Source organism: Trachurus trachurus (genome assembly GCF_905171665.1).
Source record: "Trachurus trachurus genome assembly, chromosome: 7".
Taxonomy (NCBI): Eukaryota; Metazoa; Chordata; class Actinopteri; order Carangiformes; family Carangidae; genus Trachurus; species Trachurus trachurus.
The window spans coordinates 286,691-430,869 of NC_139901.1; the positions used below are offsets into that span (position 1 = coordinate 286,691).

The following is a 144,179-nucleotide window of genomic DNA, read 5'->3' on the forward strand; positions in this document are numbered from 1 at the left end:
GGCCAAAATGATTACGTTATTGGCTGTTATTACGTTATTGGCCGTTATTACGTTATTGGTTGCTACAGTGAGGCTTATAGGAAAGATGGGTTGGCCCATTGATCCTTTCATCAATGCAATGCCACTCACTTGATTGACAGTGTTGTCTGTCTCAGTACAACAGCCTCCCTTCTCTCACTTGAGTCCATCCCTTACCTGTGGCTAAAAGAAAATAAATGAAAATTAAAAGAAATAAGTGAGTGTCTGCTGCACTATTACGTTTACAGTTGTTGTTTGGTCTGTTAAACACTAGGTGGTAGTGGCTTCTTAAGTCTGAGCAGCAAGCTCTGGGTTGATCTAATTACAGCCAAGTTAGAGCTGCATTTTATAGGACTTGTGATGTAGTGGCATTAAGTAGGTTTAAAGTGATTTCATTCTTGTATCATATCACCTGTTCCATAGGAAACCATTCCCTTTAACACAGATTTGGCTACCTTCCGATCTCACTTAGAGGGAAAGGAGGTTTTGCCCCCACGAGGCAAGTGAAAAAAATATGAAGTAGTAATAAGTAAATGGGAAATGGACTTACACTTACAGTATATAGCGCTTTTTAGTCTCTAGAGCCTATTATGTTAAAGGGATAGTTTACCCAAAATTCAAATTTCACTCATTATCTACTCACCCTCATGTCGACTAAGAACTGTGAGAATTTTCAGAGTCCTCTGTTCCTTCTCTGAGTTACGGGGGGGTCCGCCGCGCAGCAGTATTTGTCCATATAATGGTTGTGAATGGATACCAACTTTCTTTGTCCAAAAAGACACAACAAAAAACATCCAAATACCTCCATAGTGCTCGTCTGTAATGTCCCTCTTGTATTAAAGGGATAGTTCACCCTAGAATGATATTTCGCTCATTATCTACTCACCCTCATGTTGACTAAGGGCTGGAAGAATTATCAGAGTCCACCGTCCCTTCTCTGAGTTACAGGGGGTCTTGGCGTAGCAGTGAATTTCAATGCAACGGTTGCAAAGGGACACCGGAGCTCTTCGTAAAAAAACACACACAAAAAAACATCCAAATACCTCCATGATGCTCGTATGTAATGTCCGTCTTGTGCTGAAGCCCCAAATTGCGTAATTGTCCCGAAAAAAATTAAATAAGTCTATATTTTAAGCTTGTTTGTAGCGGAAGCTTCTCGTCTTCTTCTTCTTCTCCTCTTCCTGGTCCGTCCAAATATCGCGTGATTCGCAGTAACCGCAATGACGCCGGCGCAAATCACGCGATATTTGGACGGACCAGGAAGAGGAGAAGAAGAAGAAGACGAGAAGCTTCCGCTACAAACAAGCTTAAAATATAGACTTATTTAATTTTTTTTCGGGACAATTCCGCAATTTGGGGCTTCAGCACAAGACGGACATTACATACGAGCATCATGGAGGTATTTGGATGTTTTTTTGTGTGTGTTTTTTTACGAAGAGCTCCGGTGTCCCTTTGCAACCGTTGCATTGAAATTCACTGCTACGCCGAGACCCCCTGTAACTCAGAGAAGGGACGGTGGACTCTGATAATTCTTCCAGCCCTTAGTCAACATGAGGGTGAGTAGATAATGAGCGAAATATCATTCTAGGGTGAACTATCCCTTTAAAGCCCCGACATGAGAAATTGTTCCGGAAAAAATTAAATAAGTCTATAAGTAAATAAGTTTTGAGCTTGTTTGTAGCGGAAGCTCCCAGTGTCTCAGTTCACTGCTCTTCCTGTGTCAGTGCAAATCACGCGAGATTTGCACAATACAAGAGGGACATTACAGACGAGCTGTGTGAAGGTATTTGGATGTTTTTTGGTGTGTATTGTTGGACGAAGAAAGTTGGTATCCATTCACAACCATTATATGGACAAATACTGCTGCACGGACCCCCCCGTAACTCAGAGAAGAAACGGAGGACTCTGAAAATTCTCACAGCTTTTAGTTGACATTTAGGGGTGTCACGATTTCAATCTTTTATCGAAATCGATAGAAATTACGTCATAGTCTCGAGCATCGAAGTCAAAGAGAGGATCGACGCAATTTTGGCCCCTGGATCATGATTTTTGAGGGCATTCTTGGTAAAATTGTTACCTTTACTGTATATTGTAAATAAATTATTTAAATGTGACCATAGTGCCTAATGTGATACATTATGGAAATTGCATCACTTATATGTAGCCAATCTTTTGAAATAAGATTTACTCTACAAAATTTTATGAATAAAACCAATGATCGTAGACTAGACTAGTCTGAAAATGACATAGGCCTCTGTGCTGTAAGAAAAAGGAAAAAAAATTGAGAATCGAATCGAATTGTGACCCTAAAATCGAAAATCAAATCGAATCGAGGATTTGGAGAATCGTGACACCCCTAGTTGACATGAGGGTGAGTAGATAATGAGTGAAATTTGAATTTTGGGTGAACTATCCCTTTAAATATAAAAATATGAAATTATCGGTTATCGGTATCGGTTGAAATTTTTCATATCGTGCATCACTACATATTTTGAATGCCTTCATCAAAATTCAAATGAGCCATTTTAATCTAGATTAATCTAGATTAAAGCAGAAGTAAGCGATCCGGTCGTTTTGGCTAATGCTGTGTTCCAGGCAGGCTTTTGAAACCGTAAATTACAGCTTCAAGTCACAACTTACGACTTTGTAGCGTTCCAGGCAACCCACTCGTGTTTTTCCGACCTGTTTTACCTGCGAAAGTCACTATAACGGCCACTCGTAACTTCTGATCCGTGAACTCGTACCAGATCGAACTGGTACCACTTCACAGGTCGGAAAAACACGAGTTACGAGTTGCCTTGAACGCACCGTAACAGTCCTCGTCCCTACGTCACGTGCATCCCTTGGCTGCACACACAGCCCTGCATGCCGTTCTCCGTCCTCATTGGATAAAAATTGTAGGATATGATAAAAGTTTTCTCCTCGGCTCAGAGCAGAGCAGAGTGACTGACAGACCCGTGTTTCGGTCCAAACACTCTATGTAAGTGATTGCTGTCGGAAGATATAACTATTTAAGACTTATATTAACACAAATATTCCGCTTACTTCTGCTTTAACTCCAAGATCGCAGTGAGATTAATCTAGATTAAGAATATGAATCTATGCCCAGCACTAATATATACAGTATATATAAAGTTGAGTCCTCACTCCAATCTAGGTGGCTGTAATGAGTCTAAAAGCTGCCAGCAACTGTCATAACAGAGAAGTGAAGAGTGTGAAGTCTCTGCCTGTCTTGGCATTCATGGGTCAAGTGAAAGTCCCATTTCTCCAATGACCAAAAGTGCAGCGCACTTGTTTTGCACTTCACCCACACACTTACAATAAAACCGCATTGGAGTGGTATTTGGCCAAGTATAAATCCCACAATGCACCAGCGGGTGACGTCTGAAGCAACAAGCCACGTTTGGGTATATGCCATTGAATACATTTCAATAAAATGAATCTGACTTTCTATCTCATAATTATGACTTTTTAATCTCATATTTTATATTCTTTTATCTCATATTTTTTAATTTCAGTTTTGCCAGTTGGTCCTGTCTCTCTGTGATCGATCGCCAAGTGAGCCAGGCCAGTGGGAAATGTCCTGGTGCTGCTGATGGCCAGTGTCACCACAGAGAACATCTGTGGATTTATAAGATGTGTAACTGTGGTGTAACTGTGAGCAGAAACAACTGTTGTATTCACCTCTCCCTCTCCATGACTCCTCTTTAATCCTGTACATCGCATTCTACAAGTGCAACACAATTGAATTTACATATGCAAAGACATGCACATCCATCCACGTTTTTTTTTTTTTTTTTTTTTTTACAAAACCACACAAGAGCCTTTTAGAGCATGTCCACTTGCAGCTTTTTGTAAATGCACTGTCATGAAATGCTGGTTGCCTACTCAGCACTCCTCATATAATCAATTTAGATCTACTGCTGAGGAGAAATTGAGGATGCGTTGTTTCCCTCTCATTGACTTATATCAAGATCTGTCCACAGGGGAGCATGTCTGGTGATCACACTGAACTGACTGAGTTTGTCTCGTCCTTGTTTAAATCGGTATGAAATTCTGAATTTATTGTGTTAGATGATTAGGGAATTTCCTCTTACCGTAAAACACCAAATAAAGCCCCGGGCGTTTATTTGCTTAAATCAACAGCCGTTTATTAGGGACCTGTGTTTATTTGGGACCTGCCTTTGTTAATAGTGTGTCAAACACTCTATAGAAGTGATTGCTGTCAGAAGATATAACAATTTAAGACTTATATTAACACAAACATTCCGCTTACTTCTGCTTTAACTAATAATAATGCAACATAAGGTAACTTAGAAAGTGTAAAGAGTAATCAGAACAGTGAACGCTATTTTTAAAAGGAGTAATAAGTCATTTAAAACGAGGAGCGAGCTGAGCCGAGCTGACACTGTGCAGCCCAGGACAGGTGCTGAAGTGTGGATGAGAGGACTGGACAGGCCAGGCAGGAGCAACATCTTTACTGTCTCGAGAAAACCCTTTTCAATTTGTTTAAGGTTATTTGTTTGTGTTTAGGCAGGCTATATTTGCATAGAATGTTTTTTGGCAACCAGAAAAACAGTGTTTGACTCGGCATTTATTTGGGATGGGTGTTTAATACAAAAACATTTTGCCACACCCGGTGGATAATTGGGCCATTATGTGAAGTTTTACGGTAGTTTCACTTATTTGCAAGTTGTGAACTCTTGTGAAAAGAGTAGCATCAAATAGAGGCAACTTTGCCTCTATGTGATGTTATGTTTGATGCTATTTAAATTCATGTAGCAATTTTGCATGATAAATGATAATACTAAAAACTAATCCGATTATACTTTCAACACTGAAACATTAAGGTTTATGAATAAGTCTGGTCTAAAAAACATGATGGATTTTCTAAACCCCACTTAACAAAGTGCTTTAAATCATAACCAAGGAGAATGCATAGGGAAATCTGAAGTGAATTGAAATTTGGCACATAACTGTTTCATAAATTTTAGACTTTTGAGTTTATTGCTTTATTTGCCAAGGTCATCTCACATCAAGTACTTTGATCAGTTAGGGTGTGGATCATACACAGATTTACCAACAATTCAATCCAACTGAGACTATTTGCTTTCTTATTCAATTTGATGTTGGTGTTAGTTTCAGGTTTCACAAACCATTGGCAAGTGATTCCTGGGTTTTATTGTTCCGGTTTCTGTTAGAACATTAGTTCTTGATTTTAAATTTGAATAGACCTACAGCATACAATGCATTAATGCTGTTAAACAGTTTGATGCCAATCTTGACATGATAAATCACTAATAAACAGATTTCCCTAACTCATTCATCAGTTTTACACAGACACATACACAGCTGTTAATGTGTTATGTTTTGGGATCACATTGCATAAATGTCATTTTACTCATTCTTGGTTTTTAGTGTTCTTGGTTTTTAGTGTTGTTGCTAGACTTAGTCCTTGCATTGATCATACGTCTGTAGTCACGGCAGCTAATGGCTTCACAGCCATGAATATTAGATACACTTCACCCTACAGCATAAATGTGATGAACCACCCTGACGTGGCTGTAGGGAAAGAAGTACAGTATGTCTGCTTTTCAGATAACAAAGGCAAACCTCAGTCAAATATACTGCCTGAAAGAGGGCAAATATGCTTACAAACACATTTAGAAATATACAAGACTTCTTGTCAAAGCTCTCAGTCGAAGCTGCTATGATATTGTGTGCCACAGTTTTTTCTCTACTTGTATCTGATTTTATGTATCAGTGGAAGGATGTTATTCAGTCATGTAATGATATCTGATATTCTCCTGTGTGAGATTAGCCTCAGTGTAGGCAGAGTTACAGAGATGCTGGATTACAACCCATTATGTCTAAGAGAGACACAGAGAGGTGAGGGAGGGAGACGAGGGTGTGACAGAGATGCTAGTAAATAGCACAGAGAGTTCAGTCAGTCTCTTTCCTCAAATTTCCTTTCCAGTGCTGGTTGTCACTGGACTGATATTGGATGTCTTGTTATCATTTGTGTGTTGACCTCAAACTATATTTCCTATATTTAACTTGCTGCATTGGAGGATGCTTTGACGAAAGCTATATTCTAAGAGACATGTGTGAGCATTTTGGCGTTTCTCATCACATTACAAGACACTGACCTATATTTGTGGACCTCTGAGCGGTGATCACTGACACAGAGAAGGCAACATGGCAGGGGACCTTGTGGTTGGGATGATCTATAACTTATTACTACCACTGCTCCTACTGGCTGGTGAGTTGATGTCTCAGTTTTATTCATAATATTTTTTTGTTTGTTTTAGTGACGAGAAAGACAGAAGACATTTTGGTGTCTGTTGCCGAATACAGAGGAATATTAAGTTTAAATGTACAATAGTTTCTGATATTTATCATGCTAGAGTTGAGGTCAGAATAAGACTCTAGTGTTCAGTTGTGATAAAGTTGTGTTTCCAAAGTGCTGAATAGCTCAGCAACATGAAAAAACAAACAGGAAAAACAGAAAAAAGATGTTGGCTTATCTATGTCACTCTCACAATTATAGACCATTAATACATCTGACACTTACTTTTTAACCAATTAAGCTTTTTCCCATGAATTGCCATTTTTCTGTGGCTTTTATTACTATGTAGCATTGGCAATGGTTTCTATCATTATACAGGTTATGAGAATGAATGTCTCCTTAGTTGAAGATGGTTAAATTAAAGGTGAGGTGGAGTTATTTTAGTCAGGTTAGTACAAGTGTGCTTACTGTTGCAGACAGTCTCATCTGTGTGAGTTGGCTCTTAAGTGTTGTTCTATTATTCTGTTGGTTTAGATTGTGTGATATTTGTGTTGTATCATTGCTTCTCCGTCACTGTTTGCTGCAAGATACTCATTTTGATGCTAAATCCATATATGGTCTCACAAAGTGAATTTCCTCACTAAGTGCACATTTATCCGGGAAAATGTTCATGATTTGCTTGTGGGACAATGTTTTCAGATGTGTTACAAGTTGCTGTTATATGTAATATATATGTAATATGATATTGTTGTGATGGATGGATAAGCATATTGCATCCTTTTTAAATTTTAATTCATCAAATTAACAGCTCAACAGAGCCAACAGAGCTCCCTTGCAGTCAAATATTCTTCAATCTCACAAATCTATTTTAAATTCTACTCAACATCTTTTATTTATTTTTTTGTATGGTTATTTTTCTTTTTGAAGTACAACACTGCAAAACACTGAGTGTACAAATGAAATATGTTGTTTTCTCTGCATCTCAGCCTCTTTATTTCGCTACAATGGTCTGTCAGTGGTGTATTTCCTGTTTCTGCTTGCCTTACCGCTGACACCGAACCCCAGCCTGGTCACCATGAAAGGTGAGAGGAGACATTGTAATACTGGTTTTGTGTCTTTTTGTTTGATGCTGTTTCAGTTTGCAGAATTGAAAACTAGAACCGAGTTCTAGTCATTTGTGTCCAATTAAAATCATTACACAATCATGAAAAAAAACTTTTGGGAAGAGAAAAAAAAGGCTAATTGTTATTTCCCTGATTACTATGGTAGTTAAGAAAAGAGCAAAACTTTACTTGGCATACTGCGTCAAGTTTTGTCTGTTCTACATAACTGATCTGTGTCCACAGTAACACAACCAACAATCAGTTGTGAATCAAATAAGTTCTTCTGATCTGACATGTCGTGCACTTGATTTTATCACACACGGATTTTTGTCTATGTGAGCTATACCCGTCACTGCCTTCTGATGAATGACAGTATCCTTACCCTACCTCATAGTACTTTGTAAAGAAGATGTGGTTGGAATGATCAAATCAATTATACATATTCTGGTAATTACAGTGAGGAATTAAAAGACGTGGTGTCAGCATTTTGACAGCAGTTTTCCTGTCCTTCCATTCCCATTCCTCCATCTAAAAACTGTCTACTATGAAAGCTTCATCCCACAGTGGTCTTCATCTCCTTAATATGGGCTAAGTGGTCAAGCGTGTGCACTATGTGCACATTGTGCACATTGTGTATGTGCATTGGTTTCATTGTTTTTTTAGTGTCCACCTGTGCTTGTGTGTGGACAGTGCCTGAGTGTCTATGTATTTGATTATGTAAGTCTCTTATTGGGAAGCAGGGAGGTTTAAGTGAAACTGAGCTCTTAGTAAAAATCCTGATCATCAATAGCACATTTGCTGGCTCAGCTAAGGTTGAGCCACATCAGCTTGTTTTTGTATCCCTGTTCTTTTTATTGAACCCTACTGTAAGTCTGCACATTTATTTAAAACAGACACACACATTTGCAAAGCATTTGCCTTCAAGTCTTATCTTCAATGAAATTTAGTTCATGTAGCAGAACTTGTGGTTTTTGATGTAGTGAGTTACGTACATTTAAGGGCAGCATGGCAGTGCAATGGTTGGTGCTGTTGCTTCACGGTAAGCCTGGGGACTTTCTGTGTGGAGTTTGCATGTTCACCTAGTGCCTGCTTGGGTTCTTTCAGGGTAGGGGAGAGTGGGGTAAGATGAGCCAGTGGGTAAGTTGACCCACCCCTTGTTTCTAGGAAACTATAGGAAAAAGTTAGCATGTGACCAAATATTTGGGAGGCCGGCATCATGTCATGGAGTCTGTGAAGATTAGAACCACGTGAGTCAAGTGGTTTAACATTTATGACCAAAAATAAATAAATAATTTTTCACTCTCGAGAGTGAATTTTGTCGATCATAAGTTTCATGAGAGTTGTGTTTAGACCAAAAGAGATGATTGCAAATTTGTTTTATACATGGGTTGTGGTATCTATGAGCTACAACATGAGGTAGTAAACCTAGCATGAAACTGCACCATTTTAGCTGTGAGAGCAACAAACCCAAGCTAAGGTAGCTGTGGGGTAAGTTGATCCATTTGGCCAGGGGTAAGTTGAGCCACCTATCCTATACACTTATATGTCCAAATGATTCATTCTGTATGTTTGTGATTACAGTAAGTATGTTCCTATAAACAGGAAAAGTTGTTTATAGTGTGCCAAACTTTACTTTCAAAGAAAAATATCTGGGATTCTTCCCAAGATGCGACGTAATTGCAAAACTCCCCAAATCTCAGTGAGTTGGTGGCTCAGCAGGAAGTCCCTGCAGTTTGTGTTCACCTGTAACTTGGACAGATTAAATATTAAGTAAAGGGGGAGGTAGGTGGTTACATGCTGCTATTCCGACATGCCGCTATTTCGACATTGACTTCTAATTGTCGGAATAGCAACATTAACATTATTTTTCAAGCGTCCCACTATTCCGACATTCTTTTTTCATTGTCGGAGTAGCGGCACTTTACTTTTTTTCAAACATTCCGCTTTTCCGACATTGATTACGTTATAGTCAGACCAGACGTGTCCTTCTGATTTTTTTTTTTCATCTGAGACACTGTTTCTCATACACAAATAGATAGGCCTATAAACATAGACGGATTATCATGACCACGGGCCCTGGACACAAACTCGCCACGGGCCCCTGCCTACACAAGCAAACAGTGCGCGCGCAAAGGCGCTCTTCCCATTACGCACATAACAACACCGGGCAACACACAACAAAGCAAAATCACTGTCATTTTAGGTCTTTTTTGTTTGGCACCTGCCATGTACAGGACAATAGCTATATATGTTTTTGCCCGTGGTGCGCGCGGGGGGTGGGGGGGTTGTGCACCCCTGAACCGGGCTCTACAAACACTGGTGCGCATCATGCCACGTAGCAATGGATTGGATTATTAATAAGAGCCTATTGCACAACTGAAAAACTGTAAATATTGTAGCGACCCCGCAGTAACGTTCTTGTTATGATGTTTAAGTTCTGTGATTTCTGACTGACTGTCAATGTGTATGGTACGGTACGGGCAGGTTGGATGAGGGGCCGGGGTGAGTGTGAGGAAGACAGAGTCCTGTGTGTGTGTCTGTGTCTGTGTGTAGGTGAGTGAGTGAGGAGGAGCAGATGAAGAAGTGAGAGCTGTCAGATAAATTTGTGTTATGTTGTAGTTACGTCGGATCGGACGCTACAATATCAATAAAAACGTGAGTTTACCATCGACGTCGGACGTGAAATAGCTGCGGAGCGGAGCCAGTTTCCTTTCTGCGCCGTTAAAAGATTGTGCCAGATGCGCCAGAGCGCGCACCTCTGTGCCAGGCTCGCGCTCTGCAGCGGTTTCTATTTATTCATCTTAACAGAGCGCGAGAGAGATTAACACACACACACACACACACATGGCCGGCCCGTGGCATAGGCCGTATAGGCAAATGCTAAGGGCGCCGTCCATCCAGGGGGCGCCAGCGCCACAAATGGGAAAGAAAAAAAAGTGTAACTTTCACTATTTTTATAACTAGTTGGTACTATTATTTATTAATACAAAAAATAACCCCACGTTATTTGCACCTTTTCGTCGGCTTATTATTTGCGGGTTGTTGTTGTTTTGTTTTTTTTTAATCTTATAACGTCACTGCAACATGCGGCTCAGTGCTTGTCGGTGTTGTGTAGTCAGAGCTGTGTCTCTCCTGTTTACCAGGTAGGAGGGGGACAATAGCCCACCTAGGGCTGGGTGATAAAACGCTATAAATTGTGAAATAACTTTTCTTCGACAGAAATATGAGACGTAGATAGATAGATCTGAAAAAGGTGTAAATATTTTGGGTGTCTTTTCGCCGTAGGCCTAAGCAAAACATTTAGTAGCAGCAGTTTTACACTGCTTACTTAAAGTTTTGATAAATGAGGCCCCAGGCCCTAAGCCCAGAGCCCAGACGCTCACAGCTGCAGCTCCGCGGCTCATCCACCGCGCTGTCCGTGGTGCTGAAGGTGGCAGGTTAACTTGACAAACAAACTGCAGCATAGTTCTGTTTGTTTATCATGTGTGTCAGTTTTGTTTGTGACTTGATAGTTTAGTTGTTGAGTTTAAGAACATCACTCCCTCATCAAACCAGTGATAGGCATGCTGAAAAGAAAAGAGAGAGAGAGACGTGCCTGGGTATCGCAGCTGTGTAAAAAAGAAGAAGAAAAAAAAGACGTGTCGGAATAGCGATACCAAAAAGTGTGGCATGTCTAGATAGAGGGATGTCGTAATAGCGGGATGTCTAAATAGAGACATGTCGGAATAGCGGGATGTCTGAATAGCGGGCGGACCCCAAGGTGGTTGAGATGGATGGAAGGAAAGAAGGGGGGGTTGATCAATTTACCCCACTCCTATGGTCAACTTACCCCATTCATGGGGTAAGTTGAGTCACAAGACCACTGTTTTTGAACATGCTATATTTTAAAAACAGTTATATTTACACTCATTCTGTTAATTTGTAGGGATGCAAAACATCCTGAAATATATGCAGATGTGTTAGTTAGCAACAAAACTATAATTGTCTTGATTGAATTGAATTGAATTGAATTGAAAACTTTATTGAACAACGTTAAACAAGTGTTCAAAAGGATTAAAACACAATAAAGCCAAAAGGCTTGTTTCCATTGTGGTCCTGTGAGATGGTAGACAACATGGAATTAAAACAAGGAAGACAACACACAGCACATGGAATGACACTAGGACACATAGACTACCACATTGAAGAACAAGACGAAAATAGATAAGACAAGGGGATTAGGTCCCAAACAAAAACAACAAAACATTTGACAGACATACAACAAACAATAGCCTACATAATCTAGTGCTTCTCTGCTCTTTTGATTTAATTTATCGATTGGCTAACCATTTTTTTATTGAGGACTTAAAAAGAGAGTAGGAGGAGGTAACAGTTTTAAGATTTAAAGGAAGGCCATTCCACAAGACAGCTGCTGAGTAAAGAAAGGAAAACTTTCCCATACAGCTCTTAAAACGGCAGAGCCTGTAGTCAGTGGAGCTCCCCCTGGTGGAATAATTGTGTGCGTCACTGACTTTGGAGAAGTAGTTTACTAAATACTTTGGTGCCAGATCGTTTTTTATTTTGATGTAGTGATCCTGAATACAAAAAGTGGCTCAATTTACCCCACTCTCCCCTACTCCCACTGGTTCCATCCCTCAGCCCAAAGACATTAAGTCGATTAGTGATTTGAAATTACCTTTAGGTATGAATATGAGTGTGTGAACATTGTTTGACTCTATGGGCCCTAGTTTCCTAGACCAAGCGCTGTCTAGGCGGCAACGGGGTGTGTCCAGGCGCATTTTGCAAGATTGGTGCACGGTGCAGGCCAGCGCAGGCACTCCCCTCGTCCCTCCTACCGGCGCAAACGGCAAAGAGGGAGGAGAGAAGGCGGGAGTGGGAAAGGAGGAGGAGAGAAAGGCGTGAAGTGGGATTAACACAGCCGATTCAGATCTTCACCAATCAAATGAGCTCCTCTCCTCACCTTTAACTGCGCCGCGGGTGATGCGCGCTGCAAGTTTTTCATTTTATACTTTGACATGGACGGAGGAGACAGCGACGCCAGTGGCCGAACCTCTCCCAGGAGGAAACAGCTGTTTTGGTCCGGAGGTCCGAGCTCAGAGTGACCGAATAAAGAGTTTACTAACATCCTTAATCAGGATTGATCTGATACACTGAGAACTGCTGCCCTGCTATTTAAACCCTGTGTAAAACAGATGAGAGGTGCACACTGATCACAACATGAACAAACACCATGGTAACAGGGATGAAACCAGGAGCATCTCAGCGTAAAGGACGCTCTCTCTCTCTCTGTCTGTCCATCTCTCTCTTTTTTTTCTGATGATTTGTGTTTTGTTTTTCATTACGGCTGCGTGACGACGTGGTCACTCGCCCGCTAATAAATTAAGTAAATAAATAAAGCAGATCATCACAACGGCACAGTGCGTATCTCAACACGGCAGTGGCATGCAGTCATCCTCCACCCTGACAGTCCTGCTCTTGGGACATCCACAGCTGCTTTTCAGTGCCAGTTCGTCCCTGCTGTGTTAATTCGGGTGGAGTTTCCATTACGCGTGCCGACAGCCTTTGATCTGACGTCAGATGTGACGGGACAATCTATATAGATATAAATTCACGTGTTGATTCCATTAGTTGCATTAAATAGTGTTTGTTGTAATTATTTATTGCATCTAAATGTGCCTGGAACTGTGGAAACCTGCCTGTGAGGTCTTGGTGACGTGTGTGCACTAGGGTTGTTGTATATCTCCACCACTGAGGCCGATTCGATACGCATCTCGATACACTGCCACCGATATGATACATTAACGATACACTGAAGCTCCTGTCGATACGATGCGATACGATTCACTCCTGTTCACGATGCAATGCGATTCAAATGCGATTTGATAACGATATGACCTAATTACAAAGAGATTCGGTTCGATATGATGTTTGATACAGTTGTGATATGAGAGTTTCTTGATACAGTTGTGATATTAGAGTTTCTTCCCACATCAAGTTAATTACCTCAATACCATTCTGCTTTACTCTCTGTATCAATTTGAGGCATGTAGCCTATATTTGGTTAATTTTTACAGGGAAAACCTGTCAAATCATATTTGAAAGGTACAGTCTAGAGGAAATAAATGGTGGAAATGAAATCCAGCTTAATCATATGGGCTAGTCTTGTGTGGTGGCACCTCTGCAGTTTGGTCTTTTCCTATATTATAATAATAATAACTTTATTTATATAGCACCTTTAAAAACACACGTTTACAAAGTGCTTCACAAAACAATTTAAAAGAGACAAGTCACAGATGTTTTGTTGTGCACAGGACATTTCTGGGTGGAGAGTCTGTGTTTTCTCTCCAGCCAGTGACAAAGCTCAGGTGTAGCTCAGTGCAGCAGAGTAGGAGAGCAACTGTACTAGCCCTGCTAGCTGTCCCAGATGCTAACCGCTACCGCTAACTAGCGGTTAGCATCCGCGGCTACCACCGCTTCCCAGCTCACTACAACCAGAGCCACTACCACGGCCCTGCTCCTAGTTACAGCCGGTGACGGCCGAGTATTGACCCACCGCCTCACTCGGACTGTTTACTTTTCTTGGCGGCTCTGACTACAGCTGCTGCTGCTGCTGTATTTTTTTTTTTTTTCCTTCTCTTTATTTAAGTGTTCAAAGTGTACAAAAAGTGTCAAACACTGACACATAACACAACACGAGAGCTGTTTCATATTCAGAAAGACAATGGCTATAGACTGTAAAAAGAATGGACGTAGCGTCCGTGACGTCACCCATTGGTTTGGAGGAGTCTGTTTTGTGCCGCTACTACGGGGGTTTGAGCCGCGCCATGTTGGATTCTACTTGCCATATTTGGAGCGGTGCGGCCGTTGGCTGGCCGAGGGCCCGCCCACTGGCCTCGTAGCAGCGGTCTCCGGACCTGTCACTCAACGGTTCTGCGCCCTAATTGGCCAGAACTTTAAACCTAGTAAAACGGTAGAGTTTTAAAAAAATTCACCCCCCTCAGAGTGTGTGCGGGGGTAGAAACTATCGGTTGAGACCAAAAAAATGAAATGTACCAGGCTGTAAATATGTTTTTTTAAGCTGTAAAATCGGCTATTTTAACATGGGGCTCAATTGGAGTTGCTCCCTTCTGGAGCCAGCCCCCAGCGACAGCCGGGGGGATTGCAGTTTTTTGAACGCGGAAGTGAGCTTCACTCCTCAGACCGACAACTGCCCCCTTGGCTGCAGCGCACGGCTTTTGCGGTGGTACATTCAGGTTGCCTCGGAAAATGAAATGATCGATTTAACCATGGAATTTACCGATGTAGAAGGCTAGAAGAGATGCATCGCAAATTCAACCATAAATTATGTCCGATGTAGCCTGAATCTACCGGTGCAGTCGCATCGCATACGTTTATATCGGACCACCGATATGAATCGGTGAATCTCCACATCCCTAGTGTGCACTGCGTGCCCGTCAGTCAAACTTCCACTGCACCTGCTGCGCTTCGCCCTGCGCCGAGAGTAGACCTGGTTTGAGGTGGTGAGCTTTCAGCGCAACCTCGACGGGACATTTTCGCACGAAACTTCCACTGCGCCAAGCTGAATCTGTGACACCTCCCCCTGCTGCGCTGCCACACCCATCTCGGCGCAGCGCAATCTACCAATCTGCCAGACTGACCGTGCGCCGGGCTGCGCTGGTCCAAACTTGCACTGCATCGGCTGCGCCACCCTGCGCCACGAAACTAGGGCCCTATACTGTATGTCAGCTCTGTGATAGACTGATGATGTATTCAGGTGGAACCCATGTCAAATGGGTTTGACTTCAGCCCTCCCCCAGCCCTGCATGGATGAGCAGAATAGCCAATGAACTGATAGATAATGACAAACAGATAAATTAAATGTGACAAAAAAAGTAGGAGCAAGGAAATGTCAACAATTTCAACAGGACAGTTCCATGTTGTAAAACAATCGAAGAGGAACGTATTCCGTCTAAGGCTTTCTTCCATGCTTCATCAGGAAACTGCTTCTTCTAGTCCTCCACTGGTTTCCTTTGCAAAGTCAAGGGTTCCAAATTCTGTGAGTTTAATAAGCCCTAAATTATCCTGACCACGTTTAGAATATGTAATAAATAAATAAAATAGAGCCTATATGAGAACTTGTTGTCTGTGATTGATGTTGGATGAGGATGTTGGTACAACGTCAGAGTTGGTGGAAAATCTTTAAAGAACTGAGAGCAGGGAATGTTTAAGATAAATAAAACACAGTATCTTCAATAAACAAATCTATTACTCCAAGAGCAATGATTGAAAAATCATGAAGTGTAAAAACCTTTGTGAACTGTCAGATTTTTCATGCAAAGCCTCGTACAGTGCCCCCGAGAAGAACTATACTTCACCCATTCACTTCAGACCATTCTGCTCTGGGCTGCTGTGTATCCTAGGGATTTTAGGTTCTTTTTAGGAGACCTTTTCTTAAATACTCCTGCCAAATGAAAGCACTGCAAGCAATGTACACCCAGACTCACATATCTCACTCTGGATGACTAGTTTTCATCAGATATGGTTTCAGCTCAAAATCCTGTGAAGTGTCTCTGCAACAATATTCCCCTGAAAAATGTTTTGAAGAGAAGTGGTGGTCCACCAGTTACTGGGTGTATATGTATAAGATCATGCTTCATTTCAAATCTCATGGTGCTGGAGAAGAATATTTGCTATGTCGACGCTTATACAGTAATCCCATTAAATCATTTACACAGGAGAACAATTATTGTGAAGAATGTGATAGCATAAATACATACTTTAGATGAACACAATATTCACTGGTACTTGATGTTCTGTTGATGTCTGTTTGTCCTGAATGTGTCAGTCATATGATGCTAAAATGCCTGTTCTCTTTCACTCTTTCTTTGTGGCACTCTTTAGGTAAAACGGGACAGTTTTTGCGGTCTACCATCTACACTAGTGTGATCTTTCTCAACCTGCAGTGCTTCATGCAGATTCCCTTTGCCTACATCCCTCCACATGGTAAAAGCAAACTTGCTAAAATGTTAGCAGTCCTGTGTGCAGACTTATACAGGATAGTGTTTGCTCAGAGATACGCACACACTTTAACCCACGTAACCTGCCATGTTGTATCCGTCTCCTTTTTTGTTTTTTGTTTGTTTTCTCTTTTCTGTTTTCCTGCTATTATGATGTGTGTGATTTTAAGTATGTATGCCACCACTGTGATGGGCAGTTGCAATTTCATTGTATTTTAATGCAGTGACAACAAAGGCCTCTGAAAGGCAACATTTAAAATAATTGCTTTGTCCTCAGCTTGATGACCATGTTTTTATTTTGAACAGTTAGTGGCCACTGGGAAGATGTCCTCTACCATCTGGGCATTGTAAGGTGTGGATGCACATTTTTACATATCTTCATAACTCTATAACTTTGAATCACATATATTTTAAATGACTGCCAAACATTTTCTTAGAGTGCCAAAGTGCCATATACACTGCAGTATGAAATCAACTTATTGAGGGCTTGAAGTTGAGATGAGTCACTAATAATAGGCAAGGCAAGGCAATTTAATTGTATAGCCTGTTTTTACAAACAGTTTGTCTCAAAGGGCTTTACATGACATCATAACAACATCCTCTGTCCTTAGACCCTCACATCCACCGAGGAAAATACAATACAATAACACAATAATCACAACAACGTTTTCTATCCACTTCATTGTTATTTCATGGTAACGCACCATCACTGTCATAGTGTTGACAAAGAATAAAGGCAGCAATGAATCAGCCAATGTGTCCAGTATGAATGGAGCTCCGATTGGATTAAACCTGTTGCTTCTGTTTTTCCAGATTCAGCTCGGTAAATCCAGGGAATGTTGTGCGTCTCCTGGCTCCAGACATTGGTGTCATGTTCGCTTCTCTTTTCATACTGAGGCTTTTCAAAAAGTGTCTGCGTCCTGTGCCGCAAGTTAATCTGCATGACAATGGAATACCCCCAACTGGCACGGAGGTAACTGCAGACACACTCATCAGTTGTTTGAAGACTATGCTTTGTTAACATACAGGGATATAAAAACTGATCATTTCATGGGCCTGGCAGGAATCAGAGACCTCTGAAACTGAGTCTGAGGACGGAAGTGATGTAGAAGATTCCTCGTTTGACAGCTCAGATGAGACTACAGCGCAGGTTCAGACGGGTCCGCCCCAGTTCATCCAGAAGCTCCTGGTGTTTGCAGTCGGACTGAAGCTGCTGCTGTCAGCAATCATGAACACAGCAGGAAAGGTGGTGGTGACTTTACTGCTGGGCCTGGCAGGTACGCTACAACAGATGGCATGCAGATGTCTGTCTTTACACTGCACGGTTCAAGTGGCCCGATTCCGATTTTTTCCTCTCAAGTGGCTCAGATCGGATCTGTAACATGAATGTGTAAACGGGACAAATGCGCATGGAATCAGATATTGTCAGATCATATTCAGGCCCCCGTTATATGTGGAAATAAATCAGATACAAATCGGATATCTGCCAATACGTCTGCAGTCTAAACAGACAGATCGGATCTTTCCTGGCAATGCGTGTCATACGTCATCAATGATAATATTAATTCACGTGCTCACGCGTCTCGCTGAACCTCTGTAGCCTGTGATTGACACGTGGGGCTGACCGGGACTACCATGGCCAGCTGTGGTCACTGTCACAGGAGTTACACTGTTTCATTTTCGTGGTGTCTGCGCGTCTGTTTTTTCCCCCTCACTAGTTCTTGTTTTCATATACAGTAGGCCTAATATTAATTTCCATGCAGATCGAGGGCAGGAGTGTGAAAAGAGAGCGCGCGATAAACACCAGATTTCAGGTTTTCCTACCGAACCGAAAACTGAACTGAGCCGATAAGAAATCAAGAGAGGAAAAACAATACACATTTGTGTCCATTAGGCTTTGTCCCGTCCTCACTACGTGAGCGACGGAGGATCGAACGGTGGCACAACTGTCACCGTCACTGTCAGCTGCTCATCTCACAGCTGCTCCGCTCCACACAAGCACTTCACTAACTTTATTTTGTAAGTACAGACGTTCACTTCGTAAGTGACGTGTTGGATATAAACTCTGAGCACCAGACTCACCTTCGTTTAAAAATATTATGGAATCATAATCTCCTGTATTAAAAAAAAAATCACTAGTTTATTTCCGGCGGGTTGTTTCATGCACAGCAGGTGTAAATGCAGATATCAGATATGGGTCACTTCTGATACAACATGTAAATAGACAGTCAATAAAATCAGATATAGGCAACAAATCAGAATTGGGCATCAAGGCCTGCAGTGTAAAGACAGCAAAGTCACAATGTTCACACACTCAGCCTGTATTCTTTTCCTCTTGCCTTGTGTGTGTGTGTGTGTGTGTGTGTGTGTGTGTGTGTGTGTGTGTGTGTGTGTGTGTGTGTGTGTGTGTGTGTGTGTGTGTACAGGCATCACACTGCCCTCTCTTACCTCAGGAGTATATTTTGGGGCGTTTCTGGGGTTAGTGTGGTGGTGGGTGTTGAGCCGCTCCATCAGCCTGCTGGTCTTCACCTCCCTGTGTTTGATGATGGCTATATTCAGTGGGGGACACTTGTTTGTTCTGTACCTCTACCAGCTGCCCCTGTCCCAGCAGCTGGTACCGCCTGACGACATCTATGCCAGGTACAGAGGCCATTTGGCTCAAATCTTCAACTGATGTGGTGTTTTTTTTATAACAGATATTAACATTTTCCATTTCTGTTTCAGTCTTATGTAACTCTAACACAAAATAAAATGATTAGCTTCTGATTTCTGTAAATTACTGAATGAAATGACAAAGAATCAGATTATCACATTAATTGAGTCTAGTTTTCATGTGACGTCACGGCCCGTATGGAACGCCCCCCTGGCGGTCAAAACAATCCACTTCCCCGCTGTCCGCTGGTTTAGGACAAGGCAGAAAAACACACACTGCTCCCTGCTGCTTCAAAATACCGGTGTTATGGCCCAACTGGTGTCTGATTTAACTGGTTACCGTACCGAACAACAGCTGTGCTGCACTTCTGTCCGCAGATTTGTCACAAATTCACAAATCAAGCCGCAGTTCACATGTTACTGCAGCCATATGCTTCTGTGAGTGAGCCTGGCTTATTCCTCCATACGGACAGTCAGCGCCACACTACTCTCACTCTCTGCACAATACTGCACACTATGACAAAGCCTGTCATGTTAAAGTTACCAACTAATGGAAAACACCCGTTACCATCGTCCTCGCCGCGCCGCGGTCAGTCCTGACTCCCGCTATGTCGCTGCCGCCGCGGGCGGTGCTGTTGCCGTGTCCGGTGGCGGGCGGTCCCGGGTTACCATCGCCGCCGCTGGTCCTGTTGCTGTCGCACCGCAGCCGTCATCGTTGTCGCCGGGAGCGGTCCATTGTGAGTGCTGAAAGATCTATGCAAACATTCCAAAAAAACCCAAGTGTCTTTTAAAACAGGGGTTTCTAACCTTTCTTGGTCAGATTTTTTTAAATTCATCAATTAGGCTACTAGACATTTCAGGCGACCTCATTTGAATTTCAGGTGACCCCACATGGGGTCCCAACCCCAAGGTTGGGAAACACTGTTTTAAAAGACGTCCTGTGTGGGCGACATGCTGGGACGAGGAGCTTTCGTTTTAACTGCAGCAGCCGTCTCTCCCTCTCGTACTCAGCATGCTGTTCAGGGTGTTTTGGTTTTTAAATGATTCATTAAAAGGTGTGTTCCTACAGGAACGGTCCCCTCACTCAGTCCTCTCAGTGGCCGTGTCTCCGCTGCAGACAGGACGCACCGGCACCGGGCTCTTGGAGCGACGTGCAGCGGTGCGCGCGGTCGCTGTGCAGCTTTCCCCCCACTGCTCTTGTTGCTGTTGTTTTTCCAGCAGTAGGAGTCACTTACTAATAAAGCTGGGGTTTAAGCTGCCGTTTGGATCGTCGCGCGATTGCGTATTTATCAGACTTTTAATTTTTTTTAATTTTTTTTTAATATTCGGCCTTGCTTTGCGCTCATTCCACCGAAGGCCAAGGCCGAATGTTGCTTTTTTTTTTTTGCAATATATTTGGTTACCGAATATTAGGTGCATCCCTAATTTTAAGATAAAAAAAACTACAAAATGGGGCTTTTAATCAGAAACCAGTTGGGCCATAACACCGGAAATATTGGTTGCAAGCGGTGGAGGATGATGGATTCTCCACCAGGTAAATGTAAACATCGCCCAACTGGAGCTTCGGCAGGGAACTGGTCATAAACAGCTGGTATACAGCAGCTGGTGTTGAGTCTGGGTCACAAGTGCCCAAAACTTCAAAGTTGTTTTTATATCTTTCTTTCTCGGCTGCTGACAGATGATTTAGCTAAGTCATTACTCGGTTGTTTGTCCATAGAAAGTCCGTTGCGCCGCCATTTTGGAATGTTGCTTTTGACCGACAGGTCACTGAGAGGTCACTGAAAACTATCCACACAAACGCACAAAAACATATGAAAAAGTAGACCGGGATAAAAGCTTTAATTTGGATTTGTCTAAAATTACTTCAAATTTCAGCTCTTTGCGTCATCCACTTTGGCTTTTTAAAAATATGTTTATGTAGAGAGTCTACGGTGTACATCTGACATAGACATATTCAGAGGAAAAACAAGTAAATCAAGTAAGTGTTTTCAAGTTGATCAGCCTTTGAACTCTCCCTATACAAGCCCATACTTCTTCTTCTTCTTCTTTTTCTCTCTCACCCCTTCACCTTTCTCCCACACTGTTCCTTGTTCACACAGACTGTTCGGTATGACGGGTGTGATCAGAACTAACTCTTCTAACCGCCACAGTCTTGGTCTGCACTCTCATGTCATCTGGCCTGACTTCATCAACCCTTTGGTTCTGCTGCTGCTGTACTACACACTGGTGGCTCTGCTGCACAAGTGGCTCCACAATTTAGATGAGGTTTGTGAGTTTGTATTTGCATTCTTGTCAGAGTTTAAAGGCAGATGTTAGATTTAATATGTGACAATGGCGCTTTACATGATTTGTTATATGGTTTTACATCAGTGATACACCGTTGCTACAACTTTTTACACCACTGTACGCCACACCACAGCTATAAAACTACAACCTCACCTCCGACTTCAACCTCTGGGTTATCATAAGTATGTGGCTTTCTTCTTCAAAGGGGCAGGGTTTATAGAAATAAATACAAAAAAATGTTCTTCCTACTTTCCAATGTGTCTATGGTAGTCCTGGGAATCCTGACAACACCAAATAATCCTACTATCACTGCCCTGTTAGAACTAGGCCCATATTGGACATGCTTATAACCACTTGATCCTCACAAATGTATTCTTATGTATAGTGGGCTATTTTAGGCCCCGTCCAGACGAACCCGTTTTTTTCGAATCCGGATAAATACTTTGTCGGATTGGCCTCGCGTCCACACGGATCCGGCGTTTTCAGGGGGTGAAAACGGTATTTTTTGAAAACGGGTCCCAGAGTGGGAAAATTTGAAAACGCCGCCCCAGCGTATCCGTCTGGACGGCCAATACGGCTTTTTTCTGAAACGATGATGTAATGCCCCCCGCCGCTCTACCTGTAACCTGAGACACACACACACACCGCTGCAGCAGCTGCTGCACACTGACAGTCTATGCACGTAACAACAACAACAACGGCCGACTAACGTCGCGTCGCTCAGACGCTGCGGCTGAATCACGGCTGTTTAATCATCACTGATCGTAATATTTACTCTGACATGACTCCCTGTCAACATTTAATCCCATGTTTGAGTTTGAATACAGCGGGGAACTTCTTCTTCTATTGAATTACAGCGGGGACTTCCCGTCTTCTTCAGCTGTTTTAAGTGTTTATGTGTGGCAGGCAGCGCTGCAGCGACACACACACGCCTGCAGTATGTAGGTACTACAGCGTTTTGGGTCGTTTTCACTGGATCAGTGTGGACGCAGATATTTCTGAAAACGATGCCGTGTTTACGGAGATTTTTTTCAAAACGATTAAGAAAAAGATCGGATTCAGTGAAGCCGCGTTTTCGTGTGGATGGGGCCTTAATTACAAACATGCAGGCTCATTAACATAGCACAGTATTTAAATGTTATTAACTTACATAATGAGTTCTTCTGTGCTTTCCAGATCACTGTTGATGATGAGGAATTTGAGAGTCCAGTAGAAAGTCCAGATGTTCCTCCAAGCTTCTCCAGGGTCATCTACATATCAGGAGATAAGCAGGAGGTAACCCACAATCAATTTCTTTGAGTCAAATCTACTCCTTATTATGGAGAGAGTTTGAGGGGGGGGGCGCGACATGAGAAAAAGAAAAAAGAAAAACTGAAAACATTCAAACAATATATTACAATAGTTGGATTAGTGGCACTGTTGACATGCCAGTGGAAAAAGCAATGAAGTCAAAGTTCATCATAAATCAACTTTTTCTATCATTTATCACTCAGATCATCATAGTTTAGAGAAAATCTGTTACAGTATGCATTTTTAACTCAGTGGGCAGTGGGCAGAACGAACAAACAACTTTTGCTCTGTTCAGGCTTTTGACTTTTCACCAGGGGTGGAAAGTAACGAGTTACATTTACTCAAGTTACTGTAATTAAGTAGCTTTTTTGTGTACTTGTACTTTTTTGAGTAATTTTTAAAATCAGTACTTTTACTTTTACTTGAGTACATATTGTTGGAAGAAATTTACTTAGTTACATTTTAAATAGCTTAAGTTACAAAGTAAAAAATATATAACTCTGTGTGGGTTGTCAGACGCTGCTGCCGCCTCTCTCTCTCTCTCTCTGTCCCTTCACAGACGCACACAGCAGCAGCAGGTACTGTAGGCTACACACCCCTCTCCCCCCTCACCGCTACGTGAGTTAGTGCAACAGGGCTCGTCGCTATGTTGTCGTCTTAATATTAGCCATTAGCCACAGCTAGCGGTTAAAAGCTGACGTTAATGATTAAAGACAACGTTATCAGGCATGTCCATCTATTCGGCTACGTTTACGGTGACCGTGCCAGACACACCGGGGCTGAAGGCCGGACCGGCAGTCCGTTGAGTTAAATGTAGGAGCCCAGTCAGATCCATGGCCATGCTCAGAGGAACAGACAAGCAGCCCACTGCTTCAGAGCAGTTACAGTAAAGAGGCAAGAGAGAGAGAACCTACAGTAACCCTCCCCCCCCTCCTCCTCCTTGTGAGCAGACAGGAAAGACAGTAAAAAAAAACAGGTGTGTGTGAGTGAAAGAGGGAGAGAGAGATTTTTCTTTTCTTTTTTTATCCATATTGAAAATGATATTGAGTATCGAATATTTTCCTTAATATCGATATTGAGTTGAAAATGTTAGTATCATGATCATGATCGTGACAACCTTAGTGCCAGTAACTGTAACTGTCCATCTGATTGGCTCTGGACAACTGCAGTGTCAGAAGGTCAGAATCAAGTTGGTGCCACCAAAAGATGATGGAGACCAGTGTATCGATGGAGAAGGGACACATTTGGAACACAGAGACATGCACAGAGAATGTTAGGCCAATCTCTGGCCATTATAGCCCCCCCCCCCCCCCCCCCCCCAAAAAAAAGATAGATTTTTACACCAGTACTTTTACTTTTACTTGAGTAAAATTTCATCAAGGTAACAGTACTTTTACTTAAGTAGATTTTTTTAGTACTCTTTCCACCCCTGCTTTTCACACTCACTTTTTACAAGGTAGATAATGGAACGAGGTAACATTCAGAAATGCTGATCTGAATTTACATCCTCATTCAATGTCACAGTGACAGACACTCAGTAAAGCATTTCAGTCTACTTGCCAACAATGAGTACCCGGAAATGTTGAGTACCCCAAAGTTTTATGTTAGAAATAGATAGTATGGGTCCCCAGTATTCAGAAACTGCCGGATGCTAACTTACATATATAGGGCAATTAGCATAATTGACATAATTGGCATAAATTAGCATAATTGCCTATATGGGCAATATTTCAACAAAATTGACTTGGCTGATCTGGGCAATATTAGTGTGGTTTTAGGGGTTATTGATGATGCTGAATCCATTTCTGACATTTTCAAAATTCAAAATGGCTGTCTAAACCGGAAGTGACCAGATTGAAATCCAACAAAATTGGCCCACTGGCAGTTAAAATTTGGTCACTTCCGGTTTAGACAGCCATTTTGAATTTTGAAAATGTCAGAAATGGATTCAGCATCATCAATAACCCATAAAACCACTCCAATATTGCCCAGATCAGCCAAGTCAATTTTGTTGAAATATTGCCCATATAGGCAATTATGCTAATTTATGCCAATTATGTCAATTGTGCTATTTGCCCAATATATATAAGTTAGCATCCGGCAGTTTCTGAATACTGGGGACCCATACTATCTATTTCTAACATAAAACTTTGGGGTACTCAACATTTCCGGGTTCACAATGGGGTCCTATGGGCTGGCAAGTAGACTATTTAGCAGATACTGCTAAAACGTAAGCTCACAAACGCCAAGATTTGCAGTAGCTGATTAAAAAAAGCAAATAGGGACCCTATGCTCTATCCATGGTGCCCTCTGTGGCTGACAGGTTTGCTTAGTGGAACATTGCTATTATAGGACCTTTCAACATTGCTGCATTACATGAATCAGCGTTTATAGGATTTATACCACCAGACCTACAAAGACACACCACCACAGATGAGGAAGGTAACCGCAGGAAACCTCCCCACACAGGAAGGGCAAGAGAGGAGGCTTTCATGCTAGGTTAAAGGCTTGAATTACCCAGCAATTTCTCCCATGCTTACTACTAGCCACATTGCATTCACTAGAAAACAAGCTTAATGAGTTGAAAGTCAGGATAATAACCCAACACGAACATAGAGACAGCTGTGCTTTACAGTAATATTTACAAAGACATGCATCACTGCCTGCGGTAAGACTAAGGGAGGCCGTGTTTGCATTTTTGTGTACAATCCCAAGTGCGGTAATGTACAGACTATAGCACTGTTCACAGTACATGTACATGGAATTACTGTGGTTGGAATGTCGCTGTTGCTCAACTATCCAAGACAAAGCAGCACAAGTACAGACTGTGGAAAACAATCAGATGGTATTTTGTAATGCAAGATTAAGAAAATAAATTTTGATGTATTGCCCACTCCTGCTCGATGGTCTGGAGTTTAGTTCAGTTGGGTTTAATTTACATTAAACAAAATGTAATGTGCCCAAGTTAGCTGCAAGGCTAAGGTTGACAAGGCAGAGGTTGTCCCTTTGCCAGTTGTTAAAGGGCATCCTAGGATAAAGCTGAAGGCTACCATGTACACAGTCATAGTTAAAGCAGCTTGGGTTTTCAAATGAGCCGTGTGTTGAGCATAAGATAGAGGACACAATTGTAAAAAACAAAAAAAAAAAAAAACACAATGAATCACAATGCTCTAATAACAGCACACTGTAATGTTAATCTGTTAATTCAAAACAGACTATGTGTATGTATGAGAGAGAAGCAAGCACTAACTGCTGAGCTTAAGTAGCTACAGTAGCTGATCTGAACAGCATGTAAATAACTGCTGACGTGGTGGAAGTCTAAGAGCAGGAAAGAGCCCTGAGTGCTGGAAGTGTAAAGTAGTGGAAGTGTAGATAGATAGTAGAGTCTAGGATGTCCTGAATCTTACATTGCATGTGTCTGTCCTTAGTGAGTCCAGACTCACTCCTGCCAATCACAGGACTCCCAACCCGTTTAACCAGCTCTGTCCTGTTTAGGTCAGACTGCAGCATAAACAGTTCACTGCAGTACTGACTGATACAACATATGCAGCAGCATTTCACAGCAGATGCAGTGGCGTATCCAGGATATTTTTACTGGGGTGGTCAAGATGGGACACAAAGCTAGTGTGGGGTGGCAATGGCATAACAAAGCTAATTTGATGTAGGCAGCCGACCGCGGTTCAAATCCTGGCTGGAGGTTCTTTGCTGCATGTCACATTCCCTATCTCTCCCCCATGATTTCCTGTCTCATAAATGCCAAGAAAAAATAAATAAAAAAACAGTAATTTTTTCACAGTTCTTGGGACTCTCTGGTTATTTTAACATTTCTGTTTTTAATCATTAATTGTTCTGGATAGGGTACACATTTTCTAAGAGCCTTGTAGTGGATTCAAGTCCTCATCTCTTCACAAATTAGATCAGGGTAGCAAAACTCAACTGCTCTTAAAGCAGAAGTGAGTGATATATTTGTGTTAATATAAGTCTTAAATAGTTATATCTTCAGACAGCAATCACTTACATAGAGTGTTTGGACTGAAACACGGGTCTGTCAGTCACTCTGCTCTGCTCTGAGCCGAGGAGAAAACATTTATCGTATCCTACAGTTTTTATCCAATGAGGAGAGAGAACAGCATGCAGGGCTGTGTGTGCAGCCAAGGAACGCCGTGAATGTGGTGACGTAGTGACGAGGACTGTTATGGTGCGTTCAAGGAAACTCGTATTTTTCCGACCGTGAAGTGGTACCAGTTCGATCTGGTACGAGTTCACCGGTCGGAAGTTACGAGTGGCCGTTATAGTGACTTTCGCAGGTAAAACAGGTCGGAAAAACACGAGTGGGTTGCCTGGAACGCTACAAAGTCGTAAGTTGTGACTTGAAGCTGTAATTTACGATTTCAAAAGCCTGCCTGGAACGCAGCATTAGCGAAAACGACCGGATCACTCACTTCTGCTTTAACTCATCCTATAGACTAACATTCATCAGTCAGCTCAGTATCTGTGTCACCTGTGTGTCCTTTACTAATTGAAGCCCTATCTTGTGATTAAATAAAAACAAAGCAATCCAGGCAACAGAACTGTAAAGAACTTTATTGTTGCTTGTGCATAGTCAATAATAATAATAATGTAATAATTTTGACAAAGCTATCAAATGAAATGTAACTTAATGAATGCAGTATGATGCAGCGGCCCTCCTTTGTTAGGGTTGTAATGATGACTATACTCATTGATACAAATGGAATGGACAAAGTAATAGAAACACCTGGATGTAAGTCATTGATGTGGCTACTGTTTTGTGTTAGTATATCAGTTCCAATTGGCTACCAGCCTCCTTGATGACTTGTAATTGTTAACATGTTAGCATTTCAAAACACATTAGCAAACCAACATTTTCTTTTTTCAGCTATTGAGCAGCACAGATGAGGAAACCTATCTTCCTGATGAGGTAAACCATTTTATTCCTAGATATTGTTTAAAAGTTTTGATTCAGTTTATTTTTTATTTTTTTTTGGTGTGATATACATGATTTAAACTTGCAGTACGATGTGCCTTTTCTTCAGCCAATGATCTTAATGACGAGCAACTCGTTGCAAGACTTCCATAGAGATGATCCGGAGTCTCTGTTTGGAGAGGCATGCTACACAAACTCTTACCTTCAACCGTATGACAGCATAGACTCACTGCCACATGGTAATCACACTCAAATTTCTAAATGCATGACCTCAAAGACTCTGCGTTGAGTCCAACCAAGGGCTGTATGGCGTCCCCGTCGTTCTCACTGTACTGAATATATGACATATTGGAAAACAATCCTGCCTTTGGTCCAACTATGTTTGTACGGTTTACCTGACTCAATATATACTTACCAAAATTGTCTCTGTCTTGGAGCAGAGAGAGAGGGCAAGGGAGAAATGGAGGAGATCCCAAAGAGTCCGACAGAAATTCCCCCTTCCTCAGGTCCAAGTGGTCTGGTCGTCTTTGGACAGCTGGTGCAAAAACACAGCTATGTCAGCGCCCTTATCACTATGATGGTAAGTACACATGTATCAACATTGATTATTGAAGGGTTTCATTGTTAGACACACCTTGGAGCAGTCCTGACTGCCACCATACAGGAAAGAGATGTAACTGAAACAGAAAGATTGTTCTGGTATAGGTGTAACACAGGTACACCCATACAGTGTTTACCATATTAGTCCCAACTGCAGTGCCAAGATTCACATCTGACTTGTTGCCGTTTGCTACACTTTCCCATATATTTTCTCTTTTACAATGAAGGCACCTATTTAAAAAAGTACATGCAATTGTATATACGATATAGTCTATAATTACTTGTATAAGGTCAAGTAATATTGCAACTGTTTGGCTTCTATTAATTGATCCATATCCAAAATTCATGTAGGTGTGGAGTATCACCTACAACAACTGGCTGACTTTTGCCATGCTGGTGTGGTCCTGTATAATCTGGATGATGCGAAACCGACGGAGGTACGCTATGATGTCGGCACCGTTTCTGGCTATCTATGGCACTGTTTTGGTGGTGCTGGGCTTCCTGAGTGGGCTGCGCCTCAGCCGGGCCGAGCTGTATCCCGGTCTGCCCTCAGCTGTGATAGTTGACTTTGACCTGAACAGCTACCACCCTGCGCCTTGTATCCACCTGGGAGCAAAGGTTAGGGGAATCTTTGGGCCTTGACTTAATTAGATTACATAATGTGTCCTGTGTCAATTATTTCCATAGGTAAAGTCATTCACATGACCTTGAAAGCAACTAAAAACTGAAAAATATATCAATGTAATATCAAGCTATATCAGTAAGACTAGTTCAATGACAAATTAGGAAAGCTTCATCAGAAAATACTGTATTTTTTGATATCCCAAAATAAGGTGATATGAGTAGAAAAAGATTTTTTGTTATTCCAAGGAAACATGAACTCAATTATTTCAAGATAATGAGGTAATAAAGTTCAGTTGGGATAATTATCTTGTCATCTCAAGAAAACAAAGCTCTGTTAGCTCTATTTGAAACATTTTAAATGAATACAATCATAAATAAATAAAACTAGAAATATTCTTTTCCCAATTATTATTTTTTGCATTTAATTAAACATTTGATTGTTTATTTCTGTATTTATTTTTTTAACAATGATGCTGTTTTTGTCCTTTATATGTTTTGTGTGTGATGTGTGTGTCTGTGTGTGTTTCAGGTTTTCTACTGCTTCACCTTTTGGTTAATGTTTCGTCAGCAGCTGAAGGAAAGAAAAGAGGAGCAGAGCTTAAATGAGGAGTCTCTTGATGAAGTCGAAGGTGCCACACAGTGATTGATTGTTTTTCTTAAGTGCATGGCTTCTGTTTTAAAGAGTAACGTTTAGTTTGGAGTCATAAAAGATCTGTGTACTCATGAAAACCATCCAGACATGTGGTCAGACTAGTCCAAAAGTGAATGTTCTCTGTTCCCATCCCATTTGTCCTCTTCCTTTCAATTCCTTCCTGTCTTTCATATCAGAGGAGAAAAACCAGCCATCACCTCTAGTAGCCATGCTGATCTCAGGGGTGAAAGGGACACTGGTGAAATACTGGATCCTCTTCTGCTGTTCTATGTTCTTTGTGGTCAGCTTCTCTGGAAAGGTATCTATTGACAGACTACATGATGGCAACTATATCCATTCTGGAGAAATGCTCATTGTGCAGTTGTGTGGGCTTTATATCAAGTTATGAAACTATGGCAAATGTCATGATACAAATTGCATTATAAACTGCATGTCCACATTATTCTGCTGGATTCAGGGCTGGTGTGTTTTGATGATCTGTTGTGAGTAGGTGAGAGGTATCCATTGAGATGTCCATGGCTGTATAGTATATAAGTACAGTATGGGATTTATGTATTTTTTGGTTTCTGCTATCCTTAATTTGAATATATCTGCATGCAGACCCAGGACCTATTCCAGTAATGCTGTGCTCTATGCAGTGTCTGCATGACATGCAAATAACATGCACAGCAGCAACTGCCCATCATATCTGATAGATGTACATTTCAAATGAAGCTAATATTTACCCTGTTTCAATCATCCAGGTGGTTGTCTACAAGATCCTCTATATTGTCCTGTTCCTTTTCTGTGTTGTCCTCTATCAGGTTAGTCATTTCTTCTACCGTGATTGATTGTGCTGCTTATGGATAAACATAATTAAGTCTGTCTGTCATTTGAAACCAATAAGACTGTTTGCTTGGGGGACTTAGACGTAATCTTGTACAGTAAATATCTTCCTCCTTGGGCTGAAGGTTTACATTTAAGTATGGATTCATGTCCGTCATGTACTAGAAACAATGAAGGCTGGAAATTTGATTTTAAATTGCAGGGATCAATAAATGGAGAGGAAATCTGCTCATAGTTAATATGTTGCATAACTCACCAAACCACTATGGTGTCAGGTTGATCTCATGCTGTAATGTGTAGCCCTCCCCTTAACCCTGTTTTACCACTGTGAATCATTAATGTGTTGTTTGTGGATAAGAATATTCAGTGTGTCGAGCTTTTATAAAAACGGTGGGACCACACACACAATTACACTACCTAAGGGCTCATATGTTATTCTGCAGTTAAAAGTATTGATTATGACTCATAAGCACACACACAGCCACTTTTGTTGTTGTTTTCCTGCTTTTTCTTTCCCGTCTTATGTTTCTGCTGACCTTATAGAAATACAGCAGGCACTTACAGGAGGCCTAATGGTTGTGAAGGTGACATGAGACACAACAGCATCATTTGGACAACATCTGCAACACCCTGCAGTGTTACATGCTGCAGTGTGTGATTGGAGGAATGGAAGAAACCATGTCATTTAACCACTTCTTTCACATACTAATTTGTTTCATTTACTTTTACAGTTTTAATGTTAAACACTGTACTATCTTGTCTTATCTCGACAGGGAGTATAGAAGTTCGTAGATAAAGAAAAAATAAGCTGTCCACAAAATGTGGATATCATTCATAAGGCTTCTATCTTGCAGTTGTGCTATTGAAAACTATAATTTCAACTACATTTTGACAGAGATGGATTAAAAGGCTATAAAGATTCAAGCTTTAGAAAGCCCCATTTGTGATCATCACTGGGATCAACCAAGTTTAGTGTCATTACAGGGGGAGCTGGGTTCGTGTCCCTGACAGTAACAGTAAAACAGGAATTTCAATTACAAGTTGTTAAAACCTGTTGAGGCCAAGAGAAAAAGAACTATATATTCTGTCGGCCCACAGATTCGTTATGATGTTTGGCGTCGACTCCTGAAGACGTTCTGGGCTGTGGTGGTGGGCTACTCCATGGTGGTGTTGATAGCCATCTACATGTACCAGTTTAGAAGTGTGTCTGGGCTGTTCAGACAGGTCATGGGCATGTCAGAGGAGGGGTGAGTGTCTGTGTGTCTGCACACATCTCATGTTATGATGTCTTTTTGTAATTATACAAAAAAAAGTGAAAGCCTCAAGCAAACTCACATCTGCTATTGTCTTGTTCCTTCTGTTTGTACATCTAGACTCCGTGATCTGGGTTTGGAGCAGTACGACACAGTGGAGCTGTTTGCACGTATTCTGCTGCCTGCTGCATTTCTACTGGCTTGTATCCTCCAACTGCATTACTTCAACTCAGACTTCCTGACTCTCACCGACCTCGACAACATACCTGTCAGACAGTCCTCCAGGTAAGACACATGGATGCAGAGAAAGATAATATACTGTTGTAGTGGGAACTATCAACTCTTGGCTGTGCTGGGTTTGACTGATCTCTGGCCTGTTCTGTAAGTAGAGTGGTAACGGGGTGGCTAGTGTGATTTCTTAAGTTGGTAGTTTTCCCAGCAACATATTTCATTTTTGTGTGTCAGGCTTTACACATTTGTGTGTGACTTTTATGCTTCTCAGTCTCTTTGTAAAAATCCTTTGTGTCCAGATATCAGATTTTAAAATGTTTGGAGTATTTTTAATCACTACCTCACAGCCTCCCTCTGCCATTTTGTGCTGTCATGTATGTGACAAATGATGACATATGTTAGATGAGAAAACCATTGACACCCACCACAGACAGGCTTCCAATACATTTACTTCCAGGATGTTATTTATTTTTATATTTTCTTATTGAGCAAGTAGCCTACTGCTTCCTTCAATCAACGAATCTGTTTCAATTTCAGCAGTTCATTGCCAGCCTAATACACACACACATTTTATCAGAGATCAAAACAAACTTAAGGGTTTGTGGCAGCTAAATGGATACAGGTGACTTTCCTGCGAAGGCCGGAAAATCAACATGCATGTTGATTTTCCTGTATCCATCATTACATTATAATTCTGGTCTGTGACTGCATCAGTGCAGAACATCCACGTCTGCATCATGTCCGATTATATGATTCATTTCAACCTGAATTTCAACCTAGAGACCCTCTCTCTCCACCTTCTCCTCTCTGATTATGAGTGGAAGGTGCTCCACCCGTTGCCGTCTAAAGTCAACGATAAGCTTTGTCTTTTTGATGTTTAGTGACAGGCCAACCCCCTCTCCAGCCTGTGAATAGCCTACTTGTGAGGTGGACAGGGTTGGGGAGTAACGGATAACACGTAACAGCGTTACGTATTTAAAATACTTAACTGTATTCCGTTACAGTTACAGTTTAAATTGGTGTAGGGGAGACCGGGGATGGTTGCAACACTTTCTCTACGAATACCAATGCCTTAAACTTCTCAAACTATGTCACAGAATTCACTATTTGATGTCAAATGCAAGGAGTGCCACTGTTACAACCTACAGTGGCACCCACTACCGGGGTAGGTTGTAACACAACCTGGGGTAAATTGTAACAGTGAGATTAAAAACTAAAAACTGAGACCAAACCAAAAAAAACATGCATCTATGTACCAGAAGTTTATTGTGCATGTTCCAACACTAAAGCATCTTCCTGTGGTTCAGTATGAACAAAAATAACTCATCACTGATGGTTTAATGAAGAACAGTGACAGTGGTGTGGATCCTAACATTAGAAAGCTTCTTAAAGAACTATTCTGATAATACCAGTGAATGGTGAACATGTATGAATGGAGACCTTCAGCAGAAGATCAGAAGCAGCTCATAAAATTCCAGGAAAGATGGTTAACCCTAACCCTTGTTATTAAAATACTGTAGGGGAGAGTGGGGTAATGTGAGACACCGGGTAATGTGAGACACCCCCTATATCTAGAAAACGGAACACATTTATGGTCATCTGACCATTATGTTTTCAAGCCCCTTCCATTTCCCAATGGCTATGAAGAAGAGGACCTCATGATGCTGTGGAAAGCATGTTTTTTTTCACAAAAATATGATTTTTGCATGTAAAAGTAAATTTTCTTGCTGTCAACTTAATCAACTGTTGTGCCAAAGCAAATTGATTCAGGTAGAAAAACTTCTATGATACATGATGATGAACTACCAACACATAAAACCATGTGATGATGCTGCCTGAAAATTAGCCTGAATTTCTAAGAGAGGTCATTTTTTCTAAAATGTGGGTGTTGGGGTAAAGTGAGACAAATGCTGCGGGGTAAAGTGAGACCATGGATGTATTATAATAAATCCATGAGTGAGACACTGTGAGCACACCACACACAAAGATTTACACTAGAATCTCGTCCCCCAAGCCAGAAATCTTGCGTGATCAATGATCAGTAGCCACACTGCTTTGTTGTGATATGTGCTCTTCAGTCAGCTCACTTTTTTATTGGTTAATTAACTCAATTTTAGTCACATTCCACTTTGTCGGCTCCCCCCACACACAAGAGGACTTTTGATCAAAATGGTCACGATTGTCGGGGCCTACAATCTGACCCCCAGACTATCTAATTGGTTCTATCTGTCATTTGAATGTTAATTAAAACATTTTGTGTTGTATTTGATTTTGGTTTTGAGTCACTTTGTGTTGAGAAAACAAAAGTGCTTAATTGACCAATCCCCATGATTCTGTTACTAGTCCGACATTAGATCTGGGAGGTGTGGTTGTCAAGCTAGCTGTCAGGACTCTAACTGTTACAACATGTGTTGTTATGGTAGTTTCAGAGTGGAAAAAGTAAGTGGATCAGTTTACCCCATTGATTTTTCTAGTTTGTCTCAGTTTACCCCTGACCTGGGGTAAAGTGAGACACAAGACCACTTTTTTTAAAACAATCATATTTTCACTGTCCTTCGTCCTAAATACATTCTGATAATTTCCATTGCTAGGCAACATCCTGAATTAATGGGAAATGTGTAAATTTTACTGATAAATCATTTTAGCTCGCTTAGAGGGGAGCAAATGTAAAAAGTGTCTCACTTTACCCCACTCTCCCCTAGTATTGGTAACAATGGCTAGCAGTAGCTAACAGTAGCCTATTTGTTTTGGTACACGTTACATGTTTTCAATGATGGTTACATTTACTGTGGTTACATACTGTATACTTACGTACTTTATCTCTCTCTCATTTGTACTTCTCCCCACAGAGTGGAACAACTCACAAATTCAGTCAAGGTGATATCTGATGTGTAAGCAAAGTATTTTTCTCAATACATTATTTTTGATTCACATTCACTGAGACACTGTGTAAAGACCCATAAACGTCACACAGTGGATACAGTAATTCATAAGTTGGTTGACTTTACTTTTGTACAGAATTGATACTAATACTAATACTCTCCCTTTTATTCTTCTTTTAGTCTAAAAGAAAACATTGAAAAGTTACAGAAAAGGTAAGATGATGTACATGTTTTGCTTACTTGGAATACAGTGCAAATTGCAATTCATTTTAGTATTTAGATTTATGAGAAACTCTTACCAGTTCATTCCATGTTGTGTTATCAGTCTGTGGATCCATGTCAAGCTATAAAACTACTCCTGACCCTGATGCTGACTTGAGCCTTATTCAGTCATTTCACTGACTGACACGTACAACTGAATAAGAGGGCTCTAATTTCGTTAAGCAGCGCGGCGCAGTGGTAATTTGGTCCGGCGCAGCACCGTACGCAGCAAATTTGGTAGACTGAGGCGCGCTGAGATGGGTGTGGCGGCGGTGTCGACAGATTCAGCTTGGCGCAGTGACAATTTCGTGCCAAAAAACTCGCCAGCTCCAACCTGGTCTACTCTCGGTGCAAGGAGCGGCGCAGCCGGTGCAGTGGTAATTTGGTTGACCGGCGCACAGTGCGCACACGTCACCAAGACCTCACAGGCAGGTTTCCACAGTTCCAGGCACATTTAAATGCAATAAATAATCACAACAACCACTATTTAATGTAACTATCTGAATCAGCACGTACATTTATATCTTTATCGATTGTCCCGTCGCATCTGATATCAGATCAAAGGCTGTTGGCAGCGTAATGGAAACTCCACCTGAATGAACACAGCAGGGACGAACTGGCACTGAAAAGCAGCTGTGGATGTCCCAAGAGCAGGACTGAGGGTGGATGACTGCATGTCTCTGCCGTGTTGACACTACGCACTGTGCCGTTGTGATTATCCGCTTTATTTATTTATTTACTTATTTCTGTAATTTATTAGCGGGCGAGCGGCCGCATCGTCACGCAGCCGTAATGAAAAATTAAAAACAAACAATCATCTCTCTCAGCCAACCACAACAGCCTCGGCATCAGATAGTGAGCAGATATTCGGCATCTCCCATCTCTGAAAATTCTAAAGAAAAAAGAAAAAGAGAGACGCTCGGCGATGCCTCGTGATCTGTGCACACTACTCATCTTTGTTACAGGGGTTTAAATATAGGTTACTATTAATATGAGTGTCTTTATCAGTGGAAAAGGGGTGTGTGTGTGTGTGTGTAATGGAGGTCCGCGGGTATAGTAACAGTCACGAGGTACCAGTAAGGAGAAGTGACAGCGTGTGGCGGTTAGCGGTACCAGAGTTAACTCACTCACCCATAAAAAGACCTGCTAATGCACTTGCCAAGTGGTCATTGACCTCTTGGCAGAACGGTTAGCATCGTCGGCCATGGTGCGGGAAACTCGGTGCAGGCCACAACATCGGTCACGTGTGTGTTTTTTTTGTTGCTTTTTTTTTTTTACTGGGCAACGGCTCTGCTGTGCCGTGCACGGAAATGGCAAAGTGCGCCTGGACACACCCCGTTGGCACGGCACATGCGAGGCGCAGGGCAGGTGCGTTGCGCCTGCGCCTGGTCTACGAAATGAGAGCCCTAGAATGTTTAGCTTTCACCGGCCTGCAGGTTTCTGAAGGAGCAGATGGGAGAGGGGAGAAGTCAGGAGACTCTGGACAGCGTTACACTGCAAACCTCTCTGGATAAAGAAGCAGAGGAGCCAGAGGAGACAACAGGAGAGGGTAGTTAAAAAAAAATTCTTTCCATTAAGGTAGCAAATGTGATGTTCAAATTATGTGTGATACTCCATCCATCCACTTGGTCCCTTTTGTCCTCCCAGGAAGTGTCCCCAGCCGTCAAGAGAACAAGTGGATTGTGATGGTGGACCAAGTGGGCTTGCTAACAGTGCAGGTTCTGTCAGGACTCATCAGGCTCCAGGAGCTATGCTGGAGACTGCTAGAACTCCACAACCTCAAAATTGTTTCCACTGGCATCATTTGGGTGGCACTGCAGGAGGTGGGATGTTTGGTCTGTTTATGGTGAAATGAGAATAGTATAGGTATGTTAATGGAAACATAAGGACCACGTGATTTCTATTTTCACAGGTTTCTCTGATGAACTTTCTCTTCCTGGTTTTGTGGGTGATAGCACTGCCGCTGCCACGGTTACGACCTTTGGCATCAAGCATCTCTGCAGTATGGGCTTGTGTCATGGTAGTGTGCAAGATGTTTTACCAACTCAAAGTAATCAAACCCCTCGATTACTCCTCCAACTGCACTTCTGTGAGTATGCATAACTGTGTTTGGCTTGATACACATAATTTCTTAAGAATAACTCACCTTCCTTTGTTTTTTGTATCTCAGGGCCTGCTACCTTCCAATAGCTCAGACCTGGATGGTGCTGAGCTAATGGGGCACATGGTGGAGCTGCTCAGTAGGTCTATTCTCTACATTGAGCCCGTAGACCCTGTCTACTGGTGTGGAGCACTGCGCAAGTGTGAGGGCAGGATCCTCCCCTGTCTCAGGGTACTGTCATATTATATAATAGTATAGGGATATATAAAAGATTATAGCTGCGTTTCCACTGCAGGAGTTCCTGGTAAAAGGAGGGGGTAGGAACTTCTACAGGAACCGTCCTCTCACTCTGCCCTCTCGAGCGTGCAGCGTTTTTTTTTCTTGTTGTTGTTTTTTTCTGTCAGTAGCCTATAGACGCTTTCTTAAAAAATAAAAATAAAAATGCCGTCTCGATCGTCACGTAATCCCGCGATCGCCTATTTACCACTATTTTTTTATTTTTTTATTTTTTTACCAGGCCTACTGCTACTCTCATCTTTTACTGAGTTATTCTCTTTTATTTCCGGCCGTTTTTCCGTTTGTAGCAACGTTGGGTTATAAAAATGCATCTTATTTCGGGGCTTCCTCTTAGCGTCACATGATTCTGCTTTGAGTCTGACCAATCAGCACAGAGTAAATCTCAAGCCCCACCGGGACATTTTCAGGGCCGAGTACCTACCCCCAGGCAGGGACTCCGTTCGGCCCTGTAAAGGTTCCTGTAAGCGGCCCTGTGGGGGAGGTTCCTGCAGTGGAGACACACACCAACGGGGCTGGCCCCGGAAAATTACCCCCAAGTTCCTGCAGTGGAAACGCACCTTATTTAGTTCAAAGTCTTGTCTGTGTGTAACGGAGGTCCGCGGGTGTACAGTCATGAGGGACCAGTATGGAGAAGTGACAGGTTGTGGCGGTTAGTAGATGCACCACAGATATTAAAACCACAAAATGAGAAACAGCAATATTAACAGCAATACTACTATTAAAATCTTTACATTTTATAATCTAATTGTTTAAGCGATAGTTCAACATTTTGGCAAATTCGCAATAATACACAATCCAACAACTCCAAAACACTCTGGTGGACAAGTTGTGACCTGCACATTCACCACGCTATGTGATAATAATGTATAATTGTAGCTGCTGCGCAGCAATGGTCGGGCTGGGCAATTTTTTTATAGACAAAATTGGGCAGTTTTAAAGTGAAAGTTGCAAAGCTGTAGCACATATGGTTGATCTGTTATGAATTTATTTTCAAAGTTTTTAAATTTAGATGCTGTAACGCCACCATCAGGACTATTGTCTTGTGTTACTAGTTGAGGACATCCGGCATTTTCATGTCAGGACAAATATTGACATGTCCTTGGAGTTGAGTAAATCTGGCATGGGGTCGAACATTTCTGTGAAGTTTTTTTCACTGATTATGCATGGGAAGTAGGACTTCCTCGGAAGAAGAATGAAGAAAGAAGAAAGAAAGAAGAACACTGAGGAAAACAATAGGGTCCTGGCAGCTGATGCTGCCTGGCCCCTAATTATGTAACATTACAACACATGAAGCAAATACTTGGAACTACTTGCGTTTTTGAAGTCACTCTGCCCATCAGCCGTGTCGGGAATGTAGTTCCGGCTACACATTTGCCTCGAAAACAACTCTGCAATCGTAATGTTCCATTATTATTTCATAGTGTGGTGAATGTGCAGGTCTTGTCCACAAGAGTGTTTTGGGGCTGTTGGATTGTGTGCTTGATGAGTTTGATGAGAGAAAGGCGAAAGTACTGCTGTGTTACCTGAGCAGCTCACGTCTCTGCCCCGCTGATCTAAAAACAGCTTGCACTGACAATTAAAGGTAATGAACGTACTCCTATGACTATAGGGGTTAAGTCAATAGGCAAATTGGCCAAAATGATGAACTATCTCTTTAACACTTTTTGATTGAAACTGAATGTCATCATACAGTCAGACCTCTGGGTTGTGTCAGTTCTTTTTCCCCTCAAACTTGTGTTGTGTTGTAGAACCATCTGATGGTGCTGGGGTTGCTGACGTTTGAGGTGACTGTTCATCGCCACCAGCTCTACTTCCGTCTCCACAATGACTTGAAGCCCCCGGCCTTTAGCATCATCTACCAGGACATTACCAGGCAGCACCTGGATCATGGTATCCTGCCCTGCATCAAGTACTTCATCAACTTTTTCTTCTACAAATTTGGACTGGAGGTACTTTTTTCAGGACTGAAGAGTCTCTGTGTGTGTGTGTGTGTGTGTGTGTGTGTGTGTGTGTGTGTGTGTGTGTGTGTGTGTGTGTGTGTGTGTGTGTGTGTGTGTGTGTGTGTGTGTGTGTGTGTGTGTCAATTTCTATTTTTATAGTGCCAATTCTCACCAGAAGTTATCTCAGAAAGAGAAGGACTAGACCTCTTTGGACAGTTATGTGCCTTGATTGGTTTGGTTGGAGAGAAAGTGAGAGGAAGAAGAGAGAGAGAGAGAGAGAGAGAGAGAGAGAGAGAGAGAGAGAGAGAGAGAGAGAGATGGGTGGTGGGGGGATTGGTACTGACTAAATCTGAGACATAAATAAAGGATACAAAATTTCGTTCTGTGCACACTGTGTATTTGAATGACAATAAAGTACTTATTCTATTCTATTCTAAAATTTCAAGATTTCAAGATTTCAGGATACTTTATTGTCATTGTACTTGTGTGTACAACAAAATTCAAAGTGCACAGTCAGATAATAAGATAATAAAATAAATAAATACTAAAACAATATACATCACTCACACAACATCATTCACTCACTGATCCACACACGCACTCTCAACAGTACCAATGTACAGACATTGCACGATACAGTAAACAGTACTACAGTACAGTACTAATACATTAGGGTAATAGTTCACATTATGGTTGTAGTGCATTGTTCAGTGTGGTTATGGCTGTGGGGTAGAAACTCTTCTTAAAACGTGTGGTGCGTGTACTGATGGACCTGTATCTTCTGCCGGATGGCAGAAGTTCAAAGAGGTGTTGGGCAGGGTGGGAGGGGTCATTGATAATGTTATGTGACTTCTGCAGACAGCGGGAAGTAAAGATGGTATTCAGGGCAGGTAACTGGGAGTTGGTGATGTATTGTGCAGATTTGATGATTCTCTGCAGAGCTTTTTTGTCTGCTGCAGAGCAGCTCCCATACCAAGTCAAGATGCCATGAGTCACAATGCTTTCAATGGTGCTGCGGTAGTAAGACACGAGCAGGTGTTGAGACAGGTTGATCTTCCTGAGTGTTCTCAGGAAGTACAGCCTTTGTTGTGCCTTTTTAACCAGCATGTTGGTGTTAACAGTCCATTTGAGGTCTTCTGTCTGTGATATGGGTGCCCAAGAATTTGAAACTTGTCACCCTCTCCACCTCCTCGCCATCAATGTAGAGTGGTGTGTGTGCATCTTTCTTTTTCCGAAAGTCTATTATCAGTTCTTTGGTTTTTTTGATGTTCAGTGTGAGGTTATTTTCTTTGCACCACATTGTCAGCCCCAGCACTTCCTCTCTGTAGGCAGACTCGTTGTTTTTGCTGATCAACCCCGCCACTGTTGTGTCATCAGCAAATTTGATGATGGCATTGGTGTTATGTATTGGGGTGCAGTCATGTGTGTACAGGGAGTAGAGGAAGGGGCTGAGCACACAACCTGTGCTCAGTGTCAGGGTGGAGGAGTGGTAAGTGCCCATCCTGACTGACTGAGGCCTGTTGGTTAAAAAGTCCATGATCCACAAGCAGATGTTATGTTCTATGCCCAGGTTGGAGAACAGCCTGCTGGGTAAGATGGTGTTAAAGGCGGAGCTGTAATCCACAAACAGCAGCCGTGCATAGGTCCCCGGATGTTCCAGGTGGTGCAGTACAGTGTGAAGTGCAGTGCAGCTGGCGTCATCAGTTGACCTGTTGCTCCTATAGGCATACTGATGAGGGTCCAGAGTGGGTGGAAGGCACGACTTGATGTGATTAAGCACCAGTCTCTCCAGGCACTTCATGATTACAGGCGTCAGTGCCACAGGCCTGTAATCATTCAGCTCAGTCACTGCTGTCTGTTTGGGGACTGGCACGATGGTGGATGTTTTCAGGCACCTGGGGATGGAGCACTGCAATAGAGATGAGTTGAAGATATTTGTAAATTGTAAGATGAGATTAAAAACTGAGACTGCACCATCTATGTAAGTTTATTGTGCATGTTCCAACACTAAAGCATCTTCCTGTGGTTCAGTATGAACAAAAAGAATGAAGAATGAAGAACAGTGACAGTGATGTGGATCCTAACATTAGAAGAGCTGTCTTATAGAACATATTCTGATAATACCAGTGAATGGTGAACATGTATGAATGGAGACCTTCAACAGGAGATCAGAAGCAGCTCATAGTCCATGCAAATTCCAGGAAAGATGGTTGACACTTAATAAAACAACAAAGGTAAAAGGTGTGATACAACCATCCCCAGCCCTGTCAGCCATTGTGTGACCAGCTGTACCAGCATGGTGGTTTGAAATGAACATCAATGAAATGACTCACATTTTACCTAAGAACCTGCTCTTTCATCTTATACAAGTTACCTAATTCAAACTTCAATGGTATTGATACTAGTCCAAATGTAACCTAACCTACAAACTTATTGACACAGCCATGCACATGATATTGATCATATAACTCTAATGTTATCCCCTATTGGTGAAAGTGATGCTGTTATCCCCTTGTTACAACCATCCCCAGTCTCCCCTACTAAATATAAGTACGTTTAAAATATATTTTTTAACATTTTCTAACTAACTTATCAAATATTGCCTTGGATGAACAACAAAATATTTTATAATCAAAATATTTGAACTGCAGTAGTTTCAGAGAATCTAAATGCAGCCTTTTAAACACTTTTCCACAATGACTGAGGTAAGAACCAAGGTAACAGAAAGCATTATTTTCTAACTTTAAATGTACTGTAACAGTAATGAATGTGTGTTCTGGTAATGACAAAATGTTTTGACATAAACATGAACTCTCTTAAAAATGGCTACCAAAAACCTTTTAAAAAACCAAACATTTCAGGGTAAAGTGCTATGTTATTGCTTAGGTAAGAACATTTTGGTTGGCTGGCTCATTTAAGACACAAAAAAGACAACCAAGAAAAATGCAAAACTGAAAAACTAAGGCGTGTGGTTGTAAAATCAAATAGCATTTTGTAAAGATCTAATTTTGTGTTGTTGCTACAGATACACCTCAGACACAAGTTGCAGGTGTCATTCCCTGATGGAGCACAACTTCTATTAATAACTATTTTTACATGTTCTATTTGCCCCTATATAAACCAAATGAATTTAAAATGTGGTTTTTCAATTTATTTTGTGACAATGCAAAGTGAAGATTTAATAAATTACATTTTTTATATTACTTAACTCTGAAGAAGATGTCAAAGAGAAGAGTCTAGACATGGAGTATAAGGTTGAAGCAGATCAGCCAGGTGGAAGGCGCAAGCACCTTCAAATCAAATCTGATATAGACAGGAAGCCAATGACGTATGTGTGTGTGTGTGTGTGTGTGTGTGTGTGTGTGTGTGTGTGTGTGTGTGTGTGTGTGTGTGTGTGTGTGTGTGTGTGTGTGTGTGCGCATGTGTGTGTCCACATTTGTTTGTCTATATGTACAGGCTGTATGATATATTCAACACTGACTTGTTTTGTCATGCGTGCATTTTCTCTTAGATCAGTTTGATTGTGGCAGTGAATGTGGTTGGACAGAGAATGGATTTCTATGCCCTGCTCCATTCCTGTGCGCTACTGGCTGTCATCTCACGGCGACGGAGGAAGGCTATAGGGGAGGTGTGGCTTAAATACTGCTACTTCACAGCAGGGCTGATGGTGCTGCAGTACCTGCTCTGCATCGGCATCCCTCCGGCTTTCTGTGCTGGTACGGGATATTTGATCATCTATGGTATTTCTGTCTGAAACACTTTGTAGCTTGAGGGATGCTTTTTAAAAATTATGAAAAGCAACAGCAGTTTGTTCTGAAAACACTTGTGAGGAACTCGGAAGCATGTAAGAAAAATATGGAAGCCCATTTCTGCCAGTGAAAGAAAATACATATTCTCAAGGTAAATTCAATCAGGACAGACTATTTAAGACAAGAGAGCCAGGTTTGAAGATGAAGATAAAATTACATTTATTGTGCACAAAATAAACTTTGAAGCTTGCATCTGAAGAAGTTCTATCCCCCCGGGCCTAGACACTGGTGGTGGTAGGGAAGCTTGAGGTCACCTGATGAGGGAACTTCTCGGTTGAAGATCCAGATTAAGACGGTCTGCCGGGGTGGAGGTGGGCTGAGAGTTTTGCTGAAATGACGGCTGGATGACAGCAGAGAGAGAGAGAACTTTTAAATTTGACAGTGTTGGGGTTTGTCCCAACTATAAGATCATTATTAAGATGCCTCACAACGGGGCACCATTCATGTTGTGATTTAACACACTATAAATAAATTATTATTATTATTAAGAGGGTTATTGGCTATCTAATTAGTAAAATATCAATACCAAAATATTAATAATTACTATAAACAAATTAATGGGATTTAGTTTTATCAAATCCACCTCGGGGCACCAGACAGCCAATGTACCAAAGTCAGTCTCATAAGGGTGTGCTAACTATTAATATAGAACCTTGTTTACGTAATGATTAAGTTCATAATTATAAACAAATTAACATTATCAATAGCTGCAAAGTTGAAGGATTTAGAAGTTCTACTGCGTAGAGGTTGGCATACTCACTATTGTACAATATAACAGACAAGCAAAGTTTCAAGGAAGTTTATTGGACACATCTAGAAAATGGAATAACAAAACATGAAACTAAGACAAGCTACAAACACTATGTACACGTGTGTGTGTGTGTGTGTGTGTGTGTGTGTGTGTGTGTGTGTGTGTGTGTGTGTGTGTCTGTGTGTGTGTGACCATGACTCTGTGAGAGGTGTGAAGTGTGACCTCAGACAATGGAAAAGATGGAGGGTGGCTCTTTGTCCTGAGGCTTCTAATGTCAACCACATGTGATGTGGGGGAGGTGAACAAATGTGTCCCTTTGTTTAACACTCAGGTCACAAACTAAACATACAGGTTAACTGAATTTCAATCAGGACAGACTAAGGCCCCATCCACACGAAAACGCGGCTTCACTGAATCCGATCTTTTTCTTAATCGTTTTGAAAAAAATCTCCGTAAACACGGCATCGTTTTCAGAAATATCTGCATCCACACTGATCCAGTGAAAACGACCCAAAACGCTGTAGTACCTACATACTGCAGGCGTGTGTGTGGAGTGTGTGTGTCGCTGCAGCGCTGCCTGCCACACATAAACACTTAAAACAGCTGAAGAAGACGGGAAGTCCCCGCTGTAATTCAATAGAAGAAGTTCCCCGCTGTATTCAACTCAAACATGGATTAAATGTTGACAGGGAGTCATGTCAGAGTAAATATTACGATCAGTGATGATTAAACAGCCGTGATTCAGCTGCAGCGTCTGAGCGACGCGACGTTAGTCGGCCGTTGTTGTTGTTGTTACGTCCATAGACTGTCAGTGTGCAGCAGCTGCTGCAGCGGTGTGTGTGTGTGTGTGTGTGTGTGTGTGTGTGTGTGTGTGTGTGTGTGTGTGTCTCAGGTTACAGGTAGAGCGGCGGGGGGCATGACATCATCGTTTCTGAAAAAGTCCGTATTGGCCGTCCAGACGGATACTCTGGGGCGGCGTTTTCAAATTTTCGTCCAGACGGGGCAGACAAATTCGTTTTTTTCGAATCCGGATAAATACTTTATCGGATTGGCCTCGCGTCCACACGGATCCGGCGTTTTCAGGGGGTGAAAACGGTATTTTTTGAAAACGGGTCCCAGAGTGGGAAAATTTGAAAACGCCGCCCCAGCGTATCCAAGAGATTGCCAAGACACGTGACCAACTGGGCGGCAACGTCATCAGAAACGCAAAGGATTGTGGGTATCTTTGGCCAATTTCCCCCGATCTACATAGCGCGCTAGACACGGGACGATTGATACACAGCGATTTCCTCGAAAACCACACAAGCTTGAACCGTCAGATTTTGTCACTATGTTCAGCACTCAACACCGACCAATCCTGGGAAAGCTTGTGAAATTACGTCACGCCATTCAAAAGTTATTAGCGCGAACCTGTTTTTGACTACGGAAAGTAAAATGTTAGGTGCGGTAGTTTTTTTGTGATCAAAAGTTGTATTGTGTGTTTCATGCAATAATAATATCACCTAACAACAGATGAATTCGTACATAAACAGGTCCTAATGTATGCAATGTCATAGTTTTGAAGTTTAGAGGCAAAACAGGTTGAAGTGTCAGTAGTCGCTGCAGGGACGATTGATACAGCTGTTTCAAATGACCCTCACGCCACCGTGCGTAGTGATTGTGGTCACATTGCGCGATCAATATCTGTATATAAATCACCAAATTAATACCCTAACTGTTTTGCAATGAACAACAACCGATTTTAATGAACAACATGTATTTTTAATAAACACCAGATATTTTTAATGTTCGTGTTTATGACATGAATCAACAGATATTCAGCAAAGTGAGGGGAAAATGCCGAGGGTAAAATGACAATATGTTCAACTGTGTCTCCATAAACATGACTCAGGACAGGGAAATAAGTAAATGAAATGAAAATGCAGTTGTCCAACAACTCGTACAAAAGAAGAAAGGCGAGTTTAATCGAAATGCGGATCTTGACAATTACGCACGGGACAAAAATATTTATTTGACCTATTTATATTGTGAGAAATTATGTGACATTTTGGCAATAACTAGTACACTAGTATGTTGTCCGATATGCTGCATAAAAACGAGAGTAATGTCAGTAGTTTGTGTTTAAAACATGCTGTTTCAACCGTCCCTCCTCTGTGTCTCAAACGACCCGCATAGGTGGGGCGTTTGAGACACATGTCAACTTACGTTCAAAGTTATAAAACAGCGCGATCATCCAACATATGTGTTAAATTACACTTGTAACTAAGAGAATACACATGTGAGTTGTTGATCACATGATAAAAATGTTTGTGTACATAACGTCATCTTTGAAAAAGACGTCTAAATGAAAAGTGTATCAATCGACCCGGCGCTCCCCTAAATAATAACAAAAGTACAATAAAAAAACAGAATTAACTGGCACAATGCAGCGGGCAAAGGGAAACAACAAAGAACCATACCGCCTAAAACTAAATCCAGCCGCAAAGAAACGATACGAGGACAAAATAAAGACAATCAAAGGGCTGGATCCCTATGAACATAAGGTGTGGTCCGCTGACATTAACCTGCTGCCCAACTTTCCATGCTGGTAAACAAAAAAACGAAAGTCCATTGCGGATCTTTTTGCCCTGTCTATCGTGCGAACGACTGTTGCAATTCACAACACAGCAGGTTGACGGCATCTTCAAACCAGAGCAGTAGATATTTGAAACTGGCGTTCTTGCCTCCACAAATTCAAAGTCTGGCGCGTTTGTTTGTGCCATAGATTCCCACAATGCTTTGCGTTCCCCGCCGGGAATACGTCATGATGACGACACGCTGGCAATCTCTATACGGACTTTTTCAGAAACGATGATGTCATGCCCCCCGCTGCTCTACCTGTAACCTGAGACACACACACACACACACACACACACACACACACACACCGCTGCAGCAGCTGCTGCACACATATATGCACGTAACAACAACAACGGCCGACTAACGTCGCGTCGCTCAGACGCTGCGGCTGAATCACGGCTGTTTAATCATCACTGATCATCATATTTACTCTGACATGACTCCCTGTCAACATTTAATCCATGTTTGAGTTGAATACAGCGGGGAACTTCTTCTATTGAATTACAGCGGGGACTTCCCGTCTTCTTCTCTGTCTTAAGTGTTTATGTGTGGCAGGCAGCGCTGCAGCGACACACACACTCCACACACACGCCTGCAGTATGTAGGTACTACAGCGTTTTGGGTCGTTTTCACTGGATCAGTGTGGATGCAGATATTTCTGAAAACGATGCCGTGTTTACGGAGATTTTTTTCAAAACGATTAAGAAAAAGATCGGATTCAGTGAAGCCGCGTTTTCGTGTGGATGGGGCCTAATAAGGAAGGAGAGAGTCAGACTGAAAAGTGAAGTGACATTTATTGTGCACAAATATATTTTTGGTGCTTAGACGCCGGGAAATAGATCAGCGTGATGGACTGACCTAGGGGTGAGAAGCTTGCATCTGTAGAAGATAACCCCCCCGGGCCTAGACACTGGTGGTGGCGAGTAGTGTGGGGCCGCCCGTCGAGGAGACTTCTGGTTGAAGATCCCGAAGATGACGGCCAGCATCTGATGGAGGTGGTAAAGGGGTGGAGGCGGGTTGAGAGCTTTGCTGGATGACAGCGGGATGACTGCAGAGAAGGAGAACGTTTTTAAATTTGACGCTGATGGCTGATTGGGTAGGAGAGAGAGGAGATGGCAGGCTGTGATTGGATGAATTAAGTGAAGAGGGGCGGAGCGAGAGGATAGCTGGAAAACTGGGGAGAGGCTTAGAGGTGTGTTTAAGAGATAGTCTTCCTGTCTGAACTTTCACTTAGCTTCATATTAGACTATAGCTGACATCAACAAAGTTCAAGAATTTAAACTGATTTCTATCTACATACATTGGCAAGGTTGAGGTATTCTATGCTTAGTCAAGGTGCAAGGTAATCTAACTAGACCCAGTTACATTACCAAGTCACATGAGGGTGAGAGGATCCGGTGCTGGTGGGGGTCCTGCGGTTGCAGGTTTGCCGGTCCTGTTGCGGCAGTCTTCCTGTCTGAACTTTCGCTTAGCTTCATTATAATTATGAGATAAAAAACAAACAGTTCTAGGAGCTCTTCTTGGTATCTTATAATTGTAACTTTGTATGCCATCATTATGACTTACCTCAGGGATATTTATTTTCTTTCACTGGCAGAAACAGGCTTGCATAGAAAAAACTATGGCATCATACAGGGATGAATTAGAAATGCACAGGTCAAAACCTTCACAGCTACAGAACTGAAGTGACTACACAAGTAAATCACCTTCGTGTTAGAACAATTATTAAACCTGATGAGATACCAGAGGAAACAGCAGTGGATCCTAATTTCAATGCAAAAACATTGCACACAAGTCTGATGTTCTGCTCTATGTCATTCACCTACTCAGATTACCCCTGGAGAACTGTAGCTCAACCTTTGACCTCTAATGTCATTAAGTGGTTTTACCTGCCTGACTTCGCCATGAGACCAGATCCTTCCTTCATATTCTGTGAGGCTGCACTTCCAATTCCTTTCTGTGTTTCTCTTCTTTTGTTTCTGTATTCTTCTGCAACTTCACGCCAGCTTGGTCATTTTTCCCTTCTCCTGCAGATGACCACCTCCTGCTGCTGTGCTCCTCTCTGCAGTGGCAGGTGTTTGAGGAGGAGAACCGTGCCGTGGTGCGGCTGCTTGCTGGAGACAACGTTGAGATCAGTCGTAGTCTGGATCCTTGTTCTTTCAATCAGTTCATACCTGTCAATAACTTCCTTCACTGCAGGTCAGAAATCCGAACATTACTGTTTTTGCTTCGTTATTTATCATCAGTATTTTTAAAGGGAGATAAAGAAAATGTAGCAGCCTTTGTCATGCCTGTATTGTCTCAGTCTGAATGTCATTTTGACCTTTTCCTATAGCTACGTATGCTATCAGTCAATTTATGTTTGTTTTATTATCATGATACACATGACTCACCTTCAAAATTGACGTTGGTAGACTCTTTGGGGATTAATAGTATAAAAAAGTTAAAAAGCCCAAACACCATAATCAAGCACTTGTTAATCTCCTCAAACAGCTCCGTGCTCTGTAGGTTACACTGCAGGTGGAGACCTGGGAGTACATTTAGTTGGTTTATGGTTGTTTAAGGAGCAGTAATGGATTGAGTTAGATCATCAATTTACAGTACGTCTGCTGTCAGACTCATGAAAGCTATTCTGGTAAACTCATGGAGCTGGATAAGCACTCATGGACAGCTCCCATTTTCATGATGGATCAGTGTCTTTGTTTATGGGTTTTATTTCACTGTCTGCAGCAGGTTTGTTCATATGCTGCAAATCAAATTCTCCACTGTGACATTTGGATGTTAGAATACCTTGTGTTGTTTTATGTTTTAAGCAAAGATGAGTTTGTTTTTGCTTACCCCTTCTCAAATAGTGGGATTTTCTACTTCCTTGCTTTGTATTTCATATTATTAGTTGTTGTAGTTATATTCCATTTACCATTTATTCTTGTCAAATAATCAACAGATTCAAAAATTCGAATAATTTACGCTAATGAATCCTGTTGAATCCAGTCAATAACTGTGCCAGTGAACCGTGGATTTTGTGAAAACCTTTCCACACCTACTAGTAACCAGTAACAAACATAACACAATCACCATCTACAGTAGGGGAGAGTGGGGTAAAGTGAGACACTTTTTACATTTGCTCCCCTCTAAGCGAGCTAAAATGATTTATCAGTAAAATTTACACATTTCCCATTAATTCAGGATGTTGCCTAGCAATGGAAATTATCAGAATGTATTCAGGACGAAGGACAGTGAAAATATGATTGTTTTAAAAAAAGTGGCCTCGTGTCTCACTTTACCCCAGGTCAGGGGTAAACTGAGACAAACTAGAAAAATCAATGGGGTAAACTGATCCACTTACTTTTTCCACTCTGAAACTACCATAACAACACATGTTGTAACAGTTAGAATCCTGACAGCTAGCTTGACAACCACACTTTCCAGAACTAATGTCGGACTAGTAACAGAATCATGGGGATTGGTCAATTAAGCACTTTTGTTTTCTCAACGCAAAGTGACTCAAGACCAAAATCAAATACAACACAAAATGTTTTAATTAACATTCAAATGACAGATAGAACCAGTTAGATAGTCTGGAGGTCCTCTTGTGTGTGTGTGTGTGTGTGTGTGGGGGGGGGGGGGGGGGGGGGGGGCGACAAAGTGGAATGTGACTAAAATTGAGTTAATTAACCAATAAAAAAGTGAGCTGACTGAGAGCACATAGCATAACAAAGCAGTATGGCTACAGATCATTGATCACGCAAGATTTCTGGCTTGGGGGACGAGATTCTAGTGTAAATCTTTGTGTGTGGTGTGCTCACAGTGTCTCACTCTTGGATTTATTATAATACATCCATGGTCTCACTTTACCCCGCAGCATTTGTCTCACTTTACCCCAACACCCCCATTTTAGAAAAAACGACCTCTCTTAGAAATTCAGGCTAATTTTCAGCCAGCATCATCACATGGTTTTATATGTTGGTAGTTCATCATCATGTATCATAGAAGTTTTTCTACCTGAATCAATTTGCTTTGGCACAACAGTTGATTAAGTTGACAGCAAGAAAATTTACTTTTACATGCAAAAATCATATTTTTGTGAAAAAAACATGCTTTCCACAGCATCATGAGGTCCTCTCCTTCATGGCCATGGGGAAATGGGAGGGGCTTGAAAACATAATGGTCACATGACCATAAATGTGTTCCGTTTTCTAGATATAGGGGGTGTCTCACATTACCCGGTGTCTCACATTGCCCCACTCTCCCCTACATGATCTTGTCTTGATAATCCACACTAGGTTAGTTTTAGACCAGAAACAGTTACAGTATTCCCTGTAAAACTACAATTTGTTGATATCTGATATCTGAGAGTGTGTGTTTATTACTTATCTTTTGATATGTAGTGGCTTGTGTACATTTAAACAGTGATAAAAATTAAAACACCAGCAGTAAGCGTATTGCCTACATCACTTCCATCATATTGATCTCATTCTCCTAACTCTACATGTTTTTTTCCAAACTCTCAAACTAAACTATCTTCAGGTGAAACTATGGAATTATAATTATATAGTCATGGTTTTTACTAATGATTTAATATTTTAAGTATATGCAAAAAGTTTAGGTGTCAGAGACAATCTTTCTCTAACATGTATGATACTGGTCTTTGTCTTGATAGAGATATAGGCTGCACAGTACAGAATAACAAGAAAGATTAGAAATGAACTATTTTTCTTTTATTGCATTATGTTCAGGTGCTATCTGGATATGGTGAAGGTGTTTGTATTCAGCTATTTCTTCTGGCTGGTGCTCTGCCTCATATTCATCACTGGCACTACTCGGATTAACATCTTCTGTCTGGGCTACCTGGGGGCCTGCTTCTACTTCATGCTGTTTGGTGGCGGTGTTTTGATGCAACCTGTCAAATACATCCTGCGTCTGTGGGACTGGCTCATTGGCTACACCTGCTTTGTGATCACCATGAAGAACCTGCTGTCTGTAAGTTACCACAGTCTCATTCATGAAACGTGAGTAAATCTGTGTGTAGATTTGCACATAAAAGCTCACGCTAATAAAACTCTACTCCGGATTCATGAACGGTGCGGGAAACTCAGATTTGATCGTAAACACGTGTGTAAGATGATGAATGCCAACCCATCGTAAACTAACAACACGCCCCCGGTGATCAGCAATTAGCATAGATCTCCATACATGAATAGCCATATAAGGAGATCCTGACCACCATATTAGGAGGTAGGTGCATCCCGCTCACCTGTGGCCATGACGCAAACAAGGAAAGAGGGAGAGGGAGAAAAAAAGAGCGATCGGGAATCAAAGTCATTTTGGGTGAAGTAGAGTCCAGAAAAAATATTTAATTCTCTTCTGTTAGTGGTGGTGTGACTGGGACAGGTCAAAGGCTGGAGGGAAGAAACAGATTTAGTGAATTAAGTATCATTGGTTTAAAGAACTGTTTAAGAAGTAAAGCCAGGATAGTTCGATATGAAACATGAAAAAAATAAAATAAAATACACACAACTACAGAGCTACAGCAGCGACGAGGAGGCTCTTCACAGCCTCAGCTGTAGAGGAGCATGGTTGTATCAACACATGAAGTTATATAGGCAGGTTATATTGTTACAGAAGCACCAGCCGTCTGTCACAGCTCCATCCAAACCGGTGCCGACTGCGCTGCTGCGCAGGGTGAAGTGTGCGCCCACGTGTTTGTGCGTGTCCGATCCCTAAAACGTCTCTCTCTCCAAATATTTCTAATTGTTTGTCATGTTTAAATGACGTGTTTCAAAGGCGTCGGCGTATTTTGAACACGAGAGAGAGTAATACGGATTAAAATTGTAATTTTCAACAGTGACAAGCAGTATTTATTTGCATTCCTACATTTACACAAGCGTTACACACAGTCCGGAGCAAGTGTAGATTTTGTGAGTAGCTACGAAAAAATCAGCGCTACTAAAAGATTGATGAATGCTGAAATCCACGTAAATTTGCGCTGCACAGGGTTTACACACAAATCCGTGCTGCTCACGTTTCATGAATGAGACCCGGGTGCAAAATAAGAAATGCAGCAGTTGATTGTTATTTGAGAGATTCTCCTATATTGATAATAGCTGTTCCCTTTCTGATCAGCTGGGTTCCTGTGCCTACCTGGACAGTCTGCTGAAGAACAGCTGTTGGTTGATTCAGGCATTCAGCATGTTCTGCACCATCAAAGGCTACGACGTCCGTAAGTGTCTTAATAACACTAATTGTCATATGTTTGTATACATAATGTGTGGCCTGTGTTAAAGAGAACAGAAAAGACAAAGTGTACACATTGTTGTGCAGTACTCTGCCTCATATGCAGGCCTCATCATGTTGAGCATTCAAATACTTAAGATTGAAAAGATGAATAAGAAATAACTGAAACAGGACAGCATAGCCAATATTTGTGCAATTATTGTATTATCAAGTATGAGTAATGCAATTGCAACAGTGCATGGATTTGAATTCCTACGATCTAATTGCATTGATATGAAAATGTGACCCTCTAGTAATTTTGCATATTTAATGGTAAGAAAACGTAAACTTTGTCCCGTGATTCATCAAGTCTGGGCATTATGTCCGCTTCATTCTATGACATTCTGGGCATGCACCAGGGGCCTGGGAAAAAACGAGCAAAAGAGACAATAATGGCTGGATAGTCATGGTGGTGCAAAATGATCAAGCTGAATTTGAAATTGAAGGTGGGGACACATTTTTGAATCTGAATGAAATAGTCACATCAGACACCAAGGTATTAGTAGTACCCAAGGCAGACATGACATGCGGCCATACAGAGTGGGTTCCATGAAATGATCTAAACCTTAAAGTCAGGATACATCCTACCTTGTGCACACACTTCTCAGAACAACACATTCCTGCACTGTGTAAAAATGTGAAGCTGGATGTAAAGCTGTCACTTTCCCAAGTCGAACAAGTGGCTAACATGATGGATGGATGAATGACATGCTCCACACAGGGCTATGTGACAGTTATCTCTCGGCACATCAGTCAAAAATTAAATATGAAAAGCTTTGTTTTGAAAACCAGAGTTTTGGATAATGAATCATGTACAGTAGGCCTACTGGTAAAAAAACTGGTGCACAGAATGGGGCATCGATGGCAAGAATTCTGCCCTGGTCACAGATGATGCCAGGAATATGATCGTAGCCGGTGGAGAAGCCCAGTCAAGTCCACACATTATGTACTTCATAAGTACGGTATTAAATTACTGTTTTCATCTCCAGCCATTGAATCATATTCTATTGTATTGCTCTCAATGAAGCATCCTTGTATCAAATCACCAACCATGTGACATGATACATTTCTTATAAAACACTACACCCTGATTAAGAATCGTATCAACATGTAGTAGTATGATTACAGATTGGCAACATTAAAGCAGAAGTGCTTTAATTATGAAAGAAATCTACATTGTTATCATCTGTTTTAGCCACTCCAGAAGATACAATTCTGGGTATTGGCTTATTACATAGAAATTTGTGTTCTGCTTATCACTGCTCAGGACTGGAATGTGTGTGTGTGTGTTTGTGTGTGTGTGTGTGTGTGTGTGTGTGTGTGTGTGTGTGTGTGTGTGTGTGTGTGTGTGTGTGTGTGTGTGTGTGTGTGTGTTCCAGCTGATCCTGATGCTGAATGTGAGTTGCCAGAGGGGGAGGCTGGCATTGTCTGGGATGCGATCTGCTTCACTGTCCTCCTGGCACAGAGGAGGGTCTTCCTCAGCTACTACTTCCTCTATGTGGTGTCTGACCTCAAGTCCTCCAAGATACTGGCCTCCAGGTCAGCACAAGTAGGCTGCATGTATACAAATGATAGAGAGGGGTAATACTTCAAATGTAAAAAAAAAAATGTCTTAATACAACTTTAAAGGGACAACAAGGAGTTTTGGAAAAGCGAAGCGTTTCACACTACATTTATGAGCCTCCGCGCGCACTGTACATTTCTTTGACCGGTGCAAGACAGACTCATGTTTTCATTCATCAATAATTAAAGTCAGAGGTTCAAAGAGGTTCACATACCACCGTAGTTCCGACCATAAACGGCGATGCGGCTGCGTTATTCTCATGATTCGCAACGAAGGAAACGCTGGTCGGCTCGACCAGCATCTCCGCCACCACTAATAATAACAAAATAACGATAGAGACAGAACGATATATTTATCAAAAATGGGCCCATTAACAAGTGTGGGTAGCGGAGATTCATCCACATTAACGTGAGACTTTTTTTATAACCGAATAGAAACTCCTAGTTGTCCCTTTAAGTTGTAAAGGGCCTGTGCATATTCTCATTTGTCCAGGTCAGTGTCAGGTCAGGTCAGTGAAACGTGTGATTATAGAGGTCAAAGCATACTTGACAGGACCCTATTGTTTTTCTCAGTGTTCTTCTTTCTTCTTCCTAGGAAGTCCTACTTCCCATGCATAATCAGTGAAAAAGACTTCACAGAAATGTTCAACCCCGATTACTCAACTCCAAGGACATGTGCCCCCCCCAATAAGCCTTTAAATTTAAAAACTTTGAAAATTTCTACCAAAGCAATGGTACATGCTACAGTTTTGAAACTTTCACCAAAATGTCGCCCCAATACTGCTGAAACTTTTGTCCACTTAAACTCATTACAAATTATGGCGTCCATCACTCTGTTATTTTCAAAAACTGTAAAACTCTCCGCCCACAAATTTTGCTCAATTGACACCAAACTTGCTGGAGAGCATCTTCAGACTGTCCTCCACAAACGATCCACACAGATTTTTGATTTATCGAAAATTGGGCCTACAGTGCATGAAAACGTTTGACTGTAAACAGTACTGTAAACATATACCAACCAATTCCTGCTAAATACATTTTCAATCTCCCTGAAAAAAATGGACAATATTTTTTATTGAGTCATGGTTGATGAAGTTTGGCAAATATCAGAATTTTATCTCAAAATCTAAATTTTTGAGAACATTTTGAATTCTGCTCTCATGGGAACAACTGCAGTCAATGTAAGAGTGGCATTTTTAAACATCAGATTTTCTCTTATGAAGAAAAACACTTATCATTAAAAACAAATCACCAACATTTCCATGCTGTCTAGATGCAATTTATGTATTATCAGATATTTGTTTAGATAATACAATTTGTGACATTTTGACAATTTTCTAAATCTGCTACGACAGATGCTGCCCAGTCTTTTTCTTTCCGCTTTTTCTTTTTCGGATACCCCGATTTATGTTTTTTGGGGGGCATGATGAAAGCCAGCCTCATTTAATCTGGGCTCACTGACGTTACACTTGTCGCCGGCCGCTGTCTATGGGCGGACTCAGTTGATGTTATCAATATATTTGAAATAAATTATGACACCAATTAATTGGGGGGGGGGGTTCATTAAAAAAAAAAACATAACACAAAAAAATAATAATTTCAAGATTTTCATGGGCCCTCTCCCTACTCGGGCCCTGGGTAGTCAAGTCCCCTTTCCCCCCCACTACCACGCCCATGGGTTCAAGCCCCAGCAAGGGTGATGATGATGACATATCAAAATGCCAGATGTTCTCAACTAGTAACACAAGACAATAGTGCTGATGTTGGTGTTGCAGCATGTATCTAAATTTCAAAACTTTGAAAATAAACGGCTTTGCAACTTTCACTTTGAAATTGCCTAATTTTGTCTATAAAAAAATTGCCCGGCCCCGACCATTGCTGCGCAGCAGCTATTATTATTATTAGCCTGCAGACAGATGTTCCTTCACCCACACTCTGGATTTACTGGGTCAGGTTCAGGGGACTGAACATTTGTTTCAGACAATGGAATTTAGTGTTTATCAATTCAGAGAAACTGTATCTTGCTTTAATTTGTATTGTTTGTTTAACATTTTCTCTTTCAGTCACTGTTATTTACTCCTGAAACCAGTAGAATGATGTATGACTTTGACAACAGTGACTTTAGGTGTTCTATGGTTAAACTGACAAAACTGACTTAGTTCTACACATGTGATCATTCTTAGTAGTGCAGCAGATTAGTGAAACAATCATTCATTTTGGTATAAAAGCATGAACTTTGGCACAGATACTCTCTAAGGGTCACTTTTTGGGAAAAAGATGTTGGCCACGCAAAAATTCAAAATGGCGGCCATTTTTTCAAGATGTTCTGTATTTAGTCTAGTAGGAAGAGGGGGGTATCATGTATCCCCTGGAAATATACTTCTAAGCAGTGTTTCTAGATTGGAAGAAATGTGTAGAAAATGATGAGCTATGTTAAAAAGTTGTCAGAATGTCCCATGTATCATTTTTATGCAAATTAGTGCCGCCATTATCGAAAAAACCTAATTTCACTATATCTCAGCCAATACTGCAGATATCTGAACAAATAAGGTGTCTACACCCATGTTTCGAGGGTCAGAGATCACAATAAAACTATTCATAAAGTGATCACATGTTGGTGCCATGCTAGTAAGCAAACCTAACCCTTTTACCAATTACAAGACGCCAATATTGGAGATACCAAATAAGGTGTCTAGACAGAGGTTGTTGTGTGTTTAACCAAGGTTTATTTGGATCAAACATCATAATAGAACTCTTGTTGATGTGACCACTCTTCTCTTTCCCATGCCAGATAAACAGTCAAGTAAATGGTTCTCCACTATGCATCACTCATCATCGTTTTCACTGAAATCATCAGAGTTAAACTCATCCTCTCCTTCCTCTTTCTCCTCCTCTTCCTGTTCATGCTCTCCAGTGTCATGGGGATCAACCAGTGAAGTTGGTAGGATAGGACCACAGGACCACACTGGTTTCAACACTCCTTCATCAGTCTTCATCCATCCCTGCCCCTCATCATAGGGTTTTGGTTTTTCCAAAATAGGTTCATCAGGTTCATCGGGCATGTGGCTTCAGAGCAGAGTGGCATGGAGGAAGGCGAGCCAGGTCGACCTTAGACTTGCAAGTGAGTTTCTTGTCCTCCCCCACCATGTTGCGTAGCAACTTGGCATGGACAACATCCACTGAAGACTCACAACTCTGTTGGTACAGTCTTCTCCACTGAACACATAGAACCCAAGAAGAGTGGCGCGGTGGTCTTCTCCCAGGGATTCTGCAATACTACTACTGCCTGGCTTCTGGTGCACCTGTCCCCACTGATGTTGAGATGGACGTGTTAAAAGCTGTGGGCAAGGCTGCTAAAGCTGACTTCATCAGACCCCTACAGTGGAAGCTTCCAGGAAGCTTCTTTAACCCAACACCAACAACTTCTCAACATCTCTGAGCTTGCAGAATCCCTGGGAGAAGACCACCGCGCCACTCTTCTTCTTCTATGTGTTCAGTGGAGAAGACTGTACCAGTGCCATCAAAGGGAGAAGGAAGGTGGGGCCCTTGAAGAAGAATCCCAGGTTTCACGTATTCAGTCAACTCAGTGACTGCTAGAGTGTCAAGCCTGAGATGCTGAGGCAGTTGGAGCAATTCACCTGTCTGATGTCTGGACAGAGTCTTGAGTCTTCAGTGGATGTTGTCCATGCCAAGTTGCTACGCAACATGGTGGGGGAGGACAAGAAACTCACTTGCAAGTCTAAGGTTGACCTGGCTCGCCTTCCTCCATGCCACTCTGCTCTGAAGCCACATGCCCAACGTGTGAACTACCGTGTCGCCTTGTACAAGCCAGCTGATGAACCTATTCTGGAAAAACCAAAACCCTATGATGAGGGGCAGGGATGGATGAAGGAGTGTTGAAATCGGTGTGGAAATCGGTGTGGTCCTGTGACCATGACACTGGGGAGCATGAACAGGAAGAGGAGGAGAAAGAGGAAGGAGAGGATGAGTTTAACTCTGATGATTTCAGTGAAAACGATGATGAGTGATTCATAGTGGAGAACCATTTACTTGACTGTTTATCTGGCATGGGGAAGAGAAGAGTGGTCACATCAAGAAGAGTTCTATTATGATGTTTGATCCAAATAAACCTTGGTTAAACACACAACAACCTCTGTCTAGACACCTTATTTGGTATCTCCAATATTGGCGTCTTGTAATTGGTAAAAGGGTTAGGTTTGCTTACTAGCATGGCACCAACATGTGATCACTTTATGAATAGTTTTATTGTGATCTCTGACCCTCGAAACATGGGTGTAGACACCTTATTTGTTCAGATATCTGCAGTATTGGCTGAGATATAGTGAAATTAGGTTTTTTCGATAATGGCGGCACTAATTTGCATAAAAATGATACATGGGACATTCTGACAACTTTTTAACATAGCTCATCATTTTCTACACATTTCTTCCAATCTAGAAACACTGCTTAGAAGTATATTTCCAGGGGATACATGATACCCCCCTCTTCCTACTAGACTAAATACAGAACATCTTGAAAAAATGGCCGCCATTTTGAATTTTTGCATGGCCAACATCTTTTTCCCAAAAAGTGACCCTTAGAGAGTATCTGTGCCAAATTTCATGCTTTTATACCAAAGTGAACGATTCTCTTGAAATATGCAATTAATCTGCTGCACTATTCATTAGATTCACATGACGTCACTGTGTTTCTGCGCCGCCATATTTGTGTCCGAATCAGGGCAATCTGGGCACAGATCACAGTATATGTCACGTTACCAGAACAAGTGGAGTAGCCTAGTAGGAGGAAATCAGCAAGAGACCGAAAATTGACGTTATTTGATAGATGCCAGGATTATATTGTGCTGTTGACTGTGATAGCAGTCGCCAAAGAAACCCCGGACTGCAGTTTTATTCCATCCCAAAAGACGTAAAGTTATAGACGGAATAAATAGTTGACTGCAGGCAGTCTATCAGTGGCAGCATGGGCTGTGACAAGTCTCACAAAAAGAGGGGGTTCACTTTTTTTTAATAACATGGATATATTGAATTCTGCACTTTGATTACTTTCTTATTAATTACTCACTGATTCTGCATTTAGGGTCTTTTATTTCTGTATAACAGACCGTTGCTAAGTAAAACGGGCCGTTGCTAGGGACGCCGCTCTGATCAGCGGAGCAGGGCAGAAGAACTATCAAGGATTTTTACCTTATGTTTCATTTTTACCAGCTTCAGACTAATTGTGATGTTAGAGAAATGACTTGTAGCTTGTTAGAGGGAGAGTGGAGGCTCTCTGCCTCCCTCACCGCTGCTGGAAACCAAACCTGCGATCAGAGCGGACAGAGCGGACGGGCCAGCGCAGTGTCACAGCTGTGACCAGCTGTGTCTGTGCCACTGCGAGTCTGTGACACAAACGTGTCCCGTATCGTAATATCTTATGACAGACAGGACTACATAAATGCGCACATCGTAACATTTACATGATAATTCATCAATCTACAGATTGATTATCAAAAGCTCGTTGAAAACAACTACACACGAGTCGACCGGGGGGAGGGTGAGGAGCAAACAGCGGAGAAATGACCGGACTTCGGACTTTGATCAACATTACGTCTCAAATTAATTAATTAATTAATTAATTAATAAACTGTGTAATAAGTGGGATAATATGGAGTTAGTCTGTTGTTATAGAGATATAAACCCAGACAGGATGTAAGAAACCCTGTAATTTTGTCAAGAAACGGTCATTTCCATCCTGCGGTTTGCATGCTGTCATATGAGGAGACCTGTCAAATCGGACACAAATATGGCGGCGGTCCCTTCGACGTGACGTCTCTGCAACCCATGAATAGTCCTTTACACAACACCAGACAAAGAGAATAGAAAAAAACACATGCAGCGGTGATAAAAACACTATCTATCTATCTATCTATCTATCTATCTATCTATCTATCTATCTATCTATCTATCTATCTATCTATCTATCTATCTATCTATCTGTCTATCTGTCTATCTATCTATTTATCTACAAGGGGTGCTGAGCTGTTTGAAGCCAAAGTGAAGAAACTTGTAGAAGCAAGACTGGAGATGGAGAACAAATCTGTGGAGACACTGAAGAAACAGTAGGCCACACACACACACACACACACACACACACACACACACACACACACACACACACACACACACACACACACACACACACACACACACACACACACACACACACACACACACACACACACACACACACACACTAAAACAATGATTGAATGAAGTAGTGGATCCTGTGGCAACCAATAAAAATGATCTTTCTCAAGTTCAAATGTATCCTCTTGAAAACAGTATACTGCAAATACACATCTTACAATTTCCCTGTCCTCCTATAGGATGGAGAAGATCAAATCTAAACAGAAGAGTAGTCCTGCAGCAGCAGGCAGTCCAGGGCCTCCTGGTGATCAGGGTCAGGTTGTAAAGGGTAACTGTCTCTTTCTACTGTCAGCAAGGCAAGAGCATGCTTTCATACAGTTTTTCTCAGTCGCTTTGGTGCTTTTCTCACATCACTATTAACTAGGGGTGGGAGAAAAAATAGATTCACATAAATATCGCAATATCTTTTTTTGACGATTGTTAAATCGATTTAATTTTTTTTTGAAAAAATTTTTTGGGGGGGATTTTTTTTATTTTTTTATTTTTTTTTAATATTGTGCAATGTGCATTTGTTAGCCGTTTTTTACATACAGAGAGTACAGGTTTTGAAAAGGGTTTAAGTTAACTTTATAATGGAGTATGTTACATAGGCTCCTACAGTATTTGCGTGCAGATAAATTAAACATGCAGACTAAAAATCGAGAGAATCTGCAATATCATAGAATCGCAATTTAAATCAAATCGCCATCCAAAAAATCGTAGAAGAATCGAATCGGGAGAAAAGCATATCGTCCCAGCCCTACTATTAACATTTGAACAACAGTTAGTGCATTTCTCAGAACAATATAGTACAAACTGCAAAACCTAGTGGATTACCTGCAAAAGCATGGCACTTGCTCAAAATGGATTGTTCATCCCTCAAAAGCAAGTATTCATGTCAATGAAACTGCCAGTGTCATTAAAATGAGAAGTCCTAGATTGGCTTTGTCATGTTTTCATTATGACAGTTTATTCTCCAGGTTTGTCTTTATGATGTAGGAGCATTCTGTGCTGACAAGTGTGTTTCCCCTGGAGCTCATCAATCTTTAGCATTGTTCAAGAGAAAAGAGATTGAACAACTTGAATTATGTTTTTCAGATGATGAGGAGAAGGAAAAGAGAGATGCAGGAAAATGGTGGAAGCCTTGGGTCTCTAAGCCCGGAGGTGGGCAGCATCACACAACACAACCAGAACACTGCACAGTAGGGCTGTCAGAACCAACTTCGCTATTCGAATACAATTCGAATGTTAGTCAAAATGAGAACATTCGAAGGTGGAAACTGACGAGGCAAATTAACGTAGTGCGTCGCGACGTTCGGAGTAGTACACGTGTTGATAAAACAAAATGCAGTTGTTGTTGTGCACAAGGTAAAGCTGCAGCTTCAAATACAAGCAGTTTTTTTAATTGCCCGTTCATTCCGCTGCCACGGTGCGCGTATGTGTCCCCCACACGGGGTCATTCCTATGTTGGTTAAGTTTAGTAAAAAGACCAGGTAGAGGCCAGACAGGCCAGATAGATTAGAGTCGAGAGAGTCCAGTGGGAACATAGGGCTGAGGGAACATATAGGCACGCTCCCCACCACACTACACGCACACCTTTTTTTTTTTTTTAATTGATTGATCCGCGGACCACTTGTGTGCTGATCACGGATCAGCTGTGATCTGTTGCACCACTACTCTGTGCCCTAACCCCGCAGCCCCGCGAGGCGGGGGGGCGCCTGTGAAGCCGGGTTTCCACCGAATCAACGATCCTTTTTTTTTTTTTACTGCAACATACAGTATGGTTCACGTCAACATAACTTATGTATTTGTCCATAGTTCTCTGTTTAACACTTCAAGAGACTTTTGGTTAAGTAACCATGGACAGCTCCTATGCAGGGTTGTTCTGCTGTGTCGTTGTCGCCACCGTCATCGCTGCCCCCCCCCCCATAATGAGCTTAAAAATAATAAGAAAAAAAAAACACATTAAAAATTCGAATATTATTCGAATATTTAACATGAGATGGGTTAGAAATTCGAACCTGATTTGGGGGGAACATTGACAGCCCTACTGCACAGTGCCCAAGTCTGCTCAAAGTTTCAATGGTGTGTATAGTGATGTAGTTTGACACAGCTCATTTAACACAGTGGAAAACAACTGTGGCTACCACCTGTTTGAGAGTGACAGTGAAGAGGATGAAGAAGCTCAAGAGAAGAAAGAGGAGGAGGAACCACCAAGGAAGAAATCTGCATTCCAGGTAAGAGTCAGATAAGTGAGATAAGAAAATAAAACATTAATTGAGCTTTAATGTTTGCACTACCCAAACGGCTTAAGTTCTGTGTGTGTTTGTCATATATCAGCTGGCATATGAAGCCTGGGTAACCAGCTCTAAAACAGCTCTGAAGGACCTCAAGAAGGAGAAGAAAAAAATAAAGAAAGAAGAGAAGAAGAAAGCCAAGAGAGAGCTACAGAAACAGCAAGGTGAGAGGCGTTTAATGAGATTTCATTAAATGTGTTCAAATATACAATAAAAAGAGGTGAGTGTCATACAGCAAGAGTAGCTCTACTGTTCCACGCTGATTTTCACCCAATAGGCCACATAGCCTGGAAGTTATTGAGCTATAATACTCATATTTACAGTTCCATGTGACATATTTTACCGATTGACACAACCTATTGAATTTTTAATAGATTTCATAATGTAAATATCTCAAATTCAGACTCGTTTATTGTCTTTCATGAAACACAGTTTCCTAGTTTCCTCCCAGTTCCTACTAAGATAAGACAAGTAGAGGTATATGTTTAAATACCATAGATAATAAGATAAAAAATGAGGAAAAACAACAAAATACACAGCACAACAGCAACATTAGCAGCTTCATATATAGAGCAGAGTTACAGCAGCAAGCTGTAAAGTGAACAGTGCAATAATGCAAAGTGCGATACAGCAGCAGGACATAAGGAGCAGAATCATGGAAACAGAGTTGGAGCGGAGCAGTTCAGCAGTCTGACTGAATCCGGGTAGAAGCTGTTTCTCAGCCCTGATGTTCTTGTCCGGATGCAGCGCAGTCTCCTTCCAGAAGGCACAGGGTGAACCATATGGTGAGCAGGGTGGGAGGTACCTCTTTCCCTGCATCTGATGGTGTAGGTGTCCTTTAACTCATTGGCTGCCAGCCATTTTCAGAGCAGAGAGCCCCATACTGCCAGCCGTTTTAGCATTTTGACCGATCTTATAAGACCCACACAAAATATTGTGTTCTATGACTATGTAAACACCGAAACTACCAAGAGAAAGAGTAGACTCTCTTCTTTTATTAGGAAAAAAAAGTTTGTTTCTACCTTTTTTCTGTTCTTTAGTAAACAGCAGTAGAACATCGGCTGGTTTCACCAAAAACACCAGTTTTTGAACAAAACACTGAGAAAACGAGCTTTTTGTGGAAAGAAATGTGTCAAGCAGAGCAGTGACTTTGACGTTCATATTTTTTGCTTTAGTGACACCTCACACATCTGAACAGTGTTTTCTTCTATAAAACAACAAAAACAACACTGAGAAAGGACTTTTGATGGCAAAATAATAATTTATTTACAAATATCAGTAAAAATGCATGAACTTTTTTGTACGTTTGTAGCTGTCACATGACCTCTGCCCCATGGTCGACCACTGCTCCATCCACGACCTGTAAATTATAGAAATATATAGAATTAACATAAAAATACATTTCTTATTGGTGCGGTGAGATGTGTAGAATTTTTATTTCATTTTTTTTAAAAACCTTTTCGCCGGTGATCAAAGCGATGCACTGGCGATCAAAGCGATCCGCCCTTCTCTAAGCAGTAAAAGTTAGTTCACTAGCAAGTTAGTTCTTACCATGGATGTATTATATTATTAGCTCTCCACCACACAGCTGTAAGAAGATCTGATGACTTCAGCCTTCAGTCCTGCCTTCTTCAGCTTCCTCAGAAAACAGAGGTGCTGCTTTGCTTTCCTTATTACAGCAGTGGTGTTGGTACTCCAGGTGAGTGTCTGTCAGGTTTACTCCGAGTTACCTGACAGAGGGGACCATCTCCACCTCTGCTCCATTGATGTGGAGAGGCAGGGGTAATGCCAGACCTGCGGAAATCCACAACCATCTCCTCGGTCTTCCGGGTGTTAAGGATGAGATTATTATCCCCACGCCACCGTGCCTCATCCCCGTTGGTGATGAGCCCCACCCACCACTACTGTGTCGTCTGCCAATTTCACCAGCAGGTTGTGTTTTTGATGAGCTCTGCAGTCGTGGGTCATCACCAGTGTGTACAGAAATGGGCTGAGCACACAGCCCTGGGGTGAGCCAGTGCTCAGGATGAGTCTGTGGCCTGCAGATCAGGAAGTCAAGACCCAGTTGCACAGGGCCAGCTTGTACACCAGTTTCTGTGGAATGATTGTGTTAAACGCAGAGCTGAACAGCCTCACGTAGGAGTTCCTATTCTCCAGGTGATAAAGGGTCTGGTGCACATGTGTCAAACTCAAGGCCCGCGAGTGCTTAATTATGTCCAATTATCTTTGGCCCGCATGATAATATCTAATTATGGCCCACCGGTATGTTGCACGTACCACTAAAACTACAAATCCAACAATGCACTGCCAGTACACGTCTATCAGGGGGCCGCGAGCGCGAGTCCTTGTCCCACTTGTTCATCAGCACCAGCAACCTGATCCTCTGTTGCCAATTGAGAGAGTGATCGACGATGTGCTTTTTTTTCAGAGTTCCTCTGACAGCTCCTCTGTGGAGCTGCTGGAGAACACAGTACCGTACTTTTTTTCTTTTTCTTTTTTAGCAGCGCCGTTGTTACAGGTGTTGTTACAGCAGTCGTCCCTTTACGTTTGTCGTCTGACCGTCTGTCACTGGACTGCGCTACATAACTGTCACATATGTCTAACTTCCTGCTGAGAAACGAATGACTGATATGACTGAAGGCACGAGAGTAAGTCTGCACGTGTCGGCAAGACCCCATAAGTTGACACATAGAAGTTAAAGCAGAAGTAAGCCATCCGGTGGTTTTGGCTAACTTCTTGTCAGCTGATGGAGTTAGCAGTCCCCGCCCTCGTCCCTACGTCACCACATTCACCGCCCCTTTATGCCGTTCTCTCTCCTCATTGGATCATCTCCAGTCTCTCCAAGCACTTCTTTGTGACAGGGGTGAGAGCAACAGGGCGGTAGTCAGTGAGGCACCATGCTGCAGAAGACTTTGGCACAGGGATGATTGTGGATGTTTTGAGGCATGGAGGGACAGCCTGGGACAGCGAGATGTTGAATATGTCCCTCAAGACCTCAGACAGCTGGTGTGCACAGTCCCTCAGAACCTTGTCTGGGATTCCATCAGGGCCCGAGGCCTTCCGGGGGTCGACCCTCTGTAGTGTTCTCCTCCCCTCTGTGGTTGTTAGGATGATGACTGGAGGCGGTGAGCCGAGAGGGGATGGTGGTGTGAGAGGCTTCGAAGCGAGCGTAGAAGGCATTCAAGGTGTCTGGGAGTGCTGGACCTTCAGGGCACTGTGCGTCACTGTTCTTATAATCAGTGATGTAAGTTCCTTCTGGCTGCTCTGAGTGCTGTGTAGGCCACTTCATTTCATTTAGTTTCTGAGGTGCGTATTGGCGGGGATAAAGGGGACGACTGATGCAGCCCGAGAGTAGGCACAGGTGATATCTATGATTGCTTTTCGTTCAGAATCAGCGGGAGCGTCACGCCACACCTTTCGATCATGAGTTCAATATTTTAAGATGTAAAGAATTGTATGAAATAAAATAAATGAATGAAGACAGAAGCAATGCCTTTTTGGTTTGTGGACACGCATTGACGGTCAGCCTCCCGCTGACTAGTGTCACCTAATTTGCTTTGAAGGTGCCACTACAAGTGCAGTTACCTCACCGTCCTTGAATGCAACATCCCAGGTTCTCAGCAGGGAGTGCGCCTCTGTATTCAGCCGGTTTCTGATCATTAACATTATTATGAACATTATAGCTCAATAACTTCCAGGTCATGTGACTTATTGGGTCAAAATCAGTGTGGAACAGTAGAGCTACTCTTGCTGTATGATTGACATGATTAACAAGTGTGGGTAACGTAGATTCATCCACATTAATATGAGACCTTTTTATAACCAAATACAAACTCCTCTGGGTCTCTTTAATATTTGTAACACTTGTCATAATATAAATATGAGCATTAGAGCTCAATAACTCACTGTAGTCGCTGAAACTTGGTGGAACTGCGTGTCAATCCCCCCTCACTTTATCTCCGCGTACCCGTCTCTCTCCAGCTGTCCTTTCAAAATAATGGTAACCTCACGTCATCAGTGAAGTTACTCTAAAATCAAACCCTTTCCAATTCGTTTAAGATTATTTGTTGAATAAATTACTCATTTAATGTCCGACTATCAGAATATAGTGACAGTTCCAGCTAATATGACTGAATAATTGTTACCAACTGAAGCTATGGCCATGCCTTCAAATGAAAACTCAAGCTTCTGATAACTTTTAATTACCGAGGTTTTACAGTGACGCTGACGCTGAAGAGGAGTTTCTTAAAGTGGACACAAAAATGGCACCAAAATTGCACATTCAAAACAAAATAGTCGATTTCCTGTTTGTTTGAGGCTATGGCTACCAGAGGCTTTCTTGTTTATTGATAAATATGCCAGTGATTCTCTACACATGTTACTTATTAAATGTGTATCACTAACTGTTTATTCTGCTCCAGTATCCAAAGACATTGATATGAGGTTAATTGGAGATTCTGCCCTTGCCCAACTCAACGTCCCCCCACAACATCACACTAAGATACAAACTCTACCTGCTCACCATCTGCAATTCAGCACAGAAAACAACATGCAACATGCAAGGATGACCCACTCCACCTGCTTAACCAGGCACATTGTTGCTTGTTTTTGCAAAACAATTGTACCTGTGTAGACACTCTGCTGTTGTTGCACCAAAACACCACCTGAAAAAAATATGTAACAATAAAACTTTCTCCCCAGGCCTTGAGAGAACAGTCTCTAGTGAGGATGAGCTGGAGGAAAGCACTGTGGAGGAAGAGGGAGAGGAGGAAAAAGGTAAACACACCTGCATCACCATGTCACACTCAGAACAAAAAGAGAGATGAATGTTTTATTCCTGAATGGGTTTGGTTATGATAACTATGAATAAAGACTTTTCTCCTTTATCCACTTCTGATAGAAAACATTGTGCAGCGTGTCATTAACACCCTGAAGTTCCTCTGGGTGTTCATTCAGTCTCTTCTTGACGACATAACAGACGGCCTGAACTCATTCTGTAAAAACAGCCTGAACATCTCTAAAGTGCTGCGCTTTGAGCGAGCATTACTCACCCAGCAGCAAAATAAGGTGGGACACAACCATGTCAAACTGATCAATGTTAACTGTCAAATCTTTCACCATCATATTTATATTCTGCATGTTGAGTTTGGACAAGAAGGTGTTTCCATCTGTCCGTTAGCTTGCTAATCTTTAATGGGTTGCAAGAACCACAGCTGATACTTCAAGAGAGAGGGCCAGGGCAGGGGACACCACTGTACCACTGTGCCTGCTTTTGAAATTGTGAAAAGTTGCATATCTGTACAGCACTGTTATAATTTATATCAAACATATAGTACACTTTTCTCATGGGCAGGTTTTCTGATTCTCAGGTCTCTGAAAAAGTGAGAGTGACCCTTAGCCTGATTACACTGAGACTGAAATGCAAATATGTATTGTACAGAGTTTTGTAAATCCATACACAATTACAGAGATTTACCACACAGTATTGTGGATGAGCAGTTTGGCAGCATTAGTTCTGTGGTTCTTTTCCTCTGTACAGGGCAAAGAGGTGACCCAGGAGAGTATAAAGCAGTTTTATGACAACTGGATGTCCCGTCAAAACACAATGTCATCCCATGATGACCTAGATGACTCCTTACCTCCTCCCTCACCATCACCCACTGCCCCCACCTCACACCATGCCTATACCAAGCTGAAGAGCCAAGCATCCAAAGTATCCTGGGGCAGCAGCTTTTCCAGGTAGAATGCAGAGTCACTGTTCTGTTGTCATCAGACACACATTCAGAGTCTACGTCAATGTCAGACCATGTGCTCTCCCTGCTTTCCCCCCTGTAGCTGTATGACAGATGAGACCATGTTGGGCTCTCGACAGCCCACCCAGGAGGAGCTGGATGAGGTTGTTCCTGCGTCACCAGCTGCTGATCAGCTCAGACGACGGCTCCTGAAAACCCCCAACGTTGACCTGACCTCCTTTGACACTGACGACCTTTCACCAGGGTGATTAAGAAATCTTGGATTACTGATGATAACATGTAACTCTCAAAGCTTATAAATTGCAATCCAACCGCTCACCCATAAACACTACATTTAAAAAGTTAATCAAATCAAATTTCATATGTCAAGATGTGTAGCAGGTGCGTGTCCTCTGGTCTTAAAGGTGCTCAGCTACACATAAAGATATTTAGAGAGTCCCAGGGAGGGAATAGCTGCACACTTTAAAGAATAGGCTTTCAGCTCTTCATCAGATTTACTGAGCTGACGCGTTTCGGCCAAAAGGCCTTCCTCAGAATAAATGGCACATCTGATGACTCCCTCTTTTTATAGGGTCCGTACAGTGGCGAAAGTACCATTAATGCAAGTAATGCCGTTGCATTAGGGCCCGTGGCCAAAAAAGGCCCGCGGTGAACGGTAAAAAAAAAAAAAAATTAATAAAACATAAAAAAAAAAGTATCAATTGGTGGTATAGGCTACTGTATTAAATCATCTTGGCTTTTACATCATTACTGTAATTCATTAACGTTATTCTGGATTATGAACATGCGCGCGGGCATAGCCAGGTGACAGTTCTCCTGTTGTCGACAGCGCGTCCCTGACCATCTCTCCCTGTCTCTTCCTCTCTGTCTCTCACGAGCAGTGACACGTTCAGCACCGAGACAGCGGACAGCGCTGTCACTCACTCAGGGCCCCGGTCCAGACGGAAACGACTTTTTTGAATCTGGATAAATACTTTATCAGATCGGCATCGCGTCCAGGCGGACGGCGTTTTCGGGGGGGGGGGGGGGGGGGGGGTGAAAACGGTATTTTTTAAAACGTGTCCCAGAGTGGGAAAATCTGAAAACGCCGCCCCAGCGTATCCGTCTGGACGGCCAAAACAGATTTTTTTCTAAAACGATAATGTCATGCCCCTCACCACTGTAGCCTACCTGTAACCTGAGACACACACCGCTGCAGCAGGCGACACATTGGACGTAACAACAGCGGCCGACTACCGTCGCGTCGCTCAGACGCTGCGGCTGAATCACACCTGTTTAATCATCACTGATATTTACTCTGACACAACTCCCTGTCAACATTTAATCCCAAATTTGAGTTTGAATACAGCGGGGGACTTCCCATCTTCTTCTCTGTCTTTAGTGTTTATGTGTGGCAGCGCTATAGCGCCACACACGCCTGGAGTAGCCTATACTACAGTCTAACCCCCCCCCCCCCCCCCCCCCCCCCTTATTATTATAGGGCACGCAAATTTTTTTTTTGCATTAGGGCCCGTAGCAGACAACTTTCGCCACTGGGTCCGTAGGTATCTCATTTACAATTATCAATGGGGGGGGGGGGGGGGGGGGTGTCCACAGCTTGGTAGATGCAGAACATCTAGAAGATGGTACTGTAGAGATAGGATTTACATTCACAGACACAAGAATATTCTGTATCTCTACGTGTACATATATATATATATATACAGAGACACAGAGACATACAGACACACACACACACCCACACACACACTAGCTGTCATTAGAGAGACATGGCTGGACACAGAGACCACTCTTTGTCTTCTTGCATTCTAAACTTGTTTATATTGGTTTTCACATCATGAGAAACAAGTGTGATCCATTTTGAGGCAAGGCAAGGCAATTTAATTTGTATAGCCCGTTTTTACAAACAGTTTGTCTCAAAGGGCTTTACATGGCATCATAACAACATCCTCTGTCCTTAGACCCTCACATCCACTGAGGAAAAACTCCATAGAAAACCCTTTTAACAGGGAAAATGGGAGAAAGCTCAGGGTGAGCAACAGAGGAGGGATCCCTCACCCAGGACGGACAGACGTGACATAGATGTTACAGACAAGACAGATTTGAGTCGTTGTGTTTGACGGATGACGTGTGTTGTGTTAGTGTTTATGTTTTTCCACTTGTTGTTACCATTATGCATTACAAGTGCATCACAGTGACAACTGTGTTTTATTGCATGAGAATTGTGTTTAGAGTTTTGCAAAAGGATTGACTAAGATCTGCAAATGGTGTTTTACTAGGTGAAGATAGTTTATGGTTTGGTCAAAAGGATGTTCCATTCAGTGAATGGGTTTAGACAACTGAGCAACTGATTCACACAACAGGAATTAGTGCTTTAGCAATTCAGAAAAACTGTAACACATCAGTTATTGAAAATGTTCTTACGGCCCAGTCCATCATCCAAATGTGAACAGAATGCTACCAGTATTTGTAGATGATGCTGTTTGTCCGTGTTACTGGAAACTAAAAGATTTCTGTTTCTATCTTTGTCTCAAAAGCTATGAACATGATTCTTCTCTGAAGGAAGAGACTGGACAAGAGGATAATGAGGATAGGAAAGACGAGCTAGAAGAGGAGAAAGGTGAGCTAGAAGAGAAAGAGCAGCTTGGAGAAGAGAAAGACAAGCTGGAAGAAGAGAAAGGTGAGCTAGAAGAGAAAGAGCAGCTTGGAGAAGAGAAAGACGAGCTAGAAGAGAAAGAGCAGCTTGGAGAAGAGAAAGACAAGCTGGAAGAAGAGAAAGGTGAGCTAGAAGAGAAAGAGCAGGAGGAAGAAGTTGAATGTCCTGAATATCCAGAATGCAGCTCAATTGATTTCAGGGAGAGTGACGTAGAGAAAAGTCTTGATCTCACACCGTCTCCCAGACCTCTGAGTCAAGAAACCAGGAACCTCACTGCCAGTGAGCTGCTCCTTAACAAGTCAGTCAACACAAGAAACACATACACTGAAAATAATAACAGAGCTTTTTTCGAGACAAGTTGTTCATCTTCATCTGTCCGTCTTCCTCTCCTCCCTATTTCCTGCAGTTTGTTTGAAAATGATGAGATCTCCAACTCTGATAAGTTCTTTACGACACTGCCGAGGCCACTGAAGCTGACCTTTGCTTGCTACAACACGATGGTGTCCAAGTCAGAGATGCTGTGTTACTTTGTCATCATCCTCAACCACATGATGTCGGCTTCGCTCCTCTCCCTCGTTCTGCCAATACTCATCTTCCTATGGGCCATGCTGTCTGTGCCCCGGCCCAGCAAGCGCTTCTGGATGACAGCTATCATTTACACAGAGGTGTGTTTGACATCAAAGACATTCTTCATTTCAGGACACATAGACAGCTCAGGCCAAATGATGTTTATTAAGCACAATGATTTCCTTGTTGGTGGAATATTCAAAGTTCTCAGAATGCATACACCAGACAAAATTAAACAAAGGATTATTTATTGTAGCTTTTTTGAGTTCTTATTTTCATGATGTTTACGACACGGAATATCAAATAAATGAGGATTGTTCAGTCAAGGAAGAGCGAATGGAGGCATCTTCTGGTGGGAGGAAAGGCAGGGAGAGCAGGCCAGCTTAATGGGAGTAGTGGATGGTAGACTGGTTCATGGGCAGGAAGAGGAGCTTGGTTTATCAGCAGGTTGTGGTTGGTGCAGAGGGATGGAGCTCTGGAGAGATCTGTGGATACAGAAAGAGTGTGAGACATCAAGGCCAAACTACAAGGTGCAATAATGATAATGAAAAAAACACCAAAAAAAACACAACTCTGCCCACACCAGTACGTCTTCCCCAGAATGAGGGAATAAATTAGCTCCATAAAATGCTTCTTTATAAAAGAAAAATAGATATTTATATAATCAAAAATCTGGATGAGGGGAGGGGAGGGGAGGGGAGAGGAGAGGAGAGGAGAGGAGAGGAGAGGAGAGGAGAGGAGAGGAGAGGAGAGGAGAGGAGAGGAGGATTATTCATTGTTTCAGCTGAGCCACTCTCTGCTCTGTTTCTCTCAGCTGACTGTGGTGGTAAAGTACTTTTTCCAGTTTGGTTTCTTCCCGTGGACCACCTCTGCATACAGAGGCATCAACGCTGAGCGGCCCTTCGCTCTGCCCAACATTATTGGGGTGGAAAAGAAAAGTGGCTATGTGGTCTTTGACCTCATCCAGCTGCTCGCTCTGTTCTTCCACCGTTCTATACTCAAGGTAGCCATGAAAAATCCCTCCCACTCATTCTAGTCTATATATGTTTGAGAATAACTGTTGCTGTGCAGTTTGTTTTACATATTAAAATTCCTTTTGTGTCCGTGATGGTATAGTGCCATGGGCTGTGGGACAATAAAGAGGTCGAGATGCCTGATTTCTTTAAGAAGATGAAGAGAAAAGTGGATAAGAAGAAGATGACAGCTGGAGATAAGATGGGCAACAAAGATAGATCTGCCCGCCGGCTGAAGTTCCTGCCTCTCCAGGCCTCTACCACTTCCATATTCTGTAGACAAAAGAGACGGGACTCTTTACAGTCTCCTCATGGTGAATATTTATCAAAATCTGATAAACTGATAAATCTGACTTTTCTTTTCTTGGGTTCTTTTTTCTTTCTTATAATTGCTATACGAAATAAATCACAATATATTGCCAACATTTCTCCATGTCATTGTTTTACAGGAGAAATAAAGCCCAAGAAACAACCAAAGAAGAAGACCCGCCAACGAAGGAAGGCTCCACTGACCAGGAAGCAGAGGATCAGACAACATATCAGGAAGAGGGTGCTAGAGGCCAAAGCTTTCATTATAGAAGTGTATGCTGTTTTATTGTCTTTGTTTTATGTCTAATATTAGCTCCAGATTGCTGCACAGCAGCCCTGCTCCCTGTTGATGATGAGTCTTCTTTTTTCCATTGCTTAACGTTCATCTGGTCTGATAGATATTAATGTACAGATTCTTAGTTTTTTCTTCCAAATAATGTTTGATGTTTAGTTTATACTGGCGGTCATGTTTGTCTGCTTATGTGGGATTCTGATCTCTGCTTTCCTTTTTTTCTTCAGTGCCCTTCACATTTACTTACCCATAAGACAGTTTTTCTATGACATCATTCACCCAGAATACAGTCCTGTGTGTGACGTCTACGCCCTCATGTTTCTCATCGACGTAGTTAACTTCATCGTCACCATATATGGGTACTCAGCTTTTGGGGTGAGAGTAAAACAAACACTATACATATGAATATTTATTGATACTATACATTAACATGTGAACACATGTTATGACACAATCAGGCTTATCTTTGTCTGTGTGCAGAAATACTCTGGGGCAGTTGACATCACAGAGTCCCTGTCAGAGGACCAGGTTCCCGAGGCCTTCCTGGTAATGCTGCTCATGCAGTTCGGTACCATGATAGTGGACCGGGCTCTGTACCTGAAGAAGTCTCTCCTGGGAAAGTGTGTTTTTCAGGTGGTGCTTGTATTTGGTATACACTTCTGGATGTTCTTCATCCTCCCCGGGGTCACTGAGAGGTAAGAGTTCATCACTTTCATCATTGTTTCTCTTTATCACCTATTGAATCTTGAAGCTTAAAGGTTGAATATGTAGAATCTTTATTGAAAGCTATATTTAAAAATAATACACCCACGGGGCGTTTTGAGGGGTACAGAATTAAAGTATTGCTTTTCCATAAAAAACACATTTAGTCTGAATTAAGATTTTTTTGACGGGTTTGACAATGACTTTCTGTCATGTTCTGTTTACATCGTACCAGCCAATAGCAACACCGGCATTGCAGGTTGCCACGCACTGTCTGTTGTTCGGCGCAGCCAGAGCAAAAAACATTGCTCCCGTGGCGCTGGACCACGTCTGTTTCTATGGCTGCACAGCAAGAAACTCCTGAGCTACGTTGATGAAATACCGACCAATTTAAGTCATAAAGTGGTAATAATCTTTGCCATGTACAGTAACCATGTTGACTTAACAAAATAAAATTGATTGTAGACTGATCGGTTCATTGTAAAACATTTATTTATTTACATAAATGTGGTGATTTCAGTAACGTTACGTAGCCCAGAGGCAGCCCTGCTCACTTTACATTCAAACAAACTAATGCGGCTACCATAGTTGTTAAATTTCATCAATGAGACCAACATTAATCTCCTAAAAATAATTTAACCAGCCAGCGGTAAACCTCTAAAAGCGTGCGGATAAGTTACTTGGCTCGTTTTCTCCCCCGGGATGAGGACGGAGATCGGGCCCGGCCCCCGGCAGATCAGCTCAGTGAGCGGCTGCCGCCGCTGTGACAGCCGCTGCCACGGTCCCCGTTCGCAGCTTCCACAGACTCTGCACTTCTCCCAAAACAAACATCGGAGCAAATTTCCTAACAAGTGTTATAAACTCATTCATTCATTCATTTTCTATACCGCTTATCCTGCACTAGGGTCACGGGTGAGCTGGAGCCTATCTCAGCTGACTTTGGGCGAGAGGCGGGGTACATCCTGGAGAGGTCGCCAGTCTATCGCAGTGTTATAAACTGACCACAGATTAAATTGTGACGTGTTAACAGCGCTAAAGCCAGAATTAAAACAGTTTTTAGCAGCTTTACTGCTATGGCTGTCGGTTGCCGCGAAATGGTGATAGCGATGCTAATTTCTGTTAGCCCGTCTATGAGGTTTTACATTATACGTTAGCATTAAGCTAGCAGACTTTATGCTTAGTTGCGATACTGGCTGTGTGTGTTTTGAACGTTGTTTCAAACTATGTGGGTTTGATTGAACATCTTTGATGCTTAAATATATATTGCCGCTTACTGTAGGGCAGGCTTGAGTGACAAATAAAACCTTGAAGCAAGAAGATTTTGCCTTTTGTTTGAGAACTGACATTGATGTAGGCTACATGCAGTAATTCAGTAACAGCTGCTGGTCTGCTCACGCCGATCAGGCTACAGATTAATTATTATTAATTGATTAGTCGAAATTAGTCGTTCCCTGTATGATTCATCACTTGACATGACGCAGGCTGATCTTGACACACTCGACAACGAACCTGGCAACCCAACTGCTGGAATTATTTTTTGTTGTTGCGACTACAATCTTGAGACACTAGAATGCGGTGTTCTGCTCATTCTCCATATTCAACCTTTAAGAAGACATTTTTTACACATGTGTAATATTACCGTACAGAAAAAGATACTTCAAATAGTATTGTATTACATATGATGGCAGTCTGCTGGGTGAGAGTTGCTGGCTTAAAGTTATAGTTTCTGACCAGGGGCCTCATTTATCATTGTGGATACACCTTTTTTTACACCCTTTTCCCCCCGTTTTGTGCGTACGCACTTTTCTCTGCCAAATTTGGGATTTATCAAACCAAAACCTGACGGGAAAAAGTGCAGACATTTACACCCATTTTGACCCTGGCGTACCGTGATTTACTGAAAAAACTGAAATAGCAGCACTCACAAAATAAACTTGAAATATTTATTTAACGCACAGCAGTGCCTGATGGACGCGTTTCAGCCCTTGGCTTTCTTCAGCGTATTGCTGATTCAAGTTTATTTTGTGAGTGCTGCTATTTCAGTTTTTTCAGTGTTTCGATTTTTGAGCCGGCACCCAGTTTTATTCTTACACTAGAGTCAAGCACGCCATTCCCTTTGTTCTCTGTACCGTGATTTACACCTTTTTTGAGGAACAGGAGGAATTGGAGTACATTTAGAAGAGCACAGTAGGATTTTTTTTGAAGTAAGTAGGCTAGTAGTAGTGGTGCACCGTTGATGCTGGCAATCCAACCCGCTCTATAATAACACTATGCTCTATGTTAATTGATAAACAGAGCGGATTGAGGATTTTGCTTTTTTGCTTTTACACACTGTAGTGTGAAGTCCGACAAGGATCAAACCCTCCAAGTTTAAAAACACACCGGCAGCAGCGCACACTGATCTGCAGCCTAGACTGTTATTATTCTGTCACCTGAGTTAACGAGTTGCACGTGAGTTTGGAGCCGACGAGAGAATAAAGAGTGAGACAACGCGGCTCTGAGGAGGAACTGTGAAGGACTCAGCTGTAATGGAAAATGACCTAAACCGAGTCCAGTAGAGCTGTAACTGTGTAGTGGAAATGCCTGCAAAGTAATGGTAACTATCCTGGAAATCCTGCTTTACATTGTTTTAACATTTAGGTGTAAAAAAAAAAAAAATTAAAAAAAAGATTTTCTGGGATATAGGGGCAGATTACATAAGATTATTCTTCTTTCTGCTCCCGTTTGTTGAGATTTGGGAGGTTTTTGTTTTTATTGTAGCTTATTAAAATGCAAGATCATTTTTCTGACTGATTTATTGCCCCATGTCGCCGTGTATGTAGTTCCGCTTCTTTCCCCCACCCTCCGCCCGTTGTCTCCGTTGTCACTTTGTTGTCACTTTGTTGTCACTTTGTTGTCACTTTGTTGTCACTTTGTTGTCACTTTGTAGCCGCTCCACAGAGCGCACATGGCTAATTAATATGCACGTGCTGACCATATATATTGCGTTCTGGGAGTGGAGTAAGAGGTGTGTTCACGTGTGCACCATTCTTGGGTCCGGTGTGATTTATCAAAGGGAAATTGCGGAGAGTTGTGCGTACGCACAGTTTGATTGATCTGAAAAAGGTGTAAATATTTTGGGTGTACGCCATTTTCGTCTTTTCGCCGTACGCAAAAATTTAGTAGCAGTTTTACACCCTCTTTGATAAATGAGGCCCCAGGAGTCTTCAGAAGTCTGAGGAAAGGGGCGTGGACTTTTGACTTGTGTATTTTCAAAATGTGGCCTGATAGAACCGTTTTTCCAGGATCTCCAACCCTACCTTTAACCCTGGTATTTTATGTGTTATCATGTATTCTTTCATACACGCTAATACATCACTGGATCTGGTCCTGTCTGGAATATGTGAGCCTTTACAAAACTGCCATACATAATGATACTCCTGTTCCTAAATCAAATCCAATTCTGCTCCACAGGAGGTTCAACAGTAACCATATCGCTCAAATCTGGTACTTTGTGAAATGCATATACTTTGGCCTGTCTGCCTACCAAATCAAATGTGGCTACCCAAACCGTATCCTGGGCAACTTCCTCACCAAGAACTTCAATTTCCTGAACCTTTTCCTCTTCCAGGGGTATGGGAATGGTGACATGTTTTAATAAAGATATATCTTTTTAGGAGCTAAAGTGATTGTAACTGATCAACACATTTACACTGTAAAAAAAAAAAGTATTTTTTTGATTTGTTTGTTTTTTCTGATCTTCTGTCTCCAGGTTCCGAATGGTTCCCTTCCTGACAGAGTTGAGGGCAGTGATGGATTGGGTTTGGACTGAAACTACTCTGTCTCTGTCCAGTTGGATTTGTCTTGAAGACATATATGCTAATATATTTATCCTCAAGTGCCATAGAGAGGCTGAGAAAGTAAGTGCAAGCACGCACGATTCTGTTCAAGTTCTGTAGTGTCACCGTCATCATTATACAGTAGAACGTCCTGACCACTCTGATCACAGTAAGGGCCGGATCTACTAAAGGATTGCGTGTATAATAACATGTGCAAACTTGACTGCACGCGCAAACACATGCTGAAGCTGATGGCGTAGCGTTAGTTCTAAATCAGCATCAACAGCTTAGCTGTCAACACCGAGCAGATCAGCTGGCTCAGCCGCTATTTAAACTGCTCTAGCCGACGTCACCTCTCTTGCTGTTGCTCCCTCTGCTGGCTTTTTTGCAACCCACCTCCACCCCAGCTCCTCCCGTTATCTGTTATGAACCTCATCATTGTATATCTTGTTAATTGCTCTGCTCTGTCTGGGTTTTCTTTGCTGCTGCGCTCCCTGCTTATGCCGTTGATGATGGCTCATGAAGGGCAGGAAGGTGCTCTTCCTGCCTCAGGCTTTCCACACAAGCACGTGGAAGAGCAGGGGGTCCCAGAACAGTACCATACCACCAAATAAAACTTGTGCAAGTAAATAAAGAATATATTTGACAAAGTGGTCCTGACTGAACCAGGCGCATCGAGGATTGCGTCTCTCAAACGGTCAAAATTGCACATGCAATCCATTTAGCATGTTTGCCTGAATGAATATGCAAATATGAGCGTCACTTGAAAGGCAATTCTTAACTGGCACAGCTTTGCACACAAATGGCTGCGGATACTGAACTAATACCTTCCAGGGCAAAAGCTCTTATATCTCTGCATTTCCTCATGTCTGGGTCATTCCAGTAAACTGTAGCAGTTTTTCAGGTGTGTTATGGACCATAGTGCAATGCATCACACAAGGACAAATAAAGGGAATAATAATAAATACATTTTCACATTATGGCTGGATTAAAATGTATGATCTGAGTCTAATTGCTGCTATAAGCAAACTTTGACAATGCTCCTGAGACTATTCTTCTCCTTTACTGACAATCCATAAAACCAACTAATAAAAGAAAAAGTCAAAAGACTTTAAATAAACAAATGATAAAAGCTACACAAAATGCTCTTAGAAACATTAAAAGAATTGTTGACCCCTTTTAACGATTGACTCAATGATAGACATATAGAACTGGAGTCAAACACAGTTTGAGGAAGAGGCAAATACTTATATGTCTCAACAATCTCAACATCATCTCCATGGATGGTACTGGCTGCTGGCTTAGGGCAATTCCTCCTGAAATCAATCACTAACTTCTTAGTTTTTGTCACATTTAGATCCAGGAAGTTATCATCACACCAGTTCACAAATGAAGAAAGTGCACAGCCGTGGTCTGATTCGGCCCCCTGAAGAAGTGATACTAGGACAATGTTGTCCAAAACCTTTACAAGATAGCTGTCCTCTTGCACAGACCTACAGCTGTCTGTGTAGGCTACATGATAAATAACAAAGGAGAGAGGCCATGCTGCCATTCACAAATACTCACTTAATTCTGTCTGTTAAAAAGTTTAAGAGCAACAATAAAATCTGATCTGGTAGATTAAATAAGACGAAAACTGCTCAATTAAAATATGAGGCTGCATCTTATTAACAGCTGAGGAAAGTCAGCAAATAAAAGCCTTGCATGTGCACTGGGTTTTTCAAGGTGCTTACAACCTGTCTAAGATAAAAATCTTAGCATCGTCTACACTTTTTCCAGAATGATAAGCACATTGGAGAGGATCAAGTTTGCCATTAATCAGAGAGGCAATTTCCTCTTTCAGTATTTTTTTAAAAAGACCTTCATCACAAGGGACGTTCATCGACGGCTTTGCATTTACCCGTGCCTCAAAAAACAACTCTGTCTCAGAATGTTCCATTATTATCTCATAGCGTGGTGAATGTGCAGCCAGGTCACAACTTGTCCACGAGGGGGTTTAGGAGTTGTTGTATTTTGATGAGATTTGAGGGAAAGCCTGGGAATACCATGAGCCTCCGTTGCGTTAGCTGAGCAGCTTCGTCTCTGCCCCGCCGATCTAAAAACAGCTTGCACCAACAATTAAAGATGATGAACCCACTCCTAAAACAGGGATTATGGCAATGACACAGTTCTGGTTCTTCGATCGGGTAGACTGTTCCTGCCCCCATGCCCCTCCAGGTTTTTCCATCATTGCCTGGAAAATGATGTGCATTAACTCAGTCATTCTTGAATGTGGTGTTTCGAGACCACCTTGAGCCAATCTGTGTGTATCTCGGCACGAATATTCACTGGACTCAGTACTGAACTGATTTAATTTTGGTGGTCAAAGGTCAAGGTCAGTGTGTCAGGTCGTGTTCTTGTGAATTCTGTGTATCTGAATACTCAGAGAGTTTTTTAAGTATTAAATGTGTTGAATGGAAATGTGGGGATTGTTGAGCTGCTGTGCAGCACAAATTTCCATTAAGGACAATAATGTTAAAAAATGAGCTTTTAACCATATCTCATAAATCCATACAGTTGTCATCTTTTAGTGAGGACATTTTCTCTCCAAATAGTTGAATGTCAACCTCACTGTGACCTCCTAATGTCTCAGGAAGGATCATTTGTGACCATATCTTCTTCTAGAAATATCCACACCATCCAGGGCAGAAGAAGAAGAAGGTGGTGAAATATGGGTTGGGAGGATTCATCATCTTTGCTCTCATCAGCATCATCTGGTTCCCACTCCTCTTCATGTCACTGGTTCAGTCAGCAGCTGGAGTGACCAATCGGCCGTTGGAGGTCTCCATCCAGCTCAGCATCGCAGGATATGAGGTCAGGATGTATATGAGTGTATTTAACTGTGTGACCTACAACTGACAGTGCTTTCTGTTCTAAGATACTGCAGTTAGAAGGCTGATGATGTCCCATCATGCTTTGCACCAGTGACTGCAGATTTACATGTTCACTAACTGTTCTGTTTAAGCCTTCTTCACTCTTTCCAGTTATCTCTAATGTACCTGTGCTTTATATCTGTTTGTGTTTCCACAGCCTCTGTTCTCCATGAGTGCCCAGGAGCAGAACTTGGTTTCATACACAGAAACTGCATTCGAGAGGCTCACCAACGTCTATGCTACCCATCCAGTAAGATGAACTTCATTATACTGTCAGCACCAAATACAAATCACTGATATGGTAGACTGATAAATATATGCTTGAGGGGCAAAAGCTCATGAGCAGTAATAATATTAAGAGCTGAAGTGAGAGCAACAGAAAAGGAAACGGGTGTGACAAGGACCAGTCCCAGCCTGGTCAGATGCTACATGAACTGATGAGAGGTGAAACGTCTTCTAGACAAATAACCAAGTCCAGTTGCATTCGGTTTAAATTAAAATTAAAACTATGACCTGGACAAATGAGAATATTCACAGGCTTAGGTGTGACAATGGTTATATGACTCTACTGAAAGACAGTGAAATATTGCTCCTTAAAGTCTTCCATTTTAAGATGTATATTTTTCATAGTAAATTCTGAAATGGGGATTTTCAGAGTCCTCCGTGGCTTCTCTGAGTTACAGGGGGTCTCGGCGTAGCAGTGCATGTCCATATAAAGGTTGCAAATGGATACCAACTGTCTTCGTAACAAAAAGACACACCAAAAATTTCACAAAATGAAATAAGTCTATATTTCAAGCTTGTTTTGTAGCAGAAGCTTCTCGAGGAGCTTCCGCTACAAACAAGCTTGAAATATAGACTTATTTCATTTTTTCGGGACAATTTCGCATTTCGGGGCTTCAATACAAGAGGGACATTACATACAAGCAGCATGGAGGTATTTTGATTACTGGACCCTTTTCAGGCTGAAGGAAGACACATAATCTATAGAACTGACCTGGTTAACACTAACACTGTTAAACCTGAGGTCTAACAACTCTAACAGTCAAAACAAAAAGCTTAAAATCAGCAATCTGCGTCAGACAAGGCAGCTTCCAAAATGGCAAATATTTTCAGCCGCTCGTCACGTGACTGCCGTCAAAGTTCGATCGCGCTGGTCATTGGGGAGCCGAAATACAAAAAAAAAGAAAAAAAAAAGGCAGCCGACGGACATCTCTATTCTGACAGGTTGCCGCCGGTTGCCGCTGAACCGCGTCATAGCTAATTACCCTAAAGTTAACCAGGGCTCAACTTCTCGTCTGGTGACGCTTTGGACGCTTTGGAAGCGCGGCGACGCCTGTTGATGCTTTGGACGCTCAGTGTCGCTGGGCTCTCATTGAAAATGAATTGACTTCCGGCGTTTTGACGCTTTGGAAGCTTTTGGTGTGAACGCCATAGACTGTAAAAAGAATGGACGTAGCGTCCGTGACGTCACCCATTGGTTTTGGGGAGTCATTTTTGAGACTCAAATATGGCGGCCTGAACAGCGCCATGTTGGATTGGCCGGCCGAGAACCCGCCCACTGGCCTCGAAGCAGCCTGTCTCCGGAGCTTCTCGGACCTGTCACTCAACATTTCCGTGCCCTAATTGGCCAGAATTTTAACCTAATAACAGTAAAACGGTAGAGTTTAAAAAAAAATTCACCCCCCTCAGAGTGTGTGCGGGGGTAGAAACTATCGATTGAGACAAAAAAACGTTCTGACACCAGGCTTTTAACATGTTTATTGAGGATGTAAAGTCGGCGATTTTAACATGGGGGTCTATGGGGAATGCTCCCTTCTGACACCAGCCCCCAGAGGAAGCCGAGGGGATTGCAGTTTTTTGAACGCGGAAGTGAGCTTCACTTCTCAGACCGACAACTGCCCCCTTGGTGAACGCACAGTTACAGAATCAATAATTATATTGTGTAGAAAGTCAGTTTACACCATTAGAGATGGTTTCCATGGAAGAGGTGTTTGTTAGGGAGGAATTTGTGGTGATGCCAGTGAAGAAGAAGAAGTACCAGAGTCCTGTATGTCTTATGCTGAAGGAGTTTATTTACTTGATTAAGGAGAACAGAAGAGTCGTCAACATAACATGAGTGCGTGATGCCACCTCAATTCTAAGGGTCAAACAGCAAAGCTCAGATTCTTATACTAGAAAGGTGGGCCGAGACAGCAAAGGGAAGATGTGCTAACATCCAATTGGCTATAGTGCATAAACATGAAGATAAGGATTCACACCAGCTAAGTGTCATCCAGTGACGGTGAGCGTTATCATCTTACTCTAACAGAAAGTCCTCTAATTCATACTCTCCACTATAACACAGAGGGGTTTACTATTAACTACATAAACTATCTAGGGAAGTAAAATTATACAGTGTTGTGCTGTCCCTTTTGTTTCAATAGTGAAGGGTCCGTTGAAAATGTGGCTGTAGTGCTCAGTGTTACACTTACACAACAGGTTTTTATTTAATTTGACATGATAGAACAGAAATAAATACAGATATTGAAATAATGTCATAAATATGGAAAACTGAAGTACACCCAACAAGTCACATGCTGAACTTGTAAAATACCCACCAATAAGTGCTACGGATGAACAGCTGAAAAGCTCTTTGAGACAACTGTTTGTAAAAATGCGCTATAAATAAACTTACTTTGCCTGACGTGACATAAACAGCTAACTTGATTCAATGATGAAAAGTCTCAGGGGGAGGGGGAAAGTAGTGATTTGCGGTGATGATCAGCAACAGGAGACAAACTGAGTCATGAATAGTTGTGTTTAATCCGACCATCCATGGACGGTAAAAACAAGCTACTCTGCAGCTGTGAACACATTCAGAATGTTAGCTTCCACATTAAAGCTACATACTGACTCACTTCAATGAGACCAGACTATAGTAAAGTGCTGTATAAACAGTGATGAACAGGCTGTGACTTAATGGTTACTCATCACAAATGAAGTCAGCAAGCATTACAACCTTAACCACAGCAGATCTGAGGACCCAACAATGTAAATCCAGATATAGTTTTTTTTTTTTAGTTATAAGTGATGGGTTCAGCAAACATCCACAGAACAATCAGAATATGCACATTACACCAGTTTGATTTGAAATTGATGACAGTCGTTGAGACATGTCCATCTCCACCAAACTCTACACTGCATCAGAAAAAGAAAAAAGAAAAACTGAAATATCACATGAACATAAGTAAAAAAGAAAAAAGAATGTCATTGATTTTAACATTAAGCTGCAACATAGCAAATGGTCTGAATACCTTCTTTATGCACTGTAGATTGTATTGAAGGTAAAAAAAAAACAGGGTTGGGCAGTTTGTATGCATAATCTATGGAAGATTTTATTTTTTTGTATTTGTTAAAGGAGCATTATCGCAAATTCTTAATTCGGCCACTAGATGGAGCCAGGCGGAGCTTATCAGATATAAACAAGTGGGCAGCTGTCAGAGAGAGACAGCAGCCTCGTTTAGTCCCCCCCCCGCTCCCCTCCTCCTCCTCCCTCCTCCTCCTCCTCCTCCCTCACCAGGCTGAATGAACGTGCATTCGTGCAATCGCGGGAAAAAGAAAACTCGCTAGTGGAAGCGGCAGCTCTACGTCGTGCACAACCACAACAACGACAACAACAGCAACTGCAACTTCCTCCTCCTTAATAACGCTGAGAGGACAGCTGAAGAAAGACACAGGGACGTGGAGACAAAGTGTTCTACCAGCGATTCAGTGACTGTGAGCAGCCTGACACTGCTACATTACTATTTACTGTTGCATTTTTCCGGTTCGGAGGTCGGATTTGCGAGTTCCGAGTGCAATTGAATGAATCATAACAAAGACAAATTCTGCATTTGCCCCACGGACACTATACTGTTGGCGATAATGCTCCTTTAAAATGTTTGTCTGACTCTCTCTCCCAGTCTGCCATGCAGTTCCTAATGAAATACTTTGTAGAGGACATCATTGTTGCCAAGGTGAAGAGTGATGCCAGCCTGCTGTGGACCATCAGCCCTGCCAGCCGAGAGGCCATGATACAGGAACTCAGCAACTCCTCTCACATATACATGACATTACGTTGGACACTTGTCAGGTCAGTGTGTGTGTGTGAGTTATGTATCTACAGTACGTGTTTCATACAGTTATTGCTTTTGTAAAATGGTGGATACAATTTGGCTTTTCTAACATGAATTTACAACAAATATTCTCAAACATTTCAGTGAAAACAGATTTCATTAAAAATAATAAGTGACCACATACATTTTTACCTGCTTCAGGTCAGTATTTAGATTTACACTTTGGCCACAGTCACAGTGCTGAGTCTGTGTGGATAGGTCTCAGCCAGGCTGGCACATCTGCACACACTTCAATTTGATTCCATCCATTGGTGATGATTGTTGCAAAACTGTTCAGGTTCTGTCAGGTTGCACGGAGATCAGATGTTACATAACAGCCCTTTTTAAATCCAGCCAGAAATGCTCTCTTGGATTGAGGTTTGAGCTGTGACTAAGCAGCTCCAGATCATCCACCTTTCAATCAGTTCTGCGTAGCTTTTGCTCCAGTCTAGCTAGAAAATAAATCTTCTCCCCAGTCATGGTTCTCTAGCAGACAGCGTTGTTGCAGCACCTTCCTGGCATCCTGACTGCATGATGCTGCCGCCATCATGAAGCTGTACGCTTGGAGACTCCCACATACCTGTGGGTGAACTCAGGTGTAATATGAGCTTTTTTTGCTCTGTCTCATAATGACATATGCTATGCACAGCCGCTCCCATCTCAGGTGCTGAAGTTTTTACTTGTTTCAAAATGCTTTCACTGATTTTCTGGCAAAACGTGGAAACTTTTTTTTTTTTTTTTAATCCAGCAAAACCAATCAAGATCAATCAGTCAAGGTGGGAGTGCAGCAGTCTATCCATGCTGTAGGTTAACCTCCTGCACATCTTCTGTCTGTACACTGTGCTGTAGCAGGTTTTTTGTGTAAAGTTTTGTTGAAAAAGCCTTGATTCCATTCATAAAAGCAGTAAAAGATGAAAACATTTGAGGGGCTGAATACTTGTGGTTGGTGTTGTATAGGCCCAATACTTCCTGAACTGTTTGTATTATGTCATTTTTCTTTCTAGGGTTCTTTAGAAATGTATCAACTCTCATACTGTAGAAACATGGTGGCAGCCAGTGCTTCTGAAACATTCAGTTTCTGTTTACTTTGTAGAATTGTAATGCAGGTTAAAGGGACAACGAGGAGTTTTGGAAAAGCGAAGTGTTTTCACACTACATTTATGAGCCTCCGCGCACCGTGAAATTCTTTGACCGGCGCAAGACAGACTCATGTTTTCATTCATCAAGAATTAAAGTCAGAGGTTGGAAGACGATCACATACCGTCGTAGTTCCCACCATAAACGGAGATTCGGCTGCGTTATTCTCATGACCAAAGTAAGGAAACGCTGGTCGGCTCGACCAGCATTTCCACCACCACTAATAATAACAAAATAACGATAGAGACGAAACAATATATTTATCAAAAATGGGCCCATTAACAAGTGTGGGTAACGTAGATTCATCCACATTAACGTGAGACTTTTTTATAACCAAATAGAAACTCCTTGCTGTCCCTTTAATTACTGTAATGAAGCTGCACATTGACTACATTCAACAGTCATCCATTGAATAAAGCCCTCTCTGCTGCCCTCCTCAGGAACGCGTCCATATCCATGAACGTAGAGAGTGCGGGTGAAAACACTGTGAAGTTCCAGGACGAGGACTTGAGGGAAGGGATTGTCCACATGCTTCGGGGCAACAGCAGCAAACCTGTGTGAGTCTCAGTCTATATCCAACCTGCTGCTCTTTTCCCTTTTGTCTCTTCTGCAGTGTCATTTTAGCTCAATTTCATTTCATTCCATGTTTTCACATGTGTTTTTTCAGTCTGTGTTGTGTTGTTAAATTGATGTTATTCTGTTGTAGGATTATTAACGATCTGCTGCCAAAGTTCATCAGAGGTCCCAAAGGACCAGAGTCCAAAATGGCAACCAGGATGAAAGTAGGTTAGTTACCATTCATTTTCCATCCACACGGCCACAAATGATCATTTGCTGAACTATGATCAATTGGACTTCTATTTGGGTTTTGATTGGTTTCTTTTTATTCACAACCGGCTAGTGGCCAAATACATTGGTTGTCAGCTTTTTCCTGCTCCAAACAATCATGATTACAACAAAATCCACCACCGGTTGACCTCCATTCTCATCCCTCTGTGTTTCTTGTGCTGATAATGTACAATCACACATAGAAAGAATTAAATAATTCATTGAATCAGAAAACAGTCACTGTCACCTCACTGTTCACTAACTCAGATTAAAGCACTTTCAGGAACATAATCCTGAAATACTTTATTTTGAAACATCAATCTCACTCACACACACACACAGGACTAGACATACTGTGTATATTACTGCAGCATTACTGGTTTGAATCAGTTAACAGTTCTCTGGTCACTGCTGGAACGTTTCTGTACATTAACTGGTTGGTTTGGGCTGGACCTTTGGAAAAAGTCAAGTAAGTTTTCGCTTTTCAACTGACCACACACACACACACACACACACACACGATGATGGGATGATGGGATGTAAAGCCCGTTGAGACAAACTGTTGGTAAAAACGGGCTATACAAATAAAATGGCCTTGTCTTGCATGGACACAACAACATGTAGACAGACAGAGTGTATCAGACTCCAGAGAGGTGAGTCCTGCACACACTTTGATTTAACACTAGTGTGTGTTCCCTCAGAGCTCTCGGACCGTCCAGACCTCCGGGCACTGGCTTTCTTCAGACCCCTGTCAATCAAACTTCAACAGGTCAACAGGATGTCAGAGAAGGATGCAGAGCAGTGGTGGGTGGTGGAGGAGTGCTCCCCGGTTGTCACATCATCTGACAACAAGTGTCAGAGCATAGAGGTGGTGGTGTTCAATGATAAAGTCAGCCCCTCCAGTCTGGGCTTTCTGGCTGGACATGGGTATGTAAACAAGACATCTTCAAGAAATTGTTATCATGATGGTTGTTTGACCTAATTGCATTCTCGTCATAGTCCATGGGCCAGACCAGATATCAGTACCACTCAATGTGGCAAAGGTTACTTATCATTTTTGAAAACATCCATGTCTGTAGATGGTATTTTAGTATGATAACCCTTCCTGAGTCACAGCTGTATTAGAGTTATGAGCTGTTGAAATGAACTTCCCCTTGGAAAAAATGCATTTTAGAAGCTGGTACATCTTGGCTTAGGCTCAAATTTAGGATATTGTCAGTGCTTAAAAAATATGGTTTTTGGTAACATTTTAAAGGGAACACTGGGGCTCTTTTAATCACACACATTTTCCCACAATTTCCGCCTAAATCATATACTTTCTTTTAGTCCTGTGATATCAAGGAACATCAGAGACACAAAACACCAACACTGGAACACTCACAGGACTCCAAGGATTCAGGAACTGTACAATATATCCATACTGCTTCATTTGAGGGGTGATTTCCAGTCTTATATTACAGTAAAAGTGCAGTTTTACTTGGAAGTAACTAGAACAAAGTCAGTTAGGTCACAAACTTGTCTTTATACATTTCTTCCAATTAAAATGAAATTAAAAAGAAAATCCAGACCAAGAGCAAGACTGGTGCTTTTCCCTAGGCAGGAAATAAGGTCAAAGTTGCTGTGCATTGTAGTGGGATGATATTGGTAGTAGTAAAGTAAATCATGAAGACCCCAGTATCCTGGTTGCTACTGTAGACAGCAAAAACCTTGTCAAGATGTTGGTGTACTGTTCATTTGATGTTTCATCTCCACAGATCAGTAAAACTAAATACTTACAGCTTTCCACTCTGCTCCTCCCAACAGCATCGTCGGCCTGTACATGTCAGTGGTGCTGGTCGTTGGAAAGTTTGTCAGGGAGTTCTTCAATGGGATCTCCAGGTCCATAATGTATGAAGAACTGCCGTGTGTGGACCGGGTCCTGAAACTCTGTACAGATATTTTTGTGGTCCGCGAGGCAGGAGAGATGGAGCTGGAGGAGACCATGTATGACAAACTCATCTTCCTCTACCGATCTCCAGAGACAATGATCAAGATGAGCAGAGACAAGAAAGACGACTAGGGTTTGACATTGATCTTATGTTAGTGCAGGACGGCGATGGAGCAGCATCTCATTCTGTCCCTTGCAGCTGCAGAGCTAATGTCATTTCATCATGTGTGTAGTTAAAACTGGATTTGTGGTAAAATATGAAGTTAATTAAAAATCACAGTTAACAAGAACTATGTGCAAGATTTGTACCCATATCTGACCTTGCTACTGATCTGGATATTTTTCTTACAAATGACTTACAAAGATTGATCCACCAACATTTTCCATTAGAAGAATTCATACTGATAAATGTTATTGATAGATGTATACGTTTCACTTCTGTTCATTTATTTACAGTTAAGTTATAATTTAAAAAAAGATTAAGATTCACTCAGTCATCAATTCAATCATCTGGACGGCAGTTAAATGCACAAGTGCCGGCTACTTAATCTTTGCTGTTGCAGTTTGTGCCCACTGAGTTATGCATGCCTGATCAGTTAGCTGCTCCCTGACACATTCTTTCAGGTACCAAACCCTTAATATCAGCTCACCTGTAAATACACTACCTGTGTGTATATCTATGTAGACTACTGCAGCAAGAGATTTATATCAAAATAAAAAAAAACTGATTAAAGTCAAAATGTTTCAGTGTGTCACTTCTACTGTGCTGACTGGGCAAGTATTCAAGAAAACAACATGTGTTTGGAATTATCACCTTTAATACATTTTAATTACAAAGCAATGGCGAACAATGGAAATATCATTCAGGTCCCCCAGTCAAACAAGTCATCTGGATGTCATCCATCTTTTCTCCTCTTCACTGTGGAGGACAATGACAGGACCTCACCACATCAGGACAAACAATATTATGTTCTCACACCCTGCAGGGAAAACAAAGCAGAATAACAGAAAGATTAAAACATGAAATCCCTGAAAATGTTTTCTGCCCTCATTTAACATAGACCTTAACTCCTAAAATGAAGAAAATTGATCGCTTAAGCAAGATTCAAAAATAAGTACAGTAATAAGTAGGACATCATGTGTATCACATCGCTGAGGCCTGTTGTTCGAAACCTAGAAAAGGGATTAAGCCAGGATATATTGGTTATCCTGGCTTAATTTAGCCTCAAATTGGTTGTTCAAAAGCAGGTTAACTGTATCCTGGTCAAGTTACTATGGTGATTTATTCTCTGCAGCTAGCGTGCTCCAGACCAGACCAGGCTAAGTTGATTCTGTTGTCTTTATCTGTGCAGTCGGCAGTCACTGATCAGAAATCAATGTGTGTCATACAGTTATCCCATGTTCTTATGTATTGGTCTGATTTTTTACACAATACATTTACAATAATCAAAAAACATGAAACATTTACAATATGTATTGGGCTATGTTTTTTTCATTATTATGCCTATTCATGCGTTTCTTGAATTCCTGTTCCAATTTTCTGAAGGTTTTTTTTTTTAATTCTCTATCAAGCTCCATATCCTACAGCTTTCTCTTCTCACACTGAGTCTTTGCATCTGCCAGCGCTGCCTGCTTGCTGACTTCCTTTTCCACTTGTCCTGGATTTCTTTATTCTACTTTCAAACAACAGGCAGCAGCCTGGCACTGAAGGAAAAGCAAAGTACAACCAATAACATAAACACACCGTCAGACAGTTATATGTCTGTTTTGATTAATCAATGATATAGAAAACAAACTACTGGAGCAGTAAAGTGACTTTCAGATTGCTTTGTCTAAATACACCAAGACTACTGTGACGTCACAACTGGTCACAAATAGAGCACTGGAATAAGAGAGTAACGACACACATTGGTCCAATGGCAGCGCCTCCTGGTGGAGGAATATGGGTATTGCAAAAGCGCCCAAGAACTGACATCTCTGCATTGTTGGTGAATGAGCAAGTGTGGTATTTTCAATAATTTAAGGACATTTATAGATCACCCACGTTAATAGCATCATTGAGGATCCTTTACAGATAAACTAACACATAGGCTAGTAAAACAAAAAACCCAAAAAACCAATTGTCTACATTAAAGCAGAAGTAAGCGGAATGTTTGTGTTATAAGTCTTAAATAGTTGTATCTTCCGACAGCAATCACTTCTATAGAGTGTTTGGTCTGAAACACGGGTCTGTCAGTCACTCTGCTCTGCTGTAAGCCGAGGAGAAAACTTTCCTTGTATCCTACAACCTTTATCCAATGAGGAGAGAGAACGGCATAAAGGGGCGGTCCTCTGTGTGTGCAGCCAAGGGATGCGCTTGAATGTGGTGATGTAGGGACGAGGGCGGGGACTGCTAACTCCATCTGCTGACAGGAAGTTAGACAAAACCACCGAATCGCTTACTTCTGCTTTAATGTTTCAATCTACATTTTGTAATAAACAAATTGTAAGTATAATTTGATATGACCAAGACACCTAAAAACAAAAACACGGCCGTTTTCATCAATTTACAAGCAAGTGGGCAACACACATACATTGGAGTGAATGGGTTTTCTGGGCTCTTTTGCAATCCCATATCCTGCCACTAGGGGCGCAAAACCCTTAAACCCTTAAACCCTTACCACGGGAGTCAATGGAGGTGTCGTTATTCTTTTTTCCAGTGCTCTAGTCACAAACAACCACAGGCATCACATGGACACGATCACTGGTGAAAAGCAAATGCATAGGTTTGCTCAAATACTGAGTAAGATAACAACCATATACTAATATTCTATACATGCTGAATGATGCTGTCTGAAACGAGAAGCTGTCACTTCTTAGCCGTGTCAATGTAGAGCAGCAGGGGTCACGGTGAGGGCCGTCTGGACATGCTGTCAACCTGCCGTCAACCTGCTGGAGCTGCCGTGTTGAGGGAACTTACGCTATGCTGCTCCCTTGGGTTTGAAGACTTTGACGTTGGCTTCTGCGACCTTCATCGCTTCTGCCTTGAGCTGCGGCTTCAGCGCTGCCCGCACTGCGCTGGCGCAGATAGCCGAGAAGCGGATGTAGCTGCGGAGAGGACACGCTAGTTAGCTTCATGCTAAAGGGCAAACAACACTGGCAATGACCACTAAAGAAGACACGCGTTATCATGTCTCTACCGTTAATATAATACATCCATGGTCTCTACTCATACATCATGTTTCTGACCCATTAGCAGCACAGGCTTTTTTGACGGTAACGTTGCAACGTCGCAGGAGCAGGAGGCTAAAGCTAAAGCTAAAGCTCCGGCTGCAGGCAGCTAGCCAACATTAGCTCTGGTTAGCATGTATTTACGTAAGACCGTTTAACTGCAGTAAATGCAGTAAAGGCAACAAGTCATTATTAAGAATACCGTGGTTAACAGGAACCACGAGGCCAACACACACGACATAGACGTTAGTGTTTGTGTTACCTTATTCCTGCCTGTCTCCAGTATGCGACCATCTTGGCTGTTGTGTGGCTTCAAGGACAGGTCGAGTTCTGCTGCTGCTGCTTCTTCTTCTGGGTTTCCGGCAGGTTGAGGCTGAACGAACGCTCTCCAGCTCAACGCTGCCCCCCACAGGTCATTACAACACACCAGTTAATGTTCTCTAGAAGCCAGTAGAGCACTGCCCTCACATTTACAATCACATTTTCCTCTTATTCAAAAATAGCTTGCAAAGAAAATACAGACAGACCCAGATCTGACAGATCACAACAGTCTATGACAAGAATAAATAAGACTAGAAAACAATTAACCCTTAGCAAAAAGTCCTTTATTAAAGTGTACTACAAGTATACTCATTTTATACTAAAACTGAGGCAGTATACTTGGAAGTGTACTTTTGAAAACTTAAAATGACCTATAAAGTATCCTTTTTTTTTTTTTTTTATAAAAGGAACATAGACAACATCCAGAAAGACACAGAACAAACAGTTGGTCACCTATACGTTCATTCATACATGTACACAATCCATTTTTCCCAATAGTGCAAATATGTATCAGTCTGTAGATGTAAGGAAAAGGTCATCTCCTTTCCATATTTTGGATATTGGTCCCAATATTGATCCAGTCTGACTCTGCTGGAGGTGTGGTTACGCTTTTCTTACTAGCTGCTAATAATATTTGTAAAAGATATTTGTCTCGCCCCAGTATATGGGGTATAAAGTAGTCTATACTTTTATAAACTAAAATGTGGACTAGAAGTATATACTTAATACAATAGGAGTATATAGATGAGTGTACTTGTTGTATACTTGAAAGTGTACTTTTGTAAACTTAAAATGACCTATAAAGTAACCTACTTTTATAAACTAAAATGTTCCAATTTAGTCCGAAGAAGTATTAAATGAGTATACTTTCTAGTATGCTACAAGTACATAGTCCATACTTGTTATACTTATACTCAAGCATACTTAATAAAATGAACTTCAAGTATACTACTTTTCAGTTGTACTTCCCCTCACTCACACAAACCATTTGCATGTTTACAAATCACTTTTAAACAACTTGGCAGACAGCAACCCCCCAATCTCAGTCAACATACATATAACACACTTTTGCTTTTTACAGAAGGTTGCAGAGAAAACAAATCTGCATTCCTTTCTGCTCCTTTGACCACTCATTCTGCCACTGGATCTTCACCTTCACCTTTACCCATTTGAACCCATTTTAGTTCTATATTTTCTTTGGCTAAAGATTCTTTCTGACAGCAACTTTATTGCCCTTAACTCCCAAGTGACCCGGCACCCAGTCACCCAGCCAATCAGGGCAGGCTCTTTGTCCCTTCATCCAGAGCAGAAAAATCACTCAAATCCATAGTTTCAGAGTTTGCAGTGGTGTGGTGAGTTTATATTATTAGTAATCCGGAAAACGGTGAGCCGAGTGTCACAGAGATCCATGGTAGACTAACCAGGACAGGGGAACAGATATAGGCCTATAGTTAGGGGAGGGGGGGGGGGGGGGGGGGGGGGGGGGGGGGTCACATGGGGGTATTTGCATCTCAATTCAATCAGACAGGATTGAATTAACAAGAGACATACAACTGAATTATCAAGAGGCAGGGGGAATCCAAATCTACAGAGAAACAAAGACAGAGATGAGAAGGTGATTGATTGATTGTTTTTATTTCGTATGAATGACATACATACATATGTACATACGAAGCGGATAGGTAAGAAGCCAAAGGCTTATGAGGAACCTACCCCCTTACAACTGTTACATTTACAATCAATCATGGTGTAGAGACAATATCACTAAGGTACTTACATATAATACAGAGACAAGTTGGAAGACATGATTCAGTAAGCAAACATTGTTAAATAAGACAATCAGACGAGTGTGGGTTACTTTGGCAAAATTCATACATAATTCATACCTCACACTTTATGAGGAATGAGGAATAGCTTTCTTCTAATTTATTAACGCAATTTCATAACACATTTGAATCAATCATCATGTACAAAACACACAAAGCCTTAAAGCTACGAGCCAACATCAAAACCTTCATACTCAGAAATACATAAACCTTCAAATACCCTTTCCCTGCCCCTATGCATCCAAGATTTGTCCATATTCTTCAAGTTTAGATTTTATAAACATTTTTTTGAAATGATAAATATTCTTACTTATTTTAATCTCATCTGGTAATCCATTCCATAGTTTACACATACTCTTCAGCGTTGTCCGTGCCTTAGGTTGTTGGAAGTTTAGTGCATGTCTGTATTCATATCTCCCTTCTCTTTCCTTAAACAATTTCTGTAAATTTCCAGGGAGCAGATTATTTCTTGCTTTGTAAACTATCTGAATCGTTTTTAGTTCAACTATGTCCAATAGTTTCAGTGTGTTCGATTTAAAAAACAATTTGTTGTGTGATGTGTGTATCCCATATTATGTACGATTCTTATAGCCTTTTTTTGCATAATGCTGAGGTGTGTTGGGGACGGTAGCACCATCTGGCATACCGGACACTGTAATCCCCCCCATCAAGCCAACAGTCACAGCCAACTCTGACTGTGATTGGTCAGCTGCAAAGTGGCCACGGACCTATTGTGAAAGTGTTGAAACGTTCAGTTAATGCTGCATATTGTCTTCAGGTCACATGTCATGCATGTTGGCATGCTCTGCTGTGTGGATGTATAAATAGCTGCTGTACTAGAGGATTACAGAGAGAGCCTCTCACCTGGACTAACACCAGGCTTAAGTACACTTGTAAAGCGATGGTGGACTGTGTCAGGGGCCTCTGGTCACATCTGCACATAAATACAGCACCACAATGAAACCACAATGAAATCAGTCCACCCCAAAGAACTTTTAATTCTCCTCAAGGAAATAAAAACTACAATGAAAATATTCTACTGAAGAATTTAAGGTGAATATTGATTTAAGACCAGATATTAGAACAAATGCAATGTTGTCTTACTCACTTTGATGACTGTGTGTGATGATGGAGGTGTCTCTCATTCTAGCAAACACACAGAGTAATGTCACCATAAAGTTAGAGCCCAGTTAGACCCAGCTGGTCAATACAGTGAAACATTATATAATAACATTAATTATACTGGGGTGATAATGGGAAATAATGTAAAGAAAAAAATGTAAGATTTCAAGAATTTAAGGATCCATTGATGATTTCCTCTAATAGCTGCATGTTGTTTTATGATCTTTACATGATCCACAATATTTTTCTCAGTGTTCTTTTTTTTTTCTTTAACAGATCTGATGTATAAAGTGTATTTGCAATTAATCCATTGAATGCACCCAGGCTGTTAACATATTTATTTCTGCTGTTAAGTCAGTTTGTCATTTTAATATGGCAGTCAATGGAGATTGACATACTGTTGGAGCCACCCTCTAGTGGTCATTAGAGAAATTAGACTTAAGTATAAATCAGTCAAATATTCCCCTTGTGTGAATATTTGTTCTAAAGTTACAGTGGATTCTGTGAGTGACAGATCCAGCTTGTTAGCCTTTTTATTTTTTCACATTTTAGAAGATCCATTTTCTGGATTAGCCATTGGCAGTTTGCTGTGCACCTCAGCCCGTTATCAAGGAGTTACTCTGATACAATACAAATACCTAAAAACCAGTTGAGACTCAGCTGAACTCTTTTATTTTAATGTCCCATTAGTCTGTTTATAATCAGGAAGGATTTCTGCAAACTCACTTGTATGTTCCTGTCAAGTTCAACAAATTCAGTGGATTATTCCACTGGATTTTGATTTCCCACCTCCTGAATGTTTCACAGCCATAGAAACTCCATTCAGACATTAAAATGTTCAGCTCCATTATGACAGTATCGGATGTATCAGAGTTGTTGATGTTTTATTTATTTGTTTGTTTGTTTTTACATGTTATTGTGTTTTTGTGACATGTTTTCATGTGAATGGATGAAGTGTTTAAAATCTCCAGTTTTCCACGACCTGCCATGCTTAATAAGAAATTGATAACATGTCAATGTAATGTTCTTGAATCTTGTCCTATACTTTTCCCCCCAATTATCTTCATTTCATTTCATTTTTAAATGTAGGTTGTTGTAATAAACAGCACGGCAGCTGAGTGAGTGACAAAACAAATCTAGAAGTGGTTCCTTTTCAGTTCTCTTTCTTATTGTGTCAGAGAGTTCATAGTTTATGTCAGTACCTATTTGATCCACTTCTAATACTAACACCAGGATTATTAATCTGTTAATGTATTACTACTGTGTTCTTCCTCAGCCAATCAGTGCAGAGATACTCCCGCTCCTCCGGAGGCACGGCATCTCATTTAGAGCCACTTAGTGCTGACGTCACTAATCTGCTTACTGCAGCAGGTGAATGGAGGGAGACTCCCAGAGAGATGTGTTGACACTGATGTGGGACTGAACAACGGGAGAGGAAGCATCATGACCACTGGTTTCTGTCCAGAGACACACTGATCTGATTGATGAGCTGGATTCTGCCTCTGTGTGGAGGACCAAGTCTGTGTTTGTGAGTGGATCTGAGCCGCCGGCATGGAGTGCAGTGGGCAGGTAACTGCTGTGTGATCAGTGCATCACATGTTTGAAAATGACTGACTAGCTGATACAGTGAGAGGTGCTCCTCCACTTTCACAGGTTGTGTGTGTGGCAGGTTCAGTAACAGTATCTGATACAGATCATGGTCCCTCAACCAGTACTGTGTCCTAAATCTACATTATAGGCTAACCCTGATGTTAGAACAGAACACCTTCATTTTGATTTGTGATGTTAAATGCAAAGAAATCTGTTGTGCAACACCTTTAGAAACAACACCTATTGTTGAGTGTTTATAGTATTGCTACATCTGTCTGCATTAGCTAAGTACTCCCTTTCAGAATGTTTGATAAAGTATCTATCTATCTATCTATCTATCTATCTATCTATCTATCTATCTATCTATCTATCTATCTATCTATCTATCTATCTATCTATCTATCTATCTATCTATCTATCTATCTATCTATCTATCTATCTATCTATCTATCTATCTATCTAATCTAGTCACTATTATTATATTATGTATCTTATATATATATACTTGTGGAAGTTATCTGTACATATCTAGTAAATCCAGATATAAGGGCTGTTTAACTATTGCACATTTGCACTTGTGATATAATGATGCTGAAGGAAGCCGGGCTGTGTTTGTTCACCTGGATGAATGACTTGTACATGTTGCTGTAAATCTTCCTGCAGAGTTTTGTGGATGGATGGGTTTGTTGCTGTTCTGATCAAACCCCAAGAGACAGTCAAAATGTGTTTGTATATGTGTGTTTTCAAAGAGATCTGTCTGCCTGTGTGGACTATGTTCGTCAAGAGCAGGTGTAGACTGTGTCATTAGAATACTGTCATGACAGTATCTACCACAAGTAAAAGCCTGCATTATCATGTCTTATTAGGGTTTTATCCAGTAGTTTGTGGGTGGGGGTAATTGTTGGCACCTTATACACAGGTTATTATTTGTTGTGTGCTGTTCTCATTTATTGCAGTGCATCGACATGTGTTTTGGATGTAATGTTATAACGTTGCAGAGTGAAAACAGTATCAGGCAAATAAATGCAGTTGATTAACAGTACAATGTTTCCTCTAAGATGTTGTAAGTTGTACATCACAGTGGTGTTGCTCTGTTATGACGACAGGTGACGCCTCAGCTGTTGATGGCTGTGGGAACCGCTGTGATTGGCTCTCTACAGTTTGGTTACAACACAGGTGTCATCAACGCTCCTCAGAATGTGAGTATTCTCTTGTGATGCCTAAATCAAGTATCAAATAAAATTGACGATCACATTGGTTATTATAGTAACGTTGTTATATCCAAACATGTGAGGTGTCCACCTAGAACTGAACAGCTGAAACATTCCTGGTGATGCTGTAAGGACAGTCCAAGGATCACCGGCAGGATTCATCCTCTGAGAACATGAACATCTGCAGTGATGGTGCCAGAGGAGCAGTCAGAGGATCTGTGTCTTACATGTTGAATTCACTGTGCGGTGCTGTGTGTTTTAGATCATTGAGAGTTTCTACAATGAGACGTGGACCAGCAGGTTTTCAGAGCCCATCCCTCAGACCACTCTCACAGCTCTGTGGTCCCTCTCTGTGGCCATCTTCTCTGTGGGAGGGATGTTCGGCTCCTTCTCCGTCGGCCTCTTCGTCAACCGATTTGGCAGGTGTGACTCCTCCCATCTCTAACAGCAATGTTGATACCATCGCCTCAAAAAAAGAAAAGAAAAAGAGAACGACAACACTGATGAATATTCTCTTTTTTTAGGAAGAATTCCATGCTCATGTCCAACGTACTCGCCTTCATTGCTGCTGCGTTCATGGGCTTCTCCAAACTGGCTACTTCCTTTGAAATGCTCATCATTGGCAGGTTCATAGTGGGTCTCTACTCTGGTCTGTCCACTGGCTTTGTGCCCATGTATGTTGAGGAAATCTCACCGACATCACTCCGTGGAGCGTTAGGCACTCTGCATCAGCTTGGTGTAGTGATCGGCATTCTCATGGCCCAGGTGAGATCGACCCCTCATCCCTCAGTTTCCCATCGTCACTGCTTTAAGAATGAATCATTGAATCATATGGAGTGTAATAGTGTTCAAACCCACAATGTCAGATATTATGAGCAGCACTTGGTGTCAGTGGGGAGGAAAAACTTCAACCCCCCAAGACATCCAGAAGAAACTATACAAGGAATAAGGCCCAGTTGTTTTATTAGTAGTAAATGTTTTATTTTTTTATTTTATTTTATTTTTTCAGTAATTAGTGGTTTTTGTAAGATACGAGATTCAAAGGGGTAAAAAAAAAAAAAAGTATTTTATTGAACCAACTAAAAATTAACTGAGCAGTCATACAAAATGTTTTTTCCAACTGTGGTTGCCATAGTTACGGTGATAAACATGGCTTGGCTTGAGCAAAGATACTCTAAAACCGTCTTTAGTCTTTAGTTTTAGTATAGTACTTCTTCAACATTCATCAAGACTATTTGTTGTCATGGTTACAATCATGATAATGTGGTTATCTTTGTCGAACAAAATGATGGAAACAGCACAGACTTTCTCATGGGAATCAAATTCTGTCTGTGTCATATGACTGCGCTCTGTCGACCCATCCACCAACCAGAACCTCTTGCTGACATGGACTCTGATACTCTTCTTACACAATGTCATATTTTTGTTAATTTTATTCCTCTGATATTTTTTTTTCTGATAAATCCCTCTTATTGTTATTTCACCTTATCATTCACTCTAATATTCAGTTATTTATTCACTTATCTTCTTTTTTTTTTAAATCTGCTTTGCTGACTTTTTGACTGTGGATAATCTGCCTGCAGGCCTACAGATGTTTCACATTAACAGTCTGATGGGGTGTTACTCCTCTCTGTCCAGGTTGGCTTTTACTTGAAAGCTTGAGAGCTTCGTAGCTTAACAACTTAATCACAACATAAGGTGATTACAGAATTTGTGAGACTAAGATGGAGTTAACCTACCGTCATCGATTTGATATGATGAAACTGACAGTCATGTAAACTCTTTAGTCAAACTATTTTGAACCTTTGTCCAATTTACCAACACACACATACACATACACACATCAGACCAGCTGCTTAACTGTTTTGTTGTGTTGGTGAGATGCTTCATTTATAGGGTTCACTTGGTCTTCCATTGTATATCTTGGCTACAAACACACGTCCTGTGCTCCAAGTGGATTCCAAAAAGCAACCTGCAGGCACAAAACATCTTAATTGGACTTAGGCCTTAGCCTGATTATTGGCCATAATTAGATTATTGTATCCAGGTTAATTTATCAAGTTCCATGGGTCAGAACAACAAGGCTGTGATGATGTTGATGAGCCTGAACCTGGACTAAAATGATGCTCCTGCTTGTGACAGAATGTAACGCTGTGTGTACTGTACAGTGTGTGTAAACAGTGCATCATGTGTGTATGTTGTGTAGATCTTTGGGATTGAGTCCATCATGGGGAACGCCACCCTGTGGCCCCTCCTGCTGGGTTTCACCGTGCTGCCTGCCGTGCTGCAGTGTGTCCTGCTGCCCCTCTGCCCCGAGAGCCCCCGCTACCTCCTCATCAACTGCAACGAGGAGAGCAAAGCCCGCAGCAGTGAGACACACAAACATGACAAAACACACAATTATGAATAGCACTTACACAGTTTTCTCCACTCAATACCGTAATGACTTGATCTACTACAGCTGTTAGAAAGCTTGAACTGACGACTCAAACTTCTCTCTTCCAGTTCTGGTGAAGCTGCGGGGAACTGATGACGTGAGCGAGGACATGCAGGAGATGCAGGAGGAGAGTCAACAGATGAAGAGGGAGAAGACAGTGACCATCCCTGAGCTGTTCCGCTCCCCCATGTACCGCCAGCCCATCTTTGTTGCCATCATGCTGCAGCTCTCACAGCAGCTTTCTGGAATCAATGCTGTAAGTCACAGGAGCAGAGGAACCACTGGATCCTGAACTCCTGCCACATGGTTCAGTCCAATGAGGGTCAAATCACCCACAGGGTTAGGAGTAGGACACAGACATCTAGCTGCATAGGAATCTCCTCGCAGGCCAACTGGTAGTCCATCACTGCACACTGATTGGATGGATACACTGACCTTTCTGCAGTGCAAAGCTATGGACAGGTTCTATTAAAGTCCATGGAGGGAAAACTACAACAAACTCATGAAATAATATTATATATACACATACTAGAACAACTGCTCATTGGTGTCGAGGTGGTCTCATAAAAATGCAACCAGGACCTGGACTGATCAGCTGCAGCTGGGAGAGAAGGTGACCTGATGTACTGTCAACTCATTTCATTTTTTTATGTTGACCCAGAAGATACTGACACTGAGATCAAGTCTCAAATCAGAGAGGCCAATTCTTACAGAGACTGGCTTCACAAAGACACACTGTGTTCTTACAAATAACAAATAGTCAGACTTCACAGAGACTGTGTCCAAATTCATCTGTTGCACACAACAGTTTAGTTCTTCATCATCTCATGTCAGACTGTGGCCTGTGTGCCAGGTGGCCACTTCCACCTTGTTGTGAACAAGCCCTCAGTGTCTAGTCTCTAACTCCACACAATCATTCATTATTACACACTAACACCAACTGTTCCCTGTGTAACATTTTTGCCTTTAGGTGTTTTACTACTCAACTGGGATCTTTGAGCGAGCTGGTGTGTCGCAGCCTGTTTATGCGACCATCGGTGCAGGAGTGGTGAACACTGCCTTTACTGTGGTCTCTGTAAGTCACACATCAACCATTATTATCGAAATGTTGGTAACACAGACGTTGTCATGTAACAAGACCCCTCCTCTCCTTTGTAGCTGTTTATTGTGGAGCGAACGGGCAGAAGACCACTTCATCTCGTTGGTTTGATGGGAATGGCCGTTTCAGCAATGTTCCTGACGGTTGCCATGGCGCTGTTGGTAAGTGTTTTTTGAGATCACCTTTACCTCATCTATTCAGTTTCTCATAGGAAATGAACTGAAAGTATCTGTGACGTGCCATCCCTCAGGACCAGCTCAAATGGATGTCCTACATCAGCATCGTCGCCATCTTCAGCTTTGTAGCATTTTTTGAAATTGGCCCCGGCCCCATTCCCTGGTTCATTGTGGCTGAGCTCTTCAGCCAGGGGCCCCGGCCTGCTGCCATCGCAGTCGCCGGCTTTTCAAACTGGTCAGCCAACTTCTTAGTGGGCATGTCCTTCCAATATGTTGAGGTAAGACAGCTGTTGTCCACAAATGAACCTTACTAATTATTTAAAGGGATAGTTCACCCAAAATTGAAATTGTGGCTTCTCTGAGTTACAGGGGGTCTCGGCGTAGCAGTGCATATCCATATAACGGTTGCAAATGGATACCAACACCAAAAAACATCCAAATACCTCCATGCTGCTCGTATGTAATGTCCGTCTTGTATTGAAGCCCCGAAATGCGAAATTGTCCCGAAGTCTATATTTCAAGCTTGTTTTGTAGCGGAAGCTTCTCGAAGCTCCTCTTCCCGGTTCGTCAAATTTGGACGAACTGGGAAGAGGACAGACCCTGGTTCATCCAAATTTGACGAACCGGGAGGAGAAGCTTCCGCTACAAAACAAGCTTGAAATATAGACTTATTTAAATTTTTTCGGGACAATTTCGCATTTCGGGGCTTCAATACAAGACGGACATTACATACGAGCAGCATGGAGGTATTTGGATGTTTTTTGGTGTGTCTTGTTGTTATGAAGACAGTTGGTATCCATTTGCAACCGTTATATGGACATGCACCGCAACGCCGAGACCCCCTGTAACTCAGAGAAGCCACGGAGGACTCTGAAACTTCTCCCAGCCCTTAGTCCACATGAGGGGGAGTAGATAATGAGTGAAATTTCAATTTTGGGTGAACTATCCCTTTAACATGCTGGAGTTCATGCTCACAATTCAAAATCCATCCTATTTTGCCTTGTTTGCAGCAACTCTGTGGCCCGTACGTCTTCATCATCTTCACAGTCCTGCTGCTGGGCTTCTTCGTCTTCACCTACTTCAAGGTACCAGAGACCAAGGGCCGTACCTTCGATGAGATTGCCGCAGGTTTCCGTCAATCAGCTGGTCGTGGTTCTGACAAATACTCTGCTGCTGAGGAGTTCAGCACCCTCAGGGGGGACGACCCCGACCTCTGAGAGCTACCAAGCTGTACATGCTCACAGTCAAAGCTACCCACTACAATGGGGGTACACTGCAAGAACACTATCAATCTAACATTTCTTATAAACTACAGTTACAGTCAGCATTACATAAGAGGTTTAGTCTTCAACCAGACTGTAATGTAATGCACTGAGGAAAGGAGATCTGTTTTCAGCTCCGGCTGTGGTGATAAAAGTAAAGGGGGATCTCATAGACTTGTGAGGTGGGCTTTAGACTGTAAATATTATATTGCAATATTCTTATTCACTATAGGCTACTCTCATTTTCTATTTTGGTGTTCAAAGGATCAGGTTTGAAGTGTCAGGTGTAATGCTTAAATATTAGATTAAAACCTTTTGTTGCTCACAATTGTGAAGAGTGAACCATGGGGTCACTCATAGGAGGCTACAGTAGTGGAGGGAAACTCTGTTATCAGATTTTTAGCGCATGTTTGTTTGATACAGAAAGATATTTTTTGTGGTGCTGATGTTGTGGGTAAAGGTGAGCTCAGAATGAGCACAACACTAAGTGTCACCTTCCATGTGATGGCTGATGTCCGGGCTCTACTGATGTTCACAAGCTGTGTTTCTAGTCTTGGACAGTGAGACCCAATCAGAGAGTGACTGTGGACATCTAAATCTCTGAATTTGTCCAACAATAAATGGAGTCAGCAGCGTTTCCAAAACGCTCTGTTTTTGTGGCTCTAAAACTCTGGAGTAGGAGGCCAAAAGGCTTTTCTTTTGTTTTAAAACATGAGTGTAGATGTGTGGATGTAGTCTTTGTTATTGTTGTTGTGTCATGAATCAACACTGTGTAAATGAGCAACTAACATTATGAGAAATTTGTGTCTCATACGGTCTCTCTGTGTCGCTGATCCTGAAGGTTCTGAGCTTCTGAAGGGGGAAACTAAAAACTTTGACCACAGACTCTCACCTGGTCGACTTTGTCCAGTGAATCACTGTGGAGCTCATAGAGAATTAGACACTTATTTATACAACATTAAAGGAAAAGTCTTACATTTTGGAAAATATGCACATGCTCTAAAAGGTGGAGAGACTTAAGATATAACAGATAATGACAATGTCAGTTAACATGATTTAACCAAAACCATATATCTCCTCTTATCGTAATACATACAGTAATGTTGAGTCAAAGACACTTAAGAATTTATAGTTGAGTTATATAATTTACCCAGTCAATTATTTTATAAATGTCAATATTACGTATTTCAACCTATTTATGTATTTTTCTGGCACAAATGACTTTCATAATATCCTCAGTATACCTCTTACTCAGTTACATTTCTATATGTACACTAGAGGGCACAATATTTTATATGTGAATTGTGTTACTTTTGTGTATTGTAATTATTTACCATGCACTCAAAAGGTTTGTTGTTGCAGTTAAACTTCTTCACATGCAGCAAAAGATCTAATCAACTCAATCCATTTAAAGCAAACTGAAGATCACAAAACATCACCGGATATCTTGAACAACTAAGAGCTGTGAAGTTGCTGTGATTAACAGAACTACACACTGTAAATAAAAATAAAATATACAAACCCACTGTTCACTGGAATTTTTCCCACTGTGTAATGAGTGACAAAAACAAATGGGAGTGTGTTTACTATGAGTCAATAGGCAACAGGCACTGCCAACATGTGCATGGTAGGTAGGCCTACTACAACAACTTTGGCTGATGTAATATTACCCAGACAAAAGTTACACTGACATGCTGTAGTGACTCCACCGTGCAACAAAGTAAAACCACAGAAGTTTCCAATCAGAGTGTGGATGGGTCACACCATGTAGTCCTGTTTACTCCGAGAGTTAGGCTATAGGCAACAACACAAACTGTGGAAGGACTTGAGTTTGTGGTGTGAATTGTGTGCCCAATCACTGTTCCTTTAGCACCACCATCAGCCTTAGCTATGCGCAGTATTTAGGCCTGCAGGTTATTATGAAGTGTTAAGATGCTAATATTCAAGATGTGAATATTGGTAAACATCATAGCTGAGCATGTGGGCATGCTAAGATTCAAGATGCTAATTGTGGTGATCATCTCATCCGTTTCCTAATTCTTATTAGCACACTAGCATTTAAGAAGTAAATAATGGTGAACATTATATCTGCTTTATGGTGTGAGCATGCTAAAATTAGCATGCCGTTAGCTGCTAATAATTATATAAAAATTGTGTGGCATGTTTCACATTCATATAGGTACAACAAATAAAATAAAAATATCCAGGCAACATACAGATAGCCCATAAGAGAAATTGCCATAATTGTAATGGAGATTGTTTTTCAGAATAAAGCCATAGTTCAACCTGGTTTCATGAATTTGCCTCTGCTATAAGTTTTGATGTGTTTATTCTGATACTCTCAGGAGAGTTGTGCTCCACTACCACTTGGCACATTTCCATGTGTACAGGTCTATGAATATGCCTGCTGATGGTCTGACTGATGCAAATGATCCAGTCAAAAGCCCGAGGTCAGAGTAAACCGTGTAGTGGTTGGACTTAACATCAGCTCACACCACTTCTCAGCATGATGATGATTTGTACACTGATTTGTTGATGGGAGTTATTCAGTAGGCTATTGGGGGAAATCCCACCTATGTCATCTGCTCTCTGGCCTTCGGACTTTGGACGTGGCAGCACAGCTCCATCTGACAACAACCTAATGAAGCCAGTCAAAGTGTGTGCACCAATACTCCATATCAGAGGTGGAAGTAAGTCAGCACGTCCCAGTTCTTGTTATTACGAGCTGTGGAACCTGCATTGTGCTTTGTTCTCTTTCCCCCTGCAACGTAGCCTCATAAACCAGCCTCTCGCGGAAATGCATTTCATTTCATTCCATCGGAGAGTCTGGCCTCATCCCCGCTCTAAGTGTTTGGCCTGAAACCCTCAGAAGGCCGAGCCAATCAGCGTCGCCGCTGTGATTGACACAGCACGTTGGCCAATCAGGGACCGACTGGTGCAAAGCCCCGTCACTACACCAACTTGCTGATTGGCTGAATGGGGTTGTCTGTCAACGCTACTATTCCCGCCCACCCCAAACGCTTACAGGGGGAATGAGGCCAGACTCTCCCTCAGAAATGAAATGAAATGCATTTCCGGGAGTGGCTGGTTTACGAGGCTAGCTGCAACTCACATGTTAAGCCCCTCCCTATGAGAGCCGTTGCAATAGGCATTACAAAAGAAATCACCTGCTCAAAAAGAGAATTTTACATACTGTGAAAAAATGATCTTGACAATTATTGTTACTAAGGCTTAGCTTTAAACCTAAATAACATTTTAATGAATGGATTATATAAAAAATTCACTCTATAAACAGGATGAATTGAACCATAGAGACCAAAACAGTTTTTTGTATCAGGTTGTAAACATGTTTATTTCTGCTTTAAAGTTGTACATTGTAACATGGGCATCTATAGAAATTGACCTGCCTCACTCCTGGTGGCCATTCAAGGGACTGCAGTTTTTGGCACTTCAGTGTTGGCTTCATTTTTTCAGTTCAGGAGGTTGATGCTTGACTCCAAATCAAGTCTTTCATCAACATCAGACAAGCAAGTCTCAAGTCCTCCAATTTAAGACAACTGTCTGACTTTCAAATCATGTGACTCCTCACCTCTGCTCCACATTCATTATAAATATATAAGTGAACTGCTTAGTAACACAGTGAGCAGGTTACTCATAGTACAGTACTGAACAGCAGAACAAATAAATACGACATTTAAAACCTTTAAGGCAGCAGTGTAACTAGGATCATCATCGCTTTGTCCAACTCTTACTCGTTACAGCATCAACATGAGATTAAAAACTTGTACTCACACACAGCTCACATCTGTTTCACTCAGAACGGTACATACTGTATCTATCATCAGTATACTATCAAAAATCGTATTCAACTACACAATCTGATTTACTCTCCCTCTATGAAAATAAAACATTTTCTGAGAAACACTTTAAAAAAGTACACAGCGCACTCATTATTCATTTTTATGGGAGTTTCTCATGAGCTGTTTTTCAGTGAGCTCTGTCCATAAGAAACTGGGTCTGAGTGGAGTTCATGGATAAAGCTACTGATGGTCCTGATCCTCCTTGTTCAGCTAGGACAGCGCTGGTTCATTTTACCATCAGATTTTCCATGAACTCAAATGCTTAAAAAAAACATTTATAAAAAGTCTTAAGAAAATACTGTGAAATACACTTCTTACTCTTATAGCAGCTTTTGTTGATAATGCATAAAATATTGACTCCATAGTCGGGGTGTCAACGTTTACAATTTTTTCTACACGTGTAAACGAGGCTTCTAACCGAAGAGATGATACTGGGTTGCATATGAGCCGAAATGACCGGCATATGTTAGAGACAGGTGTCTATATGGGAAAGGCTTTTTATTATTATTATTATTATTATTATTATTATTATTATTATTATTATTAATTTCAAACAATTCTTATGTTCAGCACAGATGGAAAATCTATAATATAATTAAATGGTTCTATTGTTACTGTTTAAAAGAGTCAGAATAGAAGGAAGGGTCGGATCGAGAGCTGCATTCATTTACAAGTTTGTTCAACTCGACCGCAGCAGGAGGGGTGCGTTTGATTTCAGCTCCGGGCCGCAAGATGACATTGATGCGCTGCTTGTGTGCCCGCGGGGCTCATTGGGGCTCCGCTCCGTTCAGACATTGTGCTGAGCGTGAACGCACCCCACCGGCACAGAACGTGGAGAGAGAGGAGACGGAGGGGTGAAGCCAGTTTAGTGGGTTAGCGAGGTATGTTGAGTCTAAAGCCAGGCTCTCCTGTACTACAAAGGTGTCTCTCTTTTAACCCGGCTAGATCACTTATAGATTAACTTATGCTTAGCTCATAACCTGGTCCCGACCAGGTTGTGTTCAGTTTAATCATAAAATCGGCTATAAAAGCGCCACTGTTTCACTATTTAACTCAGTATCAGCCGCGTCACCTTTACTTTGAAAGTCCAGTGGAGCTGGATCAGAACGGAGCGTTTGACCGGAGGGAGAGGTCAGCTGATCCGCTGCTGTTTACTTTCTCTCTGAGCGTCTCTGCCTGCAGATGTTCAGCTGAGGGGATACGCTGCTCAGCTGTTGACCTGAGCGTCAGGAGCAACTTGATAACCAGCTTCGTAGTACCGTGTTAACTCAGACCGGGGCTTGAGGTTTTGTTAAGCTGGAACATGAACACAAAGCCTGGCTATGTTGAGCCTCCTTCGCAGTACAGGCCGGAGGAGTCAGTGTTTTTTTTTTCCTTTCCTTTATTTTGAAAGGACAGCTGGAGAGAGACGGGTAGGCTACGCGGAGATAAAGTGAGGGGGGATTGACCATGGATGTATTATCAGGGGTGCAAACTCATCAGGGGTAAAAAAGGTGACAAGATACCGACCCCCTAGGGGGGTCCGGGGGCATGCTCCCCTGGGGAAATTTTTTTTAAACCAACTTTAAAGGTGAATTTACAGTCAATTTTAGCATGAGACTAGGGTCCAGATTTACTCAGGTTAGCACAGCTTTTGCTCCTGTTAAACCTGCACAATCTGTCTCTCTGTGTTTGGTTTTGAAACACGTGAAGAGGGTCTTCAGCCTGTGCAGGTTTAGCATGAGCAAAAGCTGTGCAAAACTTGGAGAATCTGTCCCTTGATGTCCATCAGATGAACCTTGCAAACCTTGCCTTCAAACTAAATAAAATTTAATACAGACTGATTGGTTCATTGTGAAACATTTATTTATTGATGTAAATGTGTTTTCTGTAGGCTACGTAGGCTATGCTCCGAGATAGCGCTGCTCTTTCTGTCCAATAACACACATGAAGCTTAAAAATGCCATAGGTTACATAAAACATATTAAGCGGCAATATGTATTTAAAAGATGTTCAAGAAAACGGTTCGCTTCACGGTTTTGTGGTCATGGTTTTCGGTTCGGTTTCGTATACTTTGATTGTTGGGAAAATCAATCATGTCTTGTATATTCAGGTTAAAACTGAAAGAATGAGGCAGTCTGACATCTGATCCATCATTGTGACAGTCTGAGGTTAAAAGTAGGTGAGATTCTGGCCTCAAGGGAGGAGACATTGATAGTTCCAACATGTTTTAATTTACTGGGCAAATAAAGTTATCTAACAAATGCTAAGAACAATTAGATATTCACTGAAATATATAACCTATATTTATTAATTGTGGTTCTTACAAAAAATATATCTTATAAAATATAAAAGCTAAAATGTCTCTTAAAGCTCTGCCCCTTTAATTAGTGCATGCTAAATAATTTAACTTTAGCCTACTACTTTTACAACCACATTATTTACCAGCAACATAAAGTGAAAACAGAGGTAGAGGTCCTGCCACAGTCAGTCAACCTCCTCCTCCTCCTCCTCCTGCTGCTGCTGCTGCTGCTCGCCAGACCCTCCTCCAGAGAAGAGGGAGACACTGGAGCTAATTAATGCTAAACGCGCTAATCGCTAATTGGCCGCGATCGCGATCATCACACACACGCGGTCCCATACCATGCTCAAAAAGTCGCGTTAGTTAGTCTGTATTAAAAGTGAAGCTAGGTGTGTGTTGCTGGACAGAAGAGGAGCGCTGCCACCACTCGTTGTCATCCAGATGATGCATGCGCCTTAAAGAGACAGGTGCATTGGCTCGGCTCGGCTCGGCTCGCCTCGACTCGCCGCACGCCCCCCCCCCCCCCCCCCCCCTCAAATTTTTTTTTATTGCGGATTTACACGAATCAGATAAATGACCAATTTGGGATCCAAAACGGCGAATTTCGCCGAAAGGTGACAAGTTTGCACCCCTGATTATATTATAGATCCATGGGATTGACACGCAGTTCCATTATTATCTGAAGCTTTCAGGCAACATTATCACCCCTAAAAATACTATATTGGTGAGAAATGAACGAGGAGGAGGAAGAAGAAAAAAAGACGTGTCAACGGCTATTGATTTTTCGAAACAGTTATGATTTGTTATCCGTGTACCCGTTTACACGTGTAGATGTTGACACCCCTACTCCATAGTGTTATGTTATTTTCCTTAAAAAAACCTGTGCGAAATGTGGGACTTTATTCAGACACTGTCAGGTCACTGAGTGTCTCTGGAGGAGCATCGAGAAGCTCAAACATATCGTCAATCACCTGCCACAGACAGTTCTCTAGAGGAAAGTCATTGTCCACCAGGTTAACCAGGAAGTAGTTGTCGTGGATGTACTTGATTATCATCCGCGAGGGAGACTCGTCTTCATACAGCTTGGCCCACTGCTCGATCCACAAGGCGAAGGCCTCGTCCTGGGGACAACATGGGGACAGTCAGACAAGATCCACCAGACCAAAAAACTGCTGGTGACATCAATCACACAAACACAACATGGTGACAGAAGAGGATTAGGGCCGCAGTGGAAAAGAAAATGAGTTCTGACCTTTTCCTCAGAATTCAGACTTTTTTTTTATTGTTAAAAAAATAATAATCTCCTAGGGTGCGTTCCGATCGACCTGAAGTTCCCTGCGCAGTGGACTGCACAGGGTGTTCCGCCATGTTCAGTGTGGTTCCAAACCGCAGGGAGCAGTTTGAAGGGAACTGTGAACTGTGCAGGGAGGGAGTGAACAACGGTTCCTCACTTCGCCCAGTTCACCGGATGTTGACAACCGATATTACCCATCAGCCATTGCGGTCCGTTTACGTGCGTAAACCGTCTTTGCGTGCGTTACGTAAATTGGCAGGGCTAATGGCTACCTGTTTAACTTTAATAGCTCAGTGGCTCAATAAACGGTCCATGAAAAAATATTTTTTCCGGCGAATATCTTAGTTACAACATGATTGAGCTAACAAGAGTAGTTTCATGTCGTGTCCGACAACGGGAGGGTTTTAACAGCTGACGTCCTGTTAGCTTAGCTGCCGCCGTTAGCTTAGCTACCGCCGTTAGCTTAGCGACAGCCGTTAGCTTTCCTGTCAGCTGAGCCACTGATGCTTTCTACACACCCTGATACCCCCAAACTGAATAAATACCACGCATTGTAACACAAAACTGCTTTGCTTGTGCACACAGAAATAGTAATGTTTCTTCAATCATTTCAGATCTGTCTAAACGGTGATAGTGGCGTGAAACATTTTGAAACTTAAAAACTTTATTTTTAAACTCGACCGGAAACAGCTGTGACGTTGCAGGGTGTTCCGATTGGTGTAATATCGGTTAAATGAAGTTTCCTACGGCAGATTCCCTGTGCAGGGAGCAGGGAGTAGGGGGCTCTGTCCAAGTAAACTGTGGATCGGAACGCAGCTCTAGACTGTCTCTGGAGCTCTGGGGATTTTTTTTCTCTAAAAAGAAAAATCAAAAATAATCTCAGAATTCTGACTTTAAAATCAGAACTCACTTTTTTTCCCCCCACAGCGGCCCTAATCCTCTTCCGTAGCCCATTAGACCTTTTCATAATACAGGGATTTGACCCAGCCCCCCAAACTTCATGTGTGAACCTTTAACAACTGCAGGAGATGAGTGGGGACTGAACAATCATCTCAACAATCTTCTTTTGTGGACAATCTTACTTTACCATGATCCATCTACACAATATATTACTACTACTCCTACTACTACTCAGATTAATCTAGATATAGTTAGAAATTACATTTAATAGGTTCAATGCCCATTGGCCCACTGGCCTGCTAAGTGCAGCTGGTGACAGCACCTCTTGCTCTGCTCAGTAACCTTGGTGAGTCTGGCACAGCGTCACTTGTACCAGCTCTCCAGCTGAGCAGAACCACAACTACTGTCCCCAGCAGCTGTCCAAGTCTGAGGAGTTTCAGTGCATGTGGGAAACAGGAGGATGGACAAGAGCAATTAATGAACTCTCAAATTAAAATTTGTACATATAGCACTTCATGAATACTCTGTATAAACTAAGAAGAAAGTGTGACAGAGGACTGTGGGAAGAAAAGTGGCGAGCAGACAATCATTCAAAAGAAGCAGTAAAGTGTTGGACAGGTTGGAATCACAATTTCTCTTCAAGATGTTGATATAACACCAGGGAAGAGACAGGATGCAGATCAATTACCAACAAAGATTGTCATGATCTTTTGGCCATTCTCCTAATCACAGGTCCTCACCAACCACACAGTTTTGGACAAATGGATTAAAATCTTCTGCAGTGATGAACCGAATCAGGACTGTGATCTAATCTTGATACTGTGAAGGATTCAGGGCAGAGTTCCAAAATTGGACCCGTGCAGGACTCTGATTCAGGGTTCTTCTTCTCATATTTCATTTCAATTTAAAGTGGGGATATACTATTAAAGAGGAACTATGCAGGATTTTTACCCTAGCAATGCTACATTTTTTACCTTAATTAAACAGCTTTGGAGTAATTGTTATTGTTTAATAAATGACAAGCAACTTGTTAAGAGGCAGAATGACGGCTGTTACAGGATAGGTCTGGAGAATTGTCTCAAATTTCTTAAACATTTTAACATGTATGTAATATTTGTATATGTGTTTTCAGATTGAGCATATATATGATTTTGTATTGTAACGTAGGACCCCAGGAAGAATAGTTGCTGCTGAGGCAGTGACTAATGGGGATCCATAATAAACTCAACTAAACTAAATCTTGGCTGAAAAACAACTTTGTAAGATCAGCGCCACTGACCCGGTGTCCCAGCTCTGGGCACCGCGACACAAACCCTAATCTCTTGTTTATGACAGATAAGACTACACAAATATACACGTCCAAACATCATATAACGTTATCCACCGCTCTATTGATTGATTTCTCGCCGGCTTCGTTGTAAACAAATGCACATGGAGGTGAGGAGGGTTAGCAACACAGAGGAAAAACGACCTGACTTGCATAGTTCCCTTTAGGAAATATAGTATATCAATATGACATTATGATGTGATGAAATGTATTATTATTGCTTACATTACAAATAAATGGTTGAAACATGAGGAGGCCAATAGATGACAGTTCTCTACATCCCACAAAAGACACGGAGCACTGTTGTATATTTAAAGGACAATTCCGGGCAAATTCAACTTCAAGTGTACATTTTTTTCCACAGACAGCGTCAGGTGGCTACTCAAACATGCACCAAGAAGTTTTTTTTACTTGAAGCAAGTCAAGAGTTGATATTCCTGTGTTTATGACACAAACGGGAGCTTTCCCACTGCACCTGAACACACCGAGCACGGCAACTTGGGTCTCACGCGAGACTCCAGGAGACTTTGAATTAGATCTAGTTTTACAAACATGTCGGCTTGCTTGAAGTAAATAAACTTGTCGGTGCATGTTTGAGTAGCCATCTGACGCTGTCTGTGGAAAAAAATTGCGGCTTTGAGGGATGTAAACAGCCTAAGCAGCAGAACTTGCATCCGCTCCCATTCATTGCTGCCGTGGCGATGCGGGGACAGACACAACTACCGCAAAACAGGAGCAATTAAACTGAAAATCTTCAGAGTCCTTCTTTTAGACCTAAAATGTTAGGAAAATACACCCCCGAGTTGAATTTGCCCGGAATTGTCCTTTAATATACAAACATATTGTTGGTTACTTGAGGATGGCAGCTAGAACAAGGCTGCAGGACAGCAGGATGGGCTCTTACCTTCCAGGACATGAAGCTGACTGGGTCCACCACCGTGGGCTGAACGATCTCCCTGCCAGGGAAGATCCCCCACGTCACCGCGTTGGGCTGCAGGTCGGGGGCGTTGGTCAGGTTACGGCCCTGAACACAAAATGTTCACCATGATGCGATGTAGACCCAAAGACAAACGTACAAAACGCACAAACTCAGACGAACTCGCTGTTTAAACTTACATGCACATTGACGATATGGTAGTTGACACGGGGCTCGTACTTCTTCAGTACTTTAAGGAGAGCGTTGACGTTTTCACTGGATGTGAAGAACTCCAGGTAGGCCTGTTGGATTTACAACAAGAGGACCATGAGCCAAACCCCTCCCTCTCCTGAACCACTCCATCCAAAACACACCGACAAGACCAACAGTGTCCACTACCTTCTGGAAGACGTAACCTCCGGCAGGTCCCCAGCCCACTACAGGGTCTGTGGAAGATTTGCCGTTGATGCTGGGCTGAGAGTTGATGGTGAGGACTCCTCGTCTGTTCACCTTGTCCAGCTCATCCTTCAGTAGGTTGGTCTCTGGGGCCAGAGGCTCATCGTTCCACGGCAAACACATCACCTGGCACAAGGAGAAGAAACCTGGAGTCTTGGATATGATGACAGTTTGTGACCTGATGTCTTTGTCCAAACCTAGCTGTCTCCCCACTTCCAGTCTTCATGCTTAGCTAGGCTAACTGTACCCTGACTCCATGGGACTCAAGTTTGAAAAACACTACATGACTGAGTCCATTATTTTCGTATGCGTTTTTTTAAACCAACACTAAGTAACTTTTCAACCTTCATATAATATTTTCATAACTTTTGTGATGGTACATGGACTTACAACAGGTTGAATGACACCTCTGTCATGGCCTGAGGGGGTCTGTATCATTATGGTCTGTATTGCCTTCACTGGCACTAAGCAGCATTGAGGAGCATGGTAGGACACCGGCTCTCACTTAAGTTTCACTTTCACTTTCGCGAGTCATGACGAGGAGGGAACAGGCAATGCGGCACCTTTCCGTCGGATTGTGTATGTGTGTTTACTGTGAAATGACCCGCTGGTAACACAAACTTAGTTTGGACGTCTTCTGTTCATTTCCATGCACCAGGAGATCAGGATGTTTACGGCTGTACGCGCTAGTGCTCATGGGAAATGGAGTCTTCCTTCAAGCAAAACACTACCGCTTTGGGCCACTGGCGCCGCCAAACTCAACCAAAACTGAAAGTTCTTTAGTACTGCTTTAAAGGAGCTTGAGGCAAGATCAAGGAATAAAACTCATTAGTGATACAACGGCCGTAGCGGCCGTCAGGGTTACTGCAGCCATCAGCCAAGCTGGTGCGGGAGCGCGCATCAACTCTCCACAGCAGTGCAGCTGATGATGTGACAGTGACACTGTGGCTGAATTGGAAACGGCATAACGTTACTATACCAGTGTTTTCCATTAATCAGCCGCCACAGACTAGTTTGGTTTGGGTTCGCCGCAGCTTTCACTATCTCTCATCTCTGCCAGTCAGCCCCTCTACCTGCTGTCTCTCTCACGACACACACACACACACACACACGTCGCGCTTGGCTGTTAATAAACAGTAAATGCGCCATGCCGCGCTCATTGTACAGTGCTCAATTTACCGCGACACCCGGAGGTTGACCACCCAGGCATCAGGTCAGCAGCACACCGGCCGCCGCCGCTCTACTTGCTGCTCACATGACTGTTCAGGCTGCAAGACATCCGCCGACCGCTGGTCGCAAGCGGTGGAAAGCCGAAGCTGTCGAGGACGCGCATGCAGCGTCATTTGACGTCACATCCGCGGACAGCGCGGGAAATTCGGACCCAGAATTGCAGCGCATTATGCAGCACACAGCCTGTTCAAGGCAACAGAGAGATACGCGAGTGGGCTCATTCTTTTTGGTTTTGAACGCTTCATCGCCCATTAGCAGTAACTTAAAACGCATGTGCATTTCTTCACAAATCTTGCCTCATGAACCTTTAATCTGTCACCTGACAAAAATCATTACATACAGACGTCTTACACACCGAGTCCGATGTGTTTCAATCGCATGCATTTATATTCTGTTCCAAACTTGGGAAAGGGAGACAAAAGTTGTCACTCAGTGAGGGTGACTTTGTGGTCCTCTAACTTGTCAAGAAATAAGAATCTGAGAGGACGTCAAGAGCAAAGAGAGCTGCTTCTAAATGAGCTGTTGAATTATCATGATCACTTGTACTGTTTATTTTAGGATGTCAGTGGTCTAGTTTAATAGATTATTAGCTCTACTGAAGCCACACACACACACACACACCTCAGCAGGACCTAACAGCCTCGAAACACTGATGTGATTGGCCAGAAAGCATTTTCACGGTTGTGGAAAACACTGAAAATCAAACCTGTTTCGAAAACTTAAATGACAGACAACAACATGAGGTCTTTTTTTTTAACGTGCCGCAATCTCGGACGAAAAAAACGGACTCAGTGTTCAAAGGCCTTAATACACTGTGTGAACATGCTCTCATTCAGTTTCCCCCACCTGTAAGTCTCAGGCTCCGCCCAGTGGCCCACAAAACTCCCAGTTAACCAGAAATGGTCAATTCCCCGGTGAGCATGTTTTTCCTTCAGTTCAAGTCAAGTGAACAAAGCAGGTGGCAGCTTGGTGACAGTCAAGGTCACGTGCTGTGATTGCCACGTTTGCACAACAGCAGTGTTTGATTTGTGGCGACTTAGCCCTGTTGAAATTCACACACATGTGAACCACTTACACTACATGTACTACAGTGTCTGATTGGAGACAGCAAAAGTGATCACACCTCGTTGCTTTGTCTGATTCAAATCTGTCTTTGTTTGATAAATCTTATATTGATCCATAACGTCCAGAGATTTTAACATCGTAGTCTCACACAGGAATTCTATAGTTGGAGTTTCAGTAAGTAGTGATGATGTTGTGACTGCATCAAGAGACACTGCAGGACACCGGGTGTTGTCCTGTAGTGTGTCTCTGTTTACCTTGTGTCCACTGCGGTTGGGCTGAGCTGTGATGTAGCAGGTGAACACCTCAAACACACTCTCCTCGTTCATCAGCTCCTCCCCCCACATCTGCAGCAGAGCATCTTTGGATGACTTGCTCTTCAAGTAGAACAGGTAGTAGTCGTTTAACTCGCCAAAAGCTGGAGATGAAGAGTTGCCCCTGAAGAAGTCAAACAGATTTGACATTTATTCACTGATACTGAAACCACTACTTCACTTTTGTCACTTAAAATCTGTCGAGGGTGTAATGGAGCTTGCCATCTGCCGTTGGGGAACTCATCCCAGTCCTGGGTTCTGTATATGTAACTCTTGGGTCTGGAGGCCCAGAAGATGGGTCGAACGTCCTCTACCTTTCGTTTGGGATGGGCGCTGACAGCCCAGGGAAGAGGCCGCCTGGAAACAAAGACAATCGGAATCGCAGCCAAAAAGCAGGAACCCTCTCCACACAGCCAGATTCACCAAGTCAGCTCTTTGGTTCCGTTTAAACCTGTTTAGACTTGATATTTCGTTTCGTTTCGTTTATTTCGGTCAATACGTGTCATTAAAAGAGAAGTAACAAGACCAGAGAGAAAAAAATAAAATAAAAAAATAATATCGATCAGAGTAAACAATAAGTAAACAGAAAAAGAAAATTTGGACCGAAAAGGCATAGGCTGAAGCATAGCTTATTACACCTACCCTGTTACTCAAGTTAATTTAAAAGTTTTAAGATGTACAATTTGTTATTTATTAATAAAATAAATAAGCAATCACAAAAGACTGAAAAGAGAGAAGCTGCTTAATTTGATTTCCCTTTCTTCTTCCATTCCTTTCCCTTCCTTCTTCTTCTCCTTTCCCTTCTTCCTCCCCTACTTCCTTCCTCCTCAAAAAATCAAACATACAGAACAAAACAAAACAAAAATAGCAGCAGCATAGCACGTGTCACCACTCATTACTCTAACTTATATAAATTAACCATCCTGTTTGTACGTACTTTTTAAAATAAGATTATGGTATTGCATGTTTTTAAGTCATTCTCCAATTTGTTCCATAAATTAACAGCTGTTACCGTAGTGCATTGTAATTTGGTGTTGGTTCTGGTTTTTAACTTTCTAAATATACACACCCCTCTGAAATTGTAATGGCTTTGTCTTAGATTGAACATTTTCTGAATACAGTCAGGCAGCATGTTGTTGTTAATTTTGAACATAAGCTGTCCAGTTTTGAAATCCACCAGTTGTTTGAATTTGAGTTCATTATAATTGATTAGTTGGATGCTTATAATCGACTTTGTTTATAAGTTGCATAGCTTTTTTTTTTTAAGTAGAAAAATTGGTTTGGTGACTGACTTGAATGTGTGTCCCCACACTTCTATACAATAAGTTATGTATGGTTTTATTAGGGATTGATACAAAAAAAATGAATTTGTTATTAAGATATTTTTACATTTATATAGAATTGCCATGGTTTTTGATATTTTATTCTTTAAGAAGTTTATATGTGGCTTCCAGCACAGCTTATGATCAATAACCACTCCAAGGTCAATCAGATGTGAACAAGACAGCTTTGTCTGTGGGGTGTTCTCTCTTCCCTCAAATTCTACAACTGTTTCTGACTTTTACTGAAACTGTGTGAGCAGACGGAGGGGTCACTGACCTGGGGTCTTCTGTCCACAGCCCCAGCTGCCGGAGCACCTCCATGGTGGCCACCTCTCGGTTCAGAGTGTAGAAATGGAGGCCTGGTACCTTCCCACTGTCCAACAGCACACGGCACATCTCCACTGCCTGGTGGATGCCATAGTTACGGATAGCAGCGTCGTTGTCTTTGATGGGCTCAATGACTCTGGTGATTTCCTCAGGTATCTCCAGTTTGGACAGCTTGACCAGCTGACGCAGGGACTGGTAACCCTGGAGAGAAACAAGTTCAAGTCAAGCTGAATCCTGAATTATTAGTTGGTTTGTTTGTTGTTCCTGGACTAGTGATTACCTGAATGGGGAAGACTCCAGGTAGGATGGGACATGTGATGCCAATTGCCCGGCAGTCGTCCAGAAACTTGAGGAATGTGTCCGCCCTAAAGAACAGTTGGGTGATGACAAAATCTGCTCCTGCATTCACCTTCTCCTTAAGGTGAGTCAGATCCTGCTCATAGCTCTCTGCCTCAGGGTGACCTGTGGGGTAACCTGGATACAGCAGCACATTTCAGTCATTTCCTCCACGTTAAAGGTATAGTTTAACATTTTGGCAAATTCACCCACTGCCATAATCCCTATAGTCACAGCAGTAGGTTTATTACCTTTAATTGTCAGTGCATGCCGTTTTGCGATCGGTGGGACAGAACAACTCCAAAACGCTCTGGTGGACAAGTTGTGACCTGAACATTCATCACGCTATGAGATAATAATGGAACATTACCAAGTGGAGTTGTTTTCGAGGTAAATACGTAGCCGGAACTACATTTCAGACTCGGCTGCTTGGCGAAGTGATTTCAAAAGCAAGTAGTTCAGAGTATTTGCTTCATGTGTCATAGTGTTACATAATTAGGGCCCGAGCGGCGACTGCAAGTCTCTTATTATTCTTACCCGTCAAAGATCGCATTTTTGGGGACTTTCCCATGCTCGAAAAGTTATGCACATTTGCACACATGTCCAGAGTGCGCAAAATTTTCATATTTTGGTGCCGTCGCACATGGGCGTGGCCAAATGGCTAAATGGCGCCCCCTAGGCATATTAAAAAAATTCAGCCCCTCTTGGCAGTTTCACCTAGACTAGGGATGTGAAGATTCACCGATTCATATCGGTGGTCCGATATAAACGTATGCGATGCGACTGCACCGGTAGATTCAGGGTACATCGGACATAATTAGGGCCCGAGCGGCGACTGCAAGTCGCCCAGCGAAAGCCCTATTGTAATTGCTATGTTTATTATTATATTCTCCCTAAAATCGCATTTTTGGGGGCCTCAACATGCCCCAAAACGCGTGAATTTTGGCATGCACATCAGGCCTCGCGAAAAATTTGATATTTTAAAGTCGTTGGAAATGGGCGTGGCCAAATGGCTGAATAGCGCCCCCTACAAACACGTGTCAATGGCCTCGCCATTCGTCTTACTTTGTCGTACACACACAAAATTCGGTACACATATGTATTATACCCAGATATACAAAAAATCCTCTTGACCTCATGACCTCAACCCAACAGGAAGTCGGCCATTTTGGTTTAGATTTTTCCCGCCTAAACTTAACTCCTCCCACAGCGTTCGCCCGATCAAGTTGAAATTAGGTATACCACATCTCCAGACCTAGCTGAGCTTATCTTGTGCTCCGTGAGTCCGTAGGTCAAAGGGCGTGGCTGCCAGCGCTCAATACACTATGGCGTGCTCGCCATGTACATACGAGTGGCTCTCACGCCCACATACTTCATCCAATCAACTTCAAACTTGCTGGACATGATGATGGCTCCGCCCTGAACGTCCGGATATATTAACTTCCCACGTAACTCATAGCGCCCCCCGGTGGTAGCAGGAAGTGCCATTTTTTGCATCAACATTGTCCGATTTCCACGAAACTTCACGTGTGATGAGGGGCTGACCCTGAACACACCTGCACGCATCTCATTACTGCCCCTAGTGGACGAACCTTTAACTGCTCATAACTCCCTCATGCTTTGTCCGATTTCCACGAAACTTCACATGTGTGATCAGGGGCTGACCCTGAACACACCTGCACGCATCTCATTACTGCCCCTAGTGGACGAACCTTTAACTGCTCATAAATCCCTCATGCTTTGTCCGATTTCCACGAAACTTCACATGTGTGATCAGGGGCTGACCCTGAACACACCTGCACGCATCTCATTACTGCCCCTAGTGGACGAACCTTTAACTGCTCATAACTCCCTCATGCTTTGTCCGATTTCCACGAAACTTCACATGTGTGATCAGGGGCTGACCCTGAACACACCTGCACGCATCCCATTACTGCCCCCTAGTGGACGAACCTTTAACTGCTCATAACTCCCTCATGCTTTGTCCGATTCACTCCAAACTTCACACGAGTGATGAGGGGCCGCCCCTGAACGCACCACACCACATGCGGTGACTGCCCCCTGGTGGATGAACGAAACATTGCGTTTTTGGCCTCCTTCCGGGGTTTTTTCTCCATTTCTGCTCCGCGCCACGGCCCCGGCGTGCCTCAGGCCCCGCGGCGGCATGGGCGAGCGAGGGCCCGCCATCGCCGCTTGCGGCTTTAATTTATGGTTGAATTTGCGATGCATCTCTTCTAGCCTTCTACATCGGTAAATTCCATGGTTAAATCGATCATTTCATTTTCCGAGGCAACCTGAATGCACCATCGTGGAAGCCGTGCGCAGCCTCCTGCCCATGCTCTGACAGCAGCAGCAGTAGTCAGAGCCACCGTCTTGGCATGTTGGTGGGCTTATAGATCATGCCAAGACGCACAAAAAAGCCTCTTAATGTCATGGTGAAATCACAACAGGAAGTCGGCCATTTTGATTTGAATTTTCGCTGATGGCGTGATTTTGGCCATTCCTACACCTCGTATTTTAACGAACTCGTCCTAGGGATTTCACTCGATCGTCTTTAATTTTTTATTCCAGCATCGAGACCCCATGGTGATCTTATCTTGTGCTCTGCAGGTGTGTAGGTCATAGGGCGTGGCTGCTAGGGCTCGATGAACTTTGGCAACTGTTTTGGAGCACGCCATCCAAATTCTAACAGCTCTCACGCCCACATACTTAATGACAGCAGCTTCAAATTTGCTGGACATGACGATGGCTCCGCCCTGATATATTAAGTTCCCACGTAACTCATAGCGCCCCCCGGTGGTAACAGGAAGTGACCAGGTTTTACTTTTACAGGTACTGATGACACATAGTTGACCTCATCAACTTCATTCCACTTCTAAAACATGCAGAACAAGTTGAAGCTGCATCATGAACGCTGTGAAGCTACGAGTAATGGCGTCCGCGTGGCGTCGCAGCGACTATCAATCCCTCGCCAAGAAAATACGTTTAGCTTTTTGATGTCTTTATGAACTCGCATCATCATGAAAATTGATACAGAGGTCAAGGGTGGCAAGGTCTTTCATCTGATAGGGGCAACGCCCATGGGCGGGGCAAAATGCCTCTATAGCGCTCCCTTTCATTTTTAAAATACCCCTCAACATAGGGCTTTTTTTGGACTAGGAACATGAAAATCGGTACATATGTGTAAGTTCACCAGACGAACAAAAAAGTCTCTAGCAGCAATGCTCTACTCCAAACAGGAAGTCAGCCATTTTGATTTTGGCGTGATTACCACATGTTGTATTTTAACGAACTCGTCCTAGGGATTTCACTCGATCGTCTTCATTTTTGTTTTCCAGCATCGAGACCCCATGGTGATCTTATCTTGTGATCTGCAGGTGTGTAGGTCATAGGGCGTGGCTGCTAGGGCTCGATGAACTTTGGCAACTGTTTCGGAGCACGCCATCCAACTTCAAACAGCTCTCACGCCCACATACTTAATGACAGCAGCTTCAAATTTGCTGGACATGACGATGGCTCCGCCCTGAACGTCCTGATATATTAAGTTCCCACGTAACTCATACCGCCCCCCGGTGGTAACAGGAAGTGACCACTTTTTACTTTAACGTGTACTGATGCCACACAATTGACCCCATCAACTTCATTCCACTTCTAAAACATGCAGAACTAGTTGGTGAAGCTACATCATCAACGCTGTGAAGCTACGAGTAATGACGTCCGTGCGGCGATGCGGCGACCATTTCTCGCCATGAAATGCTTTTTGATGGCTTTAATGAACTCGTATCATCATGAAAATTGATACAAAGGTCAAGGGTCACGACCTCAACGTCTCCATATGCTCATAGGTGATCTCACTCGTGTCGCCCCCTAGTGGAAACAGGAAGTGCCATATTTTACATCAACATTGTGCGATTTCCACGAAACTTCACATGTGTAATGACTGTCCCACCCTGAACACAATCACCCATGTTTTGTTACACTCTACTGCCCCCTGGTGGATGAACCATCAACCTCTCATAACTCCTTCATGCTTTGTCCGATTCACTCCAAACTTCACATGAGTGATGAGGGGCCGCCCCTGAACGCACCCACCCACAACTGCTTTGCGCCACCTGGTGGATGAACAAAACACTGCATTTTTTTGCCTCCTCCCAGGTTTTTTCTACCTTTCTGCTTCACGCCACAGCCCCGACATGCCTCAGGCCCCCGCGGTCGCATGGGAGAGCGAGGGCCCGTCATCGCCGCTTGCGGCTTTAATTATACGTTATTATCTCATAGCGTGGTGAATGTGCAGGTCACAACTTGTCCACCAGAGCGTTTTGGAGTTGTTGGATTGTGTATTTTGGATTGTTTATTTAGGGCGGCACGGTGGTGCAGTGGTTAGTACTGTCGCTTCACAGCAAGAGGGTTGTGGGTTCGAACCCGCCGGCCTGCTGGGGCCCTTCTGTGTGGAGTTTGCATGTTCTTCCCGTGCATGCCTGGGTTCTCTCCGGTTATTCCGGCTTCCTCCCACAGACACATGCAGGTTAGGTTAATTGGCGACGCTAAATTGCCCATAGGTGTGAATGGTTGTATGTCAGCCCTGCGATAGACTGGCGACCTGTCCAGGATGTACCCCGCCTCTCGCCCGAAGTCAGCTGAGATAAGCTTCAGCTCACCTGTGACCCTAGTGCAGGATAAGCGGTATAGTAGGGATGGGCATTTCGAATAATTTTCTAACCGAGTAACCTAACCTTGTCGTACCCAGGTAACCGAATACTGTAATAAAAAATAAAATGACGTCATGTCTGACGGACAGAGCGCAGCCAGTCCGCATTACTGACACACAGCGTCGTCAGACAAAATATCAGGTGGATAGTAAGAGTAGAGACTGGAGTTTAAGTTGCACAGATGGGGCATATGTGCATCTTTATGCCGGGGAATAAATGCGCTGGATGTGCTCTGAGCGCTGAGCGCAGCGCATTTATGCCGCGGCTGCCTCGGAGGATAAAACTTTTTCTTCTTCTTTCTAAACCATTAGCGGTGCTTATTTATTAGTCCACACTACATTTTGGTGCCTTGGGTCCTCTCTACCTCGCATCGTTCCAGGAAATAACTGGGAAGGTTTCAGAATGTTTGTAAACTGAAAGCAGATTTTCTAACAGACTTGATGACACCTGTCGTCTCCCTGCCGACGGTTTACGCCGAGGGAACCACCACAGATTCTTGTAAAAGGTTTGAAAGTCCGAGCTCTATCCAAAAACGCTTTTACACAGCAGAAAATCACGTTGCTTGATCCGAAACTGTTTAACACTACAAAAAGCTGAACCATGGCATGGTAATGTAGTTTGATCCGACACTAGACTGCGCTCTAACGTGCCGTTTTTTTAATCATAGGTTAACCGGATAATACATTCATAACCGAGTAGCAGATTGCCTACTCGGGTACCCGGGTACTCGGGTAACTGTGCACATCCCTACGGTATAGAAGATGAATGGATGAAAAAAGGATTGTGTATTTAGTTTGATGAGTGAAATGTGGAAATACCGTAGTGTTTCCCATTAATTAACGAGTCTGTGGGGGCCCGCCACAGTCTCGTTTGGGGCCGCCACAGTCTCTCACAGAAAAAAAAGACATTTTTTGAAAAAAAAAAGAAGAAAAAAAAATGTTTTCAAATTTTTTTTTCTCTCACGTGTGTCTACGTGCGGTGCGCCCGCATGCGAGAGAGGCGGCAGTTTGAGAGGCTGACTGGCATGAGATGAAAGCTGGTGCGCTAGCATGGTTATTTAAAACACCATCTCTGATCTCTGCCTGCACATAGATACACAGACACGGGCGCACGCTAAATGCGCTATATCGCGCTAGTTGCTCAGCTGCAGCGCTATATCGCTCCCCCCCCCCCCCCCCCCCGTTGGACCAACGACCCGTACCCCCCCTCCCGTCGCGCCATGGTCTCCTGAACTCCTGTGGGAAACACTGTACCGTGCAGCTTCCGTACTCCCCTGCCGATCTATCTAAAAAAAAAAAAGCTTACACCGACAATTAAAGCTAATGAACCTACTCCTATATGACTATAGGGATTATGGCAATAGGCAAATTTGCCAAAATGTTGAAATATCCCTTTAACTGTCTACCAGTGATCTGGACGTTGAACACATACCGGCTACGCAGATGTCAAAGTAGTCATCAAACTCAGATCGGATGTGTTTAACAAGGTCGATGGCGTAGTTGAAGCCTCCCTCTTCCTCCTCCCAGTCTGCCCCCACTGGATCTGTGGAGACATCACAATACAACACCTCAGCTGGCAGCCACATGTTAGGAGGACTGCTACAACTACAGAAATCCAAAGTGATGTAGAATAGTCTCCGATAAGGGACTTAGCACTTGGTTCTGCTGTCAAAGTACATCAGTGTTCAGTTTTGGCCAATACACCGGTTGAGGAAACAGGAAGGAATAGGAACATCTCCTACAGTCTCCTACCTCCTCTGAGGGCCATAATGTTCTTGAGGCCCAGGTGCTTTGCTTTGGCCAGGTAGCCAGTGATCTTGTCTTTGGTCTGGTTGCAGCAGGTCAGGTGGAGGACGCTCTCCAGGCCACAATAGTTGACCGCTGTGCTGGCAATCATCATGGATGAGGTTTCCTTGTCTGAACCGGGGTCCCCTGCTGGGTGCCAGGTAATATCGATGAACAGAGGACCTCCGGAGCCCATACGGTCAAATCTGATGGACAGGGGTGTGAAGACAGAAATGGTTAGGGAAACCATGAGGACAATTTCTGATTAGTGATGCCTATGGTCTTTGTACTTTCAAGCAGCTTCTATTCTACAAGTTTAGCTAAATGAAAATAGGTTACTGTAACATTAGGGCACACTAAGCTCTCAGATGTTTAGCTCCAAAGATTACAACAAGCCTCTTGGAGCTACTAGCTCGCCATTCCTGGACTAGGCTGCAAGAGGACAAAGAATTTGTGAGCTCTTTAACCCTGTCCCTGTGTCCCACTTTAGTACAGGCAATGTTGTTTCTATACATCATGCTTCCTGGATGAAAGATTTCATTCTGGCCCGGTTTGATTCGACATGCCTTGAGATGAGGTTGACAGCTCCACTGGCCGTGCGGGGAGGAAAGAACTCCAGTGAGAACCAGCGGTCTCCAGACTCCATCCTCCTCCGCATCTTGTCCCGCAGCCTGTCTGTCCGGTCTGCATCCAGCACCGGTGTGGAGCAGCGGGAACTCTCCTTGGAGCTCTCCCCGCCACTGTTGCTGGCTCCACTGGAGTCGCTCTTGCATGACTGCCAGCTGCCATCCCCTCGCTGCACCTGGTTTACCATGATGGTAGATTACACTGAGACAAGAAGGAGACAAAAGTTGATGAGAAAAGATGAATCAGACTCTGCTCATCAGTGCTGCAGACATTACGACTAACTACTCCCAGGCTGGTCTAGAGGTCAGCTGATAATAGATTAGTCTGATTAAATGGCACCAACAGGACATTTTATAAACTACTGTTGTCAGCAGAAGTTACAACTCTGACAGTGGCCAGTGGCTGCACGCCCTCCACCAGTCACACATAGGGCCTTCACACCGTTCTGGTTCTCAAACCCAATTTTGAACTGGCCGGCGCAACCAGACCGAAAAAATAACAGATTCATAGAAGTCAGTTCTCAATGGAACCAAAAAATTGTTGGTTCTTCCCTGTGAACCGTGACCTCATCAGTGGGCGTGTCGTATTCTAGGCTGTGAAGACGAGCAGGAAGGAGGAGGAGAGGACAGCGACTGACAACATTGAGAAAAACAATTTGCAGTGGTCTGCTAAAGAAATGCCACCGATTTGGACGTCTGCAGAGTTTCAGGGAAAGCTAGAAAGCAGCACAAGAAAGAACAAGTTGTGTGAATTTCCCTTTGGGCCTCAATAAAGTAAAGTCATTCTTATCTTTGAACTTGGGGAAGAGATGGCCAAGGCTGGGTTCACTGCAACACCACACCCAATCATTCATTAAAAACTTTTTTTTTTTTTTAAATCTGAAGAAAGATTACTGAGACAGCAATAAAGCAAAGATGTTGCCATGTTGTGTAAAGCAGACTAACGGATCCCCCCTTTGGTTCCACTTAAACTGGTGTGAACTGGTTCATCAGAAAGCACCAAGGTTCTGAGACTCCAGGATGGAGCCAGAACTAGAACCATGTGCGTCTGAAAGGTAATGGTAATGTCATTGAGTACCTGAGGTCATGTATAGCTATCTTATGCAAATCTGCCTGTGCTGTCATGATTTTTTTCCAATGGGAGGAGGCACAAAAGATGTTCCTGTGATTTCAATGTGTTGCATCACTCATGTGCTGACTGACTGCACTGACTGTCTGGACCATTGACAAGTAATGTGCTATTTCAATTCAATTCAATTCAGTTCAAAAAACTTTATTGTCTGTCACAAGAACAGAAAATTGTCATCAGTTTGGGCTCAGTTAAACATAAACATACAGACACCAACATAAAAACTCATATTAAAAGATCTCACATAAAAACCATAAAAATTCTAAAATTCCTGTGGCGCTCACATTAAAGCTGCAACAGCAGATAGATCTTGCCCTAAAAACAGGTACCTATTTCTTTTCGTTTAAAATACGCACTGCAGTAGGGATAAAAGAGTTCTTGTAGGTCTTTTTTGGCCAGGGGTACTCTGAACCGGCTAGTGGCCAAATACATTGGTTGTCAGCTTTTTCCTGCTCCAAACAATCATGATTACAACAAAATCCACCACCGGTTGACCTCCATTCTCATCCCTCTGTGTTTCTTGTTCTGATAATGTACAATCACACATAGAAAGAATTAAATAATTCATTGAATCAGAAAACAGTCACTGTCACCTCACTGTTCACTAACTCAGATTAAAGCACTTTCAGGAACATAATCCTGAAATACTTTATTTTGAAACATCAATCTCACTCACACACACACACACAGGACTAGACATACTGTGTATATTACTGCAGCATTACTGGTTTGAATCAGTTAACAGTTCTCTGGTCACTGCTGGAACGTTTCTGTACACACCTTTAATTCTTTCTCCCTCTCAATCTCACTATCTTTCTCTCTCCCTTATAGAGTTGAAAGTCTGTGTTATTCTTGCCGAGTTAGTTGTGTTCTGTTTCTGAACACACAACTGTTTCATTACGTTACATTGTTTCATTCTGGCATGTTTTGACCGTCTGGACACAACACTACACAAACAAAAGCACAGCTAGATGACTTGTTGTGTCTCTTTAAACATGCTGCTTTTGTTTGTTTACACTGACCCAGTCACCAGCATGTTGCCAGCGTCCAGACTGAAAACAGCGAACCTCCGAACCTCCATCCCGTGTCTGTCCCGCTTACACAGACCTTTTGGGAGGAAGAAGAAACATGGACCGGGCGATTTGAGAGGGTCCTCAGAGACCCGCAGAGACCCCAGACTCGTGCGTGTCTCTGTCGGCTGGGCTCAGAGCAGCTAGCTAGGAAGTTAGACTGTGTCCACGAGCCACGTTAGCGCTTCAAACTTAAAGGAGAAACGCGGGGTTACCTTCGGTCAGCCCGGGTACATGCAGCGGGGAAGTGAAGTAGCTACTCACCGGTTCTCCCACCTGGTCTGGCCGGTTCTCTTCGTGCTTCGAGTGTCCTACACCGGGTCCATCTGAGAAAGCACATTAGCAGCCACAGCGCTGGGGACTGGGGGGACGGGGTGGGGAGGCGCAGTTAAACCACCCGGGAAAGCTAGCTTCACATTCGACGGTTAAGGGAAATGTTAAGTGTGAAGTTTGCTTCACAGTGCAGAAGAGCACCTGTCTGTACTTGGATGTACAACGGAAAGAACATGGAGTCAAGTCACAACTTAAGTCTTAAGTTTACGAAGATGAAGTCAATTTTAAGAAAATATCTCAAAATATTAAGAAAAAATGTCATAATTTTTATGGGAAAAAAAGTCACATTATCACAAGAATAATAATAGCCTAATAAGAGTCATAATATCAAAATTTTTCATTACATCATCATAATATTTCAAGGAGAAGGCATACAATTACAAGTTTTTATTAACAAAAGTCACAATATCAAGAGAATGAGTCATAATTTTGAAAAAAAAAAGGCATAAAATGTCAACTAACAAGTATATATTGGGAGAATAATGTTGTAATTTTATGAGGAAAAAGTCCTGATATTACAAGTCTTTAAGTTAATGTTCAATTATTTAGGGAAATAGAAGATATCCTATCCTATCCTATCCTATTTTGACTTTCTGTTCTCCAAATATTGTGATTTATTTCACACTTCTGACTTCATTCTTGAAATATCATATCTCTTTCTTTTTTCCTTGATGTGGCCTTAACACAATATGGTTGTACTACACTCGCATTATAATTTATTTTATTCATGAAATTAAAAAAAAAGAAAAGAAAAGTCGCCCATACACCAAAAAAAATCTATTCATATGTTAAAAGTTCCATTTACATATATCTAATAACATCACACTGAGGGGACATTTGACAATAGCTTGTTTACATTTTCCCAAATTGATTAAATGTTTCAGAAATCTGAAAGTGTCTTGTACTCAGTCCAGGTGCTGTTTAAAGGCTTAAAGCTTTACCTTAAATGTCTAACACCTATTCATGTAAACGAGTGAAGTTTCCCTAAAAAACCTTTCCCTTAACTGTCGAATCGAAAGCTGACTTCAGCATCTTGGGGTGGGCGTCAACAATGAGGTGCTGCATTCAGGTCATAATGGAAACCGAAAGTTTGGACACAAATCGAGGTACTTGCACAGATGAGTGCAGCGGGTAGTTCAAACCTCATAGGCTTGTTACGGAGTTGTACCTCTGATTTTAATTTTGAGCCTTATTCAGATATTCTATTTAACTTTTCACAATGATGACGCGGGCTCATAATATATTTATAGTTGAGTTCTCTCACATAATAATGTGACAAAACCATAGACTGTAAAAAGATGGACAAAACATGTTCTACAAATATCCAGTTGTCTGATAGAATAGCTAATTATATAATAATATATATATCCTAATGGAAGCAAATCTGAAAATTGAACGTGATCGTCCTCAGGTTTTTTTTTTTTCCACAAATGCTGCCCAGTGTAGAGAATTTCTTTTCTCTGCGCCGGTGGTCTTTAGGGGAATCTGATCTACCCTGCCCACTATTGTAATAACCATAGACTGTAAAAAGAAGGTAATAACATGCCGATACACAACTATTTTGGAGCATAGCCTGGAGCGTAAACCCCACACGTTGTTTCGATGTTTTGGAAAACCGTCGAGTGAGTAAAGGCTCGTTCGAGATGAGCCAGGCGTGCGCAGAATCGATCGCCGGTGACCAGCGCACAATGCATGCCGGTTAGATTTGTGTCCGACTTGATCCCGACTTGCTCTGACGTCATGCACGCGCCTGCAACGATAACCTCACGAGATCAAGGCGGCCGCAGTTTTTAGAGCCAGGCGCCGCAGTTGCTCTCCACCGACTGCTACCGCCTGCAAGCCTCAGGGCATGTGGGAAACGCGCCGGATCATGAGCTGATTGGCTCTTAGTTAGGACTGCAAACATTACGTGTTGTTGTGGGTCATTCCGCCAAAAGAGTGCCATTTGCTCATTGTAACTCTTAAAAATTAAACTTCATTTTTCATTCCATTTCAGTATAGAATTTTTTAATATACACATTTACTCATTCAAAATGAGTGGTCAATCTCAGGCTACTTTATTTAATTTATTGCTGCTTTTATCATTGCATTTTTGAAGAAAAAGTAACAGCAATGAGGGTAACAGCAATGAGTTTTTAGCATAAAATCAGCAATTGTGTGAAATCTAGCCAAATAGCATCTATTCTAATAGCTTGAGCACACAGAGCACATTCTTAGGATTTAACTGAATATTTTACTTTTGATATCAACAAACACTGTCTAGAGATAATTTAGGTAACAGGAATGAGTTTTAAGAGTGACGGACCCTGACATAGCTACAATATCATTCAATTTCAGGAAAAATAAATTACAGAATTTAATTTTGGTCTTCCCATGACTTTCAAAAGACCTAAATGATGTCACTTCCAGCAGAACATGCCACTGGTGGAATGTTCCAAAACTTTTAGAGTGTAGAATGTGTTCGGGTAACAGCACTGAGTGAAAACCTGGGGACGGGACTAAAATGTGAATTTTAACCAAAATATAATTAGGTTTTAATTTAAAAAATGTTATATAAGTGTAGATATAATATAAAGTCACACTAATATGCAAAAAAAATGAGATTTTAGAAGGATTTTATTCATAATGCATTGTGGTAAACTATAGCGTTTGGCTCTGGGGACATGCAACAAAGGCTATGTTTCAGTGCTTTGAAAGCCTTTTTATAGTAATTAAAAATTATATATCTTTAATTTCTACAGTGATTCATGTGTATGGTGCTTTGTTTATTAATTAAATGCAATTTATATTATATTTTTACATGTTTTTATACATTTAATATGCTGGGGACAGAAATGGCACTCTTTTGGTGGAATCGCCCTTGTATAATGCTGGATTATATGAATCTCATGTTGTAGGCCTATACTGCTTAAAAAAATATTCACACTGAGTCAAACGTATGTCCCGAGAAATATATTGGTTATTTATTGGACAATTGCAGTACAGCATAAGAAATATAAACTTTGGTGACTTCCTATGTGTATTGATAGCTTTCACTGACGTCACGTCCCAGGGCCCTGGCGGTCAAAAGCAACATTCCAAAGTGGCCCCGCAATGGACTTTCTATGGACAAACAACCGAGTAATGACTTAAATCATCTGCCAGCAGCCGAGAAAGAAAGATATAAAAACAACTTTGAAGTTTTGGGCACTTGTGACCCATATTCAACACCAGCTGCTGTATACGAGCTGTTTAAGATGACCAGTTCCCTGCCGAAGCTCGAGTTGGGCGATGTTTACATTTACCTGGTGGAGAATCCATCATCCTCCAAAGCTTGCAACCAATATTTCCGGTGTTATGGTTCAACTGGTTTCTGATTAAAAGCCCCATTTTGTAGTTTTTTTTAATCTTAAAATAATGTTTCTGGACTCATTGAAGTGGTAGAAATGTACCTGTAACTTTCCTGTGTGGGAACACCGTCCTGGTAGGCTACCGCAGCTCCGCTGAGCTCCACAGTCTGAGCTCCAGCCCACTGAGCCCAGGCTCCCTGCTCCTCTCACCCACAAACCAGAGCCCTTAGCTGGGCTGCACGGTGACCAGCCCCCCCCCCCCCCCTTCCGCCCGGAGCTTTGCACCGGGGGGGAGGACGGCAACGATGACGGCGGTCCGACAGCAGCGGGACCGGCGGCGGCGATGGTAACCCGGCGGGACCGCCCGCCACCGGACACCGGCAACAGCACCGCCCGCGGCGGCAGCGACACGGTAACGGGGGTCGGGACCGACCGCGGCGCGGCGAGGACGATGACCGGTGTTGTTTAGCGTATTTTCAGAGTGTTTTCCATTAGTTCGTAACTTAAACATGACAGGCTTTGTCATAGTGTGCAGTATTGTGCAGAGTGAGAGTAGTGTGGCGCTGACTGACTGTAGATTGCCTGAACAGGTTCACTCACAGACGCATATTGGCTGCACTAACATGTGAACTGCGGCTTTATTTGTGAATTTGTGACAAATCTGCGGACGGAAGTGCAGCACAGCTGTTGTTCGGTACGGTAACCAGTTAAATCAGACACCAGTTGGGCCATAACACCGGTATTTTTGAAGCAGCAGGGAGCAGTGTGTGTTTTTCTGCCTTGTCCTAATCCGCGGACAGCGGGGAAGTGGATTGTTTTGACCGCCAGGGGGGCGTTCCATACGGGCCGTGACGTCACATGAAAGCTATCAATTGACGGCGGCTGGAAACTGTCCGACTTGACTGCAGCTTTCTGTCACCGCCCCCTGCTGCTGCCGCCTGCTCTCGCCGGCCGTCCAGGCGAGGCGCAGTTCATCTCGAACGAGCCTTAAGTCTCTGGTAAACCGTCCGCCTTTGTCGTCACGTGAGGATGAGATGCTCGTGCTGCTTTTAAGTGTAATGGGAACTCTGATAACATTTTCCTGTAGTTTCAATGCTAACAACATAATGTATATCCGAGATCAAATTTTATTGACGCCTATGCATCGGCCGGGATGTTGTTTACTGTAAAATATCACACGTTGTACCAATTAGTGTACTTTTACAAATTCCTCCAGAGGGTTTAGTCCTTGTAGTGGCCGGGTTTCCTACGGGCTTTGAACGCAGCATGACACAACAACGAAGATGGCGTGTTGTGGAAACTGCTTTTGTTGCCAATGTTGCTGCAGAGAGGGAGAAACGCGGACACCAGAAGAACTGGTGAGTAAACATGTCGTGACTGGTTAAAGCGAACTCTATTGATTATTTATTAGTAATAATATAAATAGAATAATGCCAGTCTCCTCAGTGTGGTGTATCCTGGCTCTGCTCCACCCCGCTGCACTGACTGTCCCGTTGTCTTCCAGCATTTACAATCACAGCATAATGACCCTACACCCATTAATACTTAACCAGCAGCTGGGCCGACAGGCAGCGACAGGGACAGGGACAGGGACAGGGACAGGGACAGGGACTGTCCTCACAGTGGAGTCTGGACGAAGGGAGCAGCAGTCGCTGTTGTTCCTGTGTTTATGTAGAGGAGGCCCGTTTAGGTTTAAACCTGTCAGTGGAACGGCTCCCTCCTTTTCCTTCACTCCACTGTGTTTAGCTAATTGATATTTTTGCCCTCCTCTACCACAACTTTGCTCACCGTCCCCTTAACACATCATGTCCTTCAAATGAAATGTAGAGGATTGTGGATGGAGTGTGGCGTGTCCCTCTGACTGTACAACTGAACACACTGCTATAATAACCAACTGTCATCAAAGTAGTACTGTAGCAGGTAGTGACATACACCTGGCCCATATTACAGCCCAGCCTTGTTTTCCTCCTGCCCCGTACCGTCTGCTTCTATGGACTCACTCTGGCCCATTTAACAACTCATGATTGTCAGATGCTGCTGCCACAGTCTGGTGCCTGAGGGTTCATGTTTCTATCTGGGCTGCAGCCAGTAGCATCAAGACTGAGAAGGGCCTGACTATGGTTCATGTTCCTCTGAAGAGCTGCACTTTGTAGCTGGTTTATTTCAAGGTCCAGTGTCTTCCCTGGTTTGGACATGCCTTCCCTCTGATCGCTAACAAACTTTGCTGCTGATCATCTTTGTGTCACTACTCAGTCAGCAGGTAGCACCTGCACACTGCTGTAAAACTCCCAACAACACTCACTGGTATGTAGCGATGAAGCAATGCAGTGATGTGGCATGTCATGTCAGCAGTGAAAACCTGCAATGATGGCTGCTCCTGTTGACTTGGCTGGTGGCGCCAGGCCCAAGCAGCTTCCTGCATCCTCTGTGTCTATGACCTCTGTCTCTGCCGCCCAGTGGAGCCCGTTGGTGACTGTGTCATAACGTAGTGGGATTCTCCACTGTTATCCAAGCAGCCACCACCACCACCACTGCAATACATCATAGTAGTGTGTCCTGAATATGTCTCTCTGAAGGGCCCCACATCAGCAGCAACATTCACATGTCCCTGAAGACAGTGCTTTGACTGTGCAGCCAGAGGGGTCAGAGGTGATGCATTGCAGGATGTGTGTTGTGTCTGTGCACATGCCTCACTATGGACTCCACTAATCTTCTCCACAATGAAGCCAAAGAGGGGATCTCGACCTGGTTGTCAGAACATGGTGAATGTCCACCTGTATCATCATGACAGAGTCATCTTGATGGAGTAAACCATGTGCCAAGGCAGATAGAAAGCAACACACTCACTAATGAACTGGATATATGTCCAGTAAGTTGCTCGTAGTTATATTATATTTTGCTGTTTTTCCCAGACAATCCTCGGGGAAATCCAGGATGAAGAAGACGAGATCCTGCCGAGGAAAGACTATGAGGTGAAAAACTTGTGAAACACCATCATTACCGCTAGGAGAAGACTGTCCAACCTATGTTAGTTGATGTCAGACCCAGCTAATAGGTAGTTATACAGTCTTTTTTTTTTTTTTTTTTTAATAGAGCTTGGATTATGACCGCTGCATCAATGAGCCCTATGTGGAGGTTCTGGAGGGGATGGACAACAGGGTAAGTAACAAGTGTAATATTTTCTTTGTGTAGCACATTATAAGTATAACATTTGTTTGTAGTTGCTTAATTAAAATTCATGTGGGAGAAACTTTCTCAAAAATCAAAACAGTGACACAGGCTTGGTGCTCAGTATTTCTACTCGGTTTGTTTAGCATTAACATGGTGTTCCACGAGGGTTATGTTTTGGGTAACTTTTGTTCTTATACTGCATAATTAATCTAGAATAATTATTTAATAATCAAGTAAACATTCTATACTATATATATATATATATATATATATATATATATATATATATATATATATATATATATATATATATATATATATATATATATATATTCATATATATATATATATATATATATATATATATATATATATATATATTCATATATATATATATATATATATATATATATATATATTCATATATATATATATATATATATATATATATATATATATATATATATATATATATATATATATATATATATATATACATCTATACTATATTCACTAGTACATTGTTCTCATCTGAGGAGAGATTAAAATGTTTTTTACTCTGAGTTTGTGGTGTTTTATATGAAATGTTTTTGTGTTGCCAACAGAAAGCCAAAAAGTATGAAGCAGTGCGGTGGATCATGGTGTTTGCCATTGGCGTCACAGTGGGTTTGGTAGGTGTATTTGGAGTATTTCGGTTTTCCTCTCTAGACTCAGACATGTTACTGCAGACCAGAGAATGTTACCTTCTTGTTTCTTTCAGGTTGGCCTGTTTGTGGATTTCTTTGTGCGCCTCTTCACCAAAGTGAAGTTCAGTGTGGTCGGTGACTGTATCCTTTAATAAGTCTGAATTCACTCTCATTTAAAGTGGATTGGATAGATTTTTCTTATCGTAACTAATGGTGTGTTCATACTATATCATTTTGATGCTTGTATGGAGCATCTCTCCACATTCAAGCCTGTAATGAACCACATCTGCTTGTCACAGCTGGATCACTCATCTCAGTGTCTTATTGAGATGATGAGATAATGCCCTGCTCCACCTTGTTCCACCTTATCTGAACAACCTCCAGCTGTGGAGAAGTGCAGTGACAAAGGCTGCCTCCCTCTCTCTCTGCTGGAGCTCCTGTCGTTCAACATGACCTTCATCTTCATCGCCAGTGTGTTTGTCCTCGTTGAGGTGAGGCAGCTCCGACACAGGAGAATACACACCCCCTGCTGGATCACGTGAGGATGCTAACGTGCTGAATTCTGTTTCCCTGTTCTCCAGCCAGTCGCTGCAGGCTCAGGAATCCCAGAAATTAAAAGTTACTTGAACGGTGTGAAGATTCCTGGAATCGTCCGGCTGCGAACGTTTCTGTGCAAGGCAGCAGGAGTCCTGTTCAGTGTGGCCGGAGGTAAAGTGTGACTCAGGGCTGTGTGGTGTAGTGTGAGTGTATGCAAACATTAGAGGAGGTTGTACAGAGTAAGGTTCCTGGCACAACTTCCACCTTCTTCCAATGTGCAAGGAAAGTAGGTCCCATTCCTTATTTATACTCCTTCACCCTTTGCCCCTGGCAACGAAGTAGCAAGAGATACGGGTAGAAGCACTGACTCCCCTATGACATGAAACACCACTATACTGTAATATGTTGTCATCTGCATAATAAAGCAAAGTTCAACTAATTTGCTGCTGTTGGACTGAAGTTAAATTTCAGACATCATTCATTATATGACACATGAAAATATGTACAAATGTAGCAATGTCATGCAAATGATCAGTAATGATGTAACATTAGTGAACATAACAAAGAAATTCTTCTAATGAATAATAGGGTTGTAGTATACGGACATGATTGAATGTGTAAAATAGCCATAGTTAGTTATCATTTTGAAATCTTCCTGAATGGCACAAATATATCACATGTGTGTGTGTGTCTCTCTGGTTGCCTGTGTAGCTGTATTGCTGGTGTATCCTCATTACCCTCCCCCTTAGAGAATGGAGATGCCCCCACCCCTGACAAATGAGACTGGGCCTTGTAGTGAACAGAAAAACTAATTTGATTTGATTGCATAAGAATTGATTAAATATCAAATATGGAGTTACACATTGTTTTTCCAGAGCCTCAGAGTTACTGATCTGACAGCTGCAGTGTGTGTCCTGTAGTGACTCTGTGTGTGTGTCTACTCAGGTCTGTTTGTGGGGAAAGAAGGTCCGATGATACACAGCGGAGCCATTGTGGGAGCTGGTCTTCCTCAGGTACAACACAACACAACATCCACACAATGTCAACAATTTAAGCTGACGCTGATACCCATGACTTTAGGAAAGGAAACCCTTGAAGGGATGGTGGGGTTGTATGATCTACAAATAGCCCCTAAGTACTTTAATTGCAGTAGAAGACTCTCTGCACTCCTCCCTTTAGCAACGCCAGCCCATAGCCCATACAACCCCACTTTAAAAAAATGCTACTATCCCTTTAATGTTCAGTGTGAACCAATGCCTGATAACTGATAACAAAAAACTGTGACACACTTAACTTAATGGACATACATTAATATACTATATAATTTGATGCAGTTGCAACTGCTGCCCTGACCCTTATTGTGGTGTAATGATGCAAATCCCTTTTTCCTCCCTGTATCAGTTTCAGAGCATCAGTTTCAGGAGCATCAAGTTTGATTTTCCATATTTCCGCAGTGACAGGTACGGCTCATATTATCAGACCGCTCGGATGTCGAAATATGTGTGTAAATGTGTTGTCAAGCGTAGATGACTGTCTCGTCTTCACTGTTCAGGGACAAGCGAGACTTTGTGTCAGCGGGTGCTGCAGCAGGAGTAGCTGCTGCCTTCGGAGCTCCTATAGGTGGCACCCTGTTCAGTCTGGAGGAGGGATCCTCTTTTTGGAACCAGGCTCTCACGTGGAAAGTGGTATGTAACCTCTGCCAGGGAACACCAGACATTTCTACTCTCTCTTCAGACTCTGTGGCTGGATTTGTCCCAAAACTCCGGATGAGCCGTCCAAGTAGGACAGGACAGGCTGAGTGAATCAGCTCAGTGTCTCCACGTTAGTGAGTGTGAACCCATTGTGATGGAGCCTCTCAGCCTTTGACTGTGGTGGTTTATTTGTAGCTTGGTTGGTTCATTTGTAGTTCAACCTGATTAACTGGGTGATTTGTATTTTTATTGATTAGTTGGCAGCTTTATTCAAATGTTTTTTTCATGCAGTATTCTGACTGGTTGGTTGACTTGTAGCTGTGTTCTAACTGTTAGGTGTAGTCTGATTGGCTGGTTGATATGGAGCCCTATCCTGATTGATTGGGTGATTTAAAGGGATAGTTCCCCCAAAATTGAAATTTCACTCATTATCTACTTCCCCTCATGTGGACTAAGGGCTGGGAGAAGTTTCAGAGTCCTCCGTGGCTTCTCTGAGTTACAGGGGGTCTCGGCGTAGCAGTGCATGTCCATATAACGGTTGCAAATGGATACCAACTGTCTTCGTAACAAAAAGACACACCAAAAAACGTCCCTCTTGTATTGAAGCCCCAAAATGTGAAATTGTTCTGAAAAAAATGAAATAAGTCTATATTTCAAGCTTGTTTGTAGCGGAAGCTCCTCTTCCTGGTCCGTCAAATTTGGATGAACCAGGGTCTGTCCTCTTCCCAGTTCGTCCAAATTTGACGAACAGGGAAGAGGAGCTTCGAGAAGCTTCCGCTACAAAACAAGCTTGAAATATAGACTTATTTAATTTTTTTCGGGACAATTTCGCATTTTGGGGCTTCAATACAAGACGGACATTACATACGAGCAGCATGGAGGTATTTGGATGTTTTTTGGTGTGTCTTTTTGTTACGAAGACAGTTGGTATCCATTTGCAACCGTCATATGGACATGCACTGCTACGCCGAGACCCCCTGTAACTCAGAGAAGCCACGGAGGACTCTGAAACTTCTCCCAGCCCTTAGTCCACATGAGGGTGAGTAGATAATGAGTGAAATTTGAATTTTGGGTGAACTATCCCTTTAAAGATGACACACATGACTAGGTTAAAGTAATATTGAGGAGACTTTACCTCTGCTCTACTGTACCTTTTATTGCATGAAGCATGAACAACTGAGTGTGATGCAGCGCTCTCCTTCCGCAGCTCTTCTGCTCCATGTCGGCCACTTTCACCCTCAACTTCTTCCGTTCAGGGATCAACTTCAACAAGTGGGGCTCCTTCCAGCTGCCTGGCCTGCTCAACTTTGGGGAGTTTAAGGTAAAAAGTCGAAGCAAACTATCCTCTTCAAACTTCATTGTGATGAGTCTGATGTGATTATCACTGGTCTGAAATCCCAAGCTGTTTCTCAAAAAACCTACCTTTGTGAAGCAGTTGGATTTTAAATGCAGCATCTGAAAGATTCAGATCCTTAAAGGGATATTTCAACATTTTGGCAAATTCGCCTATTGCCATAAATCACTATAGTCATAGCAGTAGGTTCATTACCTTTAATTGTCGGTGCAAGCTGTTTTAAGATTGGCGGGGCAGAGACGTGAACTGCTCAGGTAACTCTACGGAGGCTCATGAGATTTCTATGTTCCTCATCAAACTAAATACAAAATTCAACAACTCCAAAACGCCTGAATGTGACCTGCACATTCAACACGCTATGAAATAATAATGTATAATTATTTAAAGCAGAAGTAAGTGATACGGTCGGTTTGGCTAACTTCTTGTCAGCCGATGGAGTTAGCAGCCCCCGCCCTCGTCATGGATCTATTGGTCCTCGTCCCTACGTCACCACATTCACGCGCATCCCTTGGCTGCACACACAGAGAGGACTGCCCCTTTATGCCGTTCTCTCTCCTCATTGGATAAAGGTTGTAGGATACAAGGAAAGTTTTCTCCTCGGCTTACAGCAGAGCAGAGTGACTGACAGACCCGTGTTTTGGACCAAACACTCTATGTAAATGATTCCCGTCGGAAGATACAACTATTTAAGACTTATATTAACACAAATATTCCGCTTACTTCTGCTTTAACATTACGACACATGAAGCAAATACTTGGAACTACTTGAGCTTTTGAAGTCACTCTGCCACGCAGCCGTGTCTGGGATGTAGTTCCGGCTACGTATTTGCCTTGAAAACAACAAAAACTAAAAACTAAAAACAGCTTGCACCGACAATTAAAGGTAATGAACCTACTCCTAAAACTATAGAGATTATGGCAATAGGCAAACCTGCCAAAATGTTGAAATATCCCTTTCAACAACTGTGTAGATAATCGGTAGCCTGAAGGTCTGGTAGGTTCAACAGGTGTGGGACCAGCAAGATTTATGGCTGGTAACTACTTTTTTGCTTTTTAGTTTAGTCATTTCACATGTTGTGTAAAAACAGAGACGTTCTAATATGAGAAGAAGGGCTTTGGTAAAAAGTATTTTAACATGTGTGTGTCTTCTCTGTAGATGATTATTGTTCATTGTCAGCCTGAGTGATGTTATAGTAAAACTACTGCTCATCAGTGTCCAGAGGGAGATAAGAACTGCCACCTGTGGACAGTTGTGGACCTGGCCTTCTTTGTCCTGATGGGTGTGGTGGGCGGCCTGCTGGGGGCGCTCTTCAACTGCATGAACAAGTGCCTGGCCAAGTATCGCATTCGACACATCCACCCCAAGCCCAAGTTCATCAGGTCAGAGCTGCTGCACGTCCCGCACAGAGTTTCCTCCACCAGCCACGATGGCAGTGGTGGAACTGCCACTTCAAATGGTGTTTAGAATTGTTTAGAATTGTTTATTAAGGATCCCCATTAGCTGGTACCTTAGTAGCCAGCTAGTCTTCCTGGGGTCCACAAGGAACAACACAAAATATACATATATACACAACATATCATACATTTACATTTACAGTCAATCACAATAACCTAAATGTTAAAAAGTTAAAGCAAACATTTGAACATTTCCACCAATCTTAAACAGAGTTTTTCTTAGATAACAAAGTGGAACCACTCTTACCCGTATACAGCTCATAAAAAATACATTTTCAATTTCTTTTTAAATACCTGTTTCCTTTCAATACAACAGAAGTAGTGAGGTAGATTATTCCACAGAGTTGTTGCTCTATAGATAAAAGATCGTGACAAGGCCTTAGTTCTTGGGTGAGGCACTTCCAACTGACCACTGCTGGACCCTCTAGTGCTATAGTTGTGCACAGTGTGTCTAAAAACAATTTGTAGTAAATAAAAAGTCAGGTGCTTTACTGATCAAGACTGACTGAAACATTACTGCAGTGCTTGATGCTAACCTGTTATCTACCATCAGCCATGAGAGGGAATCATGCATGCAGTTAACATTTGATCGGGTAGAACAACTCAATACCAACCGTGCAGCCTTATTTTGGGTGATCTGCAGCTTTTTGAGCTCAGTTTTTGCAGCAGATGCCCAAAGCACAGAGCAATAATCTAGGTGGCACAACACCAAACTCTGTACAATCTGACACATGAGGGGTCGAGCAACAAGGGAAGCACATTTCCTGTGTTCATGTTGTGATTAGTGTGTGATTTAAAGGGATAGTTCACCCAAAATTCAAATTTCACTCATTATCTACTCACCCTCATGTGGACTAAGGGCTGGGAGAAGTTTCAGAGTCCTCTGTGCCTTCTCTGAGTTATGGTACAGACACACCAACTCCGGTGGCGACGGATCCCGATGCAACAGATCACCGAGCGCACTGGCGAGTGGGCGGTTCTGTGTGACGTACTGTGGAGCTTGAGTTTCGCTCTGCCGTTTCCAACATGGCGGCCGGGTCACAAACAATCTCATTTTACAGTTAAACAACACACTAAAGTATGTGTCTGAAAACGAGACACACCAAAAACATCCAAATACCTCCATAGTGCTCGTCTGTAATGTCCCTCTCGTATTGAAGCCCCGACATGAGAAATTGTTCCGAAAAAAATTAAATAAGTCTATGTTTTAAGCTTGTTTGTAGTGGAAGCTCCCAGTGTTGCTCTGCCGGAATCTCGTGCGATTTGCAGAGCCGTGAACTGGGTGTCAATGCAAATTGTGCGAGATTTGGACGGACCAGGAAGAGCAGTGCTGGGAGCTTCCACTACAAACAAGCTTAAAATATATATTTATTTAATTTTTTTTTGAACAATTTCTCATGTTGAGGCTTCAATACAAGAGGGACATTACAGACGAGCAGCATGGAGCTATTTGGATGGTTTTTGGTGTGTCTTTTTGGACGAAGAAAAGTGCGCTCTGTTCTCAACCGCCATATGGACATGCAGTGCTGCACGGAGCCCCGCTGTAACTCAGAGAAGCCACGGAGGATTCTGAAACTTCTCCAAGCCCTTAGTCCACATGAAATTTGAATTTTGGGTGAACTATCCCTTTAAGTGCTGAACGCTTTTGAGTGTGTTGGTGCAGGTCAGAGGTAGATGTTGTTCTGTCTGCACCTTTTCCCAGAGTTCTTGAGAGTCTGCTGGTTACCATGGTGACGACAGTGGTGATATTTGCAGCCTCCATGCTGTTGGGCGAATGCCGTGACTTGTCCTCCCCCACAACTCACAACTCCACAGTAAGTCCACTCTTAGTCAGTCACACTGAAGCTCTCACCTCTCTCTCTCTTTAGCTTCATGTATATTTATCATCACAAATGAATTACCAGTAGCCTACCTAAATTGCTTCTTTTTTTTTTCTAGGTGTCTGGCAGTGAGGACATCAACTCAACCATCCGTCAGTTCTTCTGTCCCAACAAGACCTACAATGACATGGCCACGTTGTTCTTCAATCCACAGGAGGTTGCCATCCACCAACTCTTCCACCAGGATGGTGAGATGAGTACACACACACACACACACACACACACACACACACACACACACACACACACACACACACACACACACACACACACACACACACACACACACACACACACACACACACACACACACTTTCAAACAGACTGACTAAATCATATCAACTTGACATTTCCTGCCATTTTAAGACACAGTTTAATTTAACATATTTTATATATTCAGATCCAGATTACAGATGTCCCTTAAAAACCTCTCAACAGGCACTCAGACACAAGGCCCCACTCAGTTACTGCAGTGAACACAACTTTTCCAGAGCCCGTGATGAATTTTATTTATTAATTAGTTTATTTGAAAAGGGACAGTGTACATTAATAAAACATTGTAAAAACAAATGTAAATGTACCCGAGTTAGCTAAGAGGCTAATTTTCATCGGTAGTCCCTCTGCCTGATAAAGGGCATCCTATAAAAAGACGGCAACAATAAAATACTGCATATAAAAAAGGTAACACATTATAAACACATTATTATACACAGTAACAATACATCCACTAGTGCATCATGCTCTTATATACTCTAATAACTAATAAAATCTGCATCAATGTTCGCATTTTTATTTGTTAACAAGCCATTTCTTGGCATTGTTCTTAAATGAGTTGTATAATGGAGACATTCTGATTGATAGTGGAACTGAATTCCATTGATGTGATGCCCTAAAGGAGAAGACAGCCTGACTTCTTAAGGGAATTGTGCAGTCTCCCCTTGCTGCGCCTCTAGTAGCCCTGTTGACAGAAGATCTGAGGTTTATGAAACCAGATAAAGGAGGAGGAGCTGAACCATGCAAGATCAGCTCAGCAGTTTATACTTATTCAAAATATGACGATGATGAAATCTGTAGGGTTTCTTGTCTAATATTTTAAGTGCTTATTTATATAATGATTATATTTCATTTCATTCTTGTGGTGTTTGCGGTAGATTATCAAATAGATGATTTAATTTGCAACATCACTCAGTTTCCCATGGTTCCATGCTACCCTGGTGCTCTGTCTGAGTGTGGATTCTAAAAAGCAGCAGAAAGTAGCTTTTAAATGATAAATGCTCCTGTTACTCGCTCTGTGTGTTTCACACTGACTGGTTGCCCCGCCCCCTCAGGTACTTTCAGCCCTGTCACTCTGTCAGTCTTCTTCCTGCTCTACTTCCTGTTGGCCTGTTGGACGTACGGCGTGTCTGTCCCCAGTGGTCTCTTCGTCCCGTCCCTGCTGTGTGGGGCGGCTTTTGGACGCCTGGTAGCCAACATCCTCAAAGTGTAAGAACAGTGTTCTAATGTTCTCTTCATGTTCTCCTCAGGTTCTAATCACAGGGGTGTGCCTGGAAACCAAATACCACAAAGCATCATTTCACTTGATATTTAGACAATTTAATATCAGATGAATAGTTTGTGTAAATCTGTGTTTGTCTTCAGCACCATGGACAGAGTCAGGCTTTATTGATTCCTCACTGTGTTTGTCCTCTGGCAGGAAACTGGGGATGGACATCTACTCAGGGACATTTGCT

The 144,179-nt window shown here is 42.3% G+C and overlaps 4 protein-coding genes and 1 long non-coding RNA gene across 5 annotated transcripts in view; 3 read left to right on the forward strand and 2 right to left on the reverse strand.

Annotated features, from left to right (window-relative positions):
* Positions 1-6,216: 6,216 nt before the first annotated feature.
* On the forward strand, positions 6,217-88,995 carry LOC310988883 (piezo-type mechanosensitive ion channel component 2; the record flags this gene model as incomplete). Its single annotated transcript, XM_083975687.1, has 54 exons — positions 6,217-6,280; positions 7,294-7,389; positions 16,312-16,413; positions 16,734-16,779; positions 17,241-17,400; positions 17,491-17,704; positions 18,854-19,067; positions 21,179-21,344; positions 22,542-22,640; positions 27,553-27,594; positions 27,710-27,839; positions 28,041-28,180; positions 28,552-28,818; positions 29,354-29,453; positions 29,653-29,774; positions 30,220-30,279; positions 31,400-31,548; positions 31,675-31,839; positions 36,365-36,477; positions 36,576-36,751; positions 36,841-37,017; positions 37,099-37,260; positions 39,075-39,275; positions 42,778-42,982; positions 48,276-48,377; positions 48,479-48,644; positions 51,182-51,425; positions 52,569-52,665; positions 54,098-54,267; positions 60,323-60,402; positions 60,670-60,743; positions 61,568-61,633; positions 62,597-62,706; positions 62,810-62,930; positions 67,468-67,542; positions 67,667-67,833; positions 68,306-68,505; positions 68,602-68,763; positions 71,057-71,473; positions 71,582-71,840; positions 72,557-72,745; positions 72,859-73,069; positions 73,205-73,337; positions 73,584-73,731; positions 73,837-74,051; positions 77,512-77,670; positions 77,810-77,957; positions 80,541-80,729; positions 80,946-81,038; positions 84,733-84,902; positions 86,502-86,618; positions 86,768-86,847; positions 87,591-87,816; positions 88,693-88,995. 54 exons carry the CDS (start codon positions 6,217-6,219, stop codon positions 88,946-88,948), a joined length of 8,214 nt encoding a protein of 2,737 aa, XP_083831813.1. The 3' UTR covers positions 88,949-88,995.
* A 621-nt stretch (positions 88,996-89,616) lies between these two features.
* LOC310988825 lies at positions 89,617-92,388 on the reverse strand. The gene is made up of 3 exons (XR_014595508.1): positions 92,289-92,388; positions 91,776-91,903; positions 89,617-89,796 (listed from the first exon to the last, which is right to left on the reverse strand). It is a non-coding gene; the product is annotated as an uncharacterized lncRNA (long non-coding RNA).
* Positions 92,389-96,846: 4,458 nt separating this feature from the next.
* On the forward strand, positions 96,847-103,025 carry LOC310988369 (solute carrier family 2, facilitated glucose transporter member 1-like; the record flags this gene model as incomplete). The annotated part of the gene is made up of 10 exons (XM_083974946.1): positions 96,847-96,864; positions 97,992-98,084; positions 98,359-98,519; positions 98,621-98,861; positions 100,303-100,465; positions 100,602-100,789; positions 101,504-101,608; positions 101,692-101,793; positions 101,883-102,086; positions 102,819-103,025. 10 exons carry the CDS (start codon positions 96,847-96,849, stop codon positions 103,023-103,025), a joined length of 1,482 nt encoding a protein of 493 aa, XP_083831072.1.
* Positions 103,026-109,851: 6,826 nt separating this feature from the next.
* On the reverse strand, positions 109,852-128,380 carry mthfr (methylenetetrahydrofolate reductase (NAD(P)H)). The gene is made up of 12 exons (XM_083974839.1): positions 128,278-128,380; positions 125,755-126,016; positions 125,156-125,394; positions 124,836-124,946; positions 118,640-118,833; positions 118,310-118,560; positions 116,933-117,067; positions 116,654-116,834; positions 114,048-114,230; positions 113,849-113,950; positions 113,637-113,756; positions 109,852-110,332 (listed from the first exon to the last, which is right to left on the reverse strand). Exons 2-12 carry the CDS (start codon positions 126,000-126,002, stop codon positions 110,111-110,113), a joined length of 1,986 nt encoding a protein of 661 aa, XP_083830965.1. The 5' UTR covers positions 126,003-126,016; positions 128,278-128,380; the 3' UTR covers positions 109,852-110,110.
* A 4,345-nt stretch (positions 128,381-132,725) lies between these two features.
* Positions 132,726-144,179, forward strand: part of clcn6 (chloride channel 6) — a 23,937-nt gene continuing 12,483 nt past the window's right edge. The window contains exons 1-16 of the mRNA XM_083976011.1: positions 132,726-133,033; positions 134,588-134,647; positions 134,769-134,834; positions 135,452-135,517; positions 135,607-135,673; positions 135,917-136,023; positions 136,114-136,240; positions 137,015-137,082; positions 137,471-137,529; positions 137,622-137,754; positions 138,968-139,081; positions 140,328-140,494; positions 142,272-142,383; positions 142,508-142,637; positions 143,778-143,931; positions 144,143-144,179. The exon at positions 144,143-144,179 is cut by the window's right edge and continues 120 nt beyond it. Coding sequence (XP_083832137.1) covers positions 132,959-133,033; positions 134,588-134,647; positions 134,769-134,834; positions 135,452-135,517; positions 135,607-135,673; positions 135,917-136,023; positions 136,114-136,240; positions 137,015-137,082; positions 137,471-137,529; positions 137,622-137,754; positions 138,968-139,081; positions 140,328-140,494; positions 142,272-142,383; positions 142,508-142,637; positions 143,778-143,931; positions 144,143-144,179 — 1,542 coding nt within the window. The 5' untranslated portion in view covers positions 132,726-132,958. The remainder of the gene's footprint in view (positions 133,034-134,587; positions 134,648-134,768; positions 134,835-135,451; positions 135,518-135,606; positions 135,674-135,916; positions 136,024-136,113; positions 136,241-137,014; positions 137,083-137,470; positions 137,530-137,621; positions 137,755-138,967; positions 139,082-140,327; positions 140,495-142,271; positions 142,384-142,507; positions 142,638-143,777; positions 143,932-144,142) is intronic.

Bases quoted from the DNA above. Each gene is read 5' to 3' on its own strand.
- mthfr (XM_083974839.1), bottom strand. From the start codon at position 126,002: ATGGTAAACCAGGTGCAGCGAGGGGATGGCAGCTGGCAGTCATGCAAG. The intron at 114,231-116,653 runs GTAAACAGAGAC...TCCTTGTGCCAG, and splicing joins CCAACCGCAGTGGACACAAG to GTGATGTGTTTGCCGTGGAA. The intron at 113,951-114,047 runs GTAGTGGACACT...TAAATCCAACAG, and splicing joins GAGGTTACGTCTTCCAGAAG to GCCTACCTGGAGTTCTTCAC.